This window comes from Camarhynchus parvulus, chromosome 6, assembly GCF_901933205.1.
Source record: "Camarhynchus parvulus chromosome 6, STF_HiC, whole genome shotgun sequence".
In the NCBI taxonomy this organism is placed as follows: Eukaryota; Metazoa; Chordata; class Aves; order Passeriformes; family Thraupidae; genus Camarhynchus; species Camarhynchus parvulus.
The window spans coordinates 8,801,337-8,920,746 of NC_044576.1; the positions used below are offsets into that span (position 1 = coordinate 8,801,337).

Sequence of the window (119,410 nt, forward strand, 5' to 3'; positions counted from 1 at the left end):
TAACAATTGGAATTTCCATTACTTGTTTCCTTCCACCTTAATTTAGCATTGCCCCTAGTGGCTTTTATTTCATTCACTTCACGTGTGTGCACTCCCAAGCACGCAGCTGTGGCTCTCCCAAAGTCAGCTCACTGGAATACGCACAGCATGATCTCCTAGCACGTGTGAATTGTTTCCCTGGTGTAACATCTCTGCTGGGCTTGGGGAAGGACAGCTCTGCTCGGGCTCAGAGGCATTTGCTGGAGGTGGTGGCACTCTCCTGTGCCTGGTACCCATCCAGCTTCCTCACAACTGTTCCCATCAGTCAGCTGGGAATAGCTTGGGGCAGGAGGCGGGCTGCCTGGGGAGCTCTGGAAAATCCTCTGATTTGATATGTGTAGAGAAAATGTCACCCTGCACCTGGAATATGCTTTTTGTTTAAATGTCACCCCTTACATCAGTGACCTCATCTGACTCAGCACTCAGCATAGCTTCTCTCTGAAGGGAGGGAGCTTTAAACAAGTCATGGATTTTGACGTAGCCAGAGAATGTAGGGAAGAAGGCACACCACGAGAAACAAAATCTGAGCAAACAAAAATTATTTTTGAAACAGACTAGCAGGCAATTATGTAAAGCAACTTAAAACCTAATCTAAACATCAGAAGCCTCTGAAAAAGAAGGAAATTGACAGTTCTGTACACACAGTTTATTTCAGCCTCTGGTTTCCCAGAAGGTTTTGCCGAGGTTTATGCTGGTAGCTGTGGCAACACTGTACCTGCTACACTGATGTCTCACCTTTGAAAATAGGGCAGGGCTGAAACAGCCATCTGGGTGGATCACCAGCTCTGTTATTTAGAGGCTGATTGTACTGAAAGTCTGTAGAAGGTGAGAGCTGTGCTAAGGGTGTCCCTAACAAATGGACCTGTAACTGCAGCATGAACTTCTGTAGCATTTTAACTTCATTATTAAGAGCAGAGGACTTCAGGCAGGCAGAGGGGATACAGACACTAGATAGGTTTAGAGTGAAAAAATTCTGGAATATTCTTTCTCTGAATCACACCTGATAAGGATAGTGCAGATACATGAAAGAGCTGTGGTCCTGGTGTGTTGAAGGGGAATGTTGGCCAGGATGCTGGCATATCCTCTCCACTTTCCTTTTAAAAATGCCAAGCTATGCTGAACATTTGTGCAGACATGGACAGAAACCAAAGGAGTAGGAACAAGTGACCTCAGTTTAACATTTCATTCAAATGACAGAGACCTGAATGCGATGCCTGCTCTCGTTTCTTAGCTCGCCACTCAGCCTGAAGGATCTCTCAGATCCTTTCAGGTGTCCTGATAAGAAAATAGCATGTTAGAGATGTGCAAGTAGGACAGAAGCACACAGTGTTTGATTCAACAACATCTCTGTTTCTCAGTGCTTAGCTCTCTTCAGTTTGTTGTGTGGTTTTATTCTGTTCTGAGTTTTGCTTCCCCCCTTTTCTGTTATTTACTGAATAATAACTGAAGATTTAGGTATGGGAAGGTAACATGCACAGAATTTTAAGTCTGTAAAACTGTGGGCTTTCTTCTAATACTTATTTATGTGATACTGTCTTTAGTAGTGAAGCAATGACTTAAGTTTATCTTACTCCTGCTTTTATTCTGTTCTCCTGAACTCTTGAAATGGAGCCAAGAAAGGGCACTAAAACCAGAAATGAATTCCTAGGAAAAGTAAAAGTACAATGAGAATATGCCTTCAAACTTTTGTGTGTGCATGTGGCTTTCAAAAAAAAAAAATCAGTACTAGATAAACTGGCAGGCTAGGAAACTGCCATTTTAAGTCCAACAAGTCCGTTTTGCCTCTCCTCAAAGTAATTTTCCAAACATCAGTGGTTCTGGACTCACAGAGCACAGGTTATAAATACTCTTAATGTAAATGTACCTTGGAGGTATTTGTGAGACATCAAAACCCTGCTTTATTGTCAAGCTGTGTCTTGCTATTTGCTTTCATTTTGGTTGGGGCCAGTTCCACTGGCTTAGTGCAACTTTTATTTAAATCTGTGTGAATTGCTGCGGTTTAATGTGGACCTCTGGCTAAAACAGAGGGTCATATGGTTTAGTCCAGTGACTATACAGAGATTAGTTATTTGCTTGTACAAATGGCTTTTCTGGCACTGTGAATGCTAGACAGAAACTTTTATTGCTTCATGGTTTTGAAAAATTATTGACATCTCTTTAGACAAAGACTGAGTTCCTGGTAGTGTTTGCTCTCTGCTGTTTTGTAATCAGATATTTGCCATGTTTTAGGGTAGGTGTATTGGCAGGGTGATCAATGTTCGAGATGAGCTGCCTCACTCTAGTGCATTGTGTGGGCTTGCTTGTCTTTTTTATTATCAAAGTAGAACCCATGTTTTAGGGACTTCCCCCTTTTAATTATACTGGCAACTTCTTTCTAACCAAAGGATAGAGGAGGATAAATGCTGCAAAGATACAGAAGAGGGGTTCTGGAGGTCCTGCACAAATTAATGACTTGAAAGGGATGAGTGTTAGTTAATGTTTGTAGCTTTACCCTGAGAGCAGAAACTTTTTGTTTATATCGTTGTTCTGCCGACAGCTTCTTCTCTACCCTCATGCCCTCTGTATTTTAGCAATTCCCAATCTAGGGCAGAACTGCTATCCAGCATTACTGAACAAGGGTTATAGTTTTATGGAACTCCTAAGAACTGGAATGTAAACTATGAAAAAATCAAGGAATTAATTAAGGCAGCAATTAGCTAACTATTTGTATTCTTAGCCTTTAATTCAAGTGTCACACCTTTAGAAGACTTGTATTGAAATGATGGAACAGGTATGTAATGAAACTGTGCTTTTATCACAGAAATTATATGCTGATTAGAAGTATCCCATGATCTTTCTGTATTCAGAAAAAATAAATGTTAATTTTTCCTAGGGAAAGCAGGGGCTGTGGAACCAAGAGCCAAACATGAAGTTGTGGGATTTTTTTTTTCAGTGATGCTAAATACATGTAGTATGTACTTTTTTCAGTTTAACAAAGCATTGCAAAAAAAGGTTGACATTTTCTTGGTGCCTTTTCTGCTACATGTGGAAAGATTTATATAGAAAGAACTTGTATTATATGTCACAGTGCAAGATACCTGTGTGCTGAAGCAGAACTTAAAAATGGCTTTGTAGTTGTTAACAGGTTAGTGAAGAGACTTGGGTGTTTGGGATTTTAGAATGGGACTTTGTTTGCTTGTTTTATTAAAACATGTGTTTTGTCCATAAAGTGACTGAGCAGCATGAGGGGCTTGAGGAGCCTAGAAAGATCTGTCCCCTTCTGTGGGGACTATATTAGACCTCTGAGTCATGAAGTCTTTGCATAGTAGGTGTCTGGTTACAAACCTTTTATGGGCCCTCCTCAGCTGGGATATCAGCATCTGCATTATAGCTCCCATCTATTCTTAGGTGGTATCAGAGCACAACTGAGCAGGCAAGGCAGAGAGAGAATTGCTTTCGTTTATGTAAAACCCTTCCCTGTTCTCAGTCTGTTTTTTCACACGTCTTTCTGTCTGCCCATCCTTCTGTCCTGCAGTGCCCTGTTGCTGCCTGTGAAAGTGGTACAACATGGCTTACAGTGTGACTCTGAATGGACCTGGACCCTGGGGCTTCCGACTGCAAGGAGGCAAGGACTTCAACATGCCCTTGACCATCTCCAGAGTAAGTGTGCAAAAAAACCTTGTTGAGCTGGTTTGGGTTGGAAAATAGCAGTCGTATGTACACTTTGACCTGGCCTAGCAGAACTGAAGATCTTTGCACCTAGGTGTGAATAAAGACAATATAATGTGAACTAGAAATGTGCCAGTTTGAAGTACAACCTGGCATTGATAATGCCTCAGGAAGACAGTTCTGGTTGGTATATTTGTATGGATGGCGATACTGTCCCTTTAAGTAAGCTTCCAGTTCTATTCTGTACAGTGTTGTCTCTTTTTCTGCTGGTAGGGGCCTCATGGGTGCAATCTGGGGGGAAGGGAATAGAACAACTCTGAATGGGAATATAGAATTATATTTCTAGAAAATAAACATGTAACTGCTTGTAAGTGTGTGAAGTCAGGTGTTAAAACTGAACAAAGACAGGGAGGTGTCCCCTCTTGTGATGGGGTGCAATAGCTGGATAAAAATTAGACATGTCAAGCAGAAGGCTCAGTAGTACTTAAAGTACTGTCTTAAATTATGCAGAAGCCTTCCATTTGCAGCTGACAAACAGCATGAATTTAATAATTAATTACTTGGTGTATCTGTCAATTACAGCCATGTATCTTCTAGCTGCCTTTTTCTTTTCTCTTCCCCTTGAAGCATTATTTTATGGTGTTGCAGTTCAGTACTCCTATTACCTGAATTAGCTCTGGTTCTTAAATATTTTTAACATTGAATGGTTTTCAGGAAATTTGTGTTTCCCTTACCTACTTTTCTCTTGTAAGACAGTTCTGTGTGATTTCTGGTAGCTCCCTTCTTCTTTCTTGTTTCTGACAGTCTCAAATGTGCTCCAGAATGTTCAGATCTTTCTAGAGAGGTCTTGGCTCCTCCACAAATCACCTGCACAAGGCTTATTTTGCAGTACAGTGACAAGAGAGGTTACTTACATAACAGTAAGAGAAATACCAGAATGATTTAATCAGACAAACAAGCAGAATGCAAATAAAAGGTCTGCTCCACTCAAAAATAATAATAAAAAAAGGCACCTACACTGCTTTTAAAACTATGTTGTTTTTTCTATAATGAAAAAATACAGTGTGTTAAGTTGTGGGCACAAAATATATGTCTCTGCAACAAATGTTATTCAAAGTCAGTTGGTGAATTTCTGAAATCTTAGCTATGCTGTTTCATATTTATGCTGTGAAACTGTATCATCTGATCTCTCTTGTTCTTATGCACATTATCTCTTTCTTGAAAGACAGAGCCATGTTTACCCTAATACTATGGTGATGAGACGTACTTTTCATAACTCCTTTTGCAGCATAGTAATTGCAAAGAAGGCTGCTCTGGCAGTTTTATCAAAAGCAAACAAGCAAAAGACAACCTAAAATATCCCCCATCCACAAAAATAAGCTCCCTTCATAAACTCAGAATAATTTTGCTCCTGCAAATAGTGTTGGTATTTCTTTTCTCATCCCACCCAAGCTAAGTACAAGAGGTGTCATATTTTTTTAGGTGTTTTCATGACACTTTGCAACACTGTATGGTGTTGATTATTTGCTTATAAGTCAGTCATCTCTAGAGTCTGTCAGCCATGGGCCAGGGCTGTAGCACTTGCAGAGTATGTGACACAATCAGTAATGAAAAGCCAATTGTTTCCCAAAGAGCTCATTGTCTCAGATTGTAATCTGTGGAAGTGTAAACACTATGCCCAAAGGCTGTATGATTCTCATGAGGCTTTTGAGAGCATAGGAGGAGCAGAAGTGAAACTGCAACAGCTGAATTCCCAGAGGTGTGGAGGAATTAGCTCTTCACTGAGCTGACTGCATTTTCAGCTGTAGCAGTGTCAGAAAACACTGCTAAGTGTTTTTAAACTCTTCCCAGTGAGGCCTTGTTTTTAGCTGGGACTACAGCTTTGGGATGGGATTGGATTTTAGAGCCTGCCTTATGAGGGCAGAAGCAGACATACAGAAATTAAAATAGCCTCTTTCCAGGGAAGCTGGGATAGTTATGCCTGCTGTTTGTGTTGTTTTTGATTGAAACACAGTGTAATACATGAATTTTGATGATAATCTATTTTTTTTCTTTGTCATCTATCGCATAAATATATCTCTAAACAGATCAGAAATTTCAGTCACAAGTGAGTTGACTTATGAACTCAGCCATAATTGCAGTCTTATTGAGGTGGGAAGAGGGAAGCTGTACTTACATTTTAAGATATTTCTGGTGGGGAGGAGAGGAGAGAAGATAACTGTGAGGAAAATCTCCTTCTTGGAAAGGGCACACAGCTCTAAATGTTGCTAGTGAATGCTGTACACCTATTTATGGACTGGTTTTGATCCACAGTTGCCCTGAGATTAGGCCTTCTGTGTGCAAGATGAGTCCTAAACTCCAAATACTTCAATTTAAAGAGTATTATAATTGCTTTTAATGTGCCATGGCAGATGTGCCATGGTCCTTTTGGCTACATGTGCACAGTGTCCCTCTAAGCCTGCAGACTGGGTTTGCATGCAGACATGTTCACTGTGCTCTGAGTGCCCCCAATTAATTAGATTGTCTGTGGGTGGGCCACAGAGAACAGAAGAATTCCTGCTTTTTCATGAAGGCTCTGCACTCTACTGTCATGCTGCAAGAGCACTGCCTCTAAGCTGCTGAGAAAAACGATGGAAAGAGTCTAACACAGCAGGGTTGTTCATCCTGTCTATAGTATTACACCAGGTTGTTTCCAAGCACCCTCCCAGACGAGGACACCAGAATTGTGCTGTTATGAAGCTAGCCCATGCATAGACACAAGGTGGGTACCTGTTGACCTGCACTCTGTCAGCCAGCCCTATACAATTCCCACCCACCTCACACTTTACCTGGAGAGCAGGGGAGAAATCCTGAAGGTCTTTGAAACCTGCTGAGAAAAGCACAGTACAGAAATGTGGGATTGCTAATGCTTCTGTTCAGGAAAAATGTTCTTAACACAGTGGATGAGTGAGGAAGGGAATTACACAGAGCTGTTTGGCATAACAGTTCACTTCTAAAGAAATCTTTAAAATGGTGTCTCAGACACTGTATTTTCTTCCATTCAGGTAGGCCCAGGTGATAAGCTCATTGCCGAATAGTCAACAGCATAATGCACAGGAGTCACAGTCAGTCAGCTGGATGACAGGTGAAGATGTGTTCCCCTGAAATGGATTGTTCTGCTTATCTGTTCTTTATCTAAAAATAAGTGCCTGACTAACATAGGGGATGGGAACAAGAAAACAGCAGACAAAAACAAATAGGGACGAGCGTGAAGCTCTGCAGCTTTCACACTCCTTTAACAATAGCATTGGGAAATCATCTGTAAACTATTTTTCCAGTCCCCACCCTGCAGACCATCCTACCCACTAGAAAAATATGAGATGTCAAATTCTGTTATGAGATGTCAAATTCTGTCATGAGTTGTCATGAGCAGGTAGCAGACATAGGAAAACAGTATTGGCAGACTTAATAAAGCTAAGCATCTGTCAGCCCTGCTGAAATGAATGAGACTTGCAGGTTGTTGGCAGTGCTAAGCACTGTCACCAGTGGGATGATCATATACATAAATCTGGTCTTTCCAAATTGATGTGGGCAGCAAAGCTGTTTATTTTCTCCTACTGCTTGAACTGTCTGGAAGCAACCAGAATTCATTAATTTTGTAGACCTAATCCTCTGTAAGAAGGCTTTTGGTCATAGTTAATTATCTAAGTGCTTGGTTGCCATGTTACCTAAGATGGTACGATTGTACATGGTTGTTTGCAATAACAGAACGTCTTCATATAGTTCCGAGTCTTTATTTCTGAACAGTAAACTTTTCTAGTGAGACAGGCTGGCTTGCAGGTGATGCAATGAGCTGAAAGGTGTGAAGGAGCAGCTGTTATCTGAGGTAGTGGAAATATTATCTAAATCACTGTGGTAATCGATACAGTTTTGTATTTCCTAATAGAGAGGTTTTTTAGCTACTTGGGTTCCAAATCAAAAGCCAGAGCCTGAAACAGGAGATCGTGTTTAAACAAAACAAAAACGTTGAATAAATACTTTTCTTTGAATGATTAAGTGATGAAACGGTTGAAATCTGTAAGTCCAGGGAGGGAAAATAGTAAACACTGCTACAAAAAGAATTAAATTAGCTGATCTGTATACTGACTCTGCTACAAGCAACCTGAAACAGCTTTTTGAGTCTGGGGGAAAACCCTGGTCTAGCATTTTGCAGTCAGTCTCTGCAGGAGCAGGAAGGTTTTTTTCTCAGTTGTTAGGCTCTTTCCTTTTATCAGCATCTCTTGCTGATTGCTTCCTGTCCCTCCTCCCCTCCCTAGCATACATATGCCAACCTCTGGCTGCCACTGCCTTTGCTTTAGAGGAGCTGTGTGAGAGTATTCATTTCCTGTGGGCTGTTGCCTATCAGTGCCTTACAACAGGCAGCTGAGGAGGCAGTCCCTCTTCACTTTTTTTCTTCTATTCTTGAATGAGGGGAAGCCTCAGATGATCTGGGTCAGGCTCTGTGCATTCTGCAGCTGTCCTTTGAATGGCCATGTGGTGCTGTACATAAACTGCAATCACAAAAATGCAGTTTGTCTGTATTGAGTGAACTGAAACAATTCAGCAAGTTCTCTTGAAGTGCTGGTACCACATCACCTGTTAAGCATCCACCTTTGGTGAATCAGACTGCTGAGTAGCTGTCCTAAAGCTGCAACTGCAGCTTTGAGAGGGTTTTTCTTAATCTCCAAATAAGTCCTTCACTATACCAAAAGCTATAGATTAGTATTTACAATAGTTGATATTCTACAAAACTAACAGATAAGTCTGATGTCTTCCAGAAGTCTAGGACTCTTCCTTTTAAACCATTACTCAGTAGAGATGTTTCCTTTTTCCTTTTAAGTTCAAATGACTGAGTCAACTTCTGAGAAGAAAGTGAGCCATTTAATATGACTGTATTATGCCTAGACAAACTGTAGTAATTTCTTATGCCTTAGCAGTTTCACATTCTTCCAACCTTCTTACAGTTTAACTCAAAACAGTTCCTTGTCAGTGGAAGGTTAAATACTTCCAGGCTAGATTTTCAGGACACTCTGAAACTTTACTATTTATTTTTTTGATAGAACAACTATTCTGTGGGCATCAGCATTTCTTTATGATAATCTGTTTAATTGGTTGATTACTTCTTGGGTAAGAGTCACCTCATCTGAAGTTATAGCATTGTGAATTTTATTACCTGCAATTATTTGTTATATGTACAAACAATGTCAGTATCCTAGGAGAGTGCCAGTTATCTGATGTGGTATGTTTGCTCTCAAACTAATTTGCAAGCCAGCTCTGGTATGTTTACAGCTACGTCAGAAATGATTGTATTTCTGTGAGCCTGAGCCCTACAAGTAACTCCTCAGCCTCCTGATTTGGTATTGTTTATTTGAGATATTCCAGTAGACAGCACCTGTACTATAAATGGCAGTTCAGTGGACAGGGCATTTGTATGATAAGGTTGCATGTCTCATCAAACACAAGTGTCATGTCTGTTCAGACAAGGAAAGAGGGAGCAAATTCTATATTTGCTTTCCATTTACATAATACTTGTTGGACCAGAGAAATCGGTCCTGGCACCTGGAGATCAAAAAATCCCAGTTTATCAGGGAGGCAGTTCAGGTCTCTGCTCTAAGTAAAACAGAGGTTTAAACATGGCTGTGCAGGTGCTCTTAGAGGTAAGGTGTTAATTATTCTGAGGTGGACAACATTTTCTGTCTTGATCAAAAATACTGTGTCAGGTCTGAGAAGTAATCCCAATGGATGTTTCACCAGAGCCACTAACACTTAAGAGAAGGTTTGATTTCAGCAAATACCCAATTTTGTATCCAAAGCAGTTCCAGCACAAGATGGGTTATTTTTCCCTTCTGGATAAACAGTCATGCTAGAAGTAAGAAACTTTTGTTTTCTTTCCTTGCAGAAAATATTCTGAAAAATCCATGAAGTTTGTTGTTGTAACTTTAAACTCAGATTTATTTGTTGAAGAGTGCTTTTATTACAATTTTATTTAAACTGTAGCATGGTAACACAATGGGATTTGAATGCACGTATGGTACTTGACAAAATAACTTTCAGGAACAGCATGTAGCCAGCTGCAGCTCTTGGTCAAATGATTTCTCCTTTAAATCAAGTAGATACTCAGAGCACAAGGCAGCCCCTCTTATCTGTTTGTGTGATTAAAGTAATCACTAAAGACTAAGTCCACTGCTGAAGGTCAGGGATATATAAGGAGTATTATGTGCTCTGCACAGATGCTGTGCAGGAATCATCTATTTAAGGCTGTGTTCTTCAGTTCTATCTGTTTTGAATTTCAGGAGAAACATAACACCCTGGTAGAATATAGGCCAGATAAATGTGAGTAATGGCCTGTAATAGCTGAGGTTCTGGTTTAAATGGTGCTAGATCATTAAACCTGGTGTTCTGACTGTTCAGATACAAGATACATATTCCATGGGTTTGAAACCCTTTCTTCATTTCACCTCCTAAATGCTTTTTAATTTGGAGTAGCTGAATCATCAATACTTGTGAGGGATTATCTGTGAAAAGAGCTCATTTTTTGAAATAACTGGGCTGAATAACATCTGTGCAATTTCTAGCTCAGTTAATAAAGTAACTTTGCAGCTTTCTTTCCTGCAAAAGAAAGAGAAATGCAGCTCTTCCCTTGAACAGGAGGCGTATAGTGTTAGCTGTGGGAAACATGGGCTCAAGACTGGTGAAAAACTGAGTTCACAACTGGGGTAACAGCAGGTCTTGTGGTTTTATGGAGGAGGGAGGAAAGGGTTTTCTTTACATGAGGAAACAGATCCACAACTCAAATTGGTTATGCTCCTTTTTCATTTGTTTTAAGATCTGACAGTGTGCCCTGGCAACTGGATAATGTGGTCTGACACATTGTTCAGTCTTTGACCTAGAGTTTACTTGTATGAGAATATAGCTGATGTAATGTTTCAGGAAGTCCTCAGATGTACATAATTATTATTGAAGTTAATAATTTTGCAGATCCTTTAGAATGAGTAAACATCAGGAGGTAGCCATTAAATTATGAATTTAAAGCTGCTGAACTGTTAGTGGTTTATAATTAAAATGCACAATAAGCTTTTTTTCAGATGGAACTTTTTATTAGTGTCTGATGTCTGAACTCTGTAAATGACTGTCTTAATAACACTGCAGATAACTCTGTCATTATCTCCATTCTGAATACATTATTGCAAAATATTCTCCAGTCACCGGAATACAAAGAGAAATTAGTTCTGCAAATACGTTATCATTAACTTTCTGTACTAGCAACAGCAGTTCCCATCTGGTTGTCTAATTAGTAGCATAAAGGGTATGTTATACTATAACTATCAAAAGTGTGGGTATTTAAATACAAAATAACGCCAACCTTGAGCAGCAATGTGGAAGTATGAAAATGGTGTACAAAATGGAATAGTCTTCACTATATTTTAGCTTTCATGGTGGGCTGCAGCTAGCTGAGAAGACAATCTCATGTAGCCAGTTGTGTGTAACTAGAAGTGTCTGCATGTGGGTGCCTGAGGTGCCACCATTTTAATGCATAACATAGCATTAAATAGTGTCCAGTGTAACATGAGATAATGCTCTTCTTTTCCACTGAGTTTGTTGCAAGATTAGCCAGGTAAATTATTAGTCTCTGTTAAAAGATCATGAGAAGGGCCGAGGAAAGAGGGAAATTTCTGTTGACAATTGCAGCTGCAAGTTTTGAGGATATAAATGAATTTAAAGCCTTGTCTGGCTATGTCAGCAATACTGTGCTGGTAGAAATGAATAATGCTAATTGGAAAAGAATGGTTTCTATGCACAGCATGTTAAAGGGCTATTTATTCTGTACTAGTGTAATTAAAGCCTTAATAAAAAGGTTACCTGAGAACAAAATATCCAAATAGGCTTTCTGTTACAGTTGTCTGAATTCCTAAATACTAATTTGGTAGAAGTATGCTATGATACTTAAATGACATACATTAATTAATAAAGAATTTCATTTTTGCTGGTACAGAGTAAGGACAAGGATTGCAATAAATGTGCTGTTAAGGCACATTGTGTTGACCCATAAGTCACGTTATGTATTTAAAAGCTAACAGTTATCACCTGTCAAAATGTGTTGCATAGATTGTGATTTTTTTAAATATTTTATTTATCTACTATCATAAAACTCAGGTCATAAAAGAAATAAAAGCTTGGTCACAAAAAGCTGACCCTGAAGCTTAGGTCAGCTTTACTGTTGGGTATCCTTTGGGGACAGTTCTAAAATCTTCTGGTTTTCAGATCCATGAATACTATATTTCCCTAAATGTAAAGCTGTTTGTGTTCTTCTTAGAAATTTACAGGAGAAAAAGCACACAATAAGTAGAGGGAAGAAGGTACCTGTAATCAGGTACCGTCAAAAATTCATTTTCAGCTTACACATGGCTCTAGATAATATCTTGAATGGGCTTCCTACAAGGTGACTCTTTGGTAGTGGTGGTTAGCAGCCATTTTCTAAAACGTCAATGAGATCTTGCTCTTCTTTTTGGAAGATGAAATGGGCCAAATGTCTTAAAGGCATGCAAATCCCCTGACAAGGGTAGAGTTACTTTCTGCACTTCCCACGTGCGTAGCTGGTGTTGTGATCATCCATGCCACAGGTGTTCAGTGCCTGGACATAGTGCATAAATAGGTTTTAACCTTTCTCCAAAATCCTTCCAAATACACTTGATTTGTAGCAATGGCAGCTGAGGATTAGGAGGAACACAGCCTTTCACATGGTCTCACCCTATTCCCACCTTTCCCTTACTCAGAGTCCAAATTCCAGCTTCTGGGCTATTTTGGCTCCATGCCTCTCTTGCTTAGCCATACCTAATACAGACATAAACCCTTATTCTTATTAAAAGTAGCAGGCTTAAGGGCACATGCTTACTTTAAGCAATTTATGGCTTCTCAGTTTGAAGCCAGCATTAGTGACAATTAGTCTTTTTGGCATGAATAAAAATATTTGCAATGCATTGTAGTACTTACTATACCTGGCTGGGGTGCCGTGCACACTCTTGAGAAGCCTCTGTGGAACTCTCATGCTATATTTAAAGCATCCAGTAACTTAGGAAGCTATTTTGAATTGGAACCAAAGCTACATTTACCTCAAGCTTCTGGAATGGGACATCTTATCCAAAACTCCAAAAATACTACATGTAACCCCAGATTCTGGTACATAGTGCCAAATCTGAATGCCCTGGTATTAGGGTGAGTTTGGGCTGCCTTTCCTTGATCCTGGGGGTCACTAGGACCTTCCTGTTCTATTTGAGAATGTCAGCATTCTCTCCTTACCTAATCATAGTGGGTTCAAAAATGGCTGAGGGCAGTTAGTACTATGGCAGGTGTTTAAAAAATAAAAAGTCAAAGTAAGATGGCTTTTTTCATGAGCAATGGCTAAGGTTAATTATTGTAGGAAAAAATTATTAGTCTTTCTGCTGATTTTTTTCTTTTGACTAGAATTGTAACCTAACCTACCATCAAAATTCCTTTCCTGTCTAAAAGATTCTTATCTCACTGTTTTGCTTAAATTAAGTAACAAATTCTGCAAGATTAAATCCTTCTGTCAACTGTACGGGGTGAGTGGATGAGGATCTCTCTATTACATGTGTGCTTTGCTTTCTTCATGACAAGAAGTGGTCAGCAGTCTGCAAGCATCATCAGTTGAGTAGACAGCAGCAAACCACATCTACCTGAACTGCAATCTCTTTCCTGTTTTGTTGCCAGCTGCTTGGTACTGCTTCTTTTCAGGGCAACACTTCTAAAATGGAAGCACATGCTGGTTTGCCATATAGTTCTCAGTAGTTCAGGCTGAGTACACAGAGTTGTAGGTATCAGACTGTTGGTACCTCACAGGAAGGGTGAACAGTTTATTGAGGTGCCAGAATTGTTTAGCTGTTTCACCCCTGAGGAATAGCAAAACTCTCCTCTCTTTTGGGGGAGGCTTTATCCCACCCTTGAGGGCTGTGTGCCTCAGCTGTAGCAGCTGTCTGCAAGGACAAGTACTGATGGCTCTTGGCATTAATCCTCACTCAATGTGAGATTTTTTCTCTGCTGTCTCCTCCTTCATGTGCCTTGGATGCTTATGAGGCATCTTTCCCTTTCCTCCTTTCCTTGCTCTATTCCCACATCCTGCCTCACCAACATGTGCTATCCTCTCTTTGCTACAGCTTTCAATGCTGTTCAGATTAAGTGCACTCAGAGTGGAGGAGCAAAAAGATGAAGACTGCATTTGGGAAGTAAAACACTTGGACCCTCCAAAAGGTGTGATCATGTCCTATAGATCCATGAAGGGACAGAGCAGGAATGTGGAGGAAGGAGCTGGCTAAATATGGTGCCACATGGAAGTTCATGACTGCTCTGTGTGAAGCTGGGGGGTTTCCTGTTTCTCTGATTACATGTGCTGCTGCATTAAATAGTCTTCTGTAGCCTCTGTTAAGGAACCCAGGCTGCAAATAATACCAATATCACTTCTGTGTTGACAACAGAGTGCATGTTCACAGACATTCCTGGAAGAGACTTTACTCCTTTTACAGCCAGACGTCCCATGGTCCACAAAAAGATGGATTTATTCTGCTCAGCAGCAATTCCCTTTCCCTACACATCTGTGCTCAATTTTCTTCATAGCAGTGGTTCCTCACTCTGCAAAGTGGCATCTTAGATAGTAATCTCCAACTTTTTCTTTGAAGAAAATATGCTGAGCATAGATAGTAAAACACATTAATATTCTTTTATATATATTTATATATATATATATATATATATATATATATATAAAAATTACAAACTGAGAACATTTCCATAAATTCCACATGCCAAAACATGGGGATTAAGTGGTGGTGAAGGGAAACAAAACAGAATAAACTTTTTTGAAGGTCTAGATAATTAGTGAATTAGTTCAGTTTTAATTTCACATCAGTTTTATCTAGACCCGATTCTTTCCTAGGAAGAATGAGAAAAAGTCTAAAGATTGATAATTTATATGAACAGGTTACTCTCTGGAAGAAAATTAAGTGCTTTAGGTTTTTTCCAGTGTGTGTGACTTGTCATGGAGGTTATCCCAACTTGTGGGAACATTCCTAGCAAAAAGAAGTGATCATCCCTTCCACATCATTGAAGACATATTTGCAGTGTGATTGACAAGATGAGGAGGTGGTATATAATTTCTATGCATGTCAAGGGACTGGCAGTGTATGAAACCAAAACTAGAACTTAGCTGCTTTATTTATCCCTTGAACAGATGCAGTACCAGCAGCTGCAGTAAGATCTTTTATACATTCCACCCACAATTCCCTGGAGTTCATGTGTCCTAAAGACAACCTGGAAAGGAGGCAGGACACTCTCTTGTACAGTATTACATTTTATAAGTACAGTGTGACATGTTGATCTTTCTCATAGGGGAAGAATTCCAGGCTGGATATGAGTTTCATGCCATTTGATTATATGGGTAGATGTCTTTATTTCTTGCTACTCTGAGTATTTAGCTCAAATGCTTAATTTGGTCTCTAAATTTTGTTTTATTAAAGCTCTTTATAGACTAGAAAGCAGTGCAAAGTAGTTTTATTATAATTTAGCCCTTATTTGTGTTATTAGCTGGACCTTTAATTAGTTTTATCTGAGGGAAGTATTGGTAAGAGGACTGGTAAACAATATTACTTCTTTTGTCTCCATTAAGTCTTGATCCTCCTCCACTGGTTTTGCAGAGATTGGATTGGGTTCCAATATTAAAAGCATCTCCAAGCTTAGGAGGCCAGGGAAGAGCTCTCACCATGTAGCTGGTTGTTAAGCCTCTTGGTTCAATGCATGGATAAAGGGTTTAGGTAGGAATAAACTTTCCTCGCTGGTGTTTAATTTTAGAACATCCACAGTGAATGTTCTGGCCTGGATGCCACAAGTCTTTAGTTTCAGTCTTCCCATAAAGCATCTTGGCTACTGTCTGAGACTATTTGTGCCGTACATCCACACCAGTGCGCTACTGCCCTTGGATACACTAATGCTGTGAAGAGAAATGTTTAGGAAATACTCTCTAAGATATTATCTTTTTCCACTGCAGACAACACAATTTTGCTGTAGCAAAATAGGGATCAGGAGCTATTGAGAAAAGCCCCCAAATTGCCAAGTTGTTTTTTTTTTTTTTTTTTAAATAAAGGGTACGTGCCATCTTTTGAAGCTGTTCATATCTTCTCACCAGTGCAGCAATGACAATAATGGGGTACTCAGTAAAAACTAATTTCTCAGTGTGTCAGGAGAGAAGCTTTTTTCTGGCTGAATTATAACACCTTAAAAGAGATGATGATGACCTCCTTGAAGAGGTGAATTTGAAACATCTAATTGTTTCTTAGTATTTATTTTAATATTTTCATCTATTTATTGAGTAAAGACATAATAATTAACATCTCCGAATTCCTAGGTTTATCTGTTAACAACAACAACAAATAATCAAGTAAAAGCACGTTTTAATAGAAAGATATTAAATCCTGAGAACAGATGAAAAAGACAGTGATTTGCAATGTCCTTAGTTCATTTTTAATTGAGCTCTTTTTTAGTTGGAACACAAAAGGTGTTCTCCCTATTTTCCCTACTGAGTGCCTACTGCCTGGGACCTGTATATTTATCTTTGGATTTTAATGGCCTAAGAAAACCCCTCTTTTTCTTTTTTTGCTTTTCTTTGACACCCATGATGAACAGATATTCCTGATTACATATACATATATCTATATATGTATCTTTTCTCTGCCATTTGTCACACCATTACTTACTTTTTGCCCAGTTTACCTTGCTTTGATACCAGAATAAGCAAAACCCAGGCTGTTTTGATGGTATCTTTTGACTTTTTGTGCAGCTTCATTCCAAGGACAAATAGCCGTTGGTTGGTTGTGCCTCTTGACACTTTCCTCCCTTTCTCTGCTGACTTGTCTCACTTCATAGTGCAAGTAGGTTGCACTGTGATAGTCCTCAATTCAATTAGGTAATGTAACAGAGAGAGTGCCATGGCCTCGTGTTCAAGGACAACTGCCTAGAAGTTGCACTTAAAAATTGATAATATGAATTTTAACATCCTCTTAACTTTGAAATATATCTTTGACTTCTGTGATCCTTGATATTGTCTTGAAGTCTTTTTTCTTCCCATTCTGACCTCTGACACCTCCCTAATCTGTTGTTTTGGTGTTTTTTGTGGTTTTTTTTAATGGTTAATTTTCATTGCAAAGACCAGCGAGAGAGACCAGGACAGGACATTATTTTTTTGTTTAAAATATACATTGTCCATTTTGGAAGAGGAGAAGACCATGTTACATGATATCCTTTTGTTGGCTTCATTCCAGCCCACTGTTATCCATTGTCTCAACATATACATAACAGTTTATATCCTCTAAGTAGAAACCAGAGGAACTACAAGACTGAGCAAACTGTGCAAATACTAGAAATGTAAGCATATATTCCAAGATAGTGAGGTTGTTAGCAAGCATTGTACATACTGATGGATAGCTAAGCTGCATGTGGAAATGGCTGGTAATTTTTTTCTATTGCTATCTTTCACTGACAAAGCATTGGACAATATTCTCTAGGACTAGGATGGTATTTTGAGATTTAAGTTTGGGTTAAGTAATGTCAAGACAAATGCCAGTTTGACAGAAGAGAGAACACTTTAAGCCTGTGTACTGGCATGGGACCATAAGGAAGAAGTTTGAAATCTTGCCTGGCAATTGTCCTTCTATAACAGTCCTTTTAGTCTGGTGAGCACAAGATTGATCTATTGTAATTTAAACAAGGAAATCCTGCTTCCACTTCACTGCTTGCTCACAATATTTACTCTGATATTTAGAACAGACCTAATTCATTTTTTGTTGCTCTGTATGTTACTTTAAATACATTGTGGTGCTGGTAGTTGGAAGGAATGTTCCCCCAGAGGGGTAAAAAAACCTCACAGCCAACTAAAAAACCCCAAAAAGCAAATTGTCAATAGAGTGAGAAATTACTGGACATTTAAAGAACCAAAGCTGTTCACCTCATAAAAGTTTAGTAGAATGTAATTAAAGAATTATTTTGGATTGGTATGTTTGAGAGTGAGCCTTAAGTTGCTGTGACATGGCCAATTCTTAATGTCAAATCCCCTCTTCCCCCTCTCCCCTAGTTTTATCAAAGTATGAAAGTCTTGACTGAGTGAGATGCTATTGTTGGCAAGCCTTTGATGGACACTCCTGGAATTTCATTGCAGGAGCCATGACTTCTGTTTTATCTGAAATCTCACTGGCTCTTGATGACAGACAAACTCTGTTTTTAGCATTGCACTGAAGGTCAGGCAAATGACTGGTTTCCAAATAGAGTAACTGAAGATACTGGAACAGATTTATTCCTGGTATAATTCCACTGGTTCTGTGAAGTTACAGGGGAATATATTCGTCAAGAGAGCCTTCAGAGTTGAAGGATAGTTCCAATCACTTGTGTATAAAAAGAGCTTGGAAAACGTACTATTTAACATAATGTTAAAATTCATCTGTAAGAGAATCCTATAGTCACTAAGATAGGGGCAATATTTTAGTTGGAATAAACTAATATGACTCCATTAAGGAGACTGACCACTGTGGAATGTAATTTTTTTCAGTATCTGAGAATCTAGCTCTGGCTTCTTTAATTACGAGTGAGGTTGAGGTTTTATAGCTGTGTAAATATTTTAGGACTAATCTAGGAAATGTGTGCACTGCCTAGGCTGCTTTCCTAGTTGCAGTTGGGATGATTCCATAATTTTTTACAGATCTTTAATTTTAGTTGCAGTATTGGCACTCAAGTCCATCAACTGACTATCAAGCAGACTGGTTAGATATTTTACTTAATTTTTGCAAATATACTGTGATCTTAATTCATACAGAAAGCAAAAACTGATTTTGCAGATGGAGGAAGAAAATGAAAACGAAATACTATACTATCATTGGGGTATTAGTAAAGGAATAATCAATGTCTTTGTAGAATGACGTTGCAAAGGTCAAAAGTACAAGGCAATGTGAAAAAATTTTTGTGGGAAAACATTGGCGAGATCACAACCACAGTGACATTTTCACATTGATTGTGGAAAGCAGAGGAGCAAATGTCATCTCATGGATGCAAGAAGTGAGTGTTGGCAGAGAGGTTTAGCTGTGGCTAATGAGGAGGAGCTTCCCATCTCCTACTTTGTGGGACTGAAATGGTCACTCTAGGCTGGGGACATAAAGTCATAGATCAGAGAGATCCTTTGGTGAAAGCTGTCACCTTCTATGCCATGTTGTCCCTGAAGGGCTAGGACTTCTTTGGTTACCAACATCCTGTGACACTGGGAGTTGGTGCAAAAATTCAAGATTTAAGTTTTTACAAAGAGAGCATGGTCAAAAATGGGAAAGAAATGTAATCCATGTTTTCTGTTTTATAAAACAGATTCAAGTATAATTTTTACAGTTATTTGATGGAAATGTATCCCTTAAAGCTCAAAGAGCATGTTTTAATAGTTTGGTCTTAATGTCCCCAAAAGGTTACACTTCAGTGAACTTAGAGGGGGCAAAATGTTTCTTTAATGACAGATAGTCAGACAATCATGAAGTTGCCATGACAATCAGAGAACTGTTGCCATGCCAAGGCAGGATTTCTTCAAATTGAGTTAGCTTTGACTCTAATGCTGTACCCCGAAGGCTCCACTTTCCCAAACCATTCACAACATATGCTTTTATAAATCCATCAAACCAGCCTGCACTTTTTCTATACCCTATGTTTTAATGTCAAAGCAAATCTATGTTCTACTTGTGGCACCTGCTGTGGCAAATACTTCAGCTACTTCAGGGGAGTTCTAAGCATACCACCATACTTAAAGTCCTGTCAACATAGCTGTGATAAAGACCCTTTGGAAAATGTATAGCTCCACCCTAAAATAATCATTTATCATAACTCATAAGGGAGAATTAATTGGCATTTAGTACATGTAATAATATGGATTAGTGCCCTTCATGAACAGGGCTGTGTATAAAAGCACAGGCCACCTAGAGGACTACTTTTTAACAAGGCAAAACAATTAATGTGACAAATAAACTCCACTTCTAAAAATATACTTAGGACAGTCAATATATTGCTGAGTGCTGTTGTACTAAATACTTTTAAGCCAGGCTTCAGCAACATCAATCTGTGTTACTAAATACAGAAAATTCTATCATAGCTCAAGACACAAATTTATATTAAAAATAAACTTTTTTCCAATATCAATACCAACAGAGTTTAGATGGTGGGTTAACAAAATGGTATGTTGTAATATTACTGTCCACTATGGAAATATATGCACTATGCATTCATAAATACTTTGTCTATAGCTTATGCAGAAACATACAAATTCATCAGGTTTTTGGCACATTAACATATTGTGACTGTATTTGAGCATCTGCACTATATACACATGGATGATGTTTCCCGGTTGATTGTTCTATTTATTACAGAAAGCTAGAAGGGGAGTGAAAAGTTTTAAGGGGAAAAAAAAGTTATTTTCTTAGTATTCATTCATGTTTACTTCAGAAGATTCTGTAGTCATCCTTTCTTCCCAGTGGGATAAGTGTACAACTCTGAAATCCAGTCTCTCCTACATCCATTATATGTATATATTTTTTTAATGGATCTCTGTGCTCCATAGGTTGTCATGACAAGGAGATGCTGAACTGAACTACAGACAAAGTTACACAGATCCTTTTGATCCTGTGGAGTATTTTTCTGACTTTCTGCCACTAACATGGGCTGGTTGTCTGCATTCTGCCAGCAAAGGCAACTTCAAACTTTAATTTCTATGATTTAAGCTCGTATGTCATTCAAAAATTGCAAAGGTAGTGTGCTCTGAGTGTCTACACTGGAGCAGAAGACGACTCTGGTACAAAGAGGAAGGTGTGTTACACATTGACTTGGCAAAATGGCAAGTTATATGTGAGTCTCTTTTGTGAAGTATTTGCTCTGGCCCTAGCCATAGTCATTAGAGAGGGTTCCCAGATGTAAGGGTGAAATGGACTCACAAGTTCTTACTTTGATAAGAAAAGGAGGGAGGTTGCTTTTTGGGACAGGAGCATCAGGCTGCCTGTTGTCCTTAATTTTACTTCCATACTCATAAAACCCACATGAACATAAAACTACAGAGGGAATAGAAGAGCTTTTAAAACTTTATTGTAAATTCAAGTTATATTTTCTGAATGTGATTTAAAACAAAATCATTGATGTCGTGCCTGAGGTGAAAATGAACACTCTGATTTACCATTGCCTGGCAGTTATGAAGGCATTTGTAGTGCAAAGCAATTAACAGAGGAACTGAAATATTTGCATTTCCACTGAAGAGAATAAATTTGTGCAAAGTAATGGGGAGTTGGGACCATAATATTTTTGCTCCACTGAAGTTTTATTTCTAGTGTGTTGTCAGGACAGAAAAAGTTCTCTGGTTCTGCAAGAGAAATGGGCTGGGGTCACAGGAAGAATGTGCACAATAGAATTAATTTCCTGCATGAGACTCCTTGACTCACTAACTTTTACAGCAGCTTTATTCACATCTTACTTGGGGAAGGTACTTGAAATAAAGCAGTTTCAGAAGCTGCTAATCTCAGAGCAGTTCTATTCTTTGTCCTTCATTCTTTAGAAGTATTTAACCACTTTGGATATTCACACTTTCAGTTCTGGATTTTGGTTTTTTGCTTTGGTTTGGTTTGTTTTGGTCTTTTTCCCCTGAGAGTTGATTATCAATGTACCCACTGATATAAGCACAAGGCTTTTTAATTACACACTGATATACCATAAACAGCACACAGCCTTCTTATCAATTTTTACATAAGATGGGCATGACTTTGTGTCATATCTCAGTTGCAGCCAGCAAAGGCTTAGCTTGACAGCCTAGTGCTTTTTTTCCTTCTGGATGATTGCATTGCACATTCTTACAGGGTCATGCATGATAAAAAAGGATAAGGGGCCTTCAGAGAGCCTCGACCAACACGTTATTGTCTGTGGAGCTTTTACCTCTGCACTGTCAATGCAAATCTGTTCACAGAGGCTGCAACAGATGCTAGAAATATTACGTAGACTGCAGAGCAAAGTAGCATAGAGCTTGAAATCCATGCTTTCATATCAATTCTGTTTGTCTCTGGTATTCACAGAGAGCAGCAGATGAGATAATCTTAGACGTTTTGAAGTGGAGAATATCTTGTTCTTCTCTGACATAGCAAGAAACTTATTTTACAAGTTTTCTCTTTCTCTTATGTCTCAGCTTCTCTTATTTTTCTTTTCTTGTTTGTATTTTTATAAGGAACTTATTTAAATGCCTGGATGATTTGTTTGTACCAGTCTCCTGTGTCATTTGCCCAAAATCTTGTTTGATGTCTTGTTGTGTCACTGTGAAAGATGCTGATTCTTTATTTTCCATACTTGTATTACCCTGAAGTACAGAGGCAGGGAAGGTCTGGGCCCCTTTACACTGGGTACTCCGAGTGTGTGGGAGAGCCTTTGGTTCCTCACTGTTTAAAACCAGAGAATTTCCTCCAATTCCTGCTGTATCCCATGTCAAAGACCACTAGGTGAATCTAGGCTTTTATGTTTTCCCTGAGTGGTTGATGCATATAGCTTTGATATCAGCTACTGTCTATGCTTCGTATTTTCCTCGGGAGTCTCTCCAGTTTGATAAAATTTTGCATTTAAAATGCTATTTCTAGTAGTGAATGTTCAGGCATGAACATCATAACATTCCTCATGAAATTAGTTCAGTCTTCATGCAGGACAGAATAGTAGGAGTCTTTTTCTAGTTCTTACTTTGGATAGCTGTTGAAGAATAATGTCATGAAATATTTCCTTTCTTGACATAGAATAGGAGGTAACTGGGAAATTCCTTTCACTTGAATGTGTGCTGGACTGAATATGACCCAGAAGACTGACTAGTATGATCTGGAATTAAGGAGGTATTTTCTGAGGATTTTATATAGGGGATGGATGAAAAGTGTGAGCAGAAGGTAGAGGGTGAATTTCTTTCAATGCTGAAAACGATACAAAAATGCAGGGGGGAAGGCCATTCAGGAGAAAGTGCCTGTCACCAGCTGAGACAACCAGATGGACATAATATGTGGTACTATTTAAAACAGGTCTGCTAAAATTTTGGGAGCATCTTTGGATTTTATTAGGCAGTTTCATGTAAAATGCATGTGTTGCTCTTGTATCATTTACGTATGCAATCTTATAGTTTCTTCAAGGGCTGTATAATTCTATAAATAGAAGACCCATCCCAGGATAAAGAGAGATTACGAATATGGCTCCATTTGGCACTTTTGTCTGCCCTGGAATCTTCCCAGCTGTCCAATAACCATCGAAGCATTCCTTATTTTCATTTATTTCCGCTTCCTGGTGTCTGAAGTAAAGGCCGCCTGTTTGTTAAATAGCTGCATATTCACTTTGAGAAATGTTTTCTGCTGCCATTGCAGTTGTTACAGCATTGGTGTTGATCCCATCAAAGTTCCAGCACTGACAGTTTTTAAATATTTTCTCTGCAAACATGATTAATGAAACTAAGCAAGGTTACCAAACAAGATGTTGTAAGAGGAAGAAGGATATTAAAAAAAAGAAAACAGATAAAAAATGAAACTAGAGAGAGTGGCCAAGATCAAACTCTGACAACATATTAAAACTCAAAAATGCCTACAAACTTTGTTTCCATGTGGGTGTACAGCTCTGAAAAATATCACTGTAAATGTAACTGCCTAGAACAGAGAACTTTCATAATTCCATCAGTTATAATAATGTCTGAATCTGAGATTTGCATGCTGGTATTAGGGAATACATCAATCTGCTTTATAGTAATTTTTTTCTTTATGCAGTTCAAAATGTCACTTTAGTTTAGTCATTCAGATGTTTGCTTGATGAAAAAATACAGTGATGTAGCTCATTGTCCTGCAGTTTAAATAAGTCCTCATTTGACATCAAAGTGGAGGGGTTAATTAAATTTTTTTCTGTGTTCCTTTCATTCCTTATTTGTATCAGGCAAATAATGTTTTCACTAGCAGCCAGAATCCCTATTAAAGTAACTGTCATATTTTCTCATCTATACAATTCATTGTTCAGCAGTTTGTTTGGTGCCAAATGAAGGGAAAAAGACAACCTGGACACAGAAAGGCATACTACCTTAGGCCTTCTGAAATTCTTTCTTGGTTAAATGACAACTTTCTTGCTGCCTCTTCCAAACCAATTATTTTGACATGCTCCATTGCAGAAGACAGTGTCTAATGTAGCCAAGGAAAATACTGTTAAGGCAAATTCTGAACTTGATTGCATTCCTTCCATGGATTTAAATAGATGTCCTGTGAACATTTATTCCTTAACAAAATACACAACCAGATTATCATAATTAGCATGTTTACTCTGGAACAGGAGAGGAAAATTTCTAATTTGGACAAGCAGAGTTTAGAAACTCATTGTGACTAGGTATGGAGCTCATTACAGCCTCTGCTTGCAGAGAAAAATGTCTGCACTTATCATTAAAGAAATTAAAGATAAAAGTACAACTTTGAAATAGAAATGAGGCACCCTGCAGATTAATTCTGTTACTTCTGCGTAAGTTACGCAGCCTAATGATCCTTAAGGAGCTATGCTCTGAACTGAGCATGAAGGCATATCTTAAACTAAGAATCAGAAGCATATTCTTCTCTCTGAAGCCTGCTTAAGTATCCCAAGCAGGCTAATGATGGTTTTCACTCAATTTATGCTCCTAACTTCTGTTACCTAAGAATATTTATTAGATATGAATGTTTCACCCGTTTTGGAATACTCACACTAAGTTCCTAAAGCATTGATGGTGCTACCAAACTGGTAGAAATACTTGATGTTTCCACGTACAGGTAGTCACCTGAAAGAAATAGGAATGTACAGAGGAGTGAGAGTTGGGGGTCAGCATCTTCAAAGCCTTTCTTAAAACACTCCATTTAAACATGTGTGCTCTGGAAGAAAAACACTGTCCTGTCTTGCTGCTTACCCCAGTAAGTGATGAACACCAAATCTAGATGAGATCAAACAGGAAAGAAGCAGAATACCCAAAAAGGAATTGGCAGAAATGTTGATCCCCAAGTTAACAGGTAAAAGTACCACTAACCAGCAATATCAGTAGCACAGGCAGATCTGCAGGATGGTTTTTGCAGGGGCCTTTTGGTTTGGCAGAAAGTTCATTCACAATTGATGGGTGCCCACTTTGCTTTCTGTAATTGAAATGATGGATGTTTTCAATTGAGTCTCTGGAGTGTAGCACAAAATAAAGTTGAAGGATGTATTAAGATGGGATATTTCTTAGCATTCCCAATGAGACTGAAAGCTTTCTAACCCTCACTTGTTAATCAGCAGGGTGAGCAGCACAGAAGGGGAAGGGCTGTCCATAACAGGCTGCCAGCTGGAGAGGAAACTCTGATCAGGCTTCTCTTCTTGCCTTAATACCTTCTTTCAGGTGCCACTTATGATCATGGGCTTTGCAAGTTGGAATCCCCTTCCACACACACCTGTGGTACTGGGTAACTCCACAAGGAATTCAAAACATGTCAGCACAAACAAGGCTGCAGAAAATACAAATAGAAAGCCAGTACCTTATCCAAAGATAATTGAGGCTCCACACACTCTGCTGAATTAAGAATTGTGAGATGGCAGACTCCTGCCTTTCTCTAGAATGAAATATCCCCAAGAACAGCTCTTCCTCTAGTTGTTGGGAATTTTTGAATCAAGTTTCAGTCTGAAACTTGGGCATAAACATAGAAGACATGGTGCAATAGAGGTGAGTGGCATTGTTTGGATCTTCCAATTCAAGATCACTTTAAATGAAGAGCCATTCACCATAGGCAAATATTTACTAGCTGAGGTCTTTAATAACCTTCTTCTAAAGCTGCTTATGGCTTCTGAACTTTATGGGATGTTCGTGTTAAAACCATATTTTAGTACATAAGCATTTGGCTCATAAACAGTAATTGTGTTTAATGAAGACTTTCGGTAAATTTTCATAACATAATGTCTTTTTTTGTGTGTGTAATGTTTTGTAAAAGATATTTACTCCCAATTCCCCCAGGTGCAGGCTGGGAAGGGGAGCAGTACTCTATGGGGAAAGAAGACTCTCAGCCTAGGTTACCTTTGTGTATAGCACAGCCAGCTGATCTGACTTCTTTTTGACCAGAAATTAAACAAACATTATTAGTTGAACCAAAAATCAGTGTATCTTTTGCAATAAGTGATACTTCTTCCATCTTAGTAATTTGATTTTTTTTTTTAATTTTGAGTCTTTAAATAGCCTTAACTACAGACAGTGCAGACAGTATCTTGCAACAATTCATTTCTATTATTTTATTTTGTCTGTAAACAGGAAGGCTTTCTAAAGTCACATAAATTTTTTTATTGGAGAGTTATGGAAAGTACTGCTTGCAAAAAACCCACAGAAAAATCACTTTTTGAAAACTTGTCAGCTTAATTCTGCTCTGTGCTCTGAAGCCACTGAAAAATGTGTAGGAAGGTACTGCACTTATGCAAGGCGGGATTCTAAAGCTAATAGATGTCAAATTCACTAGAGAGATGCTTTTACCTTCCGGAACCATCCATGTCACTGCTTTGTTCTTTATCAAATAACATCATGAGTATGTGTGTGTTCTTATATTATGCAAGCTCTCAGTGGGAAATCTTTGTAAATTGCTGTACCCAATACTTTAATGGCTTAAAATGCTCAAAACCAGCATTGGCATCATCATACTATTAATAAAGTTCAATCCTTGTCCTCATGAATAGCCCAATTCCTCCTCAGAGATGCTTTCATTTTTGAAAATAAGGAAAATCAAGATACTTCCTCTTTAAAAGTTCAGGTTATGTTACTTTAACATAACAATCTTCAACATAACATGATTTCCCTTTTAGATTTGAGATTATATCAATATGTTCAGATTATTTCCTGTTAAACAAACATGGTTCCTGTGGCTTACCAAGGGCCTCTCTGTGTTCAACTGAACACCGCTAGGAAAACCAAGTTTAAGTAATTACATTTTAACTGGTACAACAAACATCTTCAATCTCTACCATTTCCTAGCTTCCTGAAACATCCAAATGTTTATGTACCTGTTAAATGTGTTAAAAATTTGTTTTACTTGCTACATCTTTAAATTCCCAAGGATCCTGCAGGGATGCCTGGTGGGATGTCATGTTATGCACTAAATGTGAAACAGCCTGTTACAGAAGAAATTGGCATTGCACTTTCTCAGGGGAACTTTGCTTCTATTCTGTTTTATTCACTTTGATCTTAAAAAGAATTCTTCATTCTCTGAAGTGTGAAGCCTGTGCTTTTGTTTATTCTCTCACAGAGCTTCGATGAATGCTCCAGGTAAAAATCAGTTTTTGCTGTGAATAAAGAAGGTGTTTAGGGAGGCATTGATGCTGTATCCTGGCAGCTTAATGCTGGGCCCTCCACTTGGAACAGTTTCAGGTTGGGCACTGTGGCCTCTTAAAGCCTTAGATGTGGAAGTAAGGGCATGATAGCAAGTGTAGTTCCTGCAAATTTAGTTCTGCTTCAGCACCTCTGTCACTGTGGACATGTGTTACATCTCATTTTCCTTCATACAGCTGCCAGCTGGTGTGCACTATGCTGGTCTACCCTCTGTAGGTGAAGCACAAAGCTCAGTACTAAATACTTCTGCACTAGAGACAGGACTGCTGTTTGCTGGGTCAAACTGGCAGCTTGTATTTTAGTGAGCAGAAGAACAACTCCCCTGGTAATCTGGTGGCCAGAAACAAAGAGAACTCAAACAAATGCATTCAAAGAATAATTAAATCTAAACCTGCATCCATTTAATAAGTACCCTAATTTACAAGCATGCAGGAGCAGAAGAGTCACTTACACATCAGTCATATCTGTGCCAGAACCTAAGGACTTGCTCAAAGCTATTTTGGGTTGCTTAATATCAGAAGTGGCTGAAGGCACTAACTGCCAAACTGAGTCTCTCAGCATTGTCTCAAATGCCCTTTTAGTCAGGCCTTATTGTTGCTGGACCAACCAAAAGCCCTTCAAAGTTATAAAGCATCATGATCTTAGTTACATACAATGAGATACATTAAGCAGAATGACCTTGAAAAAAAGAAAATCTTACCATAGTGGCCAATAGCAAGACATAAACCCCTCAGTTTATTGCTAATGGTTGTAGGGGGAGACAAGACAAATTGTGTTTCTGTGAGCAGGTTAAAAAGCTGCACAGCATGTAGAATTCAAGAAGCTGAAAATAAAGCAGGCAATATTGATGACTGAGATCTGTCTGCTTGAAACACAGAAAAACATCCCACCTTATACAACTGCCTTAAAATGACTTCAAATTTGAAAAGGAGAAGCAGGGAAGAGGATGGGGAACCTTTGAAGAAACTTGGCTGTTCTGATCCTGCAGGCACTTGGAAGCTGTGTGTATATTTGCTGCAGGGGATCTCCTGTGGAAGCTGACAGATCAGCTAGCTCACACATGGGGGCTGCCAGAATACTAAGAATCAGTACCTCAGTTTTATTCCTGGTTTTGATTTGCATTCAGGTTCTTGAACTCCTGGATACCAAATGAGAACTCAGTCACTTGGTTCTCAAAACCTGTTGTAACAGAACAATCAGCATTTGTCCTTACATGACTCACCTCTTTGTTTTCATTTAATTCCTGTGAGATACACAGCACACACTTGGCACAGTGTGTGATGCTAGCTGAGAACAGACTAAATACCTCCAACAGATACATTTGGATAAAGACTGGGAGAAGAGATATTATTGTTAGTCATACCATATGACTTCACACAATATGAAGAGCTGTGTAACCTTCTAGTTACACCAACACATCTTATTAAAAAGCCACATCCACTCTTTTACTGTCATCTGTATAGTTGGTGTGACATAGAGCAGTCATGCTTCTAACAAGCTAATCTCCAAAGTCCACAATATTGGAGTTTTTTTCTTTATTTTTTACAAAGGATTTAAACTTTTCCATCAGACAATGTGGAGGTGGGGCAGGGAATGAAATGATCGTGCAAATAGGAACAGGTGTATTCACACTGCCTCTCAAAACATCCCCCAAAGCCTTGCCTAGGGCAATTCCCTAAACATGCCTATATGCTTCCTTTCATTTCACAGCTGAAAGTCTTTTACATTTGGCTTATTTTCATCACCTGAGTCTAGTTAGCTTGGCAGGAAGGGCCATCATCTGTCTGTCTTCTTCCTTGAAGAGACTTTATATTGTGCATGAAAAGCAGGCTGGTGAGTGATGTTATGTGTAAGGGAAATTTTTGGTGTTAATCAAGGTGGCATTGTTCCAGCCTGGCTTGGCACTCCTGAGAATGAGGTAAGCTGGCTGGTTGGAGTGTCCCCAGCCCTTCTGCTGTTGGAGTACACATTTCAGCACAGGATGTCCTGAGTTGGAAGTGCTTTACTGTTCATCCCACAAAATCTCTGTGCTGCTGTGATTCCTGGTACCCAAGAGAGGTAGATTAGAGCTATTTTGGGTGTTCTCACATGTTTTGTAATCGCTCTTCCTAGCTACAGATGAAGCAGAGCCTGAGAGGCCACTTCAGAATGTCTTTGCAGCTTGCCAGTGCAGCTCTGTTTAGTGTTAATGGAATCTCTTCAGGGTGTCTGTGGCATATTTTGCGCATGCCATGAGTGTTCATTTAAGGCAGTTCTTGTTGCCTTATGGAAAATAAAAAGAAAAAGCCAAACCAAAGCAATAAAAGAAACACCACAGAAAGGAGAACAACAGAAAAAAGCCATTAAAGCCCAATAGTGAATTGAAAACAATGAGGCATATCCATAATTCAAGTGGTAGCTGCAAAATGGAAGTTTTCATTAGGTTTGGTTAGTGATATGTGCCAGGGTAGTTATAGTTTCAGGTTTCCCAAGTCTTTTCTTTACATTTAATTGGTCTTTCTCAGCTCTCCTATCTGACACAGAAAGGTATAAAAGCCATAGGATGCTTGCTCTATGGTATAGGTTATCTAGGCAGTTTCTTTCCTTGTTTGTGTTTTGTGCCTTCTGGAAATGTGTCAAATGAAATGGTGAATTTCTGCCTGCCTGATGACTTATCCCAGTGGGTCTTACTCATTTTCTTTGCATTTTTCTTGTCCAAAATTGCCTTCTGTTTTCTAAGAAAAAAAAACGATTTTCCCTTTGTAGCTCTTACACTTTTATTATGGGGATAGGGATGGCAAGTGACTAATTTAGGAAAGAATAATATGAATTTCCTCAATTAACTTTCTTTGTATGGGTGAGGAAGAGATGTCTCTGGTCTAGAGGTAACTACCTGGATTCAGTGTGGGCATTCAGCAGCTGTTCTGCAGTGGGGTCTCAAAGCATATCTCTCCTTTCACTTGGTTATGCTCCTGTGTATAAAGAGAGGAAGTTTTGCAGGCACTTAGAGCCTCAAAGCTTAGAATGACTTTGAGAGTTTGTTGGAATCTTCTGTGCAAAAAAATACTTGTATAAATGTAATGGGGAGAGATTTAGATGCTCTTTTCTCTGTAGAGGAAACATACTGTTCCTTGGTCTCTGGCCAGTCCTTTTCTTGGGATTTTCTTGAGACAGTGTAGTCTCTGATTTTTCTGATTATGGAAAAGAACATTTTCTTTTAATTATTTCTTGTATTCCAGAGGAGAGCATGTTCATTCTCTGTGCTTTTGCACATTTCCAGTGCTGGTGAATATCTGATTATATGAAATGTTGTTCTTAAATGAGAAGCAGAAAAAATAAATTGTTGTTTTTGGGGTTGAAGTCAGGATGGAGTCAGGCATAGCTCAAGTGCTGGAAGAGGCCCTGGCTAATGCTGTGGGCTATATTAACAGCTTCTCATTTGTGTAGGCCTTCCTATGTATTTTTGTCTGCCTTGTAAATTAGGAGTTCCTTGGGGGTAGGAAAACTGTGTCCATCCATCTGTTTGTACAAGCACTCTCATTAGTATTTGAACGCTCATCCACTGAAATGCTGCCTGATCCCTATCTCTTCCCTTTGGAGTGGAGTTGAGGGGGCTTGGCTGGCAGCATGTGCAGCTCTCAAGGTGGTGCAGCAGCTGCTCTTTGTACGCTGCCTCCCAGAGCTCCTGCTAAGCAGTATTTACTGTGAGCCCAGTGCAGACAGGTTTTTTTAGGGCACAGCTGTCACTGTGGTACTATATATTCACCCAGTATACCCATCCCCTCACAACAGAGCGTAGTAAGAATTCTCTCCAGTGTGCTGGAAGGAACATGTGATACTTCCAGCCTGCCAACTTGCTTTAAGCTGGGGATGTTGGAAGTCAGATGTCTGTCTTGTAGGAAATTTGTGAGGGCTGAAAATTCACATCTCTGAAGCAGCACATATTCCTCTGCTTTTCTGAGAGCAGTGAGATGTTTGGTTTTTCAAGATAAAATCTGTGCTTGGGCTTGAGGCACTAAAGAACTGCTATTAATGTTAGATCTGTTGGTGTTACCCTGGATTGGATTTTGTAAATTAATTGACAGAAATAGCTGTACCCTGAAACTCTGATGAATGTCTCACTGTAGCATTAAATAAAGGCATTTGCAGCACCTAGCAACTCAGAGCTATATTGTAATCCAGAGCAAGTGAGTTAAGACTATTACAAGGGTTTTCTGAAATCATTCTGTCTAGAAATTGCCCAGAGATTTGTTTTAGGAAAAAAAGACTGGTAGTCAAATTGAAAAATGCATATTTATCCTTGACAGTAGTATATTTCTCTAAATCTGTTACTTCTGTTAATAGAAGAGAGACTGAGATAAGAGCAAAGTAGAATTTACTATGGAGACAGATCTGGGTTTCTAGTCTAGTTCTAAGGTTTAATTAGCATTAGTCCTTCAAAAATATTTTCAAAAATATTTTAAAATAGAAAATATTTACCCAAGATTTTAGAAAGCTCACACAGTGAGCTCTTCTCTGTTTGTGATTTATAGTTAGTAAATGTTTTAGTAGATCAGAGATGAATTTTCAAAGGAAAATACCAACAGATAAAAGATAAACTCTTTGCATTCCATTCCTTTCAGCTGGATCTTGAGAAATGGGAACACGATAGTCTTGAATGTGCCTTGACACTTCAGATCTGTGTGCCCTGTATCTCCATCTGCACACTGGTATTTTGTTCGCAACAATTACTGGCTGCTCTTGATGTCTGCTGGAAATGCATGCTGTGCCTTCACTTGGAGCACTCTCAGAGATGTCTCTCAGGTTCTAAAATACATGTAATTATGTACTTTGGTTTTCATGGTTCATTCAGACTATGCATCCAGTCTTTAGTAATGCCTTCTATATAAAAGTTTACAGGACCAAATAATCTTGTGTGCTTTTATCCAGTGGGAAGACCATGAGAAGAAGAAATTCTTTCCTGATACCTACTACTTGTGTGAATTGCAGATACAATAAATTGGATCTATCTTTTTTTGAGTCTTGCTGTCTGTGAAGTAAGGATAAGCTGATTTTTAGAGGTAAAGTGACATCAATGGAGTGCTGTCTCCTGAAATGGGAATTGAAGAAAGTAGAATTGTGTGAAAGAATCCCACACAGAATTTGCTACCCTTATACTTAGTTGAAGAAGTTGAAACCCTTTCATTTCCTTTTTAAGTAGCAGCTGACGGAGCCATGATTGAGACTGTTTCCTTCTCTTTCACAGTATGGTGCTCCTGGAGCTCCTTGCCTGAGAAACGGTGTTGCAAAGTTAGAAAGTCATGTAAATCACAAGTTCAGAGTTACTGAGGACTTTTTAATTTGAGATAGTCTTGCGATGAATGTTTTTTCATTTAGGTTGTATTTTCTAAAATATTAGTCAGAAAATATCCCATTAGAAGAAGTGAAATTAGGTCATTCATTACACCCATCACCTCCCTCTAAATTGACTCTAATTCTAGGAGGGTTTTAGTTGCTGTGTCATTATTTTAAAGTATAACATTCACTTGTGAGGCTACTAAAAGCAGAAGTCAAAGCAAGTGAGAGGGAAGCTACTTTGTTAGAGCTGTGTTAAACTAGCCCCAGATGCAGAGTGTTATCCTGTCTCTGGAAGCTCTGCTTCCCTGGGTTTATTTTGTTTGAGGCATCACTGAGGAGTGGAAGGAGAGATAGATGTGTTGAGTAAGAATATCCAAATTAGGGCAGACGTTTGACTTTCAGGAACTCGGGTGATGTTCAAAAAACAGTCTTTGTTGTTGACAAGAAAAAAGGGGCAGGGGGGAGACTGTCCCAGAATTTGGAACCAGTATCACACAGTTAATATTCTGTGGCAAGAACTTTTATGTTTTGTGAGGAGGTTAAAAGTCTTAGAAAAGTGATGTGTGAAGATTATTTATTTAAAAAAGGATAATTTGAAAAAGACAGAAGTGTCCTATTTGATGAATTCAAGTCTTACTGACTCATTTGTCTGAGTTTGGCTTTAGTTTGCTTTTTGCCCTTTCTTTACCTTTTATTCTATTGCAGATTCTCTTTCTCAACATATTTGTGGGACTAAGCAGGGAAGGATCTTTGAGTAAATATACAAGTACATATGAGTGTACAAATAATCCATATTCTTTATGGACTTCTGGATTCGGTGTACTTGGCACAATGCAAGTCAATTGAATGCATAGAAGCTAATGTTTGTATAACAGGTTAGAAAAGCTATGCTTGTAACACAAACCTTTTGGGTTTTGTTTTGTTGCTCTTTTCTTTTTTTTCTTGTGAGAGTGCACTAGACTGCAGAATAAAACTCTATCTTTGAAACTACCACAAAATATTTCCCCCATCCCTCGATTTCTTAACACCAGGAAAATTCTTCAGGGAATAGTACTGACATTATCAGTCCACTGTACTCGCATGAGAACGTTGTATTTGTGGCTGTCCTTCACTCAGAAAACACAGAGCTCTTGCTTCTGTCTCAAATGAAAATGTATTAAAACTTGTCTCTTTCAGTCAAATCAGTTCTAGGAATTACTTAGAGTACCTAATTCCAAACTAATCTTTACTTTTAAATAGTCTGAGCATGCAGGGTGCTGTGTGTTCAAGCACTCTGACACTAGAACTAGTGTTCTAGTAAACTGACACCTCCCATTGTCAGACTACACTGTCAGCTGGACTTCTGGCCTCAATACTGAGCACCTTTAACAGCATGTTAAGAAAGGGCTTTTTTCCTTTTTTGCTTATTCATCTTTGCCAGTAAAGCACATGAGCTAACAGTTTAGGGAATTATTTTGGAAGGAAGTTTTTTTTTTTACTATGTATATATTTATAAGTGACTAGAAACTTGACTTCATGGTTTCAGACTGGCAGAATTCACAGGGGACTTTTGGCTCATAATCAAACACGTCTTTATGTTCACTGTACTGAAGGAACAGAATTTTTGAATGCAGCCTTTGTAGCAGTACTTTAGATTATCCTTGGAATTTTTAGTGAGGAATGTAAGGAAGTGAGTTTTTAAGAAAAAATACCTATAGCTTATATCCATGCTCTTTCTGTACTGGGTGCTGAAAGCAGAGGACAACTCTGGTGTGTTCACTAAAATTTGTCTGGCTGATGGTATGTGAAGGCTTTCCTGGTTTAGTGCTGTGCTGGTGTTATCCATACATAAGCTGAGAGGGCTGTGTAAAATTGAGGTCAGGGTGCTGTCCATTCAGAGAAGATGCTGTTCACAAGCTGAGTGGAGCCAACAAAATGTATTGCCACAGTGAACAAACAGAACTTCTGGACTGTTGTGTCAGTTGTTGGGTTTGTGGTTGCAGCACTATGGTTTCTTATTTCTGAGAGTGCTGGTCTTTGGAGTGTGAGGTCCAACAGTTGGTGAGATGGGCACGTAGCAATTTGTGTTGGTGATGGAGCTGCAGTTGTATATGGGTACGGTTAAGTAGAATCATTTCCTCTAAAGCCTGCTATTAAAGAAACAAAGTGTGCCCAAGGCCACTCACACACGTTCATTTTACATCCCCTCAATAAAATGAATTAATTTGGGGAAAATTGCTTTTAGGAGGAAAAATACAGTAAAATCACGCAGTGGATAGTAGCTCATTCATTTTCTGCTTCTGAGTCATGTTTCTATATACTGCTGCTGTATAGAGATAATTATCCCCTTGAGATAGTGATACCCAATGTTGGGCTTAACCTCTCAAAATGGAAGTAGCAACAAGTAGATGGTGCCCTGGGCCTTTGCAGAAGTGTGAGTTAACTTTGAGTTGTCTAATTCCCATAAGTTTTGATTTTTCACCATACAATAATGGATACAACTATTGTTGTATCTATTAGCTGTATTTTTTGCTGTATCTATTCTGTACTATAATTCTGGGCAAGTTCAACTGTTCTGTGTACAGAATTACTTATCAGGATATGACTTTTTTTTTTTGCCTTTTTCTATGCAGATCACCCCTGGCAGCAAGGCAGCACAGTCACAGATGAACCAGGGGGACCTTGTCGTGGCCATTGATGGAGTCAACACTGACAGCATGACCCACCTGGAGGCCCAGAACAAAATCAAATCAGCCAGCCACAACCTGAGCCTCACTCTGCAGAAGTATGTTGGAATAACTTAAACTGTTTGCATTATTTAGGACAGCCTATGAAACTTATGACTGAAAGTTACAAGTGTTTTATCCGTGTCTGTTAGATTTATTTGAAGTGCTCATGGCACAGATAGGAGATGAAAAGCCAAAATCTGCTCTGATTCTTGTAGAAGTCAGCATGGATTGCTACAGAAATCAAATGGTTAGGTTGTGTGTCTGTGTGGGATTTAGGCTATTGAATACAAGTGTAATCTCGTATCCATTCAAGCTTCTGTTAAATGAATCCAACAGTGATGTTTCTTTTGGTTATTCTCATGTGGGCAACACAGTTTAGTTTGGCTAGTTTATGAACAACTGTTCTAGAGACAACAAACAGAACAAGTGTTACAAGTGCATGAGAGGGACCTCATGAGAATTTGTGCTAATGGTCTGGCACCTGTGAGTTTCAAAGTCCGCTCTGTATCTGACCCAATAAGAAAGGTGTAGCCCAAGTGCAGGAAAGGGAGGCAGTAGAACATAGAGAGGGCAGGTTTTATCATAGAGATGTGATAAAAGTTGTCTTGCCATTAAGAAAGCAATTAATAGGTTTTTTAACTTCTGCTGGTTAATGTTACTTCCAAGGAAATTTGTTCTCTTGTTAGATAACCTTGCACAGAGGATTTCTGTAATAAATGCATTAATATTTAAAGCTCCATAATTGTAGAAAGAGAAGTAGCTGCTCATTTTATTGCATTGTGAAGAAGATAATTTTTGTACAGGGCAGGCAAAGACAAGTACAGAAAGCAGACTGTAATGTGGAAGTACAATTTCTGAGAATATACCAAAGAATCTTATATATGAATATGCAGTAGAGATAATCAGTATCAGGAACATACTAATAGCTAAAGAATAAGGAGTTTAGATGAAGTTTCCAAGAGCGGACAGGGTACTATAAAGCAAAATACGTGGCTGCTTTTCCCCCATGTCTTTAAGTTTGTCTTTAAGTGTTCCAGATAGAGTAGAAAATCACTTCCTTGATGCATGGGGTTGAATTCCCATCCTATCACCCCCTCCAACTTCTTTTTTCTTCACTTGGAGTTATAGTGTTGTTACAAATATATTTATGAATTTTTTTTGCAAGATTTAAGTTGTTCTGAATATTTTTTATTTAACAGTTAGGAAAAATCCGTTCTGATTGTTAGAATGTCTGTCAGATTTTCTGTTGAACCTTTGTGTTTTTACATTGAGAGAAAACATTTCTTGTTTTGCTTTGGGTTGTTCCACGTTTGGTATTAATTTTCCTGACTATTGAACCCAAAAAGTTCTCCAGTATCTGCCTCTATGGCCTGGCCATAGAGGTTTAAATGGTTTAAAACTACAAACCAACAGTTCTTCTTATTCTCAGAAGGATTTCCAAATTCGTGACTAACAAATCCAGATTATCCTAATACATATCACAGAGACAAGTTACTAAAAGCAGTAATTTTGACCAAGTGTTGCTAGGGATGTTTCATTTAAGTAATCATTTTGCGTTTTTATTTGCTGAACTCTAAATTGCAACACCAGCAGTTCTAGTTTTTCATTAAAAAAAAAAAAAACAACAACAAAAAACTAGTGGAAGTATCTTTATTAAGTACTTTCTTCTCTATTTATTGTTTCTTCAGGTTTTTTTTAAGACTTTCCCTGGCTCTTGGTTCCAAAACAATAATATATAATTCAGATATTCGAGTTATATGATAAAGAACAACCAAAGAAAGCAGTAATGGAGTTTTCCAGACACTGAGATATGCTTTCATAGATAATAGATGTAGATATTTTGAAAAGAAGGAAAATGGCATAAAGTAAAATGAAATACTAGTAAATATAAATAGATGATAAAACAGCTTTTTTTATCAAATGAAAATTTTCTCAGATTATGTTTTTGCTCTGAACTTATACAATTAATGGACTCTTCTTTTCAGCTACTTTATGATGTGAGCAATTAGTTTGCCTTGGTGACCCATTCAGCCTCATTAGGAAAACCCAATGAAAAAGACTGAAAAGTAATTTTTTTTTAATTTTTTTTTTCTTAAATGACATGAGGATATTCAAAAAAGTTGTGCTCAGAGGTATTAAGCTTGCTTTACTTTGCACAATTCAAAATTTATAGAAGCTAAATCCTAGCAGCAAGTGATATTGACCAACTGAGGTACACATAGAACCCTATTAAGGATCCAATGTCTCGAGCACAAGGCATCTCCATTATATTCAGGAAGTTATATTAATCTTGCCTCAAAAAATAATTTTTTCCCTGGACACATATGGGTTCATTTACCCAAGGACAAGAAGATTGTCAATTTTGTCACCTGCCCAAAGTGTACAATGCAATATCCTTTTCTCAGCAAATAATTTTACAAATATTGGGTTGGTGAAAAGAATAACATGGAAAGAAGGTAGCAGTGACAAGGGGTAGTAACTTTCAACCAAATAAGAACAAGACAGAAGAGAGGCAAAATCTCCTGGGACGTGGTTACCAGGAGAATGACTGTGCTAAGAGATCACTTGGACTTTTTTAGACATGGCTTGCAGCAATGAAACTGGAGCAGTGTCCTACTACTATGGAAAAACAGCCGTAGTTGCCATAAAGAGCGCAGAGATGGAAGTGCTCACTTATCCTATTTGTATAAAAGTTTGGAAATGCTGGAAATCCTTTCCAATGGAAAAGGCACATAAGTGCATTAGGGGGTTGACTGTTGTGATAGGAAAACTTAAGCTCTAAATTGGGGTGATACTGGACATATATGTGAAGTAGTCACATGGCTCTACAGAATGTTTCAAGGTCATGGAATGCCTTAGCAGGCAATCTGTGGCTTGGTTTCGCTGTTGCAGCACTGGAAGTAGAACTGATCTCGCTTGTTTTATCTGTAAGGCCATGGAAGAAACAGTGGAATGTGAAATCTTGACGAAAATGCTCCAAGATCGAAAGCTTTTTTTTCTCTCTAATGGCTCTTGGCTCTCTAGAGCAATGGCCTTTCCCTTTATCGGTCGTGGCCATGAAGGTTTCATGAGCATTGTTTATAGCCTGACAGTTAAGACAGTGTTTGCTGCTTCTCACTTTTATTACAACGCTTCATTCCTTGCAGGCTTTTTTCAGGGTGGGGAGGTGCTTATTGTTTTAATTTGGCTGTCAAAAAAAGCTGCACATGGTGCCAGCACTTGTGCAGGACATCCAACTGAAAGGCATCAATCATAGAAAAAAAGGAAGTGTTAAGAGCCCCCATTCATACTTGCCTGCCTAAACAATGGGATTCTGTGATTTCCTTTATGACCTTAGTTTTAATTCAAGTAGCACCTGCACTGTTCAAGGCACACTAACATAGACGTTCCATGAATGTTCAGTGCTGGCCTGAGTAGAGTTCTCCATGTGGCAGCCGTGGCTTCAGGAATTTGTGGATGTCAAGTGTTTTTGGACAACTGCCTTCCCTAAACTCCCTCTTTGATTTGTTCTTATCACCTCAACCATGCTATGTTTTCACATAAACCCACAACATTAGACTGGAAGTCTCACCAGTTATGCCAGAGGTTTGATCAGGCAGCCAGAACTTGGTAGTGGCTTGAGCTGCATTGTCTGGCTTCTGATTTTTCTAGAGTCTGCTGTGTGCCTCTCTTTGCTGTTTCTGGGAATCAAAAAGATGCAGACAGGCAAGTGCTGGGAAGTTGAGGTATTTGGACCATGCCTGGAGGAAGGGACCTGTGATCCAGTGATGTGGCAATGTCTGGGACCCTCCAGACTAGCACTGCTTCATTAAGTTTCAAAGACAAAGTACATCTAGGAAGTGAATTCTTTTTTGCTGAAGAAAAGAACAGGAGTGAGAGGAGAAGAAAAGAAGTGTCTTTGGCAGTGTGCATTATTACTCAGCAGAACTCCCATGAGGCATTCAGGGAAACCAGGCTCATATTCTAAAGTGTTACATACCTCTATAGATACAGCTTATTCCTTAGAAACCTGCATTGCTGTAAGTGTACTGGGAGAGGATTGATGCTGGTTCTGCTGGACTATGCTGTGGAAAGCTATGATCATACTCTATAATGGCCTGGGTTGGGGTGGAAAAAAGACATTGCTTTGCTTTTAGTCTTTTTGTGACCTCCTGGAGTTCAGTTCTCAGTCATTTTTCAGTATCAGTTTCTAATCAGTTACTTGAGCTACACAGCTGCCCTCAGGCATTTTAATTCTAGGCCAGTCAAAGTTCATCTTTAATTGTCTGTCTGTCCCACAGATATTAGGCCATAAACATTGGGTCGTGCAATATTCAGTTCACAGTGAAAAACAAAATGCATGCAAAGTCTATTTTTATTTCATACAAATGGGTTTCTTTCTTAAATGCACAGTAAATACAAGAGAGCAGCTTTATTTGTCAACATGTTTCACTGGAGCATCCACATAATAACTCAAGTAATCTGATCAGCCTCCTTGGAAAGGATTCACCAAATGTACTGGCTTAGTTTTGGAAAGTGCTGTAACATGAGTGTGCCTCATTCTGCTGGCACAAACATTCCTGTGTCACTCTAAGGCTCCGCTTTGGCGTCACTCTGTGCTGCTGGAGAGGAGCTGGGGAGGTGGAGACTTCTGTGCAGGGTGCACATTGACAAAACTTCCCCCTTCCAGGGCATGCCAGTGATGCTACCCTTTGATTTCAGACAGTCACAATCGGCTGTCTTTTGCTGGAAAATCATAGGCTAAATAATTCTTTTCTCTACTGAAAGGGAAAGTGTCAGAGGTGAGGCTATGAGAGACTTACGGTAAATATTTAATAGCTTTCCTTTTTTGTGCAGCACCAAAAGATGGCTGATCCTGCAGTATTTATTTCAGGCCTACTATAAATAAAGCATGTGGTGACAGCAAACTGCAAGCAAGGGGAGCTCAGTGGTTATGGTAAACTGCTTTCTTTTGTCTGATGCTGGGTTTAGTAACCAATTCTGTGCATATTTTAGGTCTGCTGATGGGTACATTTAAATCAGAACCAGAATAGGGCTGTATTTATGCTCAGAAGAATTAAAAGATGGTATCTGCTCCAGTTTAGGGTAAATCAGAACTATATATACAATATTGATGAAAGCATGGTCTGAGCTAGTTGGACTATTCAAAATATTAAGCAAATTAGTAGGAAAAAAAACCACTAATGGATATGACATGCCATACTAGTTAGCTTATTTTGCTTACACCTGTGACCGCAGAACTTCTAAGTCATCTGCCACCAATTGCCATTTTTTCCTTCCTTCTGGTGGCTCTGTATGCTTAAAGCATTAAAAAAGACACATCCCGCTACTGGGTTAAGGAAGATACACTGTAATACTGTAATACTGAGGGAGTTGGTCCTCTATCACTCTGTGAAATAGAGGTGACACCCATTGTGTGCCCAGTTGCCTCTGTATGCAGATTTGAGAGGACAGTAGGATTTGTTTACAGATGTCAGGCTATCATTGGGACAGGACTGTGAGCTGCTCTCTCTGAGTAGTAACATTTAGTGCTGCTATTTCCATGGAAAATGAAATAAAGTATCAATGTCAGTCACTGGAATAAATACAAATATATTCCTTACATGAGCAGTTTAATTTAGTGGATTGCTATTTACACTCGCTGCATAAAGTGTCCTTGTTAGTTTTAGAAAAGAGCTTGGAAACTGTGGATATATGCCAAGGCTTTAAAGGGCAGTGAAGTTTTCATTGCAGCAAGATTCTGCTTAGGGATTAGAACTGTTCTCAGAGTGCACATCACTTTTTTTCCCCCCTCCAATACCAGCTTAGAGGTGAGTTTAAAATTCATCGTTTTATGTGAGAAATATTTTCTGGATTCCCTAAAGATAATCTCCATGTGAATTCTTTCACATATTGTATTTCACTCACCATGGAAAGGTCAAGATGGGTACCATGGGCCCATCTCACTGAAGTCAGTGGGCTGACACAGCTTAGTAAATAAACATGGCAGTTATATTCTTTCAGACAAACAGTTCCTGCCTGCTTTCTGCAAGGAGCAAGTAGACACGTTAGCCAAAATGTTACAATAGACAGCAAGGTCACAGTCTGTTCAGGCTGGGACCTTTTCCTGTTAATGCTGATTAGCTTAAGCACAGTCATGGAAAAATGTAAATTACACACTTAGAGGTAATTGGAATGGATGAAAAAGTATTTTTGAGAAGTGGAATGAGGAGTTTTTAATCAGGTAAAACACTGAGGCTTTACTAGATAAGTCTTGTAAACGTTATTTGTGTCTATGAGTTTTTGGTTTCCTTTGGATCCTTTTCACCATGGTGTTTCTTGCCCATCAACCCCTGTAAAAGCTGTCTGCCCTAATTTTTTGTTTCTCCAACAAACTCTTAATTATTGGCAACCCATTGTTTCTTGCAGTGATAACCAAGGTGTGTTTAGCCTGGCTGTTGGGCAGCTCTTGGTGTCTGTGTTGTCCCTGGCTGGTGGCTGCTGGAGCACATCGGTGCTGAGCACTGGGCACATTTTTTCTGATGATCTTAAATGAACAAGTATTTTTATTATTTATATGTTTACCTTCAGTAGATTTTTAGCATCTCTCAGTAATTATAAATAATCAATCTAATTATTAAATCATTAATAATTAATAATTATGCCAAACTTTAGGTTCCAAGTGAGCTGCTGTATCTGAAGTTTTTATGCTGTAAAGCCTTGATCCCTGTGGTAAATCTGACTGCACTTCAGCCTCTTGTTTCTGATTCTGAACTGACATTGTCTATAACTAGACAATGCAAATTCTGCAATTAACCAATTTATGTGAGAGTAGTGGCTTCCTATTTATGATCCATACCAATTTAGGTATTTCTGAATATTTCAAGAGTGTTGTGGGTTTGTCTGCACTGGGCTGCACATAAATTTGATATAAATTAACGTATTTCTTCAACAGTGTTAATGGCAATATATATCTCCGTACAAATTCAACCCATGACAGCATAAACAAGTTTTGTAATTAAATTAAATTTCCTTGGTTGGAATGCACATTTTTTTATGGCTTACCCAAGTTTTCAATAGTGATGTGTAGAGGAAATTTTTGGAAATGGTTTAAAAACAGTGCAAAGACAGGAAGAAGGAGACAGAGAAATAACCTGCCTGAGTAAAGACGTCTGCACTCCTTGGAGGTTAAAGGTGTCCACACTCCTTGGAGCTTGCTGTGTGTATTGGGTGAGTGCCAGGCATGTGCTCAGCATTCATGCTTGGTACACTGTGGGTAGCTGTCACCCCCAGCGCAGAGCTGCAGGGATACTGGATAGCCTCCCTCTTTGCCCATGGAAGCTGCTGGGATGGAGGAATTTTAGGGTCAGTACCAAGTCAATTAAGAGCAGATGGAGGCATTGGCAGCCAGTGGCTCCATTCAGGAGGGAACAAGCTGGAGGGCAGAATGTGGAGCAGTTCAGGAAAGGAGGGATTTTCCACAGCAGGGGGGAGGATACAACAGGGACTGTGTAGATGCCAGAGAAGTAGAGAGGGTCAAAGAGAGATCAGGAGAGCCTTGGAAGAATCTCATCTTTTCACATACTGGCTTCAGTTTGCTTTCTTTCCTCCCTTTCACAAAAATCTCCAAGGCTTCTTCCTTTTCACTTTCCCTTTCTATCCCTTAATGTTTGTGGTTGCCTCTGACTCAGATTCCTTCTAAGGGAAAATAGGTATTACATACTTCCAAACAACTTTTTTATTGGATAGCTGCTCCCTTTTGGGCTGATGCCCTCTATGCCTAACAAGCTTTTGTCCTTATGGCATTGTGGGCGTGAACATTAGGCCTGGAAAGTGTAATTGCCCAACTTGCAATCTGAGTGCTGCATAATGCAGAGAAATAATTAATGGATCAGTCATCCAACCAAATGCTAATATTTGCATTTGCCATTGATCTATAGAGAGCAAAAGCGCTGGTGGGAGTATTTTTCAATTTTATTGCAGGCTGAGATGATACCCTGAGAGAGGGAAAGTAGGTCGGATCCTAGACCCAGAGTGATCACAGTTGTATTTGAAGTACTGTGAAGTGTTCAGGGCTTTGTCTTTTTGATTCTCATTGCAGTCACTAAGAGTGACAATGAGAAGTCAGTAAGAGTGCTTGCTGATGTCCCAGGCAGGGCATAGGGAATTACACCACAGTATCATAGGATTCAAGATTTTCTGTGCAAGACTTAGAAACAAGCAGCAGCTTTTGTTTGGCTGCCTAATTCACTGGTTAGCTGAAAATTTAACTGGCACATTCATATCTTAGCACTTATTAAATGGGCACCTCAAGTTGATAACCATAAGTAATACTTTATCTTTTTACATCTCTCCCTGACACTCCCATCATCATTCCCAGCAAATTTTCAGGAATATTAGTGCATTAAAATGCATACATATATATATATACACATATACACACATATATATGTGTATCAGAAGCCCTATTCCACATGTGGTGATAGTTAAAGTATGTAAAATTTCTAACTCTAATCTGGTTTATTGCCTTTTCATGCACTTGATGCCTTTTCATTTTCTGGTAGTTGAAATACTAGGATACAATTATTAAGATATTCAAGAAGTGCTAAATAAGTGCTCATGTGTCATAAAATGACAAATGAAAAAGCATACTGTAAAAGAGAAATGTTGATTTTAGTTGTCCTGAGAATTAGTAAAGATAGACATTGACTGGTGAAGATATGAAATAGAAAAAAAGCCCCATGAAGATGAAAAAGAGCTATAATCTTAGATCGTGTCACCTCTTTTCAAATACAATATTGTGCTCCCCTGAGGATGCAATTTAAACTGATAGTGCATCACAGAACTCCTTTGCAGCCTTTTCTTAGGCAGGCAGTTGACTTAGGCAGCAGTTGCACTCCTCAGTGCAGTTGACTTGTAATAAACCTTTGTTGTGAGTATAAAAATACCAGGATTGAAGTCAAGTGCTCTTCAATTAAAGACCTGTTTAGGTGGGAACAAGTAGAAATTCTGGCAGTCATTTGAGCAGTGCTATCAAAATTGAACTGCTTTCAAAACTACTTCCATCTTGGTTTTGAACTTCACTAAAAAACAGAACCAGCGCTGAGGGAGAAAAGAGATGTGGAAATGAGAAGAGTTTAGAAAAATACCAGAATTATGTATTTGGTCATCTTAGAACTATTCTAGGTTTTCATTTTGAAATGAGATTTTTGTTTCCATCTTTAACTTGGAAAATGTAGAAGAAAATGTCTAAAAGTTGAAACCTAATTAAATGCATAAGAAAAAGAATCCTGATGAAAAATTTCAACATCAAGTCTAAAATTATCACAATCATCTGTGAAATTTGGGCTTTCACCCTTCTCACAGCCTTACTGAGCAGGTACACCATCAAGTGTTTGGAATAAAATAATTTTGCAATCAGTGGATTAAAATGTAAACCTGGACACATATGTTCACTACAGCACCATCATCACTTGAAAAGCAAACTTCTGTTGCTGCACGATTTGATCCATCTAGCAAGAGAGGGAGGAAAAAAAGAATGTTCTGAACTTGCAGATGTTTTTCCTGGAGGAGTAATGACTCTTATGTAAATAATCACTTTATTCTGCAAGCACATACAATTTCATTCCACAAATTGATTTCACCTCTTCTGCCTTTTTCTCTGGTGCAAACCTCTGCTAGATCTAGCAAGCCTCATTATTCTCTCTTTAAATATCAAAGCTATAAACATCCAAGTCAGAGCTGTGTAGGAACGTCGTTTTCAAGCAACATCTTGAAATCTCCAAGTTGGTGTCAAATGCAAATCTTGGCTAACACTGTGAATGTATTTTATCACTAATGTGGAAGAAATGCAGTTTTTTAGCATCATCTTCTGTGGGCAGGTAATGAGAGAGGAAAAACTAAACATACTATAACCATCAGAAATTATGAAATAGTCTGGGAGATAAATTATTTTGCTGCAATACAACTGTTTTCCAGTTGAGCATCAAACATGCAGTGTGTGGTTGTTTGCTCAACCTCTGTACATGGCAAACCACATTTACAGTGCTGAGCAACTCTGGCACTAAAATCCATCATCAGTGAGCAGAGCAGGGGGGCACTTAACATGGTGTGCCCAGCGCCACCAATGTCACCTCACGGAGATAACTGGATGTGCTCAGATATTACAGTAATGGAAAGAGGAGCAGAATCATCCCCTAAATCTTTGTGCGTTCGTAAACTGCCGCTGTCAGTTTTCAGCTACCCTGTGTTATGAGCTACCGTTGATTTTTTTCTCTTTTTTGCTGTCTTTCATGATTCATGCGCATGTCTCATAAATACGATTTATCGTTTCTCTTTTTAAGCTAAAATGGTTGAAGGAAGAGTATGGCATTCATTCCTGAGGGAAGATGACTTGCCTGAGGAAAGTTTGTTTTAGGCAGTTAGTGAGTAGCTCTTATTCTTAGAACTGGAAGGTATCTATTTCTCAGATAATTATATCTTGGGAGTATATTGTGATATATTTCAGCTGTGAGTATGAATTACAGTTTTCTAGCCCATTGTTTCAGGAATATTTTGTCGGTGAATTTCACAGGTTAATTACACATTGTTCAACAAAATGTTAGTTTTCATTGTTTCCTCAGACTGCATTCATTTTCATAGTACCTGCTTTTAAGGTAGGCATCTGTTACATCACCTTTGTTTTTAGCTCTCAAAGTAGCAAAATTTCCTTACCTTCTAAGTGGAAATCTTCCAGTTCCTGTAAGGATTACTCCTTTCTCCTAGGTGGTCTTTTTTTGTGTGTTCACTACTGCTTATGGAAAAAATGTTAAGTGTGGTAGGTAAAGTTAAACCCAGAGCTCAGTGTGAAGCTGGGTATTAGTGCAGGGATTGCCACTGGGGATGAGCCCTGTTCCTGTTGAGCTCAGCTTTCCCTCTCTGATAGATGCCCCTGGTAAGTATTTCAGAGGAAAGTGCAGCACAGCCCTCAGTAAGGAAATAATGAACCTAACACAGAAGGTCTTTTGAGCTGGGCTGTGAAAAATGAGAGTCTGTATATTTACTTATTATACCCAGTCTAAAGCAGCTCTTGGGGCTTTTTCTTGTTAAGTGTAACTGTTTGATCCCTTCTGATACTCTGCTCTTCTCATCGTCTCAATGATGTCTTGTAACAATGAGTTTCACCTCAGGTTAATCAAGTTCTCTGGAAAAAGATGTTTTCCTTTATCAATTTTATATGTGTTGTCTTTTCAATTTCATTCAATGTCCACAAGAGTAGTTTTATTTCCCTTTTTCTACCATTCATTATTTTCTAAACCTCTGCAATATCTTCCCTTTTTCATCTCCTGTCTAAAGCAAACAATTCCAAATGTCTTAACTGCTTCTACTTGATTTGTGAGCTTTTAAGTATTTTTATTTAATTTCTGTACCTGTCCTAATTTTGAAATGTACTTTTTAAAGACTAGAATTTGAGGCATAAGCCTAATCTGTAGGTTGGAAATGGGATATTACTTGTATAACTCTGATTCTTTTGACTCTTTTTGGTTTTAGTTTCCTTTTCTCTGGGGATCCCATATGTACTGGAACAATTTCAGGGGAACTTCCACCACTAGGCAGATTCTCACAACACCTCCCACAGCTACATCTTCACTTACCTGGAACAGTAGAAGTGCTTCAGATGGCATGTGGCACTGTGCTTTCTTTGTTATTCCACTGAAAGGGCACACTGTTTGTTTTCAAAGCATTTTTGGACTTTTTAAATTATCAAGGACATATATTTGTCAAATACATGTGAAAGACAGGCACCTGGAATGGCTAATTCAGTAGTGTTCTGCTCATTGTGAAACTCAGTTGTCTGAAGTAAAGCCATGTTTCTTCCTGAAGAGAGGCTTAAGTAATTGCAGTTGTAGCTTTACAGTTTAAGGTATTAAATAATAGTCTTTTGAGGAATTATCTTGAGATGCCTCAGCGCTAAAGTTTAGTCCCTGCATTTTAAAACACCTTTAAGTCTCTTTTTCCAGAATGCTGCCCAAACTTGAATTTATCTAGTTGAATTTATCTGACTTTCCCATGAAAATGCAGTTTGTCACAAGTATAGGAAAACAGATGATCTCCCAAGTAAGAGGTTGCTTCCATAACTGGTGGATTTTCATCATTCAGAGAAGCTTTCTCAAACTTTTTCTCTCATTTAATACCTTTGTAAATGAGGATGTAGGACAGAAAAAGTCTAGACTACGCTTAACTTTCAGTCCTGATGTAGCAGCTTTTTGGCTTGAAATCTCTTTTATTTTCTTTTTTTTTTTTTATCCACAGATCTAAACGTCCAGTGCCAGTTTCAACCACAGCTCCCAGAATTGACTCTCCCAGGGCTGTAATTCCTCATCAGAAGGTAAGTGACATGTTTCTCCTCAGCCAGAGTGAATACCATTTCTGCCTGCTGTGGTGAAGGTAAATATCTATTACAGGAAATAGCTTCTGCCTGCCCCAAATAATTAAAGGTTGAATGAATGCACAGGCAGCAAAACTGCTGCAAGGCAATGTATTAGTGATCTGTATTTTGCTAATTTCTGATTAGCAGGACCAAAGCATCCAGCTATCCTCTGATGTGATTTGGTCTAACCAATTCTGAGCAACTGTTTTCATCTAAGCTACAAGAAGCCACTAAAGCTTCTCAAAAATCTACATTTGCTTTAGTAGATTGTTGGGGAGAACCATTAGACTGTGCCTCAGTCTATCCAAATCCTAGCTGCAACTGAAATGACACTGATTTGAAAAGAGGACATGAGGGCGTTTGAAACCTTGCATCATATAGTGTTTTTATCATAGTATTCAGAAGACCTCAGAATAAAAAATAAAGAGGATAAGTCCATTTAATGAATAACAGCAAGTGGCAGAGGAAATGAATGGCTTGGTATCCATTGTCAAACCACACGTCTTTCATAAAATAAATGTTCATTTTAGAATAAACACTGGCTGTACCTGGCAACTCATCTTCTGTATCTTTGGAGACACTGAGGAGCCGGGGTACCTGAAAGATGGTGCATATATCCCTAGGCTCAGGCTCTGGGCAGGACATTTGTATTGCTGATGCATTTGATTAGATAAATGGACAGGAGCTAAAGTTTCCATTGCTGCAACTTATCCCTGCTGTCTGTGCCAGTTTCACCCCTAGCATGCATATAAATTAAAAACACTGAAGACCAAAATACATGGGGAATCAGATGATTTTCTACTGGTTTTGACAGTTCCAACATCCATAGATGAATTCTAAGTAATTTTTATAAACTCTGTGCTTTTCAAATTCAGAGCACAGATAGTAACAACATCCCTGAAACTGCTGCAAATAGGTTCAAAATAGCAGAAGAGAATGAACCTGGAGGGAATAATTTGCTTCAGTTTTGTTTTGTGAAATTTTAAATTAACCTCACTGACCATTTATTAGTTGAGACAGAAACTGTTTTTTCAGACTGGATCTTGTAAACATTTTTCGCAAGGGAAGGTGAAATTAAGAATTGATCTTGCTCAGAGTTGTTTCGTTTATATCATGATGTTATAAAAAGTTATTTTGGAGGAACTTATTGGAATAGTCACCGAACAGTACTGTGAAATTCCTAGAACAAAAGCCATGAATCATTATTTTGGTTAAACTGGTGTTTGACTGCACCAGCAAAGTAACAGGGACAGGAAGGGAAAGGAGTTCTCATTTTCCCAGGTCAGTGTTCAAGGCAGTGAGTAGATGTGTCTCATCAGAGTTATTCACCAACATGAGATTGACACCTACCTTTTGGGGCATTATAGCACCTGCACAGGTATGAAAATTTTGTCTCCTTCCTCCATAGGCACATAAAACTCTTATATATTGGACTTTCATGACTCTTTTAGATGCATTTTAGGTGCATTTCTTCCTTGCCAATTGTCAGTTTTAAAATTGCTGATATAGGTTTTCAAAGCTGTTTACCACAGAAAATACTTTTTTCCCTTAACTATCTACTGTATAGAAAAGTTAACTTTACACACAGCAGGGGTTTCTTGAAGGTCCTAAAAAGACCCCTTGGCATGAAAGCCATAAAGACAGTGTACATTTCCTATTCTAGTCCTTCAGAGAGAGATGAGGATCAAGAGACTCAACCCATTTTCAGAAGCTTGCTGTCTTATGTTTGAGAATTCTGTGAAAGGTGCTCAGGAAAGGTTTGTAGGAGCTGCTGGAGGCAGCCTTTTCTGAGCCAGCTGCAGGCAGTACCAGCAGCTGGAGAAGAGAATTAGTGGAACCTTTCTAGAGAAAAGGGTGGCATCCAGGGGAAGGTATGGTGGGAAATAGGTTATCTTGCAGTATTCAGGAAGATCTTAGGTGTAGAGTCTTTCACCCAGGGGAAGAGTAACATCAGAGTGCTGGACTCTTTGCCAGTCAAGAGGAGTGACACTTGTGTCACTTGTCTACGCTAATAGTAAGTTTTAAGTGAAGAATTCTTCTCTAGGGGTTGTTTGGAAGGAAAAAAGGCATTGAGCTCTCAGAGAAGTCTCAAAATCTGGAATAAAGATACTTTACTGATAGAGGCAGTGTAATGCTGATTTGGCATTAAAAAACACACTTTAAAACCAAGGTTTCTTTGCTTGTCCCTTTATTATTTCTAGTAACAAGTATCACTGTAGAAATGAAGAATTCTGTGACACACAGGCAAAAGTCACCTCCACACCTCTGCTTGACAGTGTTTAGACTGATGGTTTACATGAAATAAATTTGATGGTATTTTTTAAAAATCAGCAAAAGACTGCATTACAAGACAGTCGTGACAGTGCCATCCTCATACATCACGAGAAGCTTTCCTCACCCTTCTCTGGTTAAGGTTAAGGTGTGGCAACGTCAGCTAAACAATCTGCATGTGCAACTTCAGTGTCTAGTTAAAACCATAAATCCTCTTGTACATTGTTGCTGATCTGATTGCAGCTTCCACTAATTTTCAAGCATGCACTTCTTTCACTGTTCACTATTTTTTTTTGTTTTATTTTTGTTTTAGGGAAACAAGCATACTTTTTTCACAAAGATCAGTCATTCTTTCACAAAGCTCATCAATGTTATAGATGATACAGGTTCTGCAACCATCAGTATGTAGGGCTATTATTGGAAATAAGGTTTGATTGCTTTTCAGTTTCACGGTATCTGACATAAATCTCAAACTAGAAACAATTTTCATTTAGTTTAGTTAAATATTTTTGATTTAGTGAAGTCTTTTGCACAGGTGGGGCATAGCTGGAAGAAAGGGCATAGTTAATGTTGAAAGCATTCAGATAACAGTAAAAGTAAGTTTGAGTCCAAGGATTTAAATTAAGCCATCAATCAGTCACTGAACTCATTGACTGCAGCTCTTCAGAGGGGACACAACACAAGTGAAGATTCAGCTAGTGCAGTTCAAAACATTCAAGCTGGTGTTTTAGGGCTAAGCATGGCTTTAACATTTGTTCATTGCATGAAGGTATTGTTAGCCTTGTTAATTCTAATAATATGGCTGTGTGTTGTGCTTTCTGTGAAACACTACTGACTTATTTTGAAGTCCCAGTGAGCATCTTGTCATACTTACGATTTGTTTCCTGCCAAATTTGGGAACCTGTGTGTCTAAGAGGAAATAGATGGAGATGACTGACTTTTTAAGTAGAGTATAGGATGGAGAAGCTGGCTCAACCAAAAGCAGTTCGATCATGTCATTGAGCGTCATTCAGTGCCATGGTGCCTCGATTCCCTTTATCCTCTAAACAATTTAAAGCAACAGTTGCTTCTTGAGCATGTTGGGTTGTCAAAAGCACTGGTATACTGTTAAAATTTTTCTCCCTGAAGTGCAAGAGGTGAGTAATGACTGTAGGGTCACAGCAATAGATAAATAGAGAATGATATGTCAAAGGGAGAGGACCTGCAAAACCTGCTATTGTATCTCCCGATCTAAATTTATTTCTCACTTCCCTGATACATAAGAAGGAACATTTGCCTTTCATAGAAATTGGATTTTTATAAACAAACAATAATATTTCAGAATGGAAATTGAGCTGATTCCTAGCTTCCTTCTATTTCAAAAGGTATGAGACTCCTCTACATTTCTCAGTTTGAAGCTCATTCTCTGACGTTACACAGTTTTCCTCCCGCAGCAAGGGACTGCTGCACGATCCTGCATGTTCCTGAAGGGAAGCCCATTGCTCAGTGTCAGAGCCTCCTCTCCTGGTCAGCTGGAGGGGTAGCATTAGGCTCCCAGTGCTGGAAATGTCAGCTTGCTTTTTCAGCCACTGAAACAGAATAGGATGGGAGGTGGGGAACAGGGGAACGTTTGTTATTGTTGGCTGCATTTCATGTGATGCAATGCTGAAAGCTCAGTGCTGCTGCTCAGTATTAGACATTTGCCCTTCACAGTCTGAAATTCTGCACTGATCTGATTTTGACACTGAACTGGAGACAAAAAATAATTCTACAATATTCTCCCAGGAATAAACTGAATCAGAGGTTTTTTGGTTAGTTAGTAAGGGGAAGAGCTAAATATCCTGATGAGGGGGCAGTAATTATTTAGAAGTACAGCCTCTCCCTTAGACACTTCCTGTTTCATCCATTTTTTCCACCACAACACAGGAAAAACAACTACCCTAAAACTATCCAAAATATGAACTCAAGATGGAGATTGCTAACCTGGCACTGCTGGGCTCTTAAGAATTCTAATGCTGATTTGCCAGTATGATGGTATTCCAGCTAGAGATCGTTTAAGGAGTAAAACCAGAACTCCATTTGTGCCAAAAGGGACCAAAAGCATCGGCCATCATTTTTTATGGCTGCCCTGTAATTTTCCCTTTGCCTATTGTTACTGTCCAGTAACACCAAGACTATGAAAATGCATTAGGGATAAGGAAATAATGTGGCATTTCTCTCATTAGCAGTTGAAACTGATGCTTTACAGTCAGCTCTCCTTGCATGTCCTTTTATTTTGGGGTGTAGGAAGAAACCCACAGTTAACTAAAAGCCACAGTGTTTTCAGGGTAACAAATAAATATAACTCCAGCATATCCTTTTACTTCTCTATTACATCTGTGTTTATTTTTTATTTAATAATCGTTTTGTCCCTCTGTGCTGGCATGTAAAAATGGTTTGCCCAAGTGATTACTTAATTTTTGAACATATACGTGCCTCTTTTTGAACACATTTTTAGAGAGAAGCCCTGTTTTCTGTTTATTTAATGATATCCAGAAGCTTTCAATAGGCCACTGGAAGGGATTGTTGTTTACTGTGTTCAGTGTCAGGGTATAATAACCAAAGTATGTATTGCAAATATATTTATTTTAAAAGGCATGGTCTGAAAATGCTTTTAGGATTATCTGTTTCTACAGCCTCAGGCAGCTATTAATGCCAGCTAAAATCTCTTCCTGTTTATCACTAAGAAAAATTATCTTAGTTAATTTTATCTGCCTTACATTTTTGATTCAACATGTCTTAAATGTGCTTAATGTTATGATTACTTATATCCTTAGACCTTTAGGGGTTTTTTCAATAAATTTTAATTAATCAAGGCATATTATCTTGATTTTTTTTTCAAATGTATGCTCCCTAAATTTATACATGCAATATAGAAAAATCCCAAAGGGCAATAAAAATATTTTTCTCGTGAACCATAGTATCAAAATTAGTAAATTACATTAATGATAACCAATACTAGCAAAAGCATAGCATCAGAGGCCAAATTATTCTCAGAACTGTATTTCATGTGAGGAGTTAAAGATGATGATTGCATTGCCAATGAATGAGGCAAAACATCACTTCAGGCCACCACCTGCTCTTGAACTGGCTATCCTTGAGGCAGGATTGTGGGCTCCTCTTAACTGTGAGCATTTTTCATTTTTGGAATAACCTCTTATTTTGGTTTCACTAAGGTGCATTTATAGTGAATAATTTGTGAAACTCAAGTGTTGGACTGTGTTTTTCTAGGATGAGTTTTTGGTAGATTGTTTTGAACCTAGGATGAGTTTTTGGTAGATTGTTCTGAGCACCAGCACAGACTTCTATGGGTATAGGTATTGTAGGAGAGATTCCTTTGGGTAAGGCAATACCTGCTGCTGTCCCAGTTAGGAATATTGTGTGGGAGAGAACTGTAGGATCACACACACCCCTACATTCTCAAGCACAAATTCCCTCTAGTGGAAATGAAGCAGCAATGATCAGCATAGGAGCAGCCTGTCTGTGGAGCAGTACCTATTTTCATGTCCTGTTGGTATCTCTGCTAACCCTGCTGCATGGCCTGATCAGCATGAACCAGAGCCCAGGAAAGCAGTGCATCATTTCCATAACCTCAAGTGCACTCATAGACAACAGAATGGTGTGCTTTAGAATCATTGTGTCTTTATAATAATAGCATTGACTTCTATGGTTATACATGATCTAAAATTATTCTTACCTAAGAATGTTTATTTTTTTTAATTTCTTAATTATTCTAGAAATTAATGGACAGTGTTGCCTTAATATAAGATTATTGCTGTGAGGTTGACTAGTAGCAACTGCTCTCTTAATGTTAAGCTTTATTTGTTGATTTCAACTAAAACCTAGTAAAAAAATGCCTGAGTTGGTTTTGCTTCTCTTATTTTGAAACAATGCATTTCTTTGTTGAAAATCTTCCCTGAAAGTTTGAATGCTTTGGTCCCAATCTATTTATTGCTAGTTTATGACTATGTTTACAGCATTAATTGCAAATGTTATTTTTGCATGTGTTCTATGATTGCTCTTTTCTTTTTTTCTTTTCTTGGCCTGCATGTTTGCTACTACAGGAACCTGCTTGGGAAATCAATGGCAACAGAACAACCTTCAACCCTCTAACTAACACGGCGACTGGGCCTGTGGGTAGTGTTTTAGCAACCAATGGAACCTTTTCAGGCTACCTCAACCAGCAAGAGATCAGCCTTTCAAATAGCTCTTCCTACCTAAATACTACCACAGTTAGATCTTCCATGTCCTCTCAGTCTGTGACTCCTGACATTTCACCTGCCAAGAGCTCGTTAGGTTCCAAAGCAAGCCCTGCTTTCGCTGGTGGCAGTAGCCCTGCTCACCAGCTGAGCCCTGCAAGGCAGTATAACAACCCCATTGGCCTTTACTCGGCAGAGACCCTGAGGGAAATGGCTGAGATGCATAAATTGAGTCTCAACCGAAGGGCTTCGGAAGGTGGACTTCCTAGAGGGTAGGTAACATGGTAACATCTTTAATTATTTCAATAAGTAATGAACTTGCTGAGCAGTGAATGTAATGGTGCTTACCCTATTGTGCATTTGTCTAGCAGTCATTATTAAAGCCTGGATCAACAATTAAATTTTCCAGTAGCCCCAAAACATACCCACATTGCCATTACAGAGTAATGGTTGTTGGTATGTGATGTGCAGCATGGGTTGGCAATTGTCAGCAGAGCTTGAGGGCGAACACTAGGACCGAAGTAACAGTAATCATCTCAGGGTTGTGACACTCAGCAGTCCTAACTAATGCATGGAGTCTCAGAGAACCAAGTATTGCTTGGTCAGACATGAGAGCAGCTGCTATAAACCGCACCTGATCTTTGGTACTTTGCTAGAGAGAAATGGCTTTGACCAGCAAATCTGACATTCCCAGCTACTGGAGTGTCCTGCTGTAATTCCTGCCTTAATGTGTTGGCATTCCTATGCAAAATGAGTCAGAACTGCAATATTTTGAATCCTCTGGTTTGAAGAATGTCTTGCTTTAAAAATGTTAGCTTTAATGTTAACTTTGCTATAACAAGGAATGATCTCCAGATACTGCCCAGGTAGTTTGATCCCATGCTGTCAAGGTTTTCCATATTCCTATATTGCAGGTCATCTGTTTTATTAGTAAACTTGTGAAGTGAGGATCTTGGACTGCAGTACATGAGAAAAAGCAGGGAGAAACAGGTTTTCCTAATTTTTTTGCCTTCATGTATAAACCACCAAACAAATCTAATTTTTTAGTTTATTGTGGTTTTGGGGTTGCTTGCTGTTTTTTGTGGGTTTTTTTCTTTAATGAAGATAAATTTCTTGTTAGGAATATGGGGAAATGTATTTTTTTGACATTAGGGACTTGGCTATATGAGGAAAACCAGAAAATTCTGACAATCCGCTCAAGGTCTGATAGTAACTGCATAGCTTCAAGTACTTTATATCCATTTGCAGCAGCTCTTTGCAAAAATAAAACCAAGAGGTTTTAAGTTGTAGAAAGTAGGGATATTTCATCCTATTAAAAGAGCATATACATCTATTCTAAATGATTCAAGCAATTTTAGATTATTCACTGCCACTCTCTTGAGCACTTAACATTAACAATCCTAATCAACTTACCTGAGAAAATTCTATCCTCCCTTCTCATACTTGATAATTAAGTATAGCAATTACTTTTTAAAAAAATATCGGTTAGTAAGCAAGATCAGCAAAATAAACCTCAGAATACTTTTCTCTTAATTTACAGTTTCCTGAATACCAATTCTTGTCTTATTTCAATATACAGAGTTTCCTGGGTGTATATCTTGTTGTCTTTTTCTCCACTATGTTCATAGTCTTCCTTAATACCTGCAGGGGTGAGGGTGAAGGGGCTGAATTTTGGATGGCTCAGCATTGTGACTGTTTTGTTATCAGAATTACAACACAGCTGCATCCACCACTCACCAAAGAGTGTGCCTTTCTATTCAGTTTGAATGAAATTTTAGGGAACTGCTATCAGCCTTTACTAACTGGAACACTGATGAACAAACAAAAAACTAAAAATCCTTATCCTGCTGTGCAGGAACATTCTGAAAAGATCAGAGAGTCCAGAAGCACTAAATAAATGTGTCTTGTCTGGTAACTTCTGTACGATTTCGAGAACTGTACATCTCTGTTGACATGCAGAGAAAATTCAGAGCTCAATAGTGCTATCATTCCCACTCCCACTTGACTGTTATCCATGAAGTAAGAAGTATCTTGCCTCCTGCTCTGTGGAGAAAAACATGGAACCTGTAACTATCTTGGGACTTGGTGGCATCCATGATAATCTCAATCTCACAGTGCATATATGGGAATAAGAAAGCACTGTGAGCACTGAATAAACAGCTCTGGTCTGTACTGGGAACATTCTTACCATGTAATACAACATGGTTGTGATATTGTGATGCTCCAAAACAGAATTCATTGTGCTTTCACAAACATGCACTTAGCTGTATGGTAAAAGCTGCGAGAAAGTTCAAGTATGAGGAGTGATCTTAAGGTATGTTTCAGTTCTGTGCCCTTTTCACCAGACAATTTAAACTTAATTGTGTGAATTGCTGTTACAGGTTTAGCTAAACCTGTTTATAGGAAAATCCTATAAAGAAGCTGAAATTAATTTTGAGATTACTTCCTTGATCTGTGAAGAATAACAAAGCATTTGTTTGTCTGATACACTTTACATTGAAGCTTTATCACTCTGACCAAGTTGAAAAATAAGATAGCCTGTTAGGAGTGTGGAACGTGATGTGCTGAAAGCTCTGGAGTGTATGAATAAATATGAACAGTGAGTCATAGTTTGTAACATGCATCTTTTTCATTCCAGTGTAAGTTATTTTTCACACTGTAGGTCAAGGGCAGTAAATACCTGTCCCACAAGTACGTGCCAGGTGGCTTGGGTTACTGGTCTTTTACTGTGTGACCTCTGTGAGCAGCAAGTTGGGTGTTCCAGACATTTCCCTATATAGAGCCAAACTAAAATTATGTGTGGCTCTGAACTGGGAGGAATTTTCTCATCACATCCTAAACATAAGGAGAAGTAAAGCTTTACTGTTTTTGAAGGAAGCTATAGCAGCCTCTTCACATCTCAAAAATCTTTACTGAGATGTGGCTACTGAGCTGTTCTTAGTGTGTGCACATAATGTTTATTTTCTTTGGACCTACTTTTCTTTTAATTAAGGTGTATTTTAGGGGTTTGGTAGTTCTGCCTTGAAAATGTTATTTTATATGTATGGTAGATGCATGGATGAGTCAGAAAATGATACCATTACACTTGGTTTCATTGTAAATGAGTGCCCAGCTGTCTCACATACACCTAAAATGGATATAGGATCACTGATGTGCTTACAGGCTGCAGCTTGTTCCTAATATATCTCTAACAGTTCCTGTAAGAACATTTGGCTTAATGTAGGGTTTATAAAGCTAGAAGAATATTTTCAAATCTGAGAGTCTGACCAGTAGCTGCAGGGGATGATCTGTGGCTACTTTACCATGGAAATGCAGAAGTGCAAAGCCTTTACTGCAGCTTTGGCTCATTAGAGTGCTTTTGATCATGAAAAGTGCTGTTTGATGAGCCAAGGCAAAAGGATTATATGTAGGGTATCAAAGGTTCTGCAAGGAAAAAGCAGGAGTGGCCAAATCCCCTTGGAATATCACTCTTTAACAGTGTAGCTTTGCTATCCAGTATTTTGTATCAGTCCCAGACACAGAAATGTCACAGCAGCAAGTTGGAATCCTCAGTGGTCAGTTCTGTCAACAGCATTCCATACAGCCAAGTAAAAAGAAAAGTTTATTAACTGCCTGTGAATCTCTTCCTCTTTGTTTTGCACAAAATAGGATTAATTAGTCTTCAACCAAGAAAAGAGCAGAATGTGGGTGTTCTAAGCTTCGGGGGGAAAAAAATTTAAAATAAATATCACAGCCCATTGCTATTTGTGCAACCACCACACAGTTATTGGGAAGAGCACTGTAGTTCAGACTGAGCACACTCTGTTCTGCACTCCCAGCTTTATCCTGTGTTACGGTGCTTTGGAATTACTGTGCAAGCGCCATCACTGGTTTATGCAGAGATGCAGGAATGGAGTGTGAACATGCCTTTTTTTCATACTGTATGGAACCAGTTGGAATAAAATATACTGATATGGATATCCCAGAAAACATACAGCAAGCGTGGCTTGCTTTGTTTAATGTGGAATAAATTAGGAATGACTATTCCGAAGTTAAATGGCTTACACGCCTCTTGGCATAATGTAGGTGCAGTTGTATCTAGGTAAATGCTTTGTTATATACAAAGGCATTTTCCTTAGTTTTAGCTTTAAAACATTTACCAATATATTTTTTGGATCTTCTCCAGCGTGTAAAAGACTTAAAAATCAGTCTTGCAAAACCAGCTCTGAGGGTGGCCTGAGAACAGACTTTATCCCTGAATATTCAGTATCTAAGAGAAAAATATATCTCTACCACTCATTTGCTATTTTCAGATGAGAATATACTCTGAAAATCCTCCATTTTTCCCTCTGCTCCCTCCTCTCTTCACTTTGGTAGTCGTACTTTTAAGGATGCACAGCAATAAGATCATGTTCAACAGTCAGCCAAAATGCCATGGTACCCTACTAAGTCCTGGTGGATCAAGTATAATCCCTGCATTTTTTCCTTTCTTAATCATGTTGGGGGTTTTAGGCATACATTTACTTTTTATTCTTTTTATTCTTATTTGTAGATGGTCTGAGAAGAGCTGTAGTAATCTTTTGTAAATATCTTTTACCCTTTGCACTCTACAAACTATTGACTTTTTTCTATGTGGTTGGTTTTGATGTTGTTTGTTCTCTTTCTCTTCTTCTAGGTCATAACCAACACCGCTGCCAAGTTAGTATCACCTCTGTGTAGTGCCAGATATTTGTGTGATGCTGTATGTGTGAAGATGTGTTTTCTGGGGTAGCATGATCCCCTGTGTTCCTGCTGTGTCTGCTTGCAAGTGCAAGTATTTTTTTGAACGTCTGCTTGGTGTGGCAGACGCCCTGCGCTGCCCCTGCTGTCCAGCAGTGCTCCCGCTTGGCATTTCTTGGTGATGCTCTAATGCTGTGATGGAGCTGCCACCTGAGCCTGCCAGTTCTTCTAAAAGCTTTCAGGTGGTGGTGCTACTACAGGCAGGTTTAAGTTCTCTTGAATCTTTAAGTCATCTTCATGCCCTCAGAGTTTGGAGAGCATTATCTGAGCCCTTTTTTGTGTGTTATTAGTAAAATACTTTTAGCTTCAATGTTAAATTAATTTCTAAAGTCTGCTAAAATTCAAATTTAGGTTGGAGTAAGATACTGATATAGGGGAAAAAATCTATGGAGTTATTTACCTTGATCAATCTATTGCCCTTTTTTTGACCTTTAGTTTTCTAGGGGCAGAGGATTGTCTCTAAACTCTTGTTTTTTGCCTCTGACCTGAGTGTTGTCCCTAAATTGCTGGAGACTGGGTCAAACTGAGTATAAAATAAATAATTCTAATATTTAAATGTCAAATTTAAACTAACAGTACAAAGTTAGGAGTAGTAGAATACATAAAGTTGAAATAATATTTCGTGCATATAATTTACATTGATTTTTCATTCTCTGTTGATTTCAGTGAAGTGTGGGTGTGATGATGTAAGTCCTTTGGAGTGTAAAATCCTAGCCAGTTTACATTAATAATTATTCTGACAGGATTGTCTTAGAAAGCAGAAGTCACTTTATAGGGGTATTTGTAATCTTACTTGCTTTGGGATTTATTTTTCCTGATCCTTTTGTAGTTTAGGAGAAAGATCCCATTCATTTTGCAGAGGTGCTGTCTCTGCAGCCTTACCTCTGCCACTTTGTTCTAGAGCCCAGCCCTCCTTACAATATCTTCTGTTTGCTTCCAGAATTAGAAAAAGAACTCAGCAGTTGGCAATCTGTATTTTTCTGTTACTTTTATTGGAATCCTGTTAACTTCAGTGGAAGTTTTGCCTTGGTGTATGTAATGTGACTAAAACCTCTTGAAAGACATCACTAAAATTGTTTAAAGACCCCAAGTGAAAGCCCAAATGACTCCTGTTGCTACCATGAGGGAAGTTTAGGCTGTTCTGACATTAGTAGCTTTGATTTCTGTAACTGACTGTGGAAACAAATTGCTTAGAACATTATTCTTTAAAGGTGGCATATTTAACCTCTGTCCTTTTCTTCACAGAGTCTTCTCAGATCTTGGGTTTAGAATCTCTTTTGTACTTCCAACTGTGTGAAAGAAAGAGAACACTAAATTCAAGATCTTGAGGACCTGTGTGTTTGTAATGATCATGTGATTGTTTAGGGTATTACACAGAAAAGAGATACTGTTGAAGTCAGGCATGTGCATGCTCAGTACAGCAACCTGCATGTCTCAGCCCATCACCCCTCCAGAGCTGATGTTATTGTAATTATAGAATTGTCAGAGTTGATGAATAGTTAAGGGAGATGTGTTTTAAATGAGAGAATGTCTTGGTAAAAAGATAATTTTCACTTTTTTTGAATGCATAATGGTGCTTCCCAGTTCCCTCCCTTAAGATGTTGGCATGTGCAAGTGAAGGCTGTGTTTGTAATGCAGCATGTGCTCCTGTGTGTCTCTGGTCCTTGTGCATGTGGCTGTCGATGTTCTGACAAGGATTTGCAATGATATGTGACTGTGTCTCTCTCTGTCCATCCTCAGTCAGGGCATCCCACCAAACAAAAGGCTGAAAACAGAGTGGAATCCCCTGGCTGGCTTCAGAGGTGGCACAGCACCTGTGATAGTCTCCAGATAATTAAGTCAGATGGCTGCTAGCCTTACTTGAGTTTACCTTTTTCATCATGCTGGGTTGAGGGTTCAGTTTTAACTCTCACTCTCTGGGCCTACCCATGGTAAACAGACACACTGTCGTTTGGGTAAAGAAAAAACAATATTAGCCAATAAACTTACAGTCTAATGTGTTAAACTGGAAAGGAAAATTGTTCCAATCAAATGGAATTAAATTCTTCAGTATTTCTTCTGCAGGGAAAGAAATATCTATTTCCAGCTTTTGGGTTCAGTTCTGAATGAAAGATTTATGAAATATCTGTTATTTCACAAAGGGTGGAGTTCCCAGTTTTGTCCAGTTTGGTGAGTGTATGGAATCTCTCCTGGTGATATCCTCGTGCTGCTGGCAGGACAGGAACAGCAGACCAGAGATTCACCTAGTCTCCCATAGGTTGAAGAGGAGCCACCATAGTGGCTGACAGTGGTCATGGGAACTCTGGGCAGGGCTCAGTCCTAGCTCTAGGACTAGAACTATGCACAGCACAACCCTACAAGAAAACTAGCTGCTGTTTGGCTGTAGTCTGAGAGCAAACTGACTCATTCTGATGTCATGGAAGCTTCAGTTAGATTGCTTTAGGGGCTCAGTCTGTCAAATATAAAATCTTTCCTTGTAAATGGAGTCAGTGGAAACTAAGGCAGCAACTCTTCCGACTGCACTTGGTCCTTTGGTTGCAATGTTGCATATTTTGATCTGGGACTGATCATTTATGATGCTATAGCAGCACTTCAGGCTGGTGTAGAGACATTTTTGGGAAGATTTAGTCTTTTGTAAGGAAAGCCTTGAAGATTAAAAGGCACAAGTGCTAAATTTCACTGTGATTAGTAACACGGACAGAAAGTACTGAAACCTTCTAAATAATAGAGAACCTGATATCCCTTCATTACACTATACTTTCTAGACCTTTGTGAGACCCTTCTGAAAACACAAATGGATGACAAAAAAAGTGGGAATTCTCTGCACTGTGTATGTACGTCCCATGGGCATGCATATATACATGTACTGTTTGTATACACTTAGATGTATATATGCATATAACATCAGAATTTTAGTATATCTAAGTATCATATAAATACTTAGAGATTTTTTGTGAGATTTTAATACAGTGACAGCTATTTCACATTTTTTTCCTTTTTATACATCGTAAACCAACACAAAAATGACATCCATTAGCAGAGCCATCTTTTTGCTGTGGCTTGGTACCTACATTTGTGCTTCCCTGATGAGAAACTTTGGTGGTGAGATGCCATGAACAGACGTGCACACTCCTCTCTTGGTGGTGCTTCCCTCGCTTAACTTCACGCCTCTCTCCTTTCTTCCCCTCCCTTCCCTCCCTGTGGAACCTCACTCTTGCATAACCCAGCACGGACTTCACGGAGCGTTTCAACCCCAATGTCCTGAAGGACTCTGCCCTGTCTACCCACAAACCCATTGAGGTGAAGGGCCTTGGCGGCAAGGCTACCATAATTCACGCGCAGTATAACACCCCGATCAGCATGTATTCCCAGGATGCTATCATGGATGCAATTGCAGGCCAGGCACAAGCCCAGGGTGGAGAATTTGCTGGGTAAGGTTATTTCCTTCTGTGGAATGCTCTTTCTCTGCATGGTACTTGTAACATCCCTACCTGCATGACACATCTGCTCTTACTGGACTTTTTCTTTTTTCCTGGGGTATATTACACGTGGAAAATGCGTATCAATCCTAGACAGTGTCCAAAATCACTTCCATGTTTTGAATTTAAAAGCATGGATCACTTGAAAATCATAACATGATTTGTTGTTGGGAGAGACCTTAAAGTGCCAAGCCCCTACCATGGTCAGGGGTACGTTAATTTAACCTAGTTTTCTGGTATTCCTCCTAGAACTGGTAAACCCCACAAAAATACATCTAATGCTCTGTGTATGATATTGGATGGCTTTTCATTCCTGACAACCGTGATTTATAATAGTCACTATTGTATGCATAGCTCAGAAAGGACAGAAAAGAGGGGTGGAATTTTTATTGAGACATGAAGAATGCAAAATATTTATTTAGCACTGGCTACTGTTTTATTCTTCAGAATGGAATGTTTTGCTGTATTTTCCCTATCCCCAGTTTACATACAGTACATGTGTTTTACACAGATCATTTGGGCTATGGCAAAATCTCCTGATCTTTAATAACTTTGCTTTTCCAATGCACGTTTCTGGTAATCTTACCTGATTAACTTATCCAGAGTTGTAATAACTTTACTGAAATTACATATGCCATGAATGTAGCCAAGTTTCTCTCTTACCGGGTGCGCTTCTGCCCAAAATAGAAATTGCCTTCCTTTGATATGGCACCAAAATACAGGTATAGCAACACACTTTAACGTAGTTTCTTTTCCATATGTTAGCTGCAGGCTTATTCAAAATGAGGATGGTTTATGTATTTGCTTGTGCTCTCTTTTGCTGGCCATTTTTCTCTTTTTTATAATTATTTATCTTTTCTGCTAACTTTTTGCACCAATATTGTTGTTCATCACAGCTCTCCCTCATGATGGATCACAAGCAATACCTTTAGCTGGCTTTGGCCATGACTCATTGAATCTCCACAGGTGTTGAGTAGACTCATATTTCCAATTACTGAAGTACAAAGAAGTTCATTTGTGTTCTCTATAAGGGTTCATATCCTTCGTAGGCATGCATTTTAGGAAACATTTTACGATACATTGGCACTTCCTAGTAAATGCTGTTGCAGTATATGATGCAAATGGTAATGTTTAAAAAAATACCTTTTTAAATGATCAGATGATTATAAAGTTAATGCTGCATATATGGATCCTTTTGATTTTATAAGTTTCCTTTAGTTTCCTCTGTGATATTCTGAACTTTAATTGGCAGTGGAAACCATGATGTTCTTTAGCTTGCTTAATCGATCAAGTCTGAGTTAAGATTATGATTAATGCAAAAGTATTTGTATGAGAAGTTTTTAATATAAAAGCAGACCAAATTGTGTGCTGATTCATTTTGTCTCAGTTATCAGCCTATAATTTGGTCTTGGTTCTTAATTAGTAGCCTTAGTCCTTTTCATTTGTCCACAAGTGTCTGTAGGGGGTGGTAAGCACACTCAGACTGCACATCTGAAGGGCAGACAGCAGCTGGAAGCCGTTTACTTATTTTATCAGTGATGAAGGACAGACAGGCTTAGGATAGGAGCTCATTTTCTAGTTTGACCATTTGAAATCAGTGATGTTGTAACTTCATGAGATCAGAGTCAGGCTCTTGTCACTTAGAAATAAGCCACGCTTACTGGATCACCATGGAAAACATAAAGGGAAGGACAGAATTATTGATAGTCAGACTCCATGCTGAAACTTTAAGGTAGAAAATTTCGAATGCCCTGACTTTATATATCTTTCTTCTCTTTGTTTTTCTGTTTTAATTGATCTTGCTAAACGAAGAACCAGGAGCTAGGTGGCTGCAGTAAAACCATGTGGACAGTGTTTTGAGTACATTTCTGTCAAACCACCTCTGAATTCCATTATGCAGTTTTAATCAAATTCACAAGTTGTATAAAGACACATGTCTAGCACCTTTATTGGGAATAAGATCTGACAGTTGAAGTAGAAGAATCAATAATGTGACTGTACAAACTAAGATCTTGTGTGTCCTCTGCAATAAGTCAACTTGGCTGGCTATTTACCAGTCTACTTGAACTTTTGTTTGTTGGGTTGTGGGATTTTTACCTCTTAGGGCTTTTTTTTAAATAGCTGGAATCAGTCTAATACCTGATGTCACAATATTTTGTTGTATGTCTACATCAGGGGTAGAACACTGCAGGGTTCCTAAGTTTTTACTTAGTATCTACTGAAATTAAATCTGCATAATGACTCCAGGGAGTGATTCACATAGTAAACCATAGCTTATAATGGACTCCAAAAAATAAAATTCCTCCATTGCTACTTATTCAGAGAAGTTTGACTGTCTTTAAAGGGTTTTTTTGTGGTAAAAATGTGTGACCTAAATGATGATAAGAAAAAGGAAAATAATTTTTATTGACTCCTACTAGAATACCTTAGGCTCTAGATTAGAAGCCTCCAACAGCTCCAACCCATTTGCAAAGAGGGTTTTTTTTCAGTAGCGTCAATTTAAAGTAATATGCTTAAAGATGCATGATATTTCTGCACATCCACACCCAGATGGAAAGAAATTAAATTACAAAGAGGTATAACAGAGGTATTAACATGGTTATGTGCATCTTTAGGCTGTCTGTAAGAATCAACTGTCACATTTAGGTTTATGAAATGCTCATAATCAGCAATGCGCTCTATTTTACACTTCCATGCTGAGAGGCTTATATGTCCTAGTTATTCATCCACAATATAATTATGTTTTTTAAAAAAGAAAAAGGCCTGCTGAATTAAAGACAGAGTTGGAAATACTCCAATGTATTGCTTTAATTTAGTTCAATTTATATGAGCATGTTTCACTCTGCTGGGGAGGTTAATTCACCAAACTCCATTTCCTGCCTTAATCATCTACCATAAGGATATTAATATGTCATATTAATGCCACACATTTCTACTGTGAAATTTGTGGTCCAGCCTCCAGCTCTAGTTTTTTAACAATGCTTGAGTTAATGGCATATCTGTACATAAACCTTTGAACTGCTTTTTTGTATGTAGGTCATAATATAAGAACAAAGCATTTGAGCTAGAGGATTTAAACAGAGGAATTTGAACTGTCCGTGGCTGGCACACCACTGCTGCCACAGTGGTCCATGGTGGAAATCAGCAGCACTGTCTATCCAGTGGTTTATTATCCACTCTAGAACAATGTACTCAGCTGGGAAATTTGCTGTCCAATACAGCAGGTTTTTAAGCTTCCTCAAGATTAAGAAGTCAGTGTGGTGATATAAAGCTAACTGTTGGCCCACATCAGGCAGTCACTTCTGGTATTCATACGAGGCAGGTTCTGGGTGTGAAACACCCTGAAGTGCCTTGGGGACTTGAAAACAGGGTCACCTTTTGGGGAACATTGCTGTGACAGAACTTGCAGCATAGCCAAGTGTCAGAAGCAGCAGCAGAACAGTCCCAAGGGTGTTGCTGTGAGTTACTGTTGGTATTACAGAGAATCTCTTTGCAAAGACTATTCTGCAGAAGGCAGGAGAAGGCAGAACTCACTGCTGTGCTTTCCTGCCTACCTCAGCAAGCCCTTTAGCTGTGTGTGATGGGCCACAAGAGGAGAACTATTGTTCTCTCTCCCCTCTTCCACCTAAAGAAGGCTATGGCACCACTTTGTCCATTGCTGCACACAGCAGCAGCACTAATGGAAGTCACTGATGGCAGAGCCTTCCCAAAATAAACAAGTCTATATTTTGCCTTCTGTACCTGCTAGTGTTTGGATATTGTAAGGATTGTGGTCTAGGAAACACAAGCTAAAAAAGGAGCTTGAAAATGTTGCTTCCTCCTACAGGCCATCTTTCACACTGAGGAACTTTTTTACATAACTTGTATGTTTTGTAGCAGAGCATAAACTGAAGAGTCAAGTTTTTCTCTAAATTCTAAACCTAAGCTGCGTTCCACCCCACTGTTGTGTGGAAACACACAAAAAAAAAACTTAACTGGGATTTGTACTTCGATGGCTCCTCAGGAAAGTGAGAAGTTTGCATATATGGGGGTTATAAATACATGGTATTATGTGTAAATCCATCAAACCTGTGTATATTACCCAGTGCTGAAGAAGAGGAGTGTGTCAGCTGGGAAGTACTGATATTTAAAGCACTACCTGGTAACATTTGCATCCCACTCTATGTAGGATGTCAGACATCCTGGCTTTTCATCAGTCCTCTCAGGCTTTCAAATCACAGACCCAAATTCTCTGTAGATTTTCTCTGCAAAGTGGTATCTTAGCACTAACTTTGAGCCTGAACCAAGGAAGCAACTGTTGGACCAAATGGCCCTTAACTTTAAACAGAGCTGTTTCTCAGTTTTCATGAAGTTGAGCTTGCTGCTTGCAAAGCTCTTTATGGAATAGCATAAAGCTGTTACAATAAATCACTTGCTTCAAAAATAGACCTTGTATTTAGAGCAGTCATGGAGCCAAGTTGCTCCAAGCACACATCATTCCCTCAGTGTATATTTCTGCAGCTCTGTTAATAGTTAATTTTAATTCTGCTATGCAGAAGTTATTTTCACCGGGGAAAAATACTACCAAAACCTATTAAGTTACTAAGCCTGTTTCTAGCCTGCATCATAAATCAAAGCAAGGTTACCTCACTTGTGCTACAGACCTGTGTAGCTTTGATTTTAGGTGTGCACAACTGGATATATCACTTTGCAAGATGATTAAGCATGTTGTAAGATCCTGAGATACGTTCTGTCATTAGGGATTTCAGATACTACTTATATATGCAAGTCTTGAGTGCAAGTCTAGACTTCCTGTGCTTCACATTTTAGTAGACAATGAATTCAGACTATGGCAGATGGAAATTTAATTCAGTTTGAAAAAGAATCATCTCTAGAAAAAGCTATAAAAGTCTACCTCATTATTTTTATACTGAAATATGGGTTTATTTCTGATTGCAACCTTGAGGTACACTGGCCCAGCACTGTAATTTAAAGAAAATATAAAACAGTACCAACGTGAAGTTGTTTTTATAAGAAATAATATGTAACAAAAATGGTTAGAGAAATAAATGGTTTTGCCTGGCCTACTCTCCACATATTATTCTAACCACTGCACACTTGTGTACCTGCATTGGCTGAGGAATTATGAACAGGTATTTCCAAACAGATTTGAATGATAACAGGCCCTTTCAGAGATAGAATGAGCCATAACATGAAATTGATCTATGTATTTTTTTAAGAAGTGATCGTTTCAAAGCCATGTAGGGGATGGCTGGGTAAGAAACTGTGACCAGAGAGCTGCTTCCAACATTTCCCTTTCTGAATTGCAGTGCCCTCCCTATAAAGGATCCTCACGTAGACAGTGCCTCTCCAGTGTATCAGGCTGTGCTTAAAACCCAGAACAAGCCTGAGGATGACAGTGAGGACTGGAGCCGTCGCTCTGCCAACCTGCAGTCCAAGTCCTTCCGTATCCTTGCCCAGATGACTGGAACCGAGTACAGTAAGTTGAATAACAAAACATCCCCTCATCCTGATTTTAGATTCATGTCTTTCCTCACTGCCCTGGTATTGGCCACTGATACTCAGGGAACACTCTTGTCCAGGCTCATGTAGTTGTCAGTGAGGGTGAAGATCCTGCATGTAACTTGAGGGGACTCTGAAATCATAGTGAACAATCTCATCTTATGCTTTATGAATAAAATTCTTTTGCCAGGGGCCTCAGCATAAAAGTATAACAGATTGTACAGTAAACGAGCATTTGGGACCCCACAGTTATTCCTACTTAGAAATCAAGCCTCTGCAGTGCAATCTTTGGGTTTCCTGCAGCCTAGACATACAAAGCTGTCCATTCTTTAGGCAAAAATGATAAACATGTCAACTGTTTTCTGTAACAGTCTTTTATAGAATTGACTTCTGGAGGTCAAAAAAAAAATGAATCACCATTTGTATGGAATCTATGCCTCTATCAGCCCTGTTATCTAAACCTAGAGCTGATATGAGTATCACAGAGCTTTAACCTTGTTGCCTATGGAAATGGTTTTGTGGCTACCTGGTACTAAGCTCACAGGTGGTTTCTGTTGTAAAGGGAAGGAAAGTCAGGGCCTTTTCCCACATCAGGAGGAAATATTTAGCCTTCCCTTCCCCCATTAATGTGCTGCTGCCGTCTCTCAGACTTTGTACAAAACAGCAGGACCTCTCTGTAGAATCATTGCCTACAGCTGTGAAACATTGCTAATAATGAATGGGAAAGTAGTTGTAATAGCTACCTTCCTCCTAACATCCTCCTTCCTGTCCCTAGGGAACTGCTATCTTCATGATGTTCTTACAGATTCCACTGCTGCAAAGTCAGTGTGTATGCACCTTTAGATAGGCTTTTGATAAGTTTTTAAAGAATTTTAAATACCATAAAGCAAATAAAGCAAATTCCTTTCTTTCTGTTTTTTAACTGAAACATTTTTTCCTGCAGTGCAAGATCCAGACGAAGAAGCCCTGAGGAGGTCAAGGTAGGCAAGTCCCTGTGAAAAATACAGCTTTCTCCTTCCTGATAACCCAATAATGTTTTAAAATTGCATTAATATGAAGTACTTTTATTATGTTTTTGTCCTAAAATATCCTAACGCATTTACTAAAAAATCACTAAAATTAAAATTGAGAGGCATTTGAATTGAGAGGCATTTGAATGAGAAGGATAACAAATCAGCATGGTTTTAGGAAAAACAGTGTAAATTTGCTGAAGTATATGTTCAAATCTGAAAGCTCTCTGCTCATGCAACTTTCCTGTACTTTCCTGGGTGTGGGAATGTGATGAGTTCCAAGGCCTGTGTAACTACTTGAATGTGTAAGTGGATAAAAAATATGTAATGTTGTGATAGCACTGAAATCTGTGAGCAATTTATTTGGATGACCCTCTGATTGACCTTTGATTCTCCTTAAATGATACAGTAAAGGAGTTGTTTCCATTCATACCCATACTCATTGGTTTATGTTTTGTTTGAATAAATGACCTAAATTTGTAGAATATGGAAGCACAGGACTGCTTTTGCTAGTGGATAAACGTATTTTTTCGTATGATGTATCAAAAACACTGAAAAAGAGGATATGTTTAGAGATATAATATGGAATTAAAGATTTATTACCATCCTGTATAGCCAGGAAATAGATGTATTAAATATTATTATGTTGAGCTTAGAAAGTACAGCTGAATCAGAAGCATTCTGCATGCAATCCTTAGTTTCTGTTGGCATACTTCAAATCCCTGTTTCATTTTAGGTGCTCTAAACCACCGGCTGGGTTTGTGATGTGTTTGGTACTCAATCCACCTCTGCTTATTCTGTTTTATATTTTACTGCCCTGTGGGTTCTTTAAAGGTTCTGAGCTTTTGATCACAGCGCAGGTTACAAATGTTGAATCAGTGAAAAAGAATCTGCTATCTTCCCTGTGAGAATACAAGAGTGCTTTCAGTTGGTGTTTTCTGTTAACCCTCCACTGCAGTTCACCCAAGTTCATGGCTGGGTGCCTGAACATCAGGCTTGACATTATAGCCCTCGGGGATTTATTTCTTCCCTCAAATATGCAAGCCTAATTCTCATTACATGTATTGTGCATTATCTGTTTTGATGTAATAGCACACATCCAAATCCTTATTACGATGGGATTTAAAGCACTGTGCTGAACTTAACATTGCCCCATTCATATCTGAGAGTAATATGTGGTTTTAAAGAAATAATCTCTCTAGGTCTAATCTGTGGCTTTGGAAAATACAAAAGAGTGGAAACTTTACATGGTATGAGATATGTTGACAATAATTACCTGATAGCACATCAACACATGTAAATTGCACATTCTATCCAGTGTAATTTCAAGTACATGAGTACATCCACTATGCTTTGCACATTCTCTACAGTCTTTAGCTATCACCGTGTTATTCTTTCTGGCCCAAGGATGCTTCTGGTTATGTTTAGGCACAGCTGAACAGGTTTAAGGTGTGCATTGCTAGTAGAGGCATAAGGGAGCATGTGTAGGTAGTTACACAGGGACAGTGCAACTGGTGTAAGCTCTGGTGCAAGGAATGAACTGGGGTCTCCTTCCTACCCCACTGACAGCGCTGGCACCATCTGGGTGCTTGACACCCCCCTCAAACATCGGACAAACTCCTCTGGGGATTTGGCAGCAGGGCCCTGGCTGTGAAGGCATCCCTCACTGTGGCCTCAGGCAGGCTGAGAGCAATCTCTCTCTGGTGCCTTCTCTTGTCTCTTTGTGTCAGTTCCTCAGTATAGCCAGCAGGAATTGCATGGAATGGTGATCAGGTTTCTTCCAAACACTTAGGAGTGGAGGGAAGAAAGATGTAGCTTATTTTTGGCAGAACTGTTTTACATTAAAGTAGTCACTTTTAGATTGCTGCTTCCAACTTCATGACATATGTTCAAAAAACCCATAAACTTGGGAATCTGGGTGGCAGAACATTCCTGTCAGTTAATATTAATGAGTGTGTTGTATGACTGTCCTTTGCTCGTGCTACTGCTATTTTGAAGGCACACATAAAAGTATAACTTGCTGTGAAAACTTTTCATTGCTGGTGTGGTGATTGTTGTGGACTATTTTCTGGAGAGATGGGATCCATTTCAAGCCAAACAGATATTTCTGAATACCTTTTCCTTGAATGGAGGGGTAATAACTTCAAAGCAGTAAGGGAGTTCGTCAATTATATGTCAGACCCACTGGAGCTAGTATATTCTGGTATAGCTGAAAAAAAATGCCATCAGAAAGTTTCAGCTAGAAATACTTTATATCTCTTAATTACCTAAAAGCATAAGAAATAGTTTGAGAAGTCATACATCAAGACTTCTTTAGGACTGTTACTTGCATGGCACTGTGTTACTAAGCTCAAAAGATTTAGAAATATCAGTGAATTTGTTGGCATTTACTCTGTTTATTGTTTTGTGCTTTCCTCAGCCTGAGGAGTAAAACCAGCCCAGTTTGCTCCTTTCTGTTTGGCTGGTTTCACTCTCAAGTTCCACTGCATTAACACAATTAATTGTCTTGTGTTTTGAGTGTAAATAATGAGGAAAAAATGACCTTGTTTGCAATGACTACAAAAAGTTTTGCAAATAACAAGAACATTTTCATTCTGTTTGATATACTTCTCCTTGACTGTGCTCTCATCTCACATCTTCCTTCTTCCCCTTTTTATGTACAAAGGCTGAATTTAAGCTATAGGGCATCTAGAAAAGATTAAATTCTGAGAGGTGCTGAGCATGGCTTGAGCACCCCAGTCTGCAGTCAGGGGTGGCAGGAGGTGGCCAATACTTCACAGGACTCTGCTTTGAAAATCCCCTGTTGTTCTGCTTTGTCACACAAATGACCAGAAATATCTATGCAAAATGTCTACGCTAATACTCACTAATTCTGAGGAAGCTATACAAAAGTACTGCTGAAACCTGGGGTTGGTGGTCCTTGCAGGAAGGACAGCAGGTTATATATGGGCTGACCTAAGTGTTAGAGAATGGAAAATAATTTGCATTTATTTTGCACTTGTATGAGTTAACTTTCACTGACTCCTCAGTTGTGTGAGAGGGAGGGAGAAGCCAAGAGAAACTGCTGGGAGGAAAACAATGGGATTATACTGCATTTCTAGCAAAAGCAGCCCTGTAATACCAAGCACAAGTCAAAGAATAAGAAGTTATATCAAGTTACTTCTCAGAAATAAACCACTGCACAACCTTTCACACATGGTCCAAAAAGCATCACCCAGCCTTCACTATGCGATTTGAAAGCTGAGGAAAAAATCCAAATAAATTGCCACTGCCCTAGTTGTAAGGCAGGGGTGTGGTAGCCGTGGTCCCTAACCCCTTTCTTTCTCCCTCCTTTCTTTCTTCTATGTATGTGTGTCTCTCTCTGTCTCTGTCTCTCTCTTTCCTCATGCCACAGGGAGAGGTTTGAAACGGAACGTAACAGCCCACGCTTTGCCAAATTGCGCAACTGGCATCACGGCCTGTCCGCGCAGCTCCTTAATGTTAAAAGCTAAATGCCCCCGGCCGAGGGCAAACACAGAGTCCCAGTAACACATTAACTGCTGGCCTGACTTAGAGCCTGAGCCTGCCACTCGTGCAAAGATGTGCTGCTAGGCACTTGGTTTCTGCTGTTAGCCATTCACTCTCACCAAAGGTGAAATCATGACACAACCCAGGACATGTTCTTCATGATAAAGCAGCTTAGCATTTTTTCCTTTATTATCTCAAACTTCAGTATACAGCAAAACGTCACAATTGTAGTCTCTTGACTTTAATTCTAGAAGAAAATGAGAGGGAAGTTATTGACAGTATTTCTTTAGAAGGAAAAAGAATGAGATTTTCACGGAGTTTTACTGATGTAAAGATAATGAAGTAAGAGAAAGAAAGTTGAAAAGGAAAACTGATTGGCCTAGACTTTGCTAAATGTATAACACACTTAGTTTGCATAGCTGAATGATGCTGTTTGAAATAAGATATTAGCAATGTGAAGTTATATTTCAATATATTATACTGGCAAAAGTCATTTACTGAAACCATTGCTGTAAGTTTTGTGTTGGAGACTTTAATTTGTCATTATATGGAAGAGAGATAGCTGAGGTTGCTCAGGATCTGCAAGGAAATGACATTTTGCTAGAGGTGATTTAGGAGTGAGAAATATCATACTGCTGGTGCACTGAAGCTTTTAAAAGCATCTTGTAAGTTTGAAGGAATATGTTGCCCATTCTGTATTGCTCTTGCTTTGACTCACATTTTTTTCTGTATATAGCAGCATGCTTTATCTGAAATAAAAGGTTTTAAAACTTAAATAATTCTGTGCCTATTTTACACAGTACTTTATTCTGTTTTAAAACATAGCTGCCTCAAGTGATTAGTGAAAGAAGTAGAACATCTCTTTCCCAAATATAAAATTTTGTCAAAAAGCTTTCCATTATTAGCTGTAATTATTATTGTCCTGTAAGTTGTCTGAATTGGAATAAACCTGACAAAGCCAGTTGTGTTAGGGAGTTAGGTACCTTTACCTGGTGGCAGTAATTCCAATCAAAGGGATTAGTGCATGAGATCAGATTGAAACTGTTACACTTTTTGCTGCTTCCAAATTTGTCTCAGCAGTTTGTACAAGAACCAAGTTCATTCAAACTCCCTTTTTTTTGTGTTATAGGAATAAGGAAACGCTACTGTTCATGGAGAATTTTGTATAAATCAGCCAAATACTGAAGTGTTCAAAGGATTATCATACATATACTAAAAAAACTTATTCTTCAGTATTACTTAAGAGTACATAAGCACTAATTCCTTTTAAAATGCATTTCACTTTTCTTAGCTAAATACCAGAGCACTGCAGGACATGCTACTTAATTCACAACATGCATTTATATTTTCCTTATGGGAACACAAACAGATTCTGATCACACTATCTTATTAGTAGCTATGATAAATCAGCATCACTGCATGAAATAAGAGCAGCATTTTAACTTTTCCTGATTGTTGCCAAGAGCAACCTTTGGTGAACCAAAGTGGTGGTGAATTTTACTTATGTATGGGAAATTTTGATAAAATTTAAAATATCAATAGGCAATTAAGATTTTTTTTCATAAACATAAAATATACCTAAGCAAAATAATCTTCCATTTCTAATTTTCAACCAAATTAGATATTTTTATGAATAAGTAGCAATACAGTCTCTTCATGGTAATAACAACTGTGCATCCTTAACGTTTTATGAATATAATACAGATACTAGTCATTTCCAAGAGTTCTAGTGCATGTTTTAGAATGAAAATGTCTAGATTATATCTCAATGTTTACACTTAATGTTATTTTGAAAGGTATTTTAATGATATAAATTCAGTGCATATAAACCATGTAATCATGGAATTGGAATCTAATATTCTCGAAGCTTGTAGAATGCCAATTCTTTATGCAGTTACATGGGGGAAAAAAGCAATAGGAAAAAATCTTGAATATCTGGCAACTTCTAGAACTGCTGCAATGTTAAAGACCTTTTGTGAAGGTGCCTTCATTAATCCTTACAGCAAGATTTTTACTACAGCATATTTCAACTGCTTAGTCCAATCCCTTTTTAAAAATCTCATAAGTGATGGACTTTTTGTGTTAAAACTGTCAATCAAGTATTTCTGTGTCATTTCTTTTTTATATATAGACTAGTAATTCCTCGACTCTTACTCCTCAAAAATCTTTTATGTTGTCATGGTGATCTTCAAGTCCAGAAAATTAATGTTATGGATCTTTTTTTGTATAACTCTGAAGAGGCCCTGTTTTTGCTTCCTGAGGAGGAGGCAGACTTTCTCTGTAAGGCAGAGAAATTGACCTGGATTTTTCACTCTTCTGCATATCATTGCTAGTGACAGGAACAAACCTGGGCCCGATAAAAAAGCATTAAAGCTTTGAAAAAACCCAGTAGCTTTGTTCTAGTGAAAGGGCAAGCCTAGCCTATTACATTTTAGTATGTTCAGGCTTATCTCACTCTGTGTAGCTTGAGTGACCAACCTCATCTTGCAGTGTTTCCTGAGCACTTGCAGAAGTCTGTTGTCCCACACAGGAAAATCAGTCACAATTAATGGCAGTGAGGCTTAAAATAGGTTCCTGATTGAAGTCTCAATGAATCATGTAATTCTTTTAAACCAGCACTGATGATAGGCAGGTGTATCTGTCCCATGCTGAATATATTTTGACCTGTGACGGCTCTGCTGAGCAGAGGACAATGGTTGGTGACAATACTGTCTTCTAAATAACCTCCATGCCGAAAATAAAGTAAAACACAGAATGTGGGTAGTCCTATGCACCCCCTGCCCTTCCCAATATTGCCAGTAAAGCATAGTGTTATAAGCATTTAATGAAGACTCAGCAAAGCTGATGCCAGTAGGAAATCAAATCCAAAAGGCCTTCCAGGTAAATCTGCTTGTCTTGGTTATGGCACAGGGACATGCTCCTTTTCTGCTATGGTCCAAGGCTGTTTGATCTAAACTAACGTGTCTCCTGAATCCTGCTGCCCTGCCTCCTGCTCCAGCAGCCCCCTGACCTCCTGCAGTGCTCAGTTTGCAGCGGAGACACTGACTGCATGCAGTGTGTGCTGATGGGACGTGGCTGCAGTGTGGCTTTAGGAGAGTGGGTGTGACAGCTTGACCTCTGATCCTTTCTTGCATGACAAAAGGAGGAAGGTTCTGTGGCTCCTTCCCTTGCCTCCCTCTCCTCATGCCTGCCTGCACAGGAAGGACAATATGGTTTTGCTAGGTAATACAGAGGTCACTTCATTGCAGTTTCTCTCTCGTTATGCACAACTGGGTGGAGTATATCTTCCAGAGCAAGGAACAAGTATTTCTGGGAGTACCTTATCACTTTTGAAAGGTCCAACTCTTGCACATCACAGAGCTTTCTGAAACCTTCCTCAGGGCAGAAGAAGTGACACCAGTTTTTCACTTGCGCACTCCAGTTCCCACAGGAGCTGAGTTGATGTTGTAGCTGCTTTAGCTGTGTCTACCATGAGCTTCAGTGACTGGGATTACCATTATATGTATCAGAAACTTAAATGGATCCTTACACAAATTTGAGTTTGCGAAGTTAAAAAGACAGAATTTTGGTATGGTGCATGGTATTACCAGATAATTACTTTCTTTAGCCAGTTTGCCTTTAGTTGACAGCTTTCTGCAGGATACATGAAAATTAATTGACTAAAACTTGCTCTCAAGCACGATAACATCCTTGTTCTATGGCTACTAATCAAAGCCATCTGACACCATTAAGACAAACTAAGTCATCTTGACTTCCTTCCTTGGTTGGTCAAAATTTCCAATTATTAACATTGCTGATCTGCCCAATTGCCAAAAATCTCCTATCTGCTGCTCAAATGAAAGACATGGCCCATCTTCCCACAACAGCTTGTGAAATTAAGCAGACTTCTCTAGGTAGATTTCCCACTTAAGGAACACAATAAAAAAATAATAAGCACATCAATTTAATATCTTCTAATCCCCACTTACCTTTTAACACTTGAAGAGTGACAAAAGTATAGGAACAGTGAAGTAACTCAATTGTCTCCATGGAATTTTGAGTCAAGTCAGGAGAGAAAATTGATGAAATGTAAAGTCTTTCTTCCTCTAGGTACTCCTGGAGGTTCTACAGGAAAAAAAATTATTAGAGCATCATAAATCCCTTGTTTCCAAGTCAGTTTTCTGTAGAATAAATTGGTCAAAGACAGTGTAAGGTACAGGGTATCCACTTCAATGTACCCACTTAAAATTGAAAGAGTGAAGCCTCCAAATGCAATTAGAAAATACCATTAAACTTCTCTCAAAACAGTTTATAAAGAAAGTAATGCATAAGCTAACAGAGCCTGTTGAAGCTGAAATTAAACCTTGGCTGTGGGTGTATTAACCTATATGTAGCATCTTATCTTTACCACTTCAGTCTCCTGCACGTTCTTGTCCACCATGTAACTGTTGCATGATCAGAAATGAACATTAACTTTCATTTTTACTGTGCAACCTTTAAAATTTTCATGTGCATCCTTCAGCTGATGCAGGTGGCTAACCAAGACACCAGTGCTGCCTTTCTCTCTGACTGCTCAGTCCAAAAAGGGAAAAGCAGTTCTAACATGCAGCAGATTTTCCAACAAGAATTGTAACTTGGAGACACTCAGCTGGGGTCTGTGGATCATCAGCCTGGCTCACAGCTTTGCTTAGGGTGAGCTGGAGCACAGCAATAGCACTGCTTCCTTTTATTCTGCTTCTAAATTGCATTAATGTCAGCAAAATTACCCTAAATACTAATAGCTTCCTAATAGCTCATTTCCATGTAAGCATTTTTGTTGTAGCTGACCCAGAATTTTATATGATTACAAATGAGAGAGAGGGAAGGTAAGAAAATCCTTGAAAGAGTTTATGAAATAAAATTTAATCCACATTCTGAAAAAATGACAACCATTCTAATTAATATCAATTAGATATTTGATTCAGGAACTGAACAGCCCAGACATATTGCTGGGTTTCAGGGACAGCTTCAAACTTAGTTTAATGCCATGTAGAGGAAATATGAATTTTCTTATCATCAATTGTGCACAAATAAAAAAGTAGGTCTAAAAAACAACCCCCTGAAAGTGAAACCTCTGAGTTTGGAAAGCAAACATAGTAGGATATATTGCAATTGTTTTGGTGTGGGCTGCTCACATTCTTAACTACAGTGGCTGAAAAAGAGAGACTTGCTCTTCTACTCCTTTTTGTGGTCCCAAGCTGAAGTGTTAACTAAACCAGCATGATAGTCATCTTCTGTCCTCTCCAGTTAACTGCCTGTCATTTCTTTGTTTGTCTTCTGGTGTCTTTGTTAAAATAACAGAAATATAGCATGGGAGGGAAAAAGGCAAGCAGCCTCAATAGTCTTCTGACCATGGAAAAATTCTCAGCTGCAAATACAGAAAAGTAGAAATAGTCTCACTGGATCAGAGCAGCAGTTAATCTAGCTCAGTGTCCAGTTTCCAATAGTGTAAGTGTCTCATGCCTTCAAGACAAAAAATGTTTGGAAGGCAATTATAAAATAACTTTCACACAACTTTACTCCCAGACACCCTATAAGAATTTCTTTAAAATTCCTTCATTAGTTTTACTTCTTAAAAGGAAATTTTATTTGTAGGCAAATATGCTTATATAAATATAAGTACATGCTGGGATGAAAGTTATAAGTCTGATTATTCCTGCAAATCCACACTATACTACTAGAAAAACAGAACTTTTAATTTCAATAAATATAGACCCTAATAATCTGTATGTTTATATCCCCTTTGAAAAAAGATTGTATATCTGTCAGACTCAGTAGAAGACTATATTGGGTTCTCAATACAGTAAAATACTGATGAACTGAACAGATATATTTATTTTAAAAATAAAGGAGGGTGAACTGATTAAAGAGGATGAACTGATACTTTAAATACTCAGCTGGCATTTGGGAGAGCTTATTTCAGTTCTTTACACTGCTGTGGACTTTCTTTTAGACCATGAACAAATCCATTAAGTTTTAGTCTCTCATTTGTAAAATTAGAAAAATAGTCTTGCTCCACGAGAGTATAGAGAAAAAACTCAATTAGAATATTTGCTTTTTGCTTCAGTACTGAAAGAGTAGTTGAAGGACCATGTGGGCCCTCAGGACACCTCATTTTTTCATGTCACCAGGTCTTCATTGCTCATCATAGGATTCTGTCTTCACATTTTATGGGAATAGAGTAGAGCTTTTCCAGAGAGAGAGTCTAGATCTGTTGCTATCTAAGAAGGTAGATGGAAGGTGCACCACCTCCACATTTCAGCTTGCCTGCTGCATGTATGTGTTTGGGGATCTTTTGCATTTGGTTCCCAAAAATAAGGTAGAATGGGAAAACATTCCAATGTCCCATACATACAGTTCAGATTTAACTTATTTATTGAAAATTCTGAAGATTCTCCAGGCTATTTTTAGGGTCCAATAGCACACACAAGCTTGGCTTGCAAATGAATTTTGATTTCTGTTACTCAAACTATTCTAATTCTTGTTGATGTGTGCAAGGGAAAGACTCTATTTCTGTCATTTCACTCTGCCTTTAGCACCATATCATGTAGCATATTTTATGAGAAGAAAACATTTCATAATTTCTACTGTATAATGTCCTGTGGAATTGGGAAGACAGTATATTGCTTAAATAGGTCTTGTTTGAAATACAGGTCCAACATTTAATGAAATCTGTGGGAGTTGCATTGTTATCTCAGAACAGCCATTGACTGAGGCCCTTCTATCAAAAGCTATTTCAGTGGGGACTAAAAACAACTGCAGACAAGAAAAAATCTCCCACAGTAATTTTAAATCTCTCCCAGATAGCTCAAAACTATTATCCACTGCTGTCAGTTAGTGCAGCAGCCTGTGTAGGCAGAGATACAAACTGCTCATAGTATTCTGAGCCAAATTCTTTCATGTTGTGAAGGTATTGACTTTACTGAGCCTGCCCAAGGGATGTATTTGGCTCAAAAGTAAAGTTATTTCTGCATTTAGTTAGCAAAAAAATGTTTTGATTGTAAAGGCCAGAAATCCAGTCATTGGTTCCTTAAAATGCAAGTATTGCCAGTCAGAGGCACATCTGATCTTGAGCCTTTCTTCTTGGTAGCCAAATGGGAATTGCTCCTATTGACTGGGAAGAGAAATAGGTCCTGGAAGCAAAACCATGAATAAGTGTTACATGCCTTTGAACTCATTTTTCCCTTTACTCTGTGCCTTTTCCTTTGTTTTGTTCTGTGGAAGTACTTTTACTATACTTCTCTCTCTGTTTTAACCTTCACAACTCCCCTGCCATCGTCGCTCTACATTATCCAATATTGTACACTTGGGGGAAAAGCTCTTGTGAAATACCAACCTCAAAGTGACCTTGAGTCAAGTGACTTTTTTTTGCCTTGTTCAGTGTAGCCGCAGCTATTGGAGCAGAAATGTTAGGATCAGATTAATTGTAACAACAGAGGCTTAGCACTGCTTCAGCCTGACCCCAACTCCCTGCCTTTTGGTCTTGGCTGTAATTTCTCGTAGAGCATTTGGCAACACTTGAGATAAATACTGCTGCATTTTGTTTCCAGGCCCTGACTGTGTTCTTTAACATTGTTGCATGATGATGGCTCTTGGTAAATTAACAGTTCCCACACCTGCACAGTCTCTAATCCATCCTCCTGCACCTTGTTTCATAGCTGGCATTGCAGTGAACTCACAGCTTGGTTACCATAAGGACAGTGTTTGGTTTCTCATTGCTTCAGAGTGGTGAGCCATCGACCTCGTTGGGGATTTCTGTTCAAGGCAGGCTCTTCTGACCACAGGAACTTCTTATTCAGACAGATGCATCTGAGGGGCATTTCCCAACTTCTGGGTTTCAAAATCTGGCTTCAATTCATGTATTTTAGGGCTACATTTTAGTTAGAGGTTTTAAAAATTCGTAGAGAACACCCATGCCCAAGCCTTTGCTGAGCTTAACTGGATTGGTTTTTATAACTTTCTTGGAACTGAACTAAAGAAAAAATACGTGACTATACTGATAATAATGTGGAAAATATTAAGAATAGCCTTCCAAACATAGTGTAAGTTAAGGATTGGAGCCCAGCAAATCCATATAAAGAACTGCATGTATTCCTTTTTTGTTTTCAAAGGGTGCTTCAGGAAGAAGGTTCAGTTGGGTAAATGAGGACATTCACTTTGTGGTTTGTAATTTTACATGCCACTTAAGAAAAGTGTTCTCATTTGGCATATTTCATCTTTAAACCTGTTGAAATTTCAGCACAATTCCTTAAGTAGGAAGGGATTCAATCACCCATTAAATTGCTAAATAGTGAGACTATCTACTTAACTAACTGGATTTCAAACTTAGGTGTTAAAGGCTAATGGATTCTATTCTTTATGAAAGTACTTGTGTCTTAACTTCTTACAGATAAACAATTGCTTGCATTTGAAGAGATCAGTTATTTTTTAAGTGTGTATGTGTGTTTACAGAATAGCAGCCCAGTTCTCCATCAGTGAAACTGAGGCTGACTTAATCCTCACCTCAATGAAGGAATGATTTCCAGTTGAAGGAATTGTTTCTAATCCAATTTAGGTTGAGAAAAGTAGTATTTGGGTGGGGCAGAGAATTTTTAAGTGATGCCAGGCATAAGAAATTCTTTTTGTGTAAGTCTTTATTAACCATTTAATTGCTTATGACTTCAAAGTATCAGGTCCATGAAGACTGCCCAGCTCTCATTGTTTTTACTGCTTGGATTTGGCATCCAAGTATGTTCCGCTGGAATATTATTGAATTCTTTTTTAAAAGGAAACTTATTAAAGTCAAAACTATTCCTGAAATTGTATACACACATACAATGTCTTATTTGTAACCATTAATTTTCTTTTTATTTTATTATTGAAACAAAGTTGTTTGCAAGTGATAAGAGATATACAGCAAACTTGTATATCTGGTGGTTTCACCTGGAAAGCTGAAGAGGCTTCCTACAACTATATTTATGAGCAACCACTCTAGGATGCTTTTTGCAACCAAACATTTCTCCCCAATCCATGTTCTTCTTCCCTGGTTGTTTTGGGTGGGGCTTTTTTGCCATCGCTGGCAATCACATTTATTTCATACTGTATCCCCTCCTTTCACAGAGACAAGGAAAACCTTGCAGCAGCATCAGAAAACAGGTAATGTTTGCTGTGTTTGATTTACTTCCTGTTAAGAATGTATCTCCACTTTCTTCATATTGTTCTTACCTCAAAACCAGGAAATTTATACACTGTTTGAGCAGATTATGAAAGTAGAGGCTTCAGCTAAGTGGGTTCATTAGACATTTCTTTCTCATGAACTGTGATGTGGAACAGGTGGGGATTGTGTTTCTCAAAACTTATAAACCTGAAAAATAAGAAGTTTTAAATTAAATATTCTTGAAATGGAATGCTGTCAGTTTGTGATGGAGTTTTAAGAACAATTTCCATTTTAAACTTGATCTAGACTATTCAAGATGTATTTAAAATCTAAATAAGATTATCTTTTTAAGAACATTTGTATGTCAGATCTTGATTGCTACTCAGTGGGTTATGAGGTTCAAAACACTCCCTCTGTAAGTTCTTTCATGTCAAGTTGTTTTCTCACAAAGGATCTCAGAACGTTTTGCAGTTAAATATAGGTATGTGTTGTTTTCAGTTAGTTCATTTATTAAACCTACAAGTACTGATACACAGGTATTTCTTGAGTGAATCTGACAAGTTGTTTAATGGAGCAAAGAAAGGTCTCTTAGTAGTTAGTCATGAAAATAATTTTATACTACTGCTTTTCTCTTTGTTTTTGATTCCTGCCTCAGTGATATGCAACCTCTTTTTTATTTTGGGGGTTTTTTTTAAGACTGCTAATATTTGAGCAAAGGTTGCATAGTTAATATCTGAGTGCAAGCATTATTTGTTAATAATGACACAAGTAATGTCAACTGGCACTTGAACAGTTGGGAAAATTGATTTTTATTTTTAAATTAATAATTTAAAAAAGAAAGAAATAAACCCCTTGATTCCTGACTATAAATTAAATTGTAAAGAGCAAGCAATGCATGTTAGAATTTCACCTGCAGTTTCATTTGTGTAAAACCAATTTATAGGACTATGCAGCTGCTTCACTGAAATCTCCTTTTCTTTTAACTATTATTTTATTTTGCCAGGAACAATTTCTGATATATGACTGGTGTTATTGTCCTCCTATGTTGCCTTAATCTTGTGTGATCTATCATACCACACCCTTTCTCCATCTCCATTACCATCACAGCTCTGCTTATTTTGATATTCATAGCAATATGATTTCCAGATTTAACACAAGGTACCTTTTTTAATTTGTCAAGCCTTTCCTGGTCTTAAGCAGTAATTAACCAATGAACTATCAAGATTACTTCATCTGCATTGTCATTATGATCTCCAGCTCCATCTGTGGCTGGAGTTCTGTCTGTTCCTAAAACCCCTGCTATTACCTAGGAATTGCCTCGTTTACAAACGCCCTTGTAATCTCTGTCACCCAGGCCTACAGGTACCGCGCATGCGCCCCAGTATGTGACCTCAAGTATTTGGCACCCTCCTAAGTCATCCACCAGGGATGCCAACACTGCCAATGCTCAGCCAGTGGCCTCCAAGGGCTCTGTGAGGCTTGGAGCAGGTACAAGCCAGGGGGAGGCCAGTGTTGGCCAGAAAGCCCCTCTTGCTTCATCCAGTAACCAAAGGTACACTGTGCTGTGTAACTGCATCACTGACCCGGTTTGGAGCTTTGCCATGGTTTGGTAATAACAACCTCTAACTCCTTCAGATGGAAATGCCCATTGCCTCAAAGCCAAGGTTCCAGTTCTTCCAATTCCAGCAGCTTCTGGTTCATGTGGGTGTTACATTTTCAGTGGCTCTCATAGGATCACACCTACAATTCAGAGACAAGTCATTAAGCATCTTCAGCAGAGAAGCAGCAGCTGATATTTCTGTATTTTCAGTGGTTTCCACAAACATTCCCATATTCAAATATTAAATCCTTACGCATTACAGTTTTCTCTAAATACTTTCTCTGGCACTTTTTTCCTACAAATGATGCAATAACAGATTTTTTTTCATATCCATTTTAGTTTTGGTTTTCTATATTTTTGATTCTTTGCAAGTGATCTGTTGGAGGATTAAAAACACAAAAACAATTCATGCATTACATAAAGGAGACTAAGTGCTGTTTTAATCATCCACTCCTTGTTATTGGGATAGAAAGTCTCAGAATTTAGGACTTCACCAAGAGAAAAAAGTATAGATTATACTTATATTTTAAATGTTAGAGTGCATTTGTTGCTGTGTTCTCATTATGGTTGTTAACCATTATTATCTTCTTAACCTCTACTGATCTGTGTTCCTTTTCATGAGTGAAAATCAGCTGAGAAGAGATGTGTGTTTGTTTTCATCCACCTAACTTACTTTTATGTTTGTTACCGCAAATATGAAGATGTTTGATTTTTTCAATGTCTTTTAAAATACAAAGTACTGTAAAAATTTAAGGTCTACAAAATTATTGTATTTAAAAACCGACCAACCAACCAAAAAACACTCTATAATATGTCATAATGAAGTTGTTGCATTAGATGATCTTTTTTATAAAGCAGCACTCACATTTACCAATTCTTGAAATTCTTCTGTTGTTGAATAACTAAAATAAAAAATCAGACTGAAAAACTAGAAAGGAGGAGGAAAAAAACCCAGTTTGGCTATAGTATTTGACAATATAGATAAAATTATGTAAAATTTATAGTTGCTCAATTACAACCAGTCAAGTCAGTCTTGAGCTCTTTCTATAATCTGGTTTTGAGAATGTTATCAACTGCATATAATTTATGTAACCAAACCACTCTGATTTTTATGGTTCTATCCACTTCATTTCTATTTATTCCAGTTCCTTGTAATATATGTAATAGGTATTATGTAATATAATTAACATATTCTACCATGAAGGAAGGTAAACAAGCCTCTAACATTTTAATCACAAAAAAAGAAATATTACAAATACTATGCAAGATAAAATTTGTTTGTATTTCTTTTAAACTTTAAAAGGTATTCTAGTGTATTTGGTTTTATGTTATGTGTATGGGTTCATTCTGTATAAATCTGTCTCCACATAGGTCCATGTCCACACATATGGATTGGTTTTTTTACCTTTATTTTCAGTATTTATCACTGAATATGTATTTTGGTTATTTTGTAGATTGTTATAATTAAATTGCAATTAATTAAGTTCACTGTTCTCTTCAAGGTATGAAGTCTTGAGTCTTCTGAAATTTGTAGTAAATTCCCTTTCACATCAGTGCAAATAGACAAAATGGGTGAAATCCTAGTTTGTGTCTTTTAACACATACATTGTTTTTAATACATACATTAAGTTCCATTTTTATGTACAGCATAGTTTCAATCCTTTCCTCTTTGCCAAATCAAAGATATGTAAGTTAAGTATGTAAGATGAAAACTGTGACTCCACAGCTTTTAATGGGGTAATTCTGGTACCCACTGTGGCACAGGGAAAATTTCACAGTGTTGAAATTCAGTACCAGATTAGCTGTGATGGATAGTACACAGCTACTCTGTTACACAGGCTGTGAAATTGATAGTCTGCTAGTTAATTGGAAGAATTTACATCATGAAATGCATCACGATGGAAGAAATCATCTGATTCTCAAATGCATATTACTATGGAAGAACTTCTGCAAAACTGTTACAAAACTTGGTATAAGGATTTGAAAGCCAGAATTGCAAACTGGATGATTATTTTCAGGAACTTACTTGTTATCTGCATAATTGTAGATGAATCTCCATAAGGGAGAAAATACTGATTTCCTGCTGTTGTTGAGGGCTGCATTCAACTTTGAGGTTTGTGGGTATAACAACCAGCTTCTGTTTCAGCTAATCAAGCAAAATATTCAGCTGAATTAAGACATCATCATGTAGACATTGAACCCTAGAAGAGGAGGAGAAGGACAGGGGAAACAGGACAGTCCCTTGTAGAACAAGGGGTATCCCAAATTCAGAAGTACCAAACACTTGTTCTAGTTCCTGAGGAATATAACTTGTGAAATCAGTACTTCTGAGAGAAGCAAAAGAAAATATGAGATAATTTGTAAATCTGCTCAGGAAAAAAAACTGAGAGAGAGAGAGTTGGAGGGCAAAGGTTGGCTGAAGAAACAGCTGTGGAGCTTTAAGGTTTCTTTTGTTATTTGATACTTGCTGTGCTCAGGAAGGAGCATTTTGGGCATTGGTACCTTGAGCAAGATAATTACTGAATACCAGCACCCTGATAGGAGTAATTTGTAAGAGCACAGAGATGTGACAATATGCTTATGACTTAGGTCTAAACAAGTAGATGTATATCCATTATGTTTCTAGGCCACTGCCCATGGACAGGACAACTATGTACAGTGATGCCCTGATTTAAAAAAAACCTGCTAACTTTGTTCCATTTGTCTGTCTGTAAGAGATGAGTAATTCTCAAATTTGAGAGAGGTGATGGAAGACATTAATAGATCAACAGGTTACTTAAATGGTCACAGGATACAAGACTAGATTATCATCATTCATTTCAATAAATTTGATGGAATTTATATGAGCTCACAAGACTGTGACAGGCTCTTCACAGCCATTTCAGTCCTGGGTGCCACATTTCCTACCACTGGCATCAGTGGGAGCACTGAAGTGCTCTTTAACAACTGGGGTAAATTTCAGTCAAGCAGGACCAACACTGCATTGCAGTCTGAACTGCACAATGGAAAAGGCTGAACAAATGTCTTTTTTTTCTTTGCATAATTGTGCTTTTCCCTCAGTAACCCAGCCAGCTACTATGTTTGCAGCTGCAGGTTCAAACATAGTAGGTTTTATGCTCTCCATGTAAATGCACGCCTTCTTAAGATGCTTCTTGTTTTATTTAATTGAACTCTAATTAGTACCCCTGTTGAGCATGCCCCGGTGGCTCCCAGTTCTGCTGCTCCTGCACCACATGCTTCAGCACCTCAGCCTGCTCCTGCTGCTCCAAACACAGCCAGCCTGATGGCAGCACCAGCCACCACCTCAGTAGTGCAAGAGGCTTTCTCATCCTCCTTCCAAAGGTAATGCTCCATTGCATTATACCCCTCTGGCTTTGGAAATGCTGCATACACATTCTTAGCTTAAGAATGTAGTATGAAAAGCTGTAACCTGGTTTATATGCTTTTATATATTTTGGGAGGGTGGGTTTTTTAGGAGGGTTTTTTTTTTTGGATGTGGGGGGTTTTTTTTCAGTTTTGTGATATGTTGTTCATGTTTGCATAGAATTTGCAAAATAAAACTGCCCTAAAAATAACTTCATTTTCAGAAAGCAAGTCTGGGATTAAAATTAGAAATGTTTTTACACTATTTATAATAAAACCAAAACAACTCTTCATCTTAGTTGCAGTGAATGAAGATTCTTTTAATAGTGTTTCTGCAGTAGGACAAGAAATGGAAAATCAGAAAATGTCATTTACTCACATGATTGAGCTTACTGTGTCACAGCAGATACCAGTAAAACAGGGTGGACGCTTGATGATTGACTTGCTCTGTAAGTTAAATCAATTCATTTTTATTAGATTTATCTGATCTTTTTTTCCTAATGAGAATTAGCCTTTGAGCTGAAGTAAGTTTCAAGGAGATGCATTCCTAACACGTGTAGCACAGTGGGAGTTACAGTTGTCTATGAAAAACTGTCAGACAGCTTGTGAGGAAATGTGTGGGATTTCTGCAGCTGTCACATTACAGTCATTTTGGAGATAGTAAGAGTGAGTTTTTTGGTACATAATATTCTTTTATCTTTGGGGTTTGCTACATGAATATTTTGAAAATATGTTTATTTTAACATGCTTTTAAAATCCAAGGAAAAACACACTTCCAGTAATATAAACCACTTATAATTGAGACCTCAGAGGTATCATATTTTAGGTATATATAAATTGAATTGGAAATGTTCTCTTGACTCTACATCTTAATTAATTTGTCCTAGTTGACTTGCATTATGTGTATATACCAACTAATTAGTTTTTCACTTTAGTCAGTTTTTACCTAGCCATGACCTACCAGAATGCAGTGGTTTTATTACAGACAGCAAAGGAAGTTTGAATAAGATCTTATGCTCAAATTCAGAACTGGACTGAGAGGCACATAAAATCATGATAGGGTTTAAATAATTTTTATCCCTCAGTTGAAACCATACCATGAAGAAAATGTACCTAGTATCTGCTTCAGACAAAAAAAGCCTCTACAAAACTAATAATTCCAATTACTTCTGGTTTTGATAGGCCAATCTTCTGTCTGGGACTGTGCACAGTAAAATGTTTCTCTTGTATTTAGACTCAAACATCTTCAGATCTTTCAGATAAAAGCATGTATCATTGACAAAAGTCCTGTCCTGTAATATTGTCTTTCTTAATTATTGATAGAGTCTGGTTTTAAAATGTTTCCATAATGTGTGCATTTTGCCTTGTGTTCTGTAGGAATGTGCTTGGTTGTGCTATTCTGTAAGTCTGCAGATGTGTGCTACAGAAAACCTGTTCCTGGTAACCATGCAGCAGTCTTCCTCTATCTGAATGCTGCCAGAGCTTGGTTCTGATGCCATGATTTGTGCCCCTGTTAAATCATTTTGTTCATGCCTTCATGCTTTTATGTGTCTTCTGCAGAGTTCTTGCAGCCCCCAGCTCTCTTTCCCAGCCTAAGCCTTTCCATGGGCCCAAGAACATGTCATTAGCAGCTTCCACTATTTCATCTGCTATCTCATCTCAGTCTAGGTATATCTGAAAAGCTCTCTTCTTTTAACCTAATTTGTTTTGATTTTGTATTATGCTCTCTGACATGAGGTTTTCAGTTTCTGAAGGGATTGAATTGGGAGAGAAAAAGAACAATGTGTTTAAAAGAACAGCCCCTTTCTTATTTTCTGCATGACAGCCCAGCTAGGAAACAGCTATGTTTTAGATGTAGGATGTGTGACCACAAGGTCCTCTTGGAACAGAGGTTGGTTGGTTTGTACTGCTTTTGCCATCCTGAAATGAAAATAATTGTCTAGAAACACTGGATGAGAATCATGGACCTTTTTTTTTCTTGGTGAAAACACAGAATCACAGGAATCTTTTATCACTAGAAAGAGAGAATGCTGCTGTACTCTCACTTCCAAGCCTTTTCACTGCTTTCATAACACTTTGACAACTAACAGAGAAAAGCAGGTGATTTTAAGACTCATTTGAACACAATTTAAACAGTCTTAAGTAATAATAAAATATTAAATCAGCAATACATTTGAGATTGTAATTATCCATGTGTGTCTTATCTTTATATAAAAAAATAGTTAGGAATCACCCAAAGGTAATGTTTGAAATTGACAAAGGGCGCAAGTTTGAAGGTTTGAGCTTTAAGAAGTCAAGAAGTATAATGGTCTTTCTCAACTGAATTGCAGAACAGTTAAGTGCTTGGCACAGGAAGTATTCAGTAGCAGTTTGGTTGGCTTTACATCACTGAAACCAATGCAAAAATGAAATAGCTACAGAACAAAACATCAGAAGAGTTTTCAGTTTTAGGATGTGAACATGTCTGTTTCCAGCCATGGAACTTCCATAGGGGAAGTAACCCCAGTATGGAATTGATAAAACATAAGGAGTAAAACTGACTGCTGATGAGTGGAAGTACACCAATTGTAGCTTTAGTTTCCAGAAGCCCCTTCTACTCAGGTAAGGTTTCTTGCTTTCCAAGCAATAATAACTGTTTATATTTGGGTTTGCTTAAACACTGGCATGCAAAACCTATTTTTTCTCCTGAGCTGGAGAAAAGTACTTTATTTTAGAGATTCTTTCAGCTGAAGACTGAAATCAGTCAGAAGATGAAATTAAATGGAAGCTTTGGTAGCTACTCTGTCCAGACAGAGCACATCTATTCATGTTTCACCAGTCTACGTCTTAGGATCCATCTAAATCTTTCCTAAGAGCTTGTTTTCATTCCTGCCTTGGAAATCATGGAATCATAGAATGGATCAATGGATCAGCCCAAGGGAATCATTGGGCTGGGAGGGATCTTAAAGATTATCTAGTTCCATGGGTAGGGACAAATTAAGCAACAATTTTGCATAATTTACATATAAACAACTAATAAATTAGTATAAAGATAACCAGTACTTGCTGACACCACTTGCATGTCTTTCTTAGAGCTAATGTAATGCTGTTTTTTGATTGAGCTTTCTTCCATTTCCCTTCAATTTCATATGCATTTAATGGGAGAAGGGAAGCAGTGTGAGGCCTTGAAACCATATGAATTCATTTGTAGTTATGTACCAACATGGACTAATCAGTGTGAAACAAAATTTTAAAGAGGATAAAAAGAAAGATGACATTGAAATATTGAGGCATTTGAATTGAAAGTAAATTAGTGAATTAGATTGCCATGGACCATTGCTGCTTTTCCTGCCCCTTTGAAAGGAAGTGACTTGTCTGGGGAGGGGAGGCTGTGTCTCCACTCTTGAAGGTTTTCAAGACATCACTGGCTAGAACATGGAGCAACCTGGTCTGACCTCAGAGCTGTCCTTGCTTTCAGCAGGTTAGATCAGATTCTTCCTGAGGCCTCTTCCAACCTCAAAGAGTCTGTGAGTCTATGAAAAACATCTGTCCATTTCAAAAAGAAATGTTCTAATCAGACTCCTAAACCATCTTGCTGGCACTTGGCCACATATAAAAGATGTACAGCATATCAATTTTATACACTGCTGCTTTGTCAGTGGATGACACAAGTGTGATGCTGTCATCTGCTTCCCTGTTACCAACAGGCAAATGTTATTGTCTTGGCTTCAGAAAGTCTTGGCACATAAGGGCAAATCAAAGACTTGTAGGACCTGTAAAAATTTGGTTCCCTGATAATGAAGTACAAGAAGTGAACTCTCGTTGGTTGGTTGGTTGGTTGGTTTTGGATGGCTGTCTTGCAGCTGGAATAGGTTCTTTATCTTGGTGCATTTCTTCCATGTATGTTTTAAAAAGTGTTGTGTATTATGGCTAGTGTATTCAAATGTACAGGACTAAAAATGGCCTCCAAATTGATTTATAATTCACATTTTTGAGCATCTGGTAGTTTTCATTTAGAAATCAAGTAATGCTTTAGCATGCCAAAATACAGACTTAAAAATACAGTTTTAGCTTGACAAATACCAGAAGAGTATTGAGCAATTAATATAATTTTACTTAAAAAAAAATAATTACACCACTGTTTTACAGGATGGGGGTGGCCTCAGGTAGATGAGGCTGAGATTTTATCACCATTATTCCAGTGTTTGGTGGGTTTTTCCCTTTTAGATTCTTTAAAAACATCCACCAAGAAAAGGCGGGAGGCTTTCTTGATCAATATCCTTAACTATTTAAATCTGATTTTAAACTTTAGTAGATCCTGTTCTATAGTGACTTAGCTTTTGTGAGCATATGCATAACACTTAACATGAGTGAAATCTTTATAATGTTCCTGAAGAGGAGTGTTTGAAGTAAATCACTAATCTTTAACAGACTGTGTTACTCTTTTACATCTGCAGTGAAATCTGACTTAGTGTTATCTGTTCCACTTACAATCTTACTCAAAAGAAGCAAGCACAGCAGGAGAGTTTTGAATAAGCGTGAAGCTCTTCGGGGATGGGTTATTCCATCCAGAGGGTTGAAGCAGGGTGCCCCATACAACAGCACTCTGGGAACACAAAACCAGGAGAAACAATTATGGTTCTAAAAGTCAAGTGTAGCTTCTGATCCAGAGATTTTAATCCAAGCGCTGTGTCCATGGTAAAGGGAAGAAGAAATCTTCTCCAGACGTTAGGAAAATATCTGGCGTAAGGCAGACTCCTGGTGGTTCTGGGAAATGTGGGCTGTGCCCCTGTGGGGCGGGATTGATGCTCTGTAGCCCTGCACTGCCCTGCAGGAGCTCTGTTCATTCTGAATCCTCTTGTTTCTCAGATCATACGTTGTGCAGGCTTTCAAGTACTTCCTGTATTTGCATAAGTGACTCATTTGTGTTCTGAAATTACTCTGTTTCCCCAAGGAAAAAAAAAAATCTACCTGTTTACCTAAGACTGTAGCAATGGAAAGGTCCTGCAAGACAAAAGTTGAACATGGTGGGTGAATGTTTCTGCTTCAACTATGCCAGCCTGTCCTTTCCATGGGGTTGTCCAAGCTGCCTCACAGGCTGGGGCACTTCCCTGATCTTTGGCCTTTGGTTCATTCAAGGTTTGCTTTTCAGATTCGATGCAGTGTAAACATGACACTGAGAAAAATCCCTTGTATTTTTTTCTGCTCACAAAAATAATTGGAGTTCCACAATCAAATAGCAAGATCAGATAAGAGTGCCTTATGGAGCTCTCAGCTCATTGACTTATGTTATCACTCGTCAGGTGTCACTGTGATTCCCAGTTTAAATAAGAAAACAAAATTTAATGTAATACTCATGTAATTATAAATATGCACATGTTGTTTACTTCAGCATTTAAGAGCTCTTCTTACTCATAGGAAATTCATGGTAGGGCAAGATATCCCAGTCTTTTGTGTATATTTTTTCAAATACCACTTTTGTCTCATTTTAGTTTCAACCGGCATTCTTCCACCTCCATCAGCTACCAGTCAAAGCAGAGGTATCAAACTGTTTTGTGCAGCTATTCTACCTTAAAAGCACTTAACAAACCAGTTTATTGCTACTAGTAGGCATCTAGTGAAGCGTTAACATAAAAATGATCTGCTTAGAAATATTTACTCTTTCTGACAACTAATTAGTTTTCAGAGCCAGTATTTAATTTGCTGCCTGTCACATGCCATTGACTGCTACAGATAAATTCAATGAGGTTGCTTTCACTGCTTTTTGAGATGCCAGTGCTTCTTGATCCATTAAAGCATCTTCGGTGCTTACAACATCTTTTTATTCTTTCTTAATTTCCTTCTTTCTTGTTTCTTTTTTTCTTTTGGTTCTTTTAATCACATGCCATTTCCTTTTCTTCAGAAATTTTGATAAATCTTTTCTTTCACTAAACCCTTTAATGATGCCGTATAACACTTTATTTCTCTTTGATAAGCTTTCTTATCTTTCTTACTGTATTTAATATGCATCATACACATGTAAAAGGGTTAAAAGGATTCAGTACTACTTTTTATTTTGCTTTGATTTTGGTACTATAAACGGGGGGGGGGTGTGCTGAATTTTGAATAACCATTTTTCTTCATGACAGTTTAAGAATTACTAATCTGGTTCAGAACTTCTTTGTTTATGTTGTGCATTAAGGGAGATTCAAGTGAGTCTTTCTAACCATTAAATCTGTGCACTTGGGAGTAGACTTTCCTGACTGGATGACATTTTCAGATTCAGGCTGTGCAGCACATCATTTTAAAATCTTTTAACCCACATTGTAAATATTGGGCACTGAGCTGTGTAGTTTACCCTGAGTAGCAGATTTTAAAGCAAGAACAAGTATTTAGCTGGTGTGTTTAGTTGATGGCATTTTGAGAGCCGTGGATGAAGCCAGAGTGCCCACAGTGTCAGCAATGGCCTCTGTCCAGTGATCCCAAGCACAGTGCCTTCTGAGGCATCACACAGGAGGTCTCATCAGGAAATAGACAGTAAGAATGGAACCCAGAAAGTTTGAGAGTGCTTAGAACAGCTTTGGCAGTTACAAAAGTACAGCAGGGTTCACAACAGAATTTACAGTGAATACAAACCCACTAAAATAGTTTATCTTGGAGAGTTGTGTTCACTCACGGTATAGTGGACCCAAATGCAGGCCTAAGCCCTAGACTAGGTACAGAAATAATTAGCTACAGCCATTGTAGCAATAGCTAAGTTTCTAGGTCTTGCTACATAGACAAAATAAAGTAGCCTGAGGCAGCAATGCTATGCAAACTAAGTCTATAGTAGAAACGCTGTCAGAGCAGCAAAAAGCTACATTGAGGACAGGTTTATTTTGTTCAGAATTAAAAACTGAACATTTCCATTCCTCAGAATGTTTCTTACCTGTACTGGAAGAAATCTGCTGGGTTTGCCATGTAAGATTGTTATGTGTTTTCTCCAGATGACATCTGTTTCCACTGTTAAAGAAAGTGGAAAGAAAGTAAAGTCAAGATGTACCAATAGTCTGGGAAAGATGGATGCTTCTTTTCATATGCTGACAAATGTTTTCCTACAGACAAACCTACTTTGGAAATAACTCATTAGCTGTCAGCACAAATAGATAGGGATCTACTTCATAGGGGGAGTGACACTGAAGGGAAAAAACAAGAAAAACTGTTTTCAGGGTGAGTAACAAGGATGTTCTGTAATGAGTAGGTTTTTCCTACTGCACACATCTCATTATCTGTTGCTTCCCTTCCTTGTACTTCTTTATTCTCTGTTGTTTTCACTGTGATGCTCTTTTAGCAGTCTGTGAAGCACAGGCACTACAAACAGAATCATCCCAAGTAACTGGCAGATAGAAGAGGCATATTTTTTAATCTGTTACTGTAATCAAACTAAGAATCACCATCAAAGCCGTAAGATAGAGAAAAACTCTTTCTTACTGATTTTTGGAATCCGGAGCAAATATTTTTATTCTAGGACTTCAAGAAAGTGCATCATAATATTGCATATAGTATGATTTTTTTTATGAAGGATGAATCTGAACAATAGGAAAATTAATGTAATTTTTTCAGTCTAAATAGGGAAAAGGGTTACTTTCAGAAAAATTTTTAAAGATTACGACAATATTTTTGAAAAGACTGTAACAGTATATAAATACTAATTAGCATTTGTAATAGTAGTAATTATGCTGAGCAAGTATATTTTTAAGTCCACATGTAACTCATTGATTTATCTTAGACAAGACCAGGCCTTTTTGTTTGCAGAGGAACAGAAAACACAAACTTTGTATGCAGCTTTGTCTGAACCCTTGTTACTGAGAGTTTCAAATTTATCATATTCCCTCAGCAAGCTATTTTCTGTGATGACAACAGCAAACTTGCCATTACTTAAAATCCTTATTTGACTAATTTTTCTTTCCAAAGAATTGTCCAAGCCTTCCTTAGCAGTGACAAAGACTGATGAATCTCCCAGCATTCTCCCTTGGAGTGCTCTGGATGCTGCCAGATCTGTTACTTCATGATCAGTAACTTCTGCTGTTTATAAAGTTGTTCACACCTACATTTTGCTTTTAGAAACACAACCCAGTCATATACATCAATGCCAATTTCTGGAGGCTACAGTGAAAGTCCTGCTCCTTCTGCTGCTTCAAAAATGAGAGTTGTTACTACTGCCAGCATAAAGCCCTCTGTCTACCAGCCAGGTAAGGAGCCCTCAAAGTACTGAAAAGATTCAGAAAAAAATGCTCACACATTTCTTTTGGAAAAAGAAAATGTAGAAAGCACACATTTTGTACAGAGACATACCAGAAAGTATTTATACATGTGGGGTCTAAATGTTGCTAGTTTTGCCTCAGATTATCTGAAGATTGAGGATTATGTTGTATTTGTATTCTACTTCAGAGTTAAAATGTGAAACAAGCAGAGGGTAAAATAAAAGCAAGGGAAAATTCTAATAAAAATGTGTAGCCTGATTTTTCAGAAGAAATAAATTTGAAAAATAACACAGTGCATCCAATTAGGAGCCAAGTGACACTACAGAATTGAGAAAATGGCTAAGAAAAAGAATGCACAGTTCGGGAAGGTGGTAAAATAAGTGGAGTTTGCTTGAGTATGTTATACTTGCAAAATAGGTAAGACCATATATTGAATTTCTCAAACTTAGGCTTATATTTGAAATAAAGAATGAGGTATTTAAGCACCTCATAATGCTATTCCTTTTCCCAGAGACAGTAACTTAAGGAATATATTTGGTTATTCATTCATTTGGAAAATATGCTCCTTGATATTATTTACATTCCCTTGGTATTAATGTATTACAAATGGACTGAGCTTCTAAAATCATTGATGACCAAAATGTGAACCTTCAAACTGAATGAATTAAATGAGACAGCAATATAAGTCTAAAGGCAGTTCTGTTTCAAATTAAGGTTTTTCTTATCTTAGTAAGAGAATTAAAAAGTTGATTTATATCTTTACAGTCAAATAAACATGAAAAGGCCAACAATTATAACAGTCTTAAGCTCTGTCTTCTGTAAGGTTCTATTTCTGGATCTACTGAAATTAAATGTAGGAATTTTAGTTAGACATAAAGCAGACAGACAAATCAATTGATCTTTATATTTGAAACATAAAGGTAGAAAAAGTCAAGTCAGAGCTCTCATGAGCTATTTAAGGGTCTCAAAGTAAATAAACCTTCAGCTCCTCCTCACTTGCTTTTGGTTAAGTGCATCAGTGTATACCAGGTTCTCACTCAAGGCAAATGCTATTATTTTTGACTTGAAAAGATGAGGACAGCAGATGTATTTCTATCATGCAGAAGAGAGCAAACTCTGGCAAGTCAAAATATCTCCTAAATACACTGGCTGATGTTAAGCCCTGTGCTCATCTGGGGAAGTATAAACTCCAGTTTGATGTGCAAACCTGCCACAGAAATATATCTGCAGCTGTTTCCAGATATTGGCTGGATCTGATAAAGTCAAAGCTGGCTGTTGAATTCTACTTGGAATAAGGGAAAAGGCTTTTGTTTTCTCCTGGCTTGGGCATCTTCTTTGCACTTCCTTACATTGCTAGCGTTCCTTTGCAATTCCTTATGTTGCTGCTTTTGAGCCTCATTGCCTCTCAATAAAGGCTTAAATAGTTGGCAGAGAAAGAAAAGTCCTCCTGTACTGTTCAGGAGTTTGAAATATCCAGTAAGGGATTCTAAAATGCCTTCATAATTGAACCCTGAATGACTCAGGTACAAGAGAGGTTCCAGGCAGAGATTTCAGGGAAGATGGTTGGCTCTTGTGTTGGTATTTTATAAGTGTTATATATTTGATGTAGTAGCACTTCAGAGTGGTTTTGGAGCATGAGCTGTCCTCAGAGACAGTTGCAGAGCAAATGGGAAATTGCCACTTGGGAAGAAATGGAGGAAATAGCATTTCCTGCCACAGATGGGAGAATCAATAGTACTTAGAAACAAACCACCAAGACAGAAAACTTCCTCATCCAACATTGTCAATGACTGGCTTCCCTTGCAAATGTGGGGCAGCAACTTCCAGATTAAAACACCAACTAACAGGCTCATATATTCAATATAGAGACTCCTGAATCAGTCACTGAGAGGATTTACAAGGCTATTTTAATGTCTGATTGAAAATAAAACCCAAACAAACTGAAACAAATCTCAAAATGAAACTGCTTTGTTGAGTATCTGGCTCAGATGGGATTTATCAGGCAGTCTGCACTTTCCCTAACCTAATTCAGGAAATTTTCTGCTGCTAAAGGTCTTTTGTTTTTTCCAGTAGAGTAAGCTGGGAACTCTGAAAACTTCTCCCTAAATTTCATACCCCGTGTTTTAAAGGCTTCTCTTTTGAGCAAGGCCCACTAGATGGCAGAACATACCTGGGTATCCCTTTCCCGCAGGCATTCCCAGACCAGCATAGCCTTTCACGTATCCCAAGCAGCTCCTGCTCCACTTCTGTACCACGAAGTAACACGATGCCTAAATGTAAGAAAGCAGATCTTTCCTTTTAAATCCCTGCGTCCAGCTGGGCCTACTTGTGTATGCAAATCAGTCAAGTGTAAAGGCCTGATCTGCTCTTTGAGGAATTGCTAGAGAGATTCCCGCAGTTCTTAATGAACTTTATAATGAATCCTAAGCACCTTCAGTACTACAACAGCAGCTTCCACACCATTATTTCATTTATAGTTCCCATAAATAAGAATAGTGTCTCCTTATAAAACATCATCTGCTCTGTCATCTACTCTGTACTGTAGCAGTATATGGGAAAACTTAGGGATTCAAGGATGTGGCCACTAAGTGTAGAACAAACCATATCAATTGTGGTTATTAATTTATTTTGTTACTGATAATAATAAAGAGTAACACTTGTGTCATCTACTTACAAAGGGAAGAAAAGAAAAAATGTTCTCACAGTGCAAGTCTGTACGACAAAAGCATTTGAGACTCTAAATCTTTGCTTTACTGCATGAGTCCTGGTAATGTGCCTTTGTCTGGAGAAAAAATGGCCATAGGCCATAAATGAAGAGCTGAGGGGAAGAATTCCAGCTTCCCCAGACTCAAGGAATTGGCTTGTTCCTACTCCTGTTAAGAGAGACCTCTTCTCCTGCCATTCTCTCAGGACAACAATAATACCATTCATTCTTTCCTATTCTAAGAGAACATGAGGACTGAGAGAAGCAAGGTGATAGAGGCTAAGTTGCTGAATTATTTGAAGTATTCATTTTTTAACAGTTAATGTTCAACTCATAAAATACTGGTATTTTGAGAATATATTCTCTGATATACTGAATCTTAGTACTTTTTTAGCAGCAAACAACCCCTTTTTTCTCTCCTGATTAGTGTTGGAAGACTTTTTGAAATACATAAATGTTCAAAGTGAATATGTATGACAGTAGCTACTAAGACAAAAGAATTGTTCATATAAGCTTAGGGATGTACTTCTAAGAAAATAAGAATTCCCTTTTAATAACAATTGTCAAAATCTCAGAGTTAGTGAAATCTTTCTCATGTGTTGCAGTGATACTATTTTGAAGCAATAGTAATTGCAGCTTGTTCACAGGAGGAAAATGTATTGTAATAAATCAGGCCTGTAAAATTAAATTTTAACAGCTGAAAAGAGAACTCGGAGCAGATGCAAACATCCAGCAATTGTCATTTTGCACTAATTGCTCTGATACTTTATTTTAGTAGCTGGAAAAAATCCTATTTTGTTGTTTTATTTTACTTCTTTTTTTTCTGTTTCTTTATTTTACTGCAGCAAATAGAAAAGAAAGAGTGAAAAGAAGTAGAAGGTAGAGAGAATGTAATGATGTGAGCTGAAGTCACCTTGTTTAATTAGCCTCATAGGTGGGAGCCTTATGAACTCATCAATTAGAGATTAAATATTAACTTCTAATTTTGCCTATCTTAATACCATAATACATAAATAGCAAGAGCCTCAGGATCTAAAGAGATTGCATATAAACTCTGTTCTGAAATCTTTAAATACTGTTTACCATTTCCAAGTTAAAAAAAAAGAAGCCTCAAGCTAAGGTGGGATACAGTTTCATGAAGGAGAAACATTGCTGATGCTGTACCATAAGAAATTTTTATCAAGAAAATGCACTAGATTCAACTCTGACCTCAATAAAAAGATCCCAAGGGTGATCACAGTGCATTGATATATATGCAATTTAAGCAATTGCAAATTGCCAATAATCATTGGAAGTTATTATGTGGCAGGGTGTGGGCTGAAGAAGCAGTGTTAAGTTGAACATAAATTTCTCACCACTTAATTATTCAGAAAGATCTATGTTACTTTCAGAACCCTCTTGGCTGAAATACCTTTCTGCCTGCAAGGCCCTTGGACCTGTGCATGTTGTATTTGGTTGTGATTTTCTTGGTGCTGGGATCTACTGTGTGGAATGCTTGCCCAGACTGCTGGAGAGCTGGCTTCTGTTCCCAAGCCTGTGCTCTCTCATTTGGGCAAAACACTTCAGCTCTCCAAGCTTCTTTTCAATCATTTGCTTTGTTTTCCTTGCAAAGGGAAACTGCTTTTAGTGCTCCTGTACTTGGCAAAGTGAGGCTGTTTCTTGGGCAGTAACTTCAGTTCTACATAATGCAAGATCTGGCATTTTGAAAGGAGCAGGATAATGGGAAAACTTGTCAGTATGTGCAGGCCCTGGCTCCTGCTTATTTTAATGTGATAAAACTGCACCCAAGATTAGAGCCTGGTGCACACAAACACAGAGACAGACTGCACTGAGGGTTTTATGTGCTAGTCAAAGGGTGGAAGAGAGAAAGGATAATATTCTGGTTTACACACAGGAACTGAGGCCCAGACACTCTTTGCTTTGCTTGAAGTTATACAGGAAGTTTGTGGCAGAGCCAAGAACTGAACTGAGATCAGTCATAACCACAAGTCTGGCCTTCCTCTAAGTGCTGTTGGCTTTATCTTGCTGGTCATGTGAGCTGAACTGGCTCCTTCAGTATTGCTTCCAGTGCTCTCTGTTTTCCCTGTGGGAGCTTGTTTTTCTTCAAAAACCTAGGAATAAACCTCCAAATTATAGATAACAGTGACATCTGTAGAACATGTTGTATTTTAATTAATATAATGAGATCAAAAGTTAAGCATAACTTACCGAAATTCTGGGGAATTCTATCTAAAACTTTACTATATTATCAGGCTTTTATATTTTTAACCTGTCTTAAACAGAGTTTATGGCAGTCGTTGACATTATCACACAATTGTCGTATCCATTCCTTCAAGAAAATTAAGAGATGATCTTGACAATGGTCTCCATAAAATCTGTAAAAGCCAGTAGGCAATGATTTCTGTAATGCACGTGTATGAGAAGTCAGTGATTGTGCTGATACCCTTGACTTCAGACCAGAATAAATGAGCAACAATGAGACAGGCCATAATGAGCTATCACCTAAAGCTTTTTTTGTATGGATGTCGTGGAGTACCCTTTGGTGGGTGTTGCTGTATTGACAGTAGAGGAAAAAGACTTTAAAATCTTTCTTGGTTTCTTTTGGAATACTTAAAACAGCGCCAGCACCAGTTCATTCCTACACCCCTGCCAACACGGAGCCTGCGAGTCGCCCTCCCTGGGTAACAGATGACTCCTTTTCCCAGAAATTTGCACCTGGAAAATCCACCACCACCGTCACAAAGCACATCCTACCAAGGGGTGCTCCGGTGCTATCTCCTACCACAATTCCTGCTTACCCGTCTCCAGTTTCAACTTCTTCCCAGCCCCCTGCCTTAGCCCGGGGAACAGTTCAGAGGGCGGAGCGTTTTCCAGCCAGCAGCCGAACTCCTCTCTGCGGGCACTGTAACAGCATCATTCGGTAAGGTCGTGGGCCTTTGAAGAGGGATGAAGCAGAAAAAAAAGTATCAGAGAGACTGGTTATTGTACATTAATATACAGTTCCAGAGCCTAAGACTCTGTTAAATTACCCAGCAGGGATGTCTGTTGTCTGCTTCATTAATTTAACATTTCCAGAGCTCATTTTGTTGTTGTGTGTTTCACTTTTTATCACTGCAGCATTATACATGCTAATTGTTTGGCTCTTGGGTGCTGCAGCAAATCCCTGCTTGATTTTAAGCAGGTTTCTGGTCCTAAGGTAACCCTTTGAAGGAGGTTTGTGCAACTTCTTTGGGAGAGTTAGGGGGCTGGGAGCAGAGGGGGGATTGTGGAGAGAAATGGAACAAGGTATCATTTTGGAACAGCAGCCAAATGTAATTGTTGCTTTTGTGTCTGGAGAAAGATAATGCCTACACTCTATTACCAGGGATTCGTAGCTTGCCTCTCCCTTCTCTCCCAATTCATTCTGCTGGACCAGTGCCTACTGTTAGCCTTTGCACTGCTATCCAACTTTAAGTAATCCATGTTTAATGACAGTCTTCCCCACTAAAAGGAGCTAGTTTGGTGATGTGGAACTGCTGATTATTGTCCTTAATAGATTCTGGAATGGAAATATTCCAGTAATAATCATTATATCTAACTGCAATCACCAGAGTCAATCACCAAAATGAATTTAATGTGTCTTCCACATAACAAAACAGCAAGTTGTCACCTGATAGTCTGACATTTCTAGAACATGCTGCGCGCAGTGCTGTCAGACAGAAAGAAGGTAGGATACTTTAGGAGCTGTTGTGGGGTGTGGGTGTGTAAAGATGGAAATTGGCCTGTTATTTCATGCTTTCAAATAGTAGCATTGTCTTCTGTTGCCTTTGGCCTTTTCTTCTTGCCTTTGCATCTGCTTACAAAGACCACTTATAGCTATGCAGATATGAAAACAATTGTTTTTTCCAACAGCTGTCTGTAAATGCGGTGTACAAGATCAAACAATAATGAAATGTTTTAACCAGTGTGTTTTGAGTAATGGTCTTGAAAAAGACCACTTCTGTTCAGGTTTCTGAATATGATTTTAATTTGCACCTCATGGTTCAAATAGCTTCTTTCACATGTACATGCTGTCTGAGAAAGTGGGTTTGCAATCAGGGTCATTCAATCTTTTTTTCACAATACAAGTAAGATTAAACAAGATTACAAATAAGTTATGATTGTTTCCAGAGGTCCTTTCCTGGTAGCCATGGGTCGCTCTTGGCACCCAGAAGAATTCAATTGTGCTTACTGCAAGACATCCTTGGCTGATATGTGCTTTGTGGAGGAGCAGAACAGTGTGTACTGTGAGCGCTGCTATGAACAGTTCTTTGCACCGACCTGTGCCAGATGCCACACTAAGATTATGGGGGTAAGAGAACAACAGTAACCCTTTCTGCAACTGCCTGGATCCCTGAAATAGTGAAATAGTTTTGACTGTAAGCAGTGAAGGCAGATGTTTTATTATTTCATCCTTTTAAGACTTATTCCCTGACTTGTTGATTATTTCATAATGGGAAACATATTATTTTATAATATTTTTTTCCATCAGAAGTCTTGGATATTTCTGTACTTTATTGAGCTCATAGAATATGTAATCCAGGTACCATCTCAGTGAGTGTAAAATAATACTTTCTGGATCGTTTTTTGCTATTTGCTACACACTATGTTACTTTTATCTCTCTCTTCTTTATAGTAAGAGACTTGAATTGGGTTTTTGTTTCTTACACAGGATTTAGTCAAAATTTCAGTAGAGAAATCAGTGATGTTGGGAAGAGGCCCATTGCTCTTGTTGCACCTCACTGTTAGTTGGCAGCACAGGTGTTGACGAATTCTGCTGGTTTCTTGTAGTTTAGAAAATACAGAATAAATACAAAGATCTGAATTCCACAAAGCAAAAAATACATGCCACTTTTGTCTTAAAGGACTAATGTACAAGTAAATGTACAATTTAATTTGCTCTCCACATACCTCAGATGGTGGTGAGGTTGGAATACCATCAATAATTTTAGCGGTGTATTTATGCATGCAGTTGTAGGGAATGTATGACTCAGATGAAGAAGCAAGGAGTCCCCCACTGGTTTTTCACTGCTTAGCTGTCACCTTTTGACATCTGTCCAAATGCTGGCATTACAGATGCTCTTCTCTGCAACTGGCAATTAGGGGTGGCAGCATCAGACATTGATGGTGAAGCTCTGGCTCCAACCAAGTCTTGTTTGCTACTGCAGCAGAAGGAGTAATTTATAGCAGAGTGCTGACTTAACCTACCTAATGAATGCTGGCACAAATCAGTTTCCCATATGGATTTTCATCAGGAAAATAGCAAAGATGCCAGCTGCCTCTATTCATATTAATAAGATTTCTCAAGCTATTTTTGCTTCTTACCTCACTGAGGTTCATAAATGGATCCAAACCTATTTATCAGCAATAGTTGTTTTGCAAACATTAACAGAAGTTAATGAATCTCAAATGGTGATTCTCTAATGAGATATATGGCAAATCTAAATTAGACTATTCTTTCTATTCACTGGATTGAAAGCATGGAAGATGACTTCAATCCATTTTCTCATAATCACTGGACATTAAAAACAAACTTTAAAAGAGAAACAGAGTCTATGTGTATAATTGGAAGCAACATAAAATAGGATCTAGCTTCTCAGCTGGTATAAATCAATGCTGTTTCACTGAAGTTAACAAAGTTAATTCACAGCAGTTATGCAGCTGGCCCTTTGAAATCTGGGCTGTTGGACAGAGATATAATGTCCAACATCATCCTGGCTACACGTAACATTGACAAATTAGCAGGTAAGTGTGCATCAGAGCCCAGTACAGCAGCTTTTGGACTTGGAAGACTTCTGTATGACAAAAGAATGAGGCAGTAATAGAGATTTCTCCATACTGGACAGAAGTAAGAGACTGATAAAATCTAGATGTGCTCAGTTGAAGAAAACATCAGAAAACACAGAATTGGGGTTTTTTTTGTGATAAACATGTGACTTAGGAACAGACATGCACACTCATTTTTGCTAATCATATAAGTTAAAAGAACCTTTCCTATTTTTTTTTTAGATTTTTACATTAGTTTGTGAATTGTTCTTGTAAGAAGCATAAAGAAATTAGTACAGAATCTGTATCATTTTGAAATAACAGACTTACACCACTTATTCCTCGTCTTAGAAAATTACTCTTTGAAATTTATTTAACAAATCATACTCTTGCATTGAAGAGTTCATACTGGTCATGGAGAAAATAATCAGAATCTTTGTGCAGAATCCCTCCTGCAATGGGGACTGGGCATGTTGATACAAACTGCTGGCTGAACCATGTTGTTTCACTTTGGCAAATACATTGTTCTAGAAAGCTTGCTGTCCTATTTCCTCTTTCTTTCCAAAAGGAGCCCAATTTCTGTCAATTATTTCTTTTGTGGAGGGGAACTGGCTGATACAGAAGGAAGAATTTAGAGCATCTCTGCCTTGTGTTTGTTCTCCAGGAGGAAGTTGCAGGGCTGGCTATTCTGCTGGAGATTTTTGTTTGTTTGTTTGTTTGTTTTACAGGAAGTGATGCATGCCCTAAGACAGACTTGGCACACAAGTTGCTTTGTCTGTGCTGCTTGTAAGAAGCCATTTGGGAATAGCCTGTTCCACATGGAGGATGGGGAGCCCTACTGTGAGAAAGGTATGGCAGTCTGGACAGTTCTGCACAGTAATTGTGTGCTTCATGTTCATGGAAGCAACGTAAGAATAAAGCAGCTGGGGAACAAAATAGTAGGAGTTCCCCATCCAGCATGGATTTTGTTTCCACTCTCCACACATGCAAGTGTTTGTGTCTGTATTTTTCTCCAGTCTGTATGAGAGAATGGCAAAGCACTGGCCTTTGCCTCAATGTCCACAATGCCTTTCCTCACTTCTCTCCCTTATGTATTATCATACTTTGCACTTCCTTCCCTACACATTTTCCCCTGTTCCACTCCCCTCCTTGGTAGGTTCTGCTCACCAGAAATGAAAAATTAGTCTTCTAGGGCTGCCCACAACCCTGAGTTGCTGGAGCTGTGACCTCTGATGCTGTTGCCTCACCCTAGAATTGTTCAACCAACACTTACGAAGAGATAGATCTGCACAGATGTGCAGCACATGGTGGTGCAGATTTTGCTTCCTGGCTGCTGCAACAAACAAACTGCTTCTTGCCAGCTAAGAAAGGGAAAGGCCATGTTTTCCCAAAATGGTACTTGCCATGCAAATGTGTTGCCTGACATAGTCAGGAAGGAGGTTAAGGTTTAAGTGATATTCCCTCTGTATTCCCCTTGTGCATTCAGTGAGGTCCTGGCCTACTTCTTTCTGGAGATTCCTTTCTTATGGTTATGCAATTCAAATTTTACAAGTCAGAGTAGCTCTTAGTGAAGGAAAAAAACCATGCATAATGACTGACTGGGTACCAACCCTTTAAAACTGGAGGTTTTGTCAGAAGATCAAATAACTCTCATGGATTCCATATACCTTTGGAATTTCCACTAATATTTTTCAATGTCAAACCTTTCCTAATCACACTTGATAAAGTAAAGATGTATTAATCAGCCAGTATGGGGTTTCCATAATGTTCTCTCTTTATGCAAAAAGAATATTATTACAGGCATGGAAACTTGTAACATTCCCTTGTCATTAGACTCTTGTACAACCATATGTGTCCTATGAATAAATTCCACATATATTAAAGCTAATTTGAAAGTATTGTGAGCAACACAACTTCAAATTCAATGGATTTTTTGTATGTCTTCTACATTTGTGATGATATATGTCATACTAACAGGGGGTTCTGGACTGAGTTTGTATTTAAATAATGAAAGAAAATAAGCATATTTCAGTAGGAGTGTTGCAGTAAATGTAGTAGGAAACTGAGCAAAAACAATCAAAACATTCATTGTCTGGAAACGTTCTAATTCTTTTGGACTTAATATGATTATGTTAAGAGTTTGTTCTAAGTTTGCTTTTTGTTTTATTTTAGATTATATTGCTTTGTTCAGCACAAAATGTCATGGCTGTGATTATCCTGTTGAAGCTGGAGATAAATTCATTGAAGCTCTTGGACACACTTGGCATGACACCTGCTTCATTTGTGCTGTAGGTTCTACATCAAATACTATCTCGTTCCTTTATACTCCTAAATTGTGTAGTAACATCAGAGAACCTGAAAGCAGTAATAACTAACATATGCTTAAGGATGCAGATGGATGAAATTTCATTCTTTACTTCCATTTGGAGAAGGATGGGAGTAATTTTCCTTCTCCTCCATAACTTTTACTAGTATTATGGAACTTGACCATCGTAAGTGAGTGTTTTCTAATAAAACATCCAATTTTAGATAGTACATACAGCAGTACAAACCACTATTGCTGTTATTCTTTCCAGTGTTTGCCAAATAGAGATAGAGCAAGACTGAAAATAAATTAACACCATACTGAACAGTATAACCATAATCTTACTTACAAAGCAGTAAAGTTTGTATTTCCATGCTGAATGCTTGTTGAAACTTGCAAAAAGAAGTCTGTTTAGACAGCATGAATAGTAATTAGCATAGAAGTTGGTCAAACTCATCAATCTGTGGTGTGCACATAGCTCTGGAGATTGGCCATATTCCCACACTCTGCACACAAAGCAGAAAAGTCCATATGATAAACAGTACTTTCATCTGGTTCTAATACCACTGAGCAGCTCTGCAACATATTATTCCTAAAGTAATAATATCTAGAATCTCTAATTAGCTAAAAATAGTATGTTGGCCACACCAAACTGACAGCGACAATTTCTAATGTTTGTTTAAGTCTAAAATTTAGGTAGGCTCATTGAAAGTATAGAAATGTTTATAAATATCTGAAGCTAAACTAGCTTTATAAAAAAGTGTTTTGTGAAAACTGAAGTCTTTTGAAAATTCTAACATAGGAACACTAAGCAAGTTTCCTTCACAAGCTAACAGCTCTTAATCACTTAAAAATATTCATGGCTTATAAAGACACTTTCTCTGAATATTTCATGCTTGTTCATTTGCCTTAGCTGCCCCATCTTCTGTGGAAATGATAGCTTTATTATGTGTTGTTAATAAGCAATTCTCACAGTGGGGGTCTTTTTAAGGACCTAACTTGATTTCTTTCAGTGGGTTAAATCAATAGCAAATCAATACAATGACTCCCAAAGACTACCAAAGAAATGCATGGGCAGAAGAGCAATACATTTGAAACTGATAGTCACATCTTTCTCCCTTTTCTTTTTCCTTAATTATTCCTGATTGCAGTTATTATTAATTCTAGGTATGCCATGTGAATTTGGAAGGTCAGCCATTCTACTCCAAGAAGGACAAGCCACTGTGCAAGAAGCATGCCCATGCCATCAATGTTTAGAAGAAGAGTTGGTAGCCAGTAATGCTGGGGTAAAACAGATGACTAACTGGGCAACCATAAAGTTGATAACCATGGCTAGCACTTCTCTCGGTAAAAGCTAGACGTTGGTACTTCTCAAGTTTAACTTTACCCTCTTTCATAAATGCAGAACGTGCTTTTTGTGAAGTTCATACAAAAATTATTGGATGAGCAGTCAAAACCATGAACTAGTCCATTATTATAGCAACAGTTGGCGGAAATATTGAAATTAACTAAAACCTTATTCTAAAAAGCAATATGCAAATATAGTTTCAAGTTAACTATCCACAGCAGTTTTACTGCTTAGACCACACATTGGTGTTTAAAAACAACTGGAAAAATACTTCTGTATTAAGTCATTTTCTTTCACAGCAAGAATGAGTAAGTGCCATATGTACAGTCATCTGTAGAACCAAAGGCCGTAGCTTTCAAATGGAAATAAATAGATTAGGGCTTCCTCTAGGAAAAGTGAGTGCTGTTCCATTATCTTGTGGTGCTACCTCATAGCATCAGATATTTTAGATTCTTTCCAAATAACAAGTCTGCCTTGAATCCATACGTAGCTGGGAAGCCTAGGTGACAATCCATAACAGTTTAAAAATAAAATGGTTGGGTCAGCCTTGCTAGTGCACTTGGCTTCTATGTGCACGGTAGATAATTCACTTTCAAATGCTAATGGAAAAGGACAACTGGCTTTCTCCAAATTGCTCTTACATCAGATGGAATAGAGCTGACTGGAAAGGCCAGCTTTTAATTCAAAACCAGTTTTCCTTTCCTTCTGAGGAAAAAAAAAGAGATTCAATCTTGCTTTGGTTTCTAATTCCCACTGATGTCAGAGGGAGGTAGGAACCTACATCTGGACCTTTACACAAGTAAACACAGAAGAAACACATGCATCTAGCACAGCTAGGTTGTGGGAGACAGCTTGCAAAAATTCCCTCCTCTATCCCACATAAATAGGAAAAAGGCTTTTTTTCCTATAGTAAATGAATGTGTATCAAAAATCCATAAAGCAGCAGGCACATACTCCTTATTTCTTTCCTTACTTTAAATGCAGCACATCATGAATTGTAGCACTATTTGCCATTGGAAAACAGTAGTTATGTTGCAACAATTAGGATAACCATACAGTCATCTTTTCTAATAACCATCTATCTTAATAGCTTGAGAACAACTTTCAAGTTGTTCAGACAGTTATTCATAAAACTCTTTTTTCAAATAAGCAATACTTAAAGTACTGACAATACTTTTGAATTTTTGAATATCAGTGACTTTTATATGAGAGACAGCAGTTCTGTCTGATGGAGTTAAGATGGAAAGTCTGATCACCATTCAAGCTTTATTAACTCATTTAAGTGAGAATTATGATGTGTGTGTTGACAGCTTGCAGTACTGACAGTTTTGAATTAGTACTTCTGAGGCTGAGGATGCTTTCTGTGGGCCACATGCTGGTGCCATCTGCACCTATTTTACCTTGTGTTCTGAGTAGCAAAAAATTACGTAATATTGTCTGTCTTGTCCCTCCCATGGGTAATGCCCATTTCATTTGTGTGTCTTTTAAGGGATGAAAAACTATCTGAAGCTTGGGGAGGAATAAATGAAATTTGGAGTTCTAAAACAAGAGTTAAGTTAGCTGCAGGCAGTCTGCATCTTGGACAAAATTAACAACCTGAACTGCCTGTGGCAGTTTTGACATGTATGACCTGTATTTATTCAGTAGGTATCTTAGTTTTCACTGATCTTAGCCGTGATCTGATCTGAGTTGCTACAGGGTCAGATTTTTGTATGCATGAATTATTCTAAAACACTAGTACATTGTATGCAAAGCCTTTTGTTTGGTTGGTTGGTTGGATTTTTGTTTGTTTGTTTGTTTTGGATTTTTTTCTGTAAGCAAGCAAATTTTCTATTTTCACTCGGTGCTGGGCTGGTGTGAATATGGTCCCATAGATTACAAAATCCAAAGATCTGGCTCATAATATTCTCCAGAGGAATATATCGTAATTATGGAAGTTAAATATTTTTTTCCACTCCTATTTGACTTCATTAAATACATGTTCACAACAGTGAGAAAATTCTACATTTCCTCTTCATTTTTCAGTGCCATTCAACAAAATGCTTTTTATTATTATCTCTTATTTGAGAGAATTCACATCAGCATACTTTATACTGAGACTGTATTGAAGATATTCTTTAGGCAGATTTTTGTCAGTGTTGGCCACTGACTGGGACTAATCTCTGACTTCAACATCAGAATAGGGAGCCAGGCTCCATGGGAAGGGCTTGTGATGGATGCCTCAGGAGAATTTCATGAGGTCCTTCCCCTCTGAGCTGCATGTGTTTATTTGTGTGTGTCTCATTCTCCCCTCCACCTTCCCCCTCAATGTCCCTGTAAGCGTCCTCTTCACTGGCCCCATGGAGGATAAATCATTTTAGGATCTGGCCGGAGATGTTGGGCTGCAGCTTAGGAGAGCAGTCAGTCAGTGAAAAGCTGCTGGCAGGCAGCTGGGGCTGCAGCACCTCACGGCCCCTGGGTGGGACAGCCCGGAGGTACCGGGACCCGGGGCTGCAGTGCGGGCAGGTGGGGGACGCTGGGACCGCAGAGGGAGCACCCGAGGCTGCCAGCATGCAGGGGCTCTGCAGGCCTCTGGCTGAGTGGGAAAGATGGGGAGCCCTTCCTGAGGCTGGGGTTGGAGCAGGGAATAGCCAGCTAAGGGCAGCTCCACCACGCTGCATGTCAGAGTTGGGTGGGGCAGGGAGGCTGGGTAGGGGCAGCAGGATCACTGCAGTCAGGGAGAGGGCTTCAGGTTAGAAATGAGGGTACAAGTAGCTCCCGGAGCCCAGAGAGATGGTTTGGATACGTACAGAGGGGTGAGCAAGGATCCAATCTGGTACATCTGAAGTCTGGACTGCAGGAAAGGGAATGCAATGAATGTGAGCAGAGCTGAGCTGGCTTGCAGGGTGGCAGCAGTGGAAGTGCAGCAGCACAGACTTCAGTGGGAGCTGTACTGGCTTTAGAGAGTCCTGAAAAATTCCTTGGGCAGAGAACTGTAGCACATGCCCTGACTCCAGCTGGTGTCTGAGCAATTGAGATTAAAGCTAGTTTACATATGAGGTACAGCGATATCTCTGAGTGAAGAACAGAGATACCCTGAGGATTATCATGTAATAAAAATTTCCTGTTATGACTTGTGCTGCTTCATAATGTGGTCCAAAAATAGGGAATCCACGTAGCTGCCCTTGATATCTATATTACGATGTAATTTTTGCACATATCTGAACCAGAAATTTGTGAATAATAATGTAGCATTTTAACTTTCACAGGGGTAGAATACCACATAACTGCTGATACTCTTCTGCTACATCACTTTGTGATATGAAGAGGGAAAATTGCATATATATATATATATATATAAAATAATATATATCTCTAAAACTCAAAGTACGGCCTTTAACTATCACGGAAAATAATGTTGTACAATAATATGCAAGATGAATAATGTGTACTTGATTATGTTTTATGTTTGTAAGAGATGCCTGAGATAAGTCCTAAGTTCTTCTGAATATTTCTTTTCATTCTAATTAATGTGAGGTTTTACTCAATAAAACAAAGATACTGTACCTCTGAATGATCAATTAAAAATATCAGTCTTTTGTCTAACTAAAAAGTGTTCAATAACTTTTCAGTCAAAAGATTCAAAAGCTTTTTTTAATGCTTTTCTCTCTTTTGATGTTCTTTTTGCAGAACAGGGCAAATTAAATGTTTCCAAATGAAGCTACTTTTATTATCTGGACAAAAAAACAGTCTTAGAACTCTTTTTCATTAGTTTTCCCTATATTGGATTCACACATTATACAATTCTCAATTCTAAAACCAATTCAAAACAAGAAAAAATATTTTTCCATTGGTCCTTCAGTGGTCAGTACTTTGGGTGAAATGTTTGGCTGAAGATTACTTGTATTTATGTTTAATAATGTGAATGTCCACAGCACTGAACACGTTCATTAGTGTCTAATGCTGGGCACACTAATGTTTTTTTGCAGTACTCATCTCCTGGTAGTGGATATTAATTTGTTTAGTATTTATAAACATCAGAATTTGAAATTGAGTGATTTATTGCCTGCAGTGATCATATATTAGAAGTCTAGGTTTTATAAGATTTTGACATGTTGACTTGATGCCACAAGTGCCCTTGCTTTTAGATAGATATTTTTTCCTGAGTTCCTAGTTATTTCAGAACACAATGGCTGGTGGTTTATGAGATGTGAGTAATTACCTTGCATGGATTATCTGTGCCAACATGAATAAAACAGTCTAGTAATAAAAGCAATGTGCAAAACCAGTTAAAGCTTTATGATTTGGGTATATTTATTAATATGCCATGTGAGCAGCTGACAGCTTTCAGCCATGTACTATCATTAAGAAAGCATACCTAAGCTTGTACTCTCTACTTCAGACCTGAAAATAAAAATTAAAACCATTGGTTTCAACTTTATTGTATATCAGTCTTGAATATTGTATTGACAAAATAATGCTGTTTTAAACAAAAATTTGTGTGCTTAAAAGATGCAGCCTGCTAACAGTACGTGTTGTAACTCAGCAAGACCTGTATAGTCCCAGACCTTATTGTGTCAACAAATACTGTTTATAGTAACTTTGTAAGGAGTGGGTAAATTCTCTCTTCAGTTACATTGATGCATCTGCAAACAAAGTTTGACTGCATAAATTCAGGTAGGTGTTCTACTGTTTCTTAGCAAAAGTTACTTAAAATACACAAAGTGTTTTGAACACCCTCATTGAACTCTAGTGCCAAGAAATATGTACAAATGAAAGGATGACTTCATATAACAATGTGTTTTACAAAAACAGCCATTTTGTGCGTTCCTGTTGCACACCCCTCAGAAATGCGGGCATTTTAGAGATACAACTAAGTATATTAAACATAATTAAGAAGTTAGATGACAGATGAACAGACTTTGATTTAGATGCCAAGTACAGCATCAGGAATCACAACTTCGTGCATTTTGATTTTATTTCCCAGCCCCAATTTCTGTTTACAACATGCATAAGAAATGCAATTGAAAAGAATGCCCAGAATGTATGCAGGATTCTGTCAGATCAAAATTGCTGTTTTTCAGATTGTCTGTTCTGATCTTTAACCTTTGCACAAGACAGTGCTTCCTAAACTGTGCACTGTGATCCCTGGAGAGTTCAGTTGTTGGAACTGGAAGCAATAGAGGCATAAGCAGAGCACCATGCCAGCTCACAGGGTGGAAAAGGGGAATAGAGCAAAGTTCATTAGGAAAGGACATGGTACAAAATGTGTGACAAATGTTGCATTAAGGGATTCTTAACAGACATTCTTAAAGAGAGATTATTGCTCTGAAGAAATGGAGATTTCAAAAGCTTAGGCTTTGGCATTGTTTCCCCATCCACCCTAATCATGCATCTCGAATTCAAACAGTTTCTGCTGATTAAGAAAGGAAGGAATGTGTGAATAAGGTTGCTGAAACCATTATTGAATACACAATGAAACGCTTTGTTCTCCCAGGCAAATCAGAGTTATGGATGAGATTCAGACTATATTCAGGCATAAATTCTGTGCTGTGAGCCTATGAAATATGCCCTTGGATAGCTGTTAAAATACATTTGTTCCTCCTCTTAGGAAGATTACATCAAAAGAAAACAGTAACAAACGTGTGTTGTACTAATAAGGACTGTCAGGCTGAGTCACAAGAATTTTCTCTGTAATAAAGACAAGAAGGATTCAAGAAGGATTTTTTTTAACAAAGCTAAACTTTTGAACAAAACATTTTTCCTTTAAAAGTTTCCAGATAATAACTGTTAGGGAATAATAAATTAGTATGCATAAAGTATCTTTAATAAATCTCTCTCTACTGCAAAAGTATTTTCTAATCTTACTACTTTCGAAATTGGATTATTTTCATTTATGACAAAGATGCTATGGAAATTCTTCTGCTTCTACTTAGTTTTACTGTGCATAGTGTTACTGAAAGAGTAGGGACTTATTTTTCTTTTAATTAAAAGACATAGATAAAAATACATCCTTGAATTGAATGAACGTGATGATTCTTCCAGTACTTGTGGAATGAATGCTGCTTGCTACACTAAAGCCAGAAAACTTGCTGTTCTAGATTGTTTTATTCTCATGGTGCATTAAAGAGGATGTTTTGGATTTTTAGGAGCTTTAATAAATATCTATAGCCTTAATTAAAGATCTCATTTCAAAACAAAAGAATGATTTACAGTGTTTAAATTATTTTAAGATCTAATCATATGTAGACAGGAAAATAATGCTGGGATCGAGGTTTAGTTTCATTTAAAGAAATCTTCATGATGACTAATGCAAGCATTCCTATATGCATGTATAGGACATATATGTGGATTAAAACACTCAGAACTGAGATTCTGATTTCCTTTAAGTGGATGTGTTTCATACCTGTACTATTTGAGCCTAAATTGTTGTCATCTAGTCCATTTACTATATATAGCTTGAGAATACTGCACAAATCTGAGTGCACCTTGAGACCTGGGTTTTGTTATCTGTTAGGTAATTTTGCTTTATGAAGTAACAACTCCACAATTTTGATAGCATAGGGGATGTGGGAGCAGAAAGAAGGGCACACTTTCCAAAAATCTGACTTAATATAAAAAATACGATTTCAGGAATAAAATTTTTATTTGTGCATTATAAAAAAAGACCAGGTATTATTTTCACAACAAAATATTCTTCAGCTGTACCCTGCACATTCCTTGACAGATTTTCTTCCTGCAAATTTTTTCCCTGTACTGATGGCAAGGATATTGTCAATTTCCCTGTGATCCTGTGATTGATGCACATGCAGAAGCCTGACCAGAGTTCCTGTTCTTTTCCCAGGCCTGTAAGCTGTGGGGTAAAAGGTGACAGAGTGGGCTCTGCTGCTCATGTGAGTGCCCACTGCATCCTGCAAATACCAGACTTCCTGAGATTTATTGTGGATGCACAACACAGATGACACTAATTGAAAGTTTCTGCTTTATTGCATGTACACTACATGGCATCTACTTCTGGCCAAAAGTCCTTGCAAGAAATCCAAAGTGCCAGCCAGGGATTCTGGTTCTAGCTGTGGCCTCAGAGAGAGCACACCTGAATCTGAGCTGTGTGGGTATAAAATAATGGCAGAGCACAGTTTGCCTTTGAGATTGTATTCCCAGTGCCAGCTGCTGCAGCAAAAGGACAACAGAGCTGTTTTGTGCATGGCAATTTTCTGCCATTTTTATTATGTACAGCAGTTTCTGGAATGGGAGCTCTTCTGAGCTGCTATTCTCCTGTTACTGCATCATGACACCAGTCTGAATTCAAGCTTGCAAAGGTTTCAGCTCATTTGGCAAAATTTACTTTCTCACATTGAAGGACTCCATGTTTTCCACATGTAACTTCGTGTTAGACATCCTAGAATGGATTGGAAACAATCTGGTGGTGAAAGGTGACTGACTGTCAGACTTCTAGGACAGGAGACACAGCCTGAGAAATTAAATTCTCAGAGACAAATACAGAACACATTATCCACCTTTTATGGCCTTACATGGCTGGTGGTTGTTGGAGACTTCACTGACTTCCTAAGGAGTCACAGAAGCTGCTCTCTGTTTAGAAGTTCTCTAAAAAGAAAGAGTCAGTGTTATTAAAAAGTAGATATTAAAGTTTGGGGGTAGTGTATTTCCTCAGGGTCCATATTTGCCTATTTAGTACAACCTCAAACAGTTCTTGCTCCTATGCAATTCTCAAAAAAAAAAAAAAAGAATGCATAACAGAGGGTTGTTGCTACTCCTCCCTAACTTTGGGTAACAATCCTCATTCCCCTCCAGCTTAAGAATATTCACTGGCACAGAAAGGTATAAATTAATCTCTGTGTGCCAGCTTCAGAGAACCTGGCCACAAATACTTCAGTTAAGATGATTTTGTTCATTTCTTTAAAGGACAGTGAGAAAGATTGTGCTTTCTCTGATCTTGTAACTTAAAAAATATTAATAGAACAATCTTTAAGTCAAAAGATAGTTAAGTAAATGTTTCTTTTAGACCTTCATTATCAAGTGCAACTAATTAAAAGTGAACAATTACTATCAAAGAGGGCATATGTAAAAGTAGTAAAATGAGATAAAAAAATGTAGGAGAGTGAAAATCCAAAGAAAAAGTAGCTTTTAGCATAACAATTAACCACCCAATCTATTCTGTGCAGGGTAATTCATTGAGAGTGAATTAATGCACCATTCAGTAATAGGCCTTGGTAAGGAAATAGGAGCAGTGTATCAGGATATCCTTTTTCCGCCCCCGAGTACCAATACTTTCAATTTTATATACAACGGAAGTAATTCATTGTAACACAAAGAAGCACAGCTGTGTTTCCTGATGGTCACACATGCAAAGCTGCTATTGTTTAGCATTCTCAGTAAGTACAGTGGAAACTGTCCGACTGCTTGCAATGGTTTATATTCTCAGGGATTTCATTTCCATTAGTAGCTTTTGAATCCATGGTGGATTTTTAATATGCTATTATCTTAGATCCAATCCTGCATCCCTAATCAGGTAATTTTTTGCTGATGCCAGTGAGAGTTTAAACTGTATTAGGTGTGGCTGCCAAACGAGGAGATTTGCAGACACAGGCCAATTTCTCATTGGAAGCAAAGGGAGTCATAGACTATTTTTTGGGATTTGCTTTTAGCTGTATGAGTTTAACTTGTTCAAGTTCCAGTTAATATTCAAGTACCTTACAGACTAAGAGAGAAAAGCTTCATTGCTATGCCTTTAACTTCATTATATATTTTCAGACATTTTAGCTGAAATACAAGGATATCCTTTTATTATTTTGTAGTCCCATATTGGTTTTACTATAATATGAAAGAAAGAAGTGAATGAGACTATTTTGCTGCACTTGCTCTTATTTAACAGCAATTTATTCATGTTTAAAGATATGTTTAGGCTGAGAAGAAATAAGGAAGTGATGAAATTATTTCATTCATTTCTTTTGTAGAGGATCAGATCTGTTTCATTTTAACAAGCTTGGAGGAACAGAGCATTTTCAGTCTCATAAATGTCCATCTTTGTAAATCTCTACAGCACCCGCTCCTACAGCTGCCAGAGACACATCCACTTGAATCCATGCCTCCTGAGCACAAAGCTGTTATACACAGCAAGACAGAAATGTTCTGTATTGATAAGAATTTGCCTTGTGTCACAGCAGGTTTTAAAAACATTTCTGCTTTCAGCAGTGCTCCAGTTTCAGGACAAAGCCTGAGCATCAGGCTTAACAGAGGAACTGTTAATACAGTGTGGGTTTGGATCTAAGGAATATTCCAACTTGTAAAAGAAACAAATACCTCTTGTAACAAGAGGTGGAGGAACACAAACATTCAGCTTTTCTCTGACTATAATTCAAACTTCTTTGTAGATCATTTGGCACTACTGACTGATAATTCAGAACATAAATTTTAAAACCAGCACTGCAATCAAAACACTTAATCTTCTCTGAGCAGCTGAAGACTTTTGGGATTTTATGTGCATGCATCTAGAGGAAAACATATTACTAATTCTCCAAACAAACTGATATGAGTGAGGCACCCTGGTGAAGCCTATGCTGAGCCTACAAATATTTTCTTTTTCTGTGTTATGACTTTTAATGCTCTGGTTTTAAGGAAAACAAAGTAATTTGTATTTAAAAGGAGAGTTATGTCAGGGTTTATTACAACCTGGTGAGAAGACTGCAACAAGGGTTTCGTAAATGTGAATCCATAAAAACAAAATCATACAGCTCAACTAGGCACAGGAAGAAGAAACAGAAAAAGCAGCAGGAAGTTTGGTTCTTAGCTGGGAAGATGTCTCCCAGAGCAAAGTGCTGCGATTTACTGCAGCCCTTTGCCACAGCAGGGGCATGAGTTCCCCACAGCAGAGTTCAGTGAGGGATCAGCTCCCACCCTCCCCTGCTGGGGACAGGTACAGCCTTTGTGTCCTCCTTCCTCCACGGCCACCTGCACAAGGCGGAGGAAGAATCCCCTGCAGAAGCCCAAGTAACCCCAAAACACACCAAGTGCTTGAGCTGTGGGGACCCTCCTGTTTCCTTGTGCTCACGCTCTGCACTCTGAGCTGTTATTCCTTGGATAGTGCCACAGTGCTCTCCAACGCTGCCCCGGACTCAGTTCCACACCAGACTGGTTGGACATGGCTTGCCTCTTTACTACCAGTGATCCACTAGCAAAAATTTTTTAAAAACACATTTCTTCCCAGATTTGACTCTGCCTTATTGAATTATTTTTGCTTACATTTAAAAAACTGAATAAAATCCATTACTTTTGTAAGTAACAAAGAGCTGAATAAATTTATAATCAAAAGAATATGCTTTCAAGTAAAATAGTTCTGAAAAAGAGACAAAGCCAAATTAATGTCATATTAAGTGAAATAATTGTGTCCCTGGCTGAAGGGCAATATTCTTTTAATATGCAACATGGAATATTTATTTTTGTAGCAGTAACAGAGAAATACTCATCTAATTGCAAACAGTTCTCAAAAATATATTTGGACCACAGATTTAAGACATCTGAATTCCAGAGACTGAAGAGAAGAAGGATCTACAAAGACCAAGTCCTATCACATGGCTGACCTTCTCCCTATATATACCTCTTTGTTCTTTTGATATTCAAGTTTGTAGTTCCCTAGTGATTCCAAGAACTAATAGGAAATTCCTGGAGAGGAAATAACAATGAAAGCAGCTGGAAGACAACCCTTTTTTTTTTTTAAATACAGCTCTCTTCATCATGACAATCAGTTTTGAACTGCTTCTTTTATATCACATGTTAGACTTCCATATCTCATCTTGGCCAAATGTCAAATAAACTTATGTTTATTTCCTGATTTTCAGACTTCAGTGCTTTTTGAGTGTGGCTCAATTAACAAAATAAATACTTAGTGTTACTAAACTTGATGTGTCTGAGTTTTTGCAGATTCCTGAAATCCTCACCAGGTAAGACTGCTGCTGCTAATTAGCTTGCTGGAGCCCTGTGTCTTTCTGAAAGCCCATCAACTAAAGTGTTCACTTTTGGGTTTAAAAAGGTCTCTCTACCTATCCTGGTAGAGATATTTGAAACTTAAGTACTGCACTGTTTTGAAAGACATCAGTATTTTCTATGTGCTGTTTAATCAGACATCCATCACAATCTAAATACTTTCTAAGGTCATCATGATTCATCATTTTAGATTAAGATGCAGTCTGGTCTCCTGCAGTCCTAATATCATTATAATGTAGGTTACTTTTGCCAACTTTATTTTGTGATTAAGACAAGGAGCTAATAGCACTCAGTAACACAGAGATGGGCATTACTTGCCATAGCAATACAAACTTCATCCTCAGCAACACTGTTCCTGACCTGACAGGGACTTGTGGGTATCTTCAATGCCCAAGTGCCTCGAAAAGTACTGGCTGAGACAGCAATTTCTGCAATGTGCAAATTTACACACCAGGAACTGGACAAAAAGAATTGATCCATTTCACAAAAAGAGTTAAATCCATTTCATGGCTAGTGGCTGTTGCTAAATTCATGCATCCTGGATTGGAATCAGTATCTAACATCTGACAAGCACTGGACTGTATTAGCACACATGATTACTGAAGGGATGCTAGCACTAACAGCTTTGGATCTGCTTGGGAGCACACACACGCATGTTGCATTCTTCTTCCATATTGAGTGTCTCTTCTGCTGCTATAACTTCATAGTACACAGAGTGGAAGAACAGCAGACTCATATTTTCCTTTGAAATTATAAACATAAGCATAGGAGTTCTGTATTGCTTGGCATGCAAGCTGTGATTTTGTCTCTCTTGCAAGCTGGCTTTGTTTTGGACACTGACAGATTTTTCTGGATGATGTTGATCGGAAAAAATTTTCTAAAAGTCTAGTAAGACAAGACCTGCATTTTTAAATGCCTATCACCACGGTATCTGGCCACATAAAATTATTAGGTGTGCCTTTACCTGCCTACATTTTAAAGGAGTCTGTGAAGGCGATAGGTTTGAAGTTAGACTTCCTCTTTTGTTTTGCTGTGCAGGATAATGCAGAAGTGAAGCACTCATCTAACAATCTGTAGGTAGAACACATGTGAGCCAGAATGCAAAGCCAGTGCTCTCATCTTACATTCAGAGGTGACAACTCTGGTGTACACAACATTTACAAGTCTTATCTGATATTAGCATGCAAAAATGGAGCTACACTGTGGAGAGGTCAACAAAATAAGCAAGCCCATGTTTGCCACAATATATGCACATGTGGCTATTTGGCACCAATAAACCAGATTGCTTCCCAGCTGGTTATTCTCTGCATCCAGTTTATCTGGGCAGCCATCTCCACACCAGCAATTACTGGTGTGTCCTGAAGGCCTAAAGAGTGTTTTGGTGTGCAGCAAAGGGAAACTGAGTAGGTCTGTGTGATCCATGTGATCTTCATTTCCCCTTAGCTGGCTTTGTGTGCAAAGTTCTTGGTGCAGAGTAACCAAGTGACAGGACAGGTGAAAAGGAAGAGGACATCAGCAGCACAACTGCTGTCACACTGTCAAGTGAAGGATTAAAACCAGCAGCCCAGGTGGGAGCTGTGCCGCCTCCCCGGCACATAACACTGTCACTGCAGCTCCTTCTGCACTGCTGCTGGGAGAGCTCACTTGAAGACAGACAGACAAATTATTACTTTTCCAATTTGTCCTAATGATAA

The 119,410-nt window shown here is 38.3% G+C and overlaps 1 protein-coding gene across 4 annotated transcripts; it reads left to right on the forward strand.

The window, feature by feature from the left end:
* Nucleotides 1-3,408: 3,408 nt before the first annotated feature.
* Nucleotides 3,409-110,462, forward strand: LDB3 (LIM domain binding 3). 4 transcript variants are annotated; one of them, XM_030951397.1, is made up of 18 exons: nt 3,427-3,451; nt 3,554-3,678; nt 35,050-35,201; nt 47,416-47,491; nt 58,676-58,698; nt 62,007-62,210; nt 67,568-67,737; nt 68,704-68,740; nt 81,395-81,430; nt 82,786-82,983; nt 86,212-86,373; nt 87,955-88,062; nt 94,456-94,583; nt 99,919-100,219; nt 101,449-101,629; nt 103,812-103,932; nt 105,256-105,371; nt 106,556-110,462. In XM_030951397.1, exons 2-18 carry the CDS (start codon nt 3,586-3,588, stop codon nt 106,643-106,645), a joined length of 2,196 nt encoding a protein of 731 aa, XP_030807257.1. In that variant the 5' UTR covers nt 3,427-3,451; nt 3,554-3,585; the 3' UTR covers nt 106,646-110,462. The 4 variants fall into 4 exon arrangements, with proteins under 4 accessions (XP_030807256.1, XP_030807257.1, XP_030807255.1 ...); XM_030951395.1 differs by lacking the exons at nt 82,786-82,983; nt 87,955-88,062; XM_030951394.1 differs by lacking the exons at nt 3,427-3,451; nt 58,676-58,698; nt 62,007-62,210; nt 82,786-82,983; nt 87,955-88,062 and adding an exon at nt 53,887-54,293 and having other exon boundaries at nt 3,470-3,678.
* Nucleotides 110,463-119,410: the final 8,948 nt, after the last annotated feature.

Bases quoted from the DNA above. Each gene is read 5' to 3' on its own strand.
- LDB3 (XM_030951397.1), top strand. From the start codon at position 3,586: ATGGCTTACAGTGTGACTCTGAATGGACCTGGACCCTGGGGCTTCCGA. The intron at 58,699-62,006 runs GTTAGTATCACC...TGCATAACCCAG, and splicing joins ATAACCAACACCGCTGCCAA to CACGGACTTCACGGAGCGTT. The intron at 82,984-86,211 runs GTACACTGTGCT...AACTCTAATTAG, and splicing joins GCTTCATCCAGTAACCAAAG to TACCCCTGTTGAGCATGCCC.